We start from the raw sequence: 140931 nt of genomic DNA, 5'->3' as shown, positions 1-140931 counted from the left end.
AAAGAGAAAGGCTTTGGGGTTTCTGTTCACCAGGAATTATCTGAAGGTTTCCAACAGTTCAACGCTGCTTCTCTAGAGTGTTTTGTGGTCTTTTACTGCCTTTTACAGTCAAATGTCTCTGCAGGACTTCTGCCCCAGAGGCAATCTGCTCTCTCATACTGCCTGATTGTACGAGTGGTCAGGAAAACCAAGCTGTCTGTGGCTGGGGAATTTCTGAAACACAGCTTGGGCGAGGAGTAAAGGAAACGGGGATAGAGGCTCAACAGTTCTCCTGCTTGCTGACTCTTGGAGCATACAAGAAAGGATGGTTTTCCTCTACACTCACCTTTCAGTTCTAATTAGCCCTGCCATATGAGGCATCTGCAGCACAGGCATAGTTTGAATGAAACTGTTTTCTGCCCGGGGAACAGAAAGTCAGCCCTTTCATTAGTTCAGTGTTGCCACACGCCGTGGGCTTCCAGAGACGGAGCAATGTGAGTGCACAGCAAGGGAGTGGGTGGGCTTCAGGTGGGTGGGAAGAGGAGGGATCTTTTTTTTCTAGAAAAGTCATTAAAAATTACTTCCACAGTGGATACCTCCCCCACAGCCTGGTTACAGAGAGCATTCAGCACAGAAATGGGACAGAACTGAATTTTCATTTTTGCTTTGCAGTTCACCTTTAAAGTGAAAGGGGACTTTTGTGGGGCTGAATGACTCTTCGTGGACTTTGGTTCCTTCAGGCTTGCAGCATTCAGGTTGCAGTTTCAAGGGTGCAGAGCCTTTTAAGGGTAGATGTGACATCAGCAGGAGTTTCCAGCCCCAGCACATGTACTGCGGAGAAGGTTTTTGTTCTCCTTTTGGTTGCAAAGGAGACTCTTAGGGGCAAGGCGTGGAGAACCTCATGCAACTCATGATGCGATGTCACCCTGACATTTACTGTACGCCTACTCTTCCCCTGTTGCTGCAAAAGAAAATAGAAAATTGTCTTTATCGGGCTCCACAATCCCAAAGTTTGACGGGCTGCTCTTGTGGGTCTCTCCAGCAGTAGTAAGAGCTGAACTGTGAGAACAAGCAAAGATGTGGTCGAAGGAAGAAACGCACACACACACAAATGCATGCAGACATGCAGGAGGAGGAACTTCAAGAATCACAGCGTAAAGTGGGCTGCTTTTAAGGTGAACAGAAGGAAATGCTTTTTCACAAAGCATGTAATCAAACTGTGCAACTCATTGTCACAGGATGTTGTGGAAGCCAAAAATATATGTGCATTCCTGAAGGGTTAAAAACTCCCTGAAGGGCAGGTCTAGCAGTAGCGATTAAACTGCTGATGCCAAGAAATCCCTAAATTCCTGGCTACCAAAGGTTGGCAGGGTATGGCAGTTTTTATCCTGTGTGGTGTGGAAGAACTAGTTTTTCTACCATTTTGCTACCCGTCGCTGGCTGACACAGGTCAGCAGGCTGAGTGGGCTCCTGGTCTGCCCCCAGTCTGGTTGCTCAGAGTCTGCAATGCATTATAAGGGGAAGTACAGGTAGTGGGGGGGGGTGGGGAGTGTGAACTGAGTTTGAATCTTTCCCTTTGGAAGACCAATGAAGTGGCTGAGTGGAGGGAAACCAGTTAAATGAGAAGTTGTTCATTTAATTATGTATTCTATTTTATTTAATTAATATTAAAACATTCCACAGTGCTGCCAGGACCTCCCCAGTATTTTTCAGTGTGTTTCCTACAGGTTTAACATAAAGCGTGCAAGTGGGACAGGGGTAGGTGTGCTGCAGGGGAGCGGGGTGAAAGCTTAGTTCATGTTCTGTCCCAGGCTCTCTGCCTAGGCTTAACTTCAGCAAGCAGCCCCCACTGCTGCCCCAGGATCCAGCTGTGCTGATGCACTGGCTGAGCATCTGCTTGTCTCCCTCCAGTGCTGGCAGCTGGAGGATTGCGAAGCATCTCATCAGGGTGTGCTGCTGGGCACAGGTCAGCATGCTGCAGGGGTCTTGCTGCCGGCTGTGTGATGGCATCCCAAGGGTCTGTGAGTCAATGCTATGAAAACGAGCCCTGGCTGGCAACGAGCTTGTGGCAGTTTTGGACACTTCAGCTGGTCTGAATGTCATAGCATCCCAGTCACAATCTGAGCGCTGCACTCTATGCCTGTGTATAGTGTGGCTGTTGTTAGGCATTAGCTGTGACAATAATGTGTGAGCCAGCATCAGCCAGACTTCTTTAGGGTTGGGTTGCAGGTCTTACGCTCAGCTTTGTCAAGCGTTCGGTTCACCCTTCAGGCAGAGGCTTTGCATGTGGGGTCTCACCTCCACCAACGGGCGATGCTGCACTGTCCCCATCAGTGGCGCACCACCTGGTCAGGACTTCCCTGCTTTCTCTCTCAGACGTGTTTACTGAAATCTGTTTGGCAGGGAAAGAAGTCATTTGAATCTTCTCAGTCCTGAGGCCAGCTATTTCCTTGTTTTTCCACTCTCAGTCAATGGAGTGCAACAGATTGGTATCCCCTTTCCGCTACTGGAGATGGGTGCTAAGGTAGTGAGGCTGAGACAAGCGGGGCAAATGTAAAGCAACCTGACCTTCTGGACTAATAAAGCAGGCTGCGCAGAGGTAAGCCTCATCCTGAAGGTTGCACAAACCCAGGCAAAAGCCCAACCATGTGCCCTGGCCTTGGTGCAGCACAGGACCGCACGTCAGTCAGTACTGGGTCACTCTTCCAGTAACAGCAGGAGCTTCTTGGTAGGCTGCTCCCTCACGTATCAGGTCCTGGCTCCTGCAAGGACTTACCCACTGGAAAGAGGAAGGAAAGTGGGAAAGCAGGGCTGATTACAGGAGCGGAGTGCATAAAAGTTGTAGCGCGAAGCAGAGGGATTACTGCTAACCTGATCAAAGTTGCACCTAATTTTCTCCTGCAAAGGTCTTGACTTGTTACTGTAGGCACATGCCTGTACACTAGGTGTGGCACTGACACGGTTGCTGGGCAGGAATTGGGGAATGCCTGTGCTGGTTTGCAGGTAATCCCAAGGGAGGCACATGGGCCTTCACAAATACAAATTTGTTTTAGCTAGGCTAGGCAAAATTGTTCATTTGCTAATACTAGGAGGCTGATGACAGCGTGGCTGTAACCTTTGTTTATCATGGTAGGTTTGCTTCCAGCTTCTCGGATTTTGAAAGCTTTGGGTTGTTTTTTTTTTTTTTTTTAAGAAAAAACACCTTCACCAAAAAACCCCAAACCCCCAAACTAATAGTCCACTGTGGCCTTGTTTGGCATGCAGGGAACCCACTGGAGGGTGACACAGACATTCCAAACACTGAGCTCTGAAATGAGAGAGCAGAGGAGATAGCGGTTTGGGCATGTATGTTTTTATCCCGTACATGAATAATGGCAATTTTTTACTCTGAGGTGTGTTTTTTTTAAGGGGACAGCAAAATTTCTGTTCAGGCAGGTAACTCTCCTGCCTTTGCCTTCAGTAAGCCATGCAGAAATCATTGTGTGCCCTCTAGCTCAGGATCCTAAGTAGGACTGGAGCATCACGTAAGAGGCAATGCCAAGGGAGGCCTCCCCTCAGTGCAGGGCTGAAGTTGTAAACAGCTTGGTGGGTGGTGAAGTACATTAGCAGGTACAGACAGAGCTGAAAGAGGTAAGCTCTATGCAGCAGGTCCTGGCACGAGGCTATACCACTGTCTCACTGACTTTTGTTTACCCCCCACCTACAGGCTATGCACTGGAGAAGAAAGTGGTCAAAAGCAAAGTGGGAGAAAAAGTCGGCTTGCCTTGTTGTCATGAAATTCCCAGCTCGGAAAGCCTACATAGTTACCGGGTCTACTGGCAGAAGAACACTACAGAGGTAGTGCTTGCCTATGCAGATGGGAAGATGATCTCCAAGCACGAGCAGTACGTGAACCGGACAGAGATGGATGCCAGAAACCTCACCCTGTGGATCTCCCCAGTGGAAATCCTGGACAATGGCTCTTACCAGTGTATAGTTCAGCACCGCAGACTTTTGCAGAACTCAGTTGTTGTGTGTGATGAGTCTGTCACCCTCTTTGTTACAGGTAGGTGGATTGCCTCCCAATACCTGAGGCTTTCTGGTGCCAGCCTCTGGTGGGTAAAGGATGCTCCTCCAAGCTTTAGTCATAATGTAGCAGATAGACTTTCACAGGAAGTCTAAAAGAGTGCCAGAAGGTCTGTTAACTATTTCCATTCTAGCAGCCTCCCTCCTTACCTTTCCAAAGCTACCCCAGCTACAGAAAATTTGCCTTTCCCACCACCCCAACAACCTCCCCTTGATGCCTCCCTCTTGGGAAAGGACCCCTCCCAAGACACCTCCCCAGGTACCACTGCTGCTGGGTGCCCTAGGCCACCTCTGCCCCCTGCTGTCTTTTGGGCAAAGCAGACACCCAGCCCTTGGTGCACAGGAAGCATCCAAGCCAAAAGAGGAATGGGGTGGCATTGTTATTCTGTGGCCGCAGCAGCATCCCAGCCCTGCATCCAACCCCTGGGGAGCCCAGGCTTTCTGGGGGGGCTGGCCAGCCATGCTGCAGATCCACAACCTAAGGCTGAACTCAGCTGGAGATTTGAGGCTTTTTACCTTGAAGAAACAACCCGAGTTCCTTTGCTCAAAACGAATCTGAATCTTCTTGGAGGCTACAAAAAGTTCCATTGACATTATTTTCCATTTCTACCACTGTTTTTGTGGCGGTTGGTTTCAACCAGAGGCACAGATACTGGTAAGATATATAAATATATACATACATTTGAATACCTTTAGCAGCACAGAGTTCCAGGAATCTTCCAGACAAGTCAGTGAATGAATATTCCCCATCTGGAATGAGATTCATCAGCAAAAATAACCAGGCTCCTGAGGTTTGGCCATTGTCTGCTTGTCTGAGGGCATGGTGGGCATGTGTGCAAGGAAGTAAATTTAGCGATCTTTCTGGGAACTGACATGAAAAAAGGGAAGTGCACTGCAAGCACCCTCTCTAGCTGTGAGGGCTGAGGAGTTAACTGCATGAAAAATGTGAAACAACAGATCTCTTTTCCTCCCTGCAAATACTCCAGTTTCTTTCCTTCCAGAAATCCCCTTGCTGTCTTTACAGGCCAGTTGTAATACTTATGGTAGACTTTGACTCCCTTTGGTAAAGTGGGATCAGTTATTGTGGGGATCAGGAAAGGGAAAACTCCCCTCACCCCTGCTGGAATCAGGCTAACCTGAGAGAGGCGGAAAGGTGTTACTCCTTGGTGACTGATCAGGGAGCCTTGGTGAGGCCAGCTGGGGTGTTTGAAGGGACTTTCCAGACTGGATGTCAATGCTGTATTGCTCAACAGATAGTGGGCCTGGAAGGAAATCCGGGTCTCTCCTTGTGTGTCGCTGTTTGGCTGTGCAATGTTGAGCAACTTTCTTTCACTAATTACTAGTTACTCGCAAGCCTAGACCATGGGTTTGTGGTCAGCACAAGATGCACAACGACCAGAAGGCTGTCTGCCTTGTGCAGATCCCAGCAGTCATGTGGTCAAATGGTGAGTCAGGCAGGGAGCAATCGCAGACAAAACCTTAGCTGCTCCAAAAAGGGTCATTTTGCAGTGAGTTGAGCAACATGCTCTAGCTCTCTGCCTGGCCTTGCCGTGGCTGGGGCTAGCACCTGCGAGGGTGTGCAGGCTATGGACCTACAGCTGGCAGGGATGGGAGGGAGAATTTGGTCCCTTTGGCAGCAGTGGTGTTGGTGTGACTTATGCCCACCAGGAAGCCACACGCTGAGTTTCTTTTTCTGACTGGTGCCTCTCTTGCTAAAGATGTGGTCCCATGGAGATTTTTCCAGTGGGAGAGTTGCCTTAAATAGTTCGTTTGCCACCCCTCGCCTCCTCCTCCTCACCCTGGGCTCTTCATTGCAACCTATGGGCATCCTTAGTTTTACTAATGCAACTGTTTACAGTAACATGGTGAACCAGATTGGCAAAGGGAAGAGGGCTAAAAAGATCACCACCTTTCTTCTCCTTCTTCACTCATTAGTCCTCTCATCCATTTCACCATGCAGCCTCACAAACACTTACAGCAATACATCTGACCAGGCAGAAGGGCATGGAACAAGCTGTGTGGCTGGGAAACCTCTGAAAACTGTCTTTGGCAATGAGAAAAAAGTCCAGTGAGAACATCGTCTGAGAGGACCTGTGTATTGCTATGCATTTTTGCAATGACTATCATGACTTGGTCTTGCTCTCAGCTGAGCCTTCTGGAGGGGCTCTCATGCAGAAAATGTAATTCAGTCTCTTGCTGGCCATCCCAGTTGAGAGACCAACATGTGACTCACCTCCTTTCCCAGCAGAGATGGACCCACCGTGAGCTTCTGGCTGGGAAGGGACTAATGGCGGGGGGGGACGACACTGTCTACCATTACCTGTAATACAGATTTTTATTCAGTCCCATATTTTTCTTACCTGTTTTATGATTCCTTCTGTTGTTCCACAAACTGCTGTATGTGGAGGGAAATGGTGGCATTGGAGAGGTGCAGTCATGAAGTCTGTGTACTACCCAGGGAGGAGAAGCAGCAAAGGCCAAGGCTGTAGCCAGTCAAGGCTGTGGGGAGAATGCTAAGACACAAGAAAGGCCAAACAGGTTATGACAGAGGAAGAAGGCCCTGTGGGGGAGTCTTTGCTTTGACCATGGGTGATCAGGACTGCAGCCCTCACTGTAATCTGACAGAATGGTAACTAAATCTTTCTTGCTTCAGCTGACTTCAGTAAGCCGAACATAACAGCGGACGTATTGGCTGATTCCTGTGAATCAACTGAGATGGTGGTAAGATGTTCCTCTTATGGAGGTTTCCCCAAACCCAAACTCTCTGGAGCTCTCGACAACGAGTCCACGGCGTGGAATGACAGCTGGGTATCCGAGTCCAGCCTCAGAGCATACAACGTCACTGGCAAACTGTGGCTCAATGTGACCAAAGACATCAGCTTCACTTGCTCCGTCGAATACAATGGCTTTGCCGAGTCCACCAGTTTGCTTCTGAGTAGGTTTTATTAATAGTTTGTGTTACAAAACCATTTTGCTGAATCTGCTGAGTTGCGTCTCTGAGAAAGCAGTAGATTTTGTGTATCTGTTCATGCAAGGATGACCCAATGATCCCACCTGTGAGCTGCACACCAAAATATTTCAAAGGCTGTAAGACAGCAGTGGGCGGAGAGGAGAGTTATGACAGTGACTGACAAACAGAGACAGCTCTGTCTTTCTGTTGCTCTACCGTGTCACAGCTGGGCTGAGAGACCAACTGGATCCTGTTGTGATCTGGTGATGTCAGCCTCAGTGGCTCCCACAGGTTGGGGTTGCCACCTTTCAGTGCCCCTCTATACCAGCATGATCTGGCTGCCAGTTGCGTGGTACAGACCTGGTATTTGAATGGAGGGACTTGAGAAATGTGTGTGCCTTAAAAGCCACAGGTTGCACTTAAAAAGAATTTCCTCATTTAACAAGCATGTTTGTTCCTGCTTCAGTGACAGAAACTGTCAGCTGGGGGCTAGACAAAATTCTGCTTTCATATACATATTTAATATAGGGTTAACTCATACAGAAAAAAAATCCATCACTGTGCATGGCTTAAAAGTGATAACATAATAGATGAGTCTGTGCTTTGAAAAGCTTGAGGCACAAGTGGGAACAGCATGGGGGAAGGCAGCACACTACAGTCCAGATGTTTTGCAGTAGAAGGGGATTTGCAAGAAAATTCTTAAAGCCAAAAGGATTTTTTTTTTAATGTTGTTACAAAAAAATATTCTGAAATGTCTCTGGGTCTGATGTTTTCATCAGATAAGGGCACCTTCAAGGGAAGCTAGAGAAGTGCTATTTTTCCTAGGGAATTGTACCTTATTCATCAAGGTACCTTATTCATCAATCTCACTAAAATCAAAGGGGCTCATGAGGAGAGGTGCCATTCAGCTTCAGGATGAATGCCAGAAACCAGTGCTTTATGAATATTGGTTATCGCTGGATGTAGTGCATAATGTCCCTAGAGATGGTAATGGAAGAATGTTATGAATATCATACTACATAGAAAAGGAGGGTAACAAAAAAAGTAATAATAGAAATACACTTTTGTCACACATATTCTTAGAGGAGGGTGCAATCAGCAGTGACAACCACAGTCACAAAACCCGCACTTTTGGATTTTTAAGATGTGGAATGACTCCCATTTTGGTATGATGGAAATGGTCCTCCAAACAAGTCTTTCATGAACACAAAGTTCCAGACAGAATACAGCCTCTGGTAAACGTAGGAGGCAAACCCTACAGTGGAGGGGAAGATTGTACAGCAGATCAGGCTAGTGTCTTAGAAGTTGAATGATCCTTAATTGTGCCAGAGACAGACAATGAAAATCTGAAGATCTATGAACATGCACCAAGTCTGTCCCTCCTGTTGAATTAGGGTTGTCTTGTACTGTACAAGAATGGCCCGTTATCTGCTCTAGTCTCCAAGTGGCAGAATGGGCATCTCCAGTGGTAAAAAGCCAAAGGCTCCAGATCCACTGAAACTGAACTCTGCCACAACACTCTTTTCCTGCCATGCAGAAAAAAATCTATTCTAGTCTGTTTAATGCATCATTCTCCATCACCTGTGAATTCAGTGGGGAAAAAATTAGGCATAAATCTGGTGAAAACAGTAAGAAAAACTGCAGAATACCTTTGAGAATGGAAGTTTTCTAGATATGGACTCAGACTTTTCCACCAAGCCTAACCAGTTTCTTTAAAAACAGCTTATGTGTTTTTAAATATTGCCTGTCTTAGTCCTGTTCTGGACAAAGACCCATCATTTCGGATTCTGTGGATATGTTAAAAATTTCAGCACAAAGCAAATTTGGAGAATGGAAGAAATTTAGGTGCCAGCTTTGTTTGTTTACTGAACAGGTAAATTTTCAGGCTGAATATCTGAGTTAGAATTTGGCCAGAACCACCAAAATTCATATAGCTGCTCTTACATGAAAATGCCAATATGTTGTTGGGCCCTTTATTTATGTTTTATTTCTTCTGTCTCAGAAAAAACAAAGGAGTGCGTTGTCCCTACTGTGCCTCCATCTTATAATGTCATTACTGCTTCAAGTATCATCATAATCACCTTCCTTTTGGCTATCACCCTTGCAGCAAGATACCTCCCAAGGCATGGTAAGTATAGCTCCTTTTTCAAGAAACAGTCTCTTACTGCTTATGGAGTTTCTATGCAAAATACACATTTATAGAAACTATACTGACACACTAGATATTTTTGTACCTTCTTCTCATTTCCTTTTTTTTTTTTTTTTTTTTTTAATGCAACATCTACTGTCACAAAATCTAAGTCCAGCTCAGGACTTTCCTAAGTTTTGTGTGCAGGCAGCGCTAGGGTTCAGGTTTGAGAGTGAAGGGGTGATGGGGAGTTTTGACAGCAGATCAGAGTATTTCCAAAATCAGGGGTATACTGAATTGAAGAGATGCACAAAGGTCCCTTTTTATATAAAGATGCTTGAAGATGCCAGGAATCTTGGTGATCATGATAGAGCTGAGCACTGACAGTTTCAGAATGGGATCTCTCTACCACCCTACTTAGACAATCCCTCAGAAAAATCACAGAGCCAAAGTTACAAAACTATATAGTGCTAGGTCCACAGAAAGGACTTAAGCATAGCATTTCCCACTTTTAGGAGAACCCCAATCAGGAGAGATGGATTTGTCGTCTTTGTATGGCCAAGACCAGCACAGGTGAGGTGCCCTGTCCCACCCTGTGAAGTCTTCAGTAACTCCAGATGTGTCTCCAGGAGTTTTTCAATGGCAAAGGGCACCTCAAGCATCTCAGGGTTAGCTGGCAGCTGAGTAGACTGGTTTTGGGGGGGGGTTTTGTGGCTCAAAAAAATCTCATCCATTAGCTGTTGCTCCTAATCATGTCTAAGGTGACCTAGCCAGAAGGCCCCTGAAGATCAGGGTAGACATCTATTGGCTTTATAAAGGCAGCTAGGAATCCAGCCAGTATTGAAAGTCAACAGCAGTAGATGTCCTATCCACACCCCGTTAGCAGCTTTGAAAAGCAGCCCTGGAGAAAGACAGCAGGCCTTGCAACACGTTATAAATATCACCCAGTCAAGTTCTGTCAGTCACTGGGGAGGTCAAGTCTGGAGACAAGGATACCTCGCTGAGAGCGCTCTGTGTTCAGTCCACTTAAACCAGAAGCCACCAGTCTGAGCATCTTAACTCATCATGGTCGCAGTGGTATCCCCAGTTGGAAAGTTATTTGCTAGGCAGCAGGGACTCAGTTCACTTAGGGGCACTTTTAAGTTTGTCATGCTTGTGTCTTCTGCTATGTCTATTTCACCTTCAGACAAGTTCACTCTCAAGTCAGAGTTGTGGAGGTAGCATTTTGTTTGAACAATTTTGAGCATTTTTTTTGAGCATTTTTCCTTTCCCCTCCTCACCAACCACATCCCTTCAAAAACCAGTGTGACCACTAAGTCAGGCTGGGCTAATTTTATTTTTGGTATTTTATCACAAAGAAAGGAAGCTTCTGGAAGGCAGTGACTCTTGTCTGCACCTGTGCACCTCCTCATTTTCCACTCATGTGCCACTGTGACACCAGTGCTGGTTCTCCCCTGCTGTTCCCTGGGGCTATGTCAATGGGAAAGCAGCAAGCAGGTTGAGACCAAGAAAATCACAGCTGATCACAGCCTGTGCTGTCAGCTGCATGGATAATGAACTTCTAATTATAGGAGAAAATGAACTGGAATTGAAAGATTTGGCTCTAAACAAATATAGGCTGGAAATTAAAAGGTTCCTTACCATTAAATCAGTAAGATTCTGGAGCATTCTGAGATAGCCTTTTATATAGAAACCAAATTGCTTTTAAAGTACATGTAAAAAGCATACCAATGTGGTAGAATGTGATCACCTGCAACAGCACAGGACATGGCTGCATAAACTAGAATTTCCCTTTCAGTCCCATTTTCCTAATATGCACAAGGATTAGATTTGCCAAGTCAGGTGGTGCTATTTTGTACAGCCACTTTCCAGACCAGGCGTATACTGTAAGAAACTGAAGCTAGAGCTTCAATCCAACTTCCCAGTTTGCACAGTTGTCACGTTTTGGTGCTGCTTTGTATTGCCACCTGTCTGGGAAGGGAAATACCTGACCTCAGAGTGCTTCCTGCTGGTATTGCTACAGGTTACCTTTCAAGAGCTATTGTGGGAGCTCAGAATAGGTCTGAGAGTACTTCTGTTGTTCTGGCATATGGAAAGCTGAGTTGAGAGCTGCCTTGATGCCAAGAGTGGTTTCTGAGCTCAAAAAGCCATGCTTCAAAGAGCTGAAGTGTGGGAGGGAAGAATAGAAAGATAGAGCAAAACGGAAATAAGAGTTCTCAGATGCATGATTGTGGTGGTGACCAAAACATGTAGATGTTTGTTGAGGTTCAGAACCCTCTAGTTTGAGGAGCTCACAGCCTATCTTTGCAGTAATTTAAGAATGGAAACTCTCTAGATTTTTTGGCTCTTCATTAATTTAACACAAAGCACCAAGAGTAGACTGAGATTAGAGGTCACTTAAAGAATAGCTTAGAATCCTTGTTGTAAAATTTGTGCAAGTACAATTTGCTGTAATAGTACAGAAAGATTCAACTTCAATTATTAAAACAAAATTGTTCATAGATGCTGACATACTAAAGGGACCTGTTTAATCTGAACTCCTTTTAAAGCATTGAAAGAGTTGGTTGGCTGGTTCTAACACTAGTGTTCTTTCACTTGCTTGGTAAACTGCATTTAGTGACATGTAACTTTTACCATTATTTCCCTTCTGTCCTTATCTTAGCATGTAGCAACCTGTCTTTGTGCCAGGCTGAGGTCCTAGCCCTATGCTAATGAGAACTGTTTCATCCATATGACACTGTATAGATAACATTTACATATAACAGAGCTTTCTATCAGATCAGGCTATGGCTATGGGCCAGCCGTATTCAGATGTACTACAGGGATGAGTCCTGCCAAGGAAGAATAGAAGTAACTGGAGCTACAAGATTTGTTTTTCTTTAATTTCTTCTCTCCTTTCTTCCCACTCTCAGTCATACTTTACTTTGTTGAAGACGGCATTTGGATTCAGCTTTTTTATCCAGATACTAATGAGGTATCTTCTTTTTCAGTCTGTTCTCACTGTTGTAAGCCTCAGGATTCAGTGGAAGAGGGTGTGAAAGAATGTATGAAGCCACCTGTGAGCTCTAAAGTGACATCTGAAACATCATCTGTATGACCAGATTGCATTTGCAGGTAGTTTTCTTCCACCATTCTTCTCTTGGCAAAATAGCTTCTCAAATACTATTAGATTCTAGGGTGATGTTAGCTCACAAAACCATGTATGGCTTTTAATATGAGTGTGTGCTGTCCTTAAGGGTAAATAAAAGTGGTAGGGCCCTATTGCCAACTTGGACACATGGTGTTTCCTGGTCAGGTAACTAGAGGAATGATGCTCATGTTGCTTGTAGGGCATTGCTTTGTTTGGGTTATTTCAAATTTCTAGAAATGAATCTAGTGAAAAATGTTAGAGGACCAAATTTCCTGGGCTGCTAAGCTGCTTTCTCCACAGAATTGGCCCTGCACGGATGGCGTGCAAGTTTTTGTGGCATTCATTTCCTTAATTAACATTAATTTTTAGGGACTACATGGGGATGGGGGGAGAGAGAGATGAGAGAAGACAACTTTGACTGTCAGTGTCTCCTCTGAACCTGTGTAAGGAAGCTGGTTAATATCTGAGAGGTGGGTTTGTAGCATGGTCATCCATCTGTCAAGATCTGCAGTGACATCCCCTGCCACTGCCTTTGTGCTCATTTTATGGGCCTCCTAAATAAGAACGGCGCAGTCTTTTAGTTCCTCTCCTGTTGGAGTCATTTGTGAGTAGCTCATCGCTGCTACAGGTCCCACATGAGGCTTCATCCCCTAGAGGTTATTTCTGGCTGATGCCCTGTGAGCCATGTGCCTGATCCAATACATTAACATGGGAACATCCCTGATGATAGAAATAAAGGATTGACCAAATGGTGGTGAGGGAGAGGTGAACAAGAGCACAACTCCAGCTTTTCCAGTAAGATCAGCAATGCTAGTCCACTTCTGAGATATCTCCCATTCCCTTCAGCAGCTGGAGGAATGGAGAAGGAAAAGTTTCCCCTCTGAGGCTTGCCCAGGAAACACTCATATTTTAAAAGGAGTTACTTTCGATAATGTGGTGTTGTGAAGGATGGGCTGGGGAAAAGTCTGGCTTACCAAGGCTTTATGACTACAAAGCATTATATTCATTTTGGCTTGAAAGCTCAGCAGTGTTCAGGGCTGTGTCCTCCAAAAAGACATTTTTGAACTCAAGAGACTTAAGGAAAGATTAGCAGCTAACTGTTCTTATTCACATCATTATCCAGGTGACTGCATTTCCTGCTCTCACCACAGCATGCTGAATTGCCAGGGTAATGCCGTAGAGTAACAGCTGTGGAGTCCTAGAAGTCATGAATTTGTCATGCTGTGCGTTGTAGTAATCTAAAAGCTTAACATTTTTGAGATGGAAAGGAGGGGAAACTATCATTGAGGCCACTCGTCTCATTTCCAAACCTGACCACCCACTCATGTTTTCCTCTGGGGAAGGCCCTATCTGGAACAGATACTAGAGCCTTGGTTAGCATGAATTCCGGGGGGTTTTGTGATGGGAGTGGCAGGAGTTCACCTACTGAATAAATCCATTCTGCCACATTCCTCTTTAATAATTTTTATAAAAGTTTGCCAGGCTTTTTCTGTAAGTGGCTGGTGTTTCCCAACTCCAGTGCCTAGAACGGCTGCTGCCTGTGGACAGGGATGGAAGCTGTGCTTCCTTAGTGTCTGACTGTCACCTTGTAATGGTATGATATGCTGGGCCATGTCCTATAGCTGCTTAAATAGGGTAGTGCAGTCATTAGTCACCCTCACTTCGCAGAGAGATAGCACCTCTGTATGGTCCAAAGGTTTTCACAGTAAGCGTTCAGCCAGTCTGTAGCTCACTGTAGTGCCTGTCTAGAGCTGCTGAGCTCTGAACGGCTCTGTCTTTACTGTAATAGGAGCCCTCTTGTGGAGGGCTATCGCAGGTGATCCCCATTTGTCTCGGGTCTACAACATTCTGGCTTACATTTAGGATTAAGAAGAAGGGGGGGAAAAACAGTAAAATCTTTTCTTTGTGTCCCTTAGGTTTCTTATCCTTTGTATTCTGCACTGCAGTCCTCACTGTTCGTTGTACAGCAATGCTTATTGCATTGACCCTTTGGCTCTCTGAAAGGGGATGACAGCAATAGAAAACGCTGCTCAAGAAGACTGACAACATAATCTTGTGTGAATGAATACAAAACCCCACCTACGCTACAGAAGCTGTCGGGTACTCTCGTTACAACAGGGTCACTGAATTCCAACTGGGAGGACCCTCTGTGTTCCTGCAACGGGGCAGAAGAGGAGCGTTGTCAGCATTGACATACCAGTTCAAGAGTTTGGGATCATCTGGCTTTGATGCTGCCTCTATGAAAATCAGGGGGCCAGCAGAACCCTAGCAGATAGCCCACCCCCATCTACCCCTTTAGTAACGCAGAGCTGGCCTTTGGGAGACCCCAGACCCTGACACACAATCTCAGGTCAGGCTGTGCCTCCATGTTGCAACTAGGAGCAGCTAAAACTTCTTTTATATTCAGCCTCGCACGGGTATCTACCAGTACTGTTCTTTGTGCTGGAGGACTTTGGATTTGGACTTGACCATTACAGTTACATGTCCTTCTCTGCTAAAGAGGCAATAATGCACACACTTTTCATGAAAAAGCACCTTGAGGTGAGACTATATGCCTTATGCTTATTTTCAGTGCTATGAGACTTTTTAGGGAATGATACATACTGACGGCACACCTAACAGCTAACTAATATTGCTTATCTACAGCAGTGGCACAAGTTCTCGTAACATTTCTCTCCTGAAAGGATGGCCTCAACAAGCCAGGTACCACGATACAGCTCCTCCATTAAATTACTGAGAGATACAGGAGCACATCTGACACAGCGCAGCCCGCTGGTGGGGTGTGTGTGTGAGTACATGCATGTGCACACCTTTGTGCATACACGTGTAGAAGATGTTATATGCATTCCTTCCTACCCACACTTGTAAAGCCCCATTTAAATTTCTGTAACGCTTGGTGGTTATCTCACATGTATCTACTGTAATGAAATGTAACTTGGGGCCTTGCTTCATAAACATAGGTCTGCTTTGATTTGTACATTTGCATAGGAATACTTGTTAGTGTAGGCTCTCCAGATTCTTGGGACTCTCTTGCAGCGACACAGGGATTTACTGTGCATTGAATGCTGCTGCTTTCTGCCAGCGTTCTCTCTACCCAGCCAGGACTTGAAGGAAGTTCCCTACAGGATGCTAACATTGGATAGGACTCATCTGATCTGGGTGATATTCTTGCCTACTGTGTAGGAAAAAGTGGTTTCTCATTTTGAAGGGAAAAGAGGAAAAAGCCCCAACAAGCTTCCTAAGCAACTCTGCATACTAACCTAACTCAACCCTGCCCTGAGTTTGACAGGTTTGTCCTGCCCTTTTGCTCTGTCCCACTGCAAGCTGTACCCATTCCCTTACTGCTCTATCCATGTGTGTAGTTAGCAGGGCAGAAAAAAGTCTTAAAGCACCATGCCTCTTTGTGGGATGTTTTGTTGCTTGAGTTGTTTATCTTGCTAGGACACAGCAAAGAAATATTCCGTTTAACTTCTTTCTAGCAGGTACATATTGAGAGAGAAATTGCTGGAGGAAATAGGAGGACTAGAAGTGCTTTATAGAGGATTGAGCTATGAGAGCCTAAGGGATCAAGTCGCTAGTAAAAAATAAGACACTGCTCCCTTTCTACTCCTGCAGAGTCATGCTGCTCCATCAGCTTTTTTACTGCTTTCCCATTGTATGAAGTGAAATGGGAACTTCAGAACATTCCTAAAGAGGGGGTTTTGACAGAGAAAAGGAGATAAGGTGGGTCATAAGGAAGCAATACTCTTTGCACTTGTGCATTCTGGTTGCAAGCAGAACATACGTGACACAGAAAGCAGTGTTTCCAAAAGGCAGCCTGACCTTATTGCAGGACTTGCTGTATGGGCAATGGTGTCTCATACTTTTCAAGTTTCCTCTTCTTTCAATCTGTGCTTGTTCTTTCCAGCACAAACTACTAGCTTCTTGCAGCCTGAACACCCTCTTTTTTTATTTACTTTGCTCATTTTCAACATTGTGCTTCCTTCCCTCCTATAACGACGATGCATTTCCACCTTACCAACCACACCAGAGCTCTGACAGTTGTACTGGCACAACCTTTTTCCCTCTATCTCATCCTCTACTTCTGCTCCAGACTGACAATTGCACAGCCTCCTGGAGAAGGGTTTGTCTTTTGCACTGTGCCAAACCTTTCTACATCACTCCTGTGACACTTTAAGTAACTCCTAAAGGAAACAAAAAGTTTTCACTGACAAGTATGTCTAGCATCAGTTTATTTTTATATTCTTGATGGGCAGGTTATTTCATTTATTTTTTCCTTAAGCACTTATACTATGAATCATGTTTTCTATTGCCTTGTTCTGTATTCAGTGAATTGCACACAAATGGTTTCTGTGAGACCTTTTCAGCTTAATATCTGGGCCTTTGTACCAGGTGAGCTGCTCTGTTATCACAGGTATTTTGTATATAACATTTTTTCCTGGGGTTCCTCCTTTAATTGTATTAAAAAATAAATGGTAAACTCAAGTTTCCTTTCCTCAGTAATAAAAGATGTCTGTTCTATGTACTGGGAAGTGGTAGAGTCTTTCAATTAGTCACATGAGCCCCAGCCACCTTGTTGCAGCTGCTAAAAGCATATGCTCTGTAGCATTAAGGTAGGTGATGCAGCTGGTTGACAAAGCTGTAACAGGTACAGCTGGCATCATGACACAGCAATGACAAAATGGCACTCAGGTACCCAACTTGTAACTTCCACATACCTCATGTCTGTCAATTTGTCAGGGACTAACTGAGCAGGGTAGGTATGGTGCTTGACACTCAGTTTGCAACAGGTCTTCCTTCTCCCTCCCAAAAAAGGGAGGTTCTCTGCAAAAGCAAAATCCAGTGTAAGGTGTTCTCACTGTATCCCTGCTACTTGTGTTACCTACTCAGAAAGTGGAGGACTGATAACTTTAGTGCTGTGCTTTTGCTGGGGGGTGGTGGGTGGAGTGGGGGTGTGAAGAATCCCTTACATTTGTATTTAAAAAATAAGCTCTGAACCAACTCTTCACTCCCCATTTGGACAGTGACTTTGAATACAAGAAATGAGGAAGCGAGGGAACTAAATTCAGTGGGAAACAGAGCAAAAAACGGCTGCTGATCTTGAGTATAGATGGAATTCTCTGCTTTCCCTTGCTAACATGCAGCTAAGGACACCTAGCAGCCCTCCTCTCCTTACATGGAAGGAAAATCCACAAAAGTGCTACACCTTGGCTCTGCCTACCCTCCCATGGAAGAACATCCCTGCATCAATGGTCAGACACAAGAAAATTAGTATTCTTTAGACATCACATTAAATACCACTGGATAGGAATAGAGAAAGACTGAGCAATGACACAGCTAAATGTCATCAGAACTGCTGTACAGATAAAAGAGTGTGGGATATTGTATGAGGATGTAACAGCAAGAAAAGAACGGGGGGGGCAGGGAGAAAAAGGTAAAACACAATTGTGTAACCACAATGGCAAAATATGACTCAGAAAGGCCTGCTATTTTGTTTTTTGAGGGGGCCAGAGGACAGTAACACTACTGTCACCAATGTATGCAGAGCTTAAAACAGGAAGGGGAGGGACATTCATACCTTTGCTTATTCAGATCTTTCACTTGCACCTAGAAAAGGAAAATCAAAGCTGGTTGATGACAATCTCAAAACACACATATTTCTTCAATGGAAAAGTGAACTACACTGAGGTGTTTAAAAATAAAATGCTCATTTCAGAAGTCAGAAAACATACCACCTTCTTGGAAGCAAGCTGTGCCAAAAATCTGCTTTGGGTGGGTGGAATACTCTCTGTGGAATCAACTGTTCACATTTCAAGCAACAGTAATTAGCTGTCCCACAGAAGAGCATTCAACCAGCACAGACTGACTACTCTTTTCTTGTGGGAAGGAGCCCCAAACCCCTGGCTGGATGTAATTCCCTTTAATAGGAGAAAAAACTCCAACAAAGAAAGGGGACCAGAATTCTGACCTTCTGCTTTGAGGGCAACAGTGATGGCCCACCTGGCCCTGCTGGGTACAGAGCATTATTACATTAACTTCAGCCCTACCCATGGGTAACAGCTGTGACTTAACAGTTGATCTATGGTACAAAATAATAAATAAGAGCTGGCACTCTCCTGGCTCTTGTCTTTGTTACTGCCTGGATAGAGGACTGTCTGACACTGCCACCAGACTTTATTGCTCGCTGGTGGGATCTTAGAGCTCTTCTCATGGGGTATCACTCAAGAAGGTTTCTCTAATGCAACTACTGTACTAACATAAAGAGCTTATGTACACAATCACCACTGCTAGATGGCTTTATTGAGTGTCTTGAACCACATTTCCCCCAAAGGTAATCCCCTAATTTCCAACCTTCAAATGAAATTAGAGGCCTTTTTATTGTTGCTAAAACTGTCCACAGTGCCAATTCTTCTACCATCACCACCAGAAACAAGTCATCCTTTCTGTGGCCCCCTCAGTTACATTTCTATTGAGAAACCCAAAACATGTCTTTTTCAGGGTATTTCCGTATCATTCCCAGCTCCTCCACCGTTCCTCAACATTGATTGCAAAATACCCCAAGTACTGTAGGAACCAAGTGTGTTTTTCGGCAAAAAGCCTGAAGAAACCACTGTCAGCAAAACAGCATTGGTTCCAGCCAGGCCAAGTCAAGCTGCGGGAGCGGGTTGGCGAGAGGAGGAAAACCGCTTGCTCTAGTGCTGCTTGCATTGCACTTCGGCAGCAAGTTCTTCAGGCACTGTCTGAAGAGCAGCTTTCACCAGAGCATAATTAGCTTTTAGAATTGGGGTATCATCTTTAGCATCCAAACTATTCACAGACTCCTTTACCTTGACTATTTCTACATCACTGGTGGTTTGGAGGTTTTCAGCAGTGAAATGGGTTCTAGATGAGGCTCTGGGGCTGCCCTCACCCCCTGCCAAACTTAAATGACACTACCTAGTCTGCGGAGTCTGCATTTCCACCTTTTCAAGTGGAACAGGTTTGGCCCTCCTAAGCTCTTGTGCAGTGATACACATCCATGAACAATGTTTTCTGCAAAATGCTTTTTCACAAGTGCACAGGCTGTAACTGTGTTCACAGAAGACTTCCGTGACCCCTTGACTGAAGACTTTTATGAGCAGAATCAAAATACTTTGTAGCTGCTCACAACAGAGATCTGGGGAAGACTCAGCAGCTCCTAGATTCTTGTGCTCTCTCCGTCTCCGGTCCTCCCTGGGCGTTGCTTTCCATTTCGCCTAAGACTTCAGTCACGCTGAGTCTGGATTGCCTAACGAGAGAAGAAAAAGTGCAAAATAATTTTATGCCTGTATCCTCCTGACAAAGGCATCACTGCTGAATCCCAACTCTTGAAAAGTTTATTCTAGAGCTGGCACTACTTGTGAGTTTTAGTAAGTCAGTCAGTCAGTCATGCAACTAGTGCCATAGCCTTTTCTCCTCAAAGCCTCCAGCTATCCTTCTTCTTTCCTCTCTCTAACAGGGATTGAAAGAAGGCAGCAATGAAGAAAAAGCCAGAGTTCCAGCCTCTCTCAATTTTGGTAAAGAAATACTAATGTGCTCATCCTGCTTGTCTTCTTGGCCACTGCTAAAGTGAAAAACTAATGCAGAGTTACTGGGCCAGGGTGGGGCACGAATTTTGAACAAAATACCTCTTTACAAAATAAGTAGGAACATCTAAGCTGGGAAGACTAAATCAGCAGTTCTCAGACTGATACGTGAAACACACCAAAAATCAAGAGCAGAACCGAGGTTTAGAAAACCTAGTGTGTCGTGGTTTCTTTAAATGTTTGAACCACACAGACCTAGACACACTTCTAGTCAGAGACTCAAAGAGGCAGAGCTGTTCCTTACCACTCCGCTAACTTCTGTTCATACAGCTCCCTGCGCTCACGATTTCTCTTCTCCTCAAAGGTCTCACCAGCAACCTTCTGCATTATCATTAAAAGGGCCCCTGCAGGGATCCTAGAGGAAGCAGAAAAGTCACAAGTCACCCAGGGGACACACAACAGTAATAACTTACCGACATCGGCAAAAGGAGCATGTGGGGGCCAGCCACCAGATCAGTGGCGCGTAATATTCCCCAATACTCACATCACACCACAGACTAAGGTATTCCTGTTGTCAGCCACCAAACACAGCCCGTCTTCAGCTGTGACTCACTGTAGCCCTTTTGATTTTTTGAATTTATTCATTGACAGGCACACAGAGGGCAAAGGGGTAGAAGGATTTAAGGTGCCCAAACAACCCCTGTAGATCACCTAACCTATAACTTAGACAGTCACACCCCTACTTAGCTTCAGTACAGCTCTGGAGGTACTTGTGTTTTCATTGGTAAAGCTCCTTAGGCTGCTTCCAGGCTCGCCCACAGCTGACACCATCCTGACAGTGCTAAACAGCACATATAAAGCTCATTCTCTTGTCCCAGCAAGATCCCCAAATTCTCTTGTGAGGATATTCATAAGTCAGTACTTTGAGAAGAAATCCCAGTTCTGCTTGAAAAGTCAGACTTCTCCTGAGTTAAGAGGTCATTGTCCTGATGGACAGAGCCCCTGAGAGAGAACCATGGGTTCCTCCATGCCCCAGGGAGCTTTAGGAGATACATGGCTGCAAGACATATACGAAGAGATGTCCCATCTTACAGCCTTGGGTTGTGCAGCCCAACCACACAGCTTCTTCCTCAGCATTTCCTAGTGACTGCTGCTCCACATTTTGGCTTTGATGGAGCCTATTTTGTAAAAAAATAATGTTTACACAGATTCCTAACCTAGGGGCTGGTGGTTCCCCAGGTCCCCCCTTCTTCAAAAGGCATCATCATGACATCCCCTTGCGTGCTGTCTGGATTCTGAGCTGATACAGAAGCAGTTGCTGATGAAGCTGAGAAGGAGCCCAGAAGCTGTGTCTTACACTACTGACCTTATCCACAGACAACACAGTTCCTTAAAACAGATGTTCAATGGTTCTGCGCACAACCATTGGGCTCATCAGTGACCACGCCAAAGAAGGGGGACAGGAGACTTGTCTATAACCCATCCTGACAATTTCCTATTTAACAGTAGTTAGCATCTCCTCTAATAAGCAAATAGCAACAGGTGACATGCTCTATTGAGAGCACCAAGTTCTTATCACAGAGGAAGCAGCAAAACACAAATCAAGAAAAAAAGAAGAAAAAAAAAGTTTAAAGGTTGGAAGAAAAGTCATCATCATGAGGTCCCAAGAGAGATACAGAAAATTCCTCAAGGCAAGAGTGGAAGGGAAGCTTCTGTAGCCCCACCTATGATTCATGGCTTGGTGTGAGACCACCGTCTAACAAACACCCTTAAAGAGTAGCTGTGTCTCAGTCACTCATTGGCAGCAGTCACAACTCACCCAAATGCTGTTCCAAACATGAGGCCTCCTGCCAGTCCCTGCAGGCCCAAGTGGATTCTGAAAAGGGCTCCTGTGAAGGCTAAAAAAACCAAAACCCACTGAAACCACAAACAGCCCCCCCCCATCACATACAGACGGAGGGAGCTGCTTTGCTGCATTTCTCCTCTCCGTGACCCGACATCTACTTTTAACAGAGCGGAAACCAAGCACTGTGGCCAGTGGGAGGGACCCTCACCATACAGTCACCATGGTCTCTGCACTAAAACATTGCACAAAGCTCCTTCTGCTTCAGAAAAACTCCCCCAGAAATGCTAAGAGGTAAAAGTATCTATGAAAGTAAAACCGAGCTCTCTCCAGGCTGGAGCATGACTTCCTCCCCCCCGCCCACTTTTTTTATTCTGTTCAACAGCAGCTAATAATAGTAGCTGCCATGTAAGGCAGAAAAGATCAGTAAAACAGGTATTCAACTGTAAGGGCAATAAACAGTGCACTGAACTAAAGAGCAGAAACAAGAAATGCTTTCCTTGCTAAATAGGTAGTTATGAGAGCGGGTTATGCACCAAGTGTTGCCTTTACCTGACACAAGCATTTTTCACCCAAAAAACTCCAGCAAGTATTTTGAAGTTTCAGAAGTGCATCGATATCTCTCTGTTACAAATAAAGGTACCCAGCAGTTAAACAACAGAGCAAGGTCACAACGGCAGTCGGTAGAACAGGAAACAAAACCCAGGAGCACAGAAGCTAGAGACCTGCTCAAATCCAAGAGATACGGATTTCTGCTTATGCTTTTCTGCTTACAACCCTTGCTCATAAAGAGAAAAATATACAAGCAGTCTTACCTCCTGCCGAAGCATAATTACTGATGGTGCTTTTATTGCGGTACACAGACAGACCAGTGCTCGCCATGCTGCAAAGTTAAGGCACAGAAGAAGTCATCAGTTGGACACGGAAGAAGACAGGTAGCAAAACACAGCCTGAAATAAAGCCGGATTTCATTAAGCCAACCCTCAGGTTGCCTCTAACCGCCTTGTTGCCCATCTGTCCAGAGCGCACACACGCCAGCCACAAGTGCCTCGATTTCTGTGACTTTACTGCAGGCAGGTGCACAGCCAGAGGCCAGTGAATACCAGGATTCCCAGCCTGGATCTGGGATATTCTTTTTCTTTTTTTAATCAAAGATATTTTTTTCCATTGTATATTCAAGGATAGAAGGAATTGAGCAATGAAAAGGTCCTGTCAGTCAGCCAGTCCCGATGTAGGACCTTACCCCCAGAAGCGGAACCCAGGTGTCGGTAAGCTCTTGCCTGAAGACAGTCCCCACCACTAGAGCTAAGTCACACTCATGACGTCAGCAGGGTCACCTACTCTTGCAGGATGAGATTTCCCACCAGGGTAGGTACACCATCTCCTCCAAAAACATCAGCAAAGCCTCAAAACACTCTCTGTTCTCAGTTCAGCAGCCACATCCTCCCCATCACTTCAGCAAGCCTCCTGCATGACATCTACAAGTCAACAGCAATCTTCCTCTCCTTCCCAACACCGTAACGTCATCCTAGTCTTTGTACAAGGTAAAACTACACAATTTGGTTTTAAACTGCGAAACTCAAAATTCGCACAACTGCAGGATGAAATCTTCAACTTGGACTCTACAGAAACAATTAACGCGGAGTGACGAGTATCTTCGCTCAAAGCCTTTTACAAAGGGGTAGCGAGAAGGGCGACGATCGGCCCTCAGGGGAGACACCTGGTGGAAGATGACGCAGTTACACGTCAAGCCCAGGAAAAACTAAAGAAATCAAATATTCCAGGAGAGAAAGCAAACTGTTCACTAACTAAACCTAAGAACAGACACTAAAGCAAAAGGAGCCAAAAAAAACCAAGAGAGATCGAGGAAGAAATTCAGAAAGGAACAAAAAAATCAGGGAGATGGAAATACAAAACAGTGCTAGTCAATATTGCTGGTATCTTAAAAGCAGAAGGGGAACTTAAACAGAACAGACCTGCAGATATCGTCAACACAGGTTTAGGACTACATATAAATTTGCCATTTTGCATGTTAGGGAAGGAGATACTCCTAGTTTAAAAGGGCTTTATTTGGAAGAGCATGCTTAGTTTGATGCTATATTGTCAGAAATGCACTGACACATCTGAGGGAGAAAATCAGGGAAGCAGAACAGTATCTCTGCATTGGTGGTGCGTGTAGGAAAAATGTGAAGGCCTGAATAGGTACGTACAACTGGTAGGTCTGATGTTCAGTGACTGCTTAATATCAAGATGATCATCTGCAAGCATTTGAGGACAAGAACAAAGAATTATGAGTAATGCTAGTGTATACAACCTAGGAATAATGAGACCTAAGAAAAAGGAGAAAAATTAGCGTGGGATAGAAAGCTCTTCCAGAAACAGCCAACACACTGTAACACTCTCCCAGAGAAAAACACAAAAAAAGAGATGAAGCAAAAGCAGAAAGAAGCCATCAAGTACAGAGAAGAACAGTATTCAAGTCAGCAACAGCATGGATTAGACATAAGGAACAGGGCTTTTCCAGTTTTAGTTTTTGTGTTGGTTCATTAGAAGATTTGAATTCTGGGATAATTATAAAAGGTTACATCCTCTTCAGGTTCACGTCTTATCAATCATCAGACTCGCTATTAACACGCTTTGAGCCTCAATCAATCACCAGCAGTCTCTCAGGGAGCTGCGAGCACTGCTGGCACAAAGGGCTCCTTGCTGCTAGTGCTTAAGGATCAGCCAGCTCTTCTCCCACTACCACCGGGAAACACTTACTTACTTGAATATTGTCACAAAAGTGGCTACTCTCCAGCTCCAGCGCCAGCCGTAGCGGATGAAACTCCTAAGACCAGCCCGATGCGCAGATTGCTGGGGGGAGAGAGGAGACGGGTTACAGTGACAGCCCTGCTCCTCCGCGCAGCCAGCACCACCAGCCCGCTGCAACCCCGGCTGTGCATGACAGGTCACGGCACTGATGTCACTTGGGAACGACACCCTGACCCTCAGGGATCAAGTCGGCCACCTTCAGAGGAAGAGCTGCTCACGTTTACCCCAGCCACCAACAGGAAAACCAAGGATTAATTCCAGTTTGTAACATCAACTGGTCTTTCTAATCCCAGTGCAGGAACACATCGGGGGGGACAGGGAGAGCTTTCCGAGGACAGTACGGGAGAGTGGCAGAGAAGAAAGGGGGACGAACTAGAAACTAGTTCTCAATTATTATGAGCTTATAAGTATTAATAAATAATAACCATTAGCCATAATAAGTAAATAACAACCACTTACTTTAAATGTTACGAGACCATGAAGCTCTGCAGTTTAGCACTGGCACTTAAAAGTTTGGCAAGAATCGGCTTTTAAAAGGATGTGATAAACAGAAGCTTCATAAAAATTAAAAATATTCCAGTTAATACCATGAAAGAAAATTACTTCTCTCTTGCAGTGCCTATGGCGTAAGTGCTTAGCCCAGGTGCAGATACACAAGAGAGTCATCAGAAGGACAGTGTGAAGCCACGCAGCAATACTTTGCAGTCAGCTACATCAGGGCCAAATCTAAACAGCAAACAGTGTAAAATTCAGATTTCTAAAGGGGTTTTTTTCTAATAATCCAGGTAACCAAAATTTTAATTGAAGAAGAAGCCCCCTAAAAGTTCAAATACACCTATAAAATGTCTGTTAAAAATGTTCTTTGCTATGCGGTATGGTGATAAGCCAGAAGAATTTTAAATGGTCTTAAAATAACTCACATTAATGACACTACCAATTTGACGCTACAGGGTGAAGTCTCTTGCCAACATATTAAAATTCAAAAGCCAAAAGGCTGTTCAAGACGTATTGTTTACTGAGCCGTAACAGAATGGCAAAAGTTGTTACCAACTTTTTCTATGGCTAAGGACAATTTCTTCGAGTCGACCGCGCAGAATTCGCGTACGGCGGGACAGCTAACTTACACCACAGCTGACCAGGCAGCCTGCGCGTATTCGCGCACGTGGAGCGAGCACCGCGGGTTTGGTTTTGGGGTTTTTTTGCCACAAACCGTACAGAACGGCGGCGCGGGCGCAGCGCTGCCTGACGCGCCCCTTAGAGGAACGAGGCCGTTCCACTCGCTCTCCCACGGAGGCCCGGCCGCCACGAACCGCCGGCCCCCTCCTCCGCAGCCGGCGCCGCTCGCCTGGGGGGCTTCGGGGGGGCTGCCCCGGGAGGGGAGGGCCGGCGACGCTTCCTCCGGTCCCCGGAGCGGTGGGCGATGCCCCGCGCTCCCCCCCGTGTGATCCTCCACACACACACACACACACACACACGCGGCCACGGCGGGGCTCCCGGCTTCGCGGGTGGGCCGGGCCCGCGCGGCGGCGTGGGGCTCGTACCACCGCATCGGCGCGGTTCTGGAAGAGCTCCCCGTGGCTCCGCTCGATGAAGGCCTTCCGGGCGTGGTAGAAGGCCGGCAGCCCGCCGTACATCCAGCCGACGACCCCCCCGGTGAAGCCCGACTTGATGATGTTCACCGTCTCCTCCGGGTACTGCTGCCGCTCGCTGCAAGGGAAGGGCAGGGCTGGGCCTCCGGGCCGGGGAGGCACGGGGGGCCCGCGGGCAGCGCCGGGCCCGGCGCCCGCGGACGCCCGCCGCCGCCCGCCCCGGCCCTGTGCTCACTCTCGCCGCCAGAGCTCGCTGAGCCGCTCCCAGCCCGTCTGCGGCGGCGGCGCGGGGCGGCCGAACTGCGGCTGGGCGCCCACCCCCTCCGCCATGGCCCTCCCCGCCGGCGGCGGCAGCGCTGCGGCTGGGGCTGGGGCTGGGCGGGCGCGGCAGCGCCCCCTGCCGCCCCGGCGGGGCACGGCGCCGCGGGACAGCACAGGGCCGGGCCGGGCCGGGCCGCCCCGCCGGGAGCGCCCGCGGCCGGGGGCGCCCGTCCTCCCCGCAGGTAGAGGCGAGGGTCTCGTCCTCTCGAGAAGCAACGAGCCAGAGCCCGTTCAGCAACGCGAAAAAAACCGGCATCGGACCGAACGGGCCCCCCCGCGCGCAGGCGGCCGACCAGGGGAAGTTTCCAGCCCCCGAGACTGGAGGTAGAGACGCCCTACACATTGCTGTGACAGAGCAAAACCAGAACGCCGCGAGTCCCCAGTTTGGCAGAACAGCTGGGGGCAATCCAGATCTTTTAGTACAGTTCTGACTAAGCAATGATGCATCCAACAAAACTTCATTTCCATGTTTTATTCCAAAAACTTCATTAAAAACACTTTAAAAATATTATACATAGCTGTTTCACTTTCTCAGAGCGGAGTCTCTCCCTTAACTAAAAATACACAACCAAAAAAACCCTTCCACTCTCGCACAGTTATTTTCCTCGGAAACTAGGCTATTTTAGTACCCTGATTCGTTTCCTTTGCAGGCTGGGATAACCCAGGCACCCGTCACATAGCTGGCATGCTGCTCCAGCAACTGGCACTTGATGAATAGGTCTGGCAACTACGTCCCTGCACCCGGGTTTGGCAGTGCTGCAAGGCCTCTGTGCGAGCACAGACATGTGTAGGTGCACTTAGCATTATTGTTCCTTGTAGTGTTTTCTCCTTCTCTGATCCAAACTGACTGCGGAGGAGACCTGAGCTGTGGCTACCATTCTCTTCCATCCATGTGCTGCTTCCTACGCCTTGAGGTCACTCGACATCAAGGGTGCTCACCAAGGAGGCAGTGGCCCTCTCCTGGGACCCCGTGCCCCTGCCCAAGCTCTTCTGAGCACCTGCCTGGATGCCAGAGAAGACACTGCTTCCCACCAGGCCTCTCAACTCAGGGGCCACAGAGCATTTCAGAAATTGCACTCCCCCTGGGCTGAGCAGCCCATAGCGGGTACAAATACAGTGAGCGCAAGCAACCTGTGACTGAACTCAAAATGAGTAATGTGAGAACTAGCTGCCACTGTGTGGCTGAAGACATTCCCTCAACCAGACTGAAAGAGATGAGAAAAGGAGTGTGACGGCAGTGGAAAAGAAAAGCAAATACTGAAGTGAGCAGATGTGTTACCAGCCTCAATGCCCCCCCCAACACCCTCCCCCCCCAAACAACCCTAGACAGTTTACAGAAGAGGATCAGAGCAGAGAATCTGTGAACATCTGGGAAAAAGAAGAGCTGACTCTACCTCTGCATATACTTTCTCTGGGTTCTTAAGGATGTCTGGCCAGGCAGCTGGCGAGAGCTTGTTAACAGGGGCTCAGTTCTGTGTGGCTGTGCAGGCACCCAGCTCATCTGTCAGAGGATGAACCGTCTTTATCTCAGTTGCCAACTGCTTGACTGTCTGCTACTCAGGCTTAGCGCTGTGGCAACATCATCATCACCAACTGCTCCCCTGTGAGGTAGTTTAACTGTGCAAGAATCATTTGTCCTTTCAACGGCACATCAAAGCCCTACCATCAACTTCTAAAGCCTGACATAAACATAAGCTCTAGGCTATCTAAAAAGGTTACCCCAAATCCCAGTACCTGCTTCTGTCAGAGAACACCTAATATCACAGGTGAGAAAACATTGACCATTTGCCAAAAAAAGGGGCATGTATCTCCCAGTTGCATGTAGCTGACAGTCTGTGTACCTTGCCCATGAGTACAGCGGACTTGGTAAAAAGCCCAGTAAAATTAACAGACAGGCTTCTCATTGACTGAATGGGATTTAGGATCATTCTGACACAGGTAGTAACAAAGTCCCAAATGCTAACAACCCTCTTCCAGGCATGACCATAACCACCCCATTAAATAGCCATAGTCCAACATTCTACTTAACATTCTTATGGTGACAGCATAACTGGGTCCCACCGTATGGGAGCAATTTCAAAGTTAGCCTATTGCTGTTCACTGTAGTTGCAGTGTGAAGGATAAGAAGTCTGAGAGAACAAGAAAGAAGATACACTGATCTTCAGATTTCCACAGAGATCAGTTTGAGCTGAAGAGAAAAACAGATTAGTCTCTACAGTTCTGTTTTCAGCCACTCAGAAGTGATCTCGCTGTAGCTCTTCCTCCTTTTCACTTTGTAAGTCAAGGCTTGGGAATATTCAGACAGCAGATGCTCCCAGTAGCAAGAGACATCCTCCATCTGCAAGTGCTCGGTGATGAATTGGCGTCCCCTAGAGACACACAAGGCACAGTCAGAACCAATTTCCAGTTCCTACAAGAGTCTTTGGTTTTGTTTTATATGTATATCAACTTTCACTCTTCTGTGTTTCAAATGAGAAACAACATGCACTGCTCTGTACCATCTATTTTAATATCACAATCTTCATTCACGGTCACAGCTCTGACAGTTGCAGTGCTTTCGTTATCCTCAAGATGGTATTTGTTAACTGGGAAAATAAATATCAGATTTCAGATATCAAATACAGCCTGAGCAGCACTGATGCATGCTGCTTCAGAAGCCAGTCGCGGCCAGTCTGGATACATAACGTTTGCAAGGCAGACACAGTTCCCAGGGGTCAACTCACCTCATACTGAGACGAAAGCTCCCAACTTCTGATGGCTTTCAGTGGGGTTCCTGACACGGGTCACAGCTGAACCAAAGACCTAAGCATATAATCTTGTTCGCTTGTTACGAGTTCGCCAACTGTCCTGCTGTTATTGCAGCAGATCAATTATACTGCACCCTATTAATACTAGGTTGTCTTTGATAGGTAACCCCTTCAAAAGCTGCTTAAGAAAATGCTTTGGAAGAAGACTGCATGACAGCCAGAAAGGACGCACAACTTACCTCTCTGAAATTTCTTGTGCTATGGCATCATTCTCCTTTACAAACTGCAGCAGCTCCCTAAAATGAAGGCCAAAAAAATGCTATGAAACAACTATCTCAAGGGAGAACATTGTCTCTTAGCTAAATTATTGCAGAGGATGAGATTAAGAATCTACAGCTGAGCGAGGGACTGGTGCTCCTTGATTCAGAGCACAGAAGAAACTTGCCCTTCTCATTTGTTCCATATCAGTTCTGGACAGCACGCTGAAATCTGGGAGCTAACACATTATTGGCCCCGTGATAAGTTCCTCTTCCCCCTTATCTGTGCTGCAGGGCTCACTTGCAAATTTAAGTGCCTAGTGCCTGCTAATTTCAGTGAGGGTGATAGACCTACACACTCCAGTGAAACTGTACTCTCTTAAGTAGTATGACCAAATGATTCTTTGGGGGCAGTAATAAAGAGAAAAGAACATGACCTCCAAGAGCCTTTGTCTAGGAGATGCCTAGGAGTGGAGGCACTACTTGGTGTAATACAAACCAAACCACTTTCCCAAACACAGCAGTGTTTTTCATGCTCCGCTGAGCACACTTGGGGTCTCACACCTGACGTTAGAGAGGTCTGATCGGACTGGGATGTAGTGGACCCAAGGCTTCAGCTGAGGGTAGAAGAACTCCAACCACTCTTCTCCAACGTGAAACACAAGTGAACCACATAAGAAAAGGTGTTTCAGCCGGAAACTGGCAGCCACTCCCCGGAAATTAAACAGATACCTTTAAAGGGATAAGCAAAGAGAGGGACCTGATTATACTCGTCATTTTGTGAGGAAATGCACTAAGAAACTGGGTTTCAAGTAGGAGTCAACCTTCCCTCACAGGTAGCAGCTGAGGCCGGGGGGGGGGGGGGGCGTCTCCCTCACACCAAGCTACGCACTGGTCGCTAAAACAAAGGGAAGACATTTATTTGAAGCTCCTCACAGGAAAGGTGAGCTGAGGTTAAAGATATGCTAGGTAAGTTTCTGCTGTCTCTCAAAACTGAGGAAGACAATCAAGGCACGAGGCTTTACCTCCGATAAAGACACCTGCCTGCAACAAACCAAAGGAGGCCTCACGGACAACTGCCAACAAGGCATGGAAGTTCACAACGTGGATGCTGATCCTGTGACTCTACACTTCAGAGATGCTGTTACCATGAGGAGCCTTTTCCCAGTTCTCTCTCGTCTTGCAGTGAACTTTTCTGTTCATTGTTCAGCTTTGCCACATCTCTCTCAGTTGGGTTTTTGTTTTTTTTCCTCTGGGATTCTGCTTTAATCTGAATCTAATTGTTTCATATTAACTTAGGAATGCAACCCTAGGAGGTTAAATAGGCTAGCACACAACAGATGGACTTCGCAGATAACAAAGAATCCACAATTTTGTTTTCAGTATTTTCTGCCAAGTTAGTAAAGTGGGCTTGACTGGGGGCGGATTTCTCTTAGCAAACGGTATCTCAGAGGGATGTTTATTTGCTTACTTGCTTTCTTTTTTAAACCCACATTTCTCCAATTATATGGAAAGCTGTTTTTCCTGTGGGTAAAACCCCTCAGTACATATAACTATCTTTGAAGTCAAACATTTTGGGCTGGGGGAAGGGAGTTCTTCCTTTAATGAAGATATTTTGGGCAAGATGGGGATTATATGTTATATTTATGTTGGGTGAGATGGGAATTATAGCTAAACTTAGTTCAGCAGTAAGTGACAAGGAGTAAATCTCAAATTGTTCTGCATTCTTTGTATTGCCTAGGAGTTCAAGGCAGGGATGAGTAGCTTGTTGTATCAGGAACTCAACAAATACGTGCAGAGATGTAACAAGAACAGTGGTCTGGAGGTGCGGAAATGCCTCTGTCCAATTCCAGACACAGCTCCCACCATCCGTGACCTCAGCCAAGTCACTGAGCGCTGCTCTCAGACAGCCTGCTATAGCACCTACACTGAAGGAAGCAGCGAGAAGTTCACGTTGATCCTACAAGACCCTGGGCTATGACAAAGCGTGTAAGAATGTCTCAGCCTATACTGTACGAGGACCTTAGGAGGCATCAGGGTAGCGAATTCTATGTGTAACAGAAGGGAGAAATCTGGGCAACAGTCTAGTGAAATATAAAATGAGACAAGTCAATCACATTTTGCACAAAAACAGAGATCCAGCCAAATGACTGAGTTCTTGTATCGGCAGATTCTAGCTGGCAGAATCATAACTAGGTAATTTTAAAGCAAAAGAAAAAGCAAAACATCAGACATACAAGTGCATACGTACTACAAGTTTACATTTTTACACAGAAACCTGCAAGAATATTACACCAAAAACCCCTCCCTAAAGTAGTTAAAAAATAAAAACCTTTGTATATCAAAACCACATTCTCCTAAACAACATACAAAGTATGAATCAATACTGTATCTACTCAATCATATTTCAGGTTCTCCCTTTTTCTATATACATCCAGTGGCAACACTTGCCCCCGTATGCATATGAAGACATGACTCCTTAGCTCCTTATGTCTTTGAAGACGGTAATGCTATCACTGTAGCATCAAAAAAATAATTCTGAACACACAGCTTGGTACAGGAATATAAAGAAAGACTGATAGAAAGCCTTTTTGATTTAAAAAAAAAATTTATCTTTATGTTTATTAGTGATCTAAGACCTTTACTTTCCCCAAAGCATTTTATTTCTCCTGAACTGACAGAGGAAAGCTGGCACTGAAACAGGCCATGCTAAACTCCCAAATTTTCAACTGCCTTATGTCTGTTCACAAGCTTTCTTATCTGCCTGGAGCTGGTTGCTGGAATTAGACCCTAAAATAAAATGAGGCCTTACACCGTGCAAGGAAAGAAAAAAACCCACAGCCCTTGAACAGTTTTATTAATCAAAACTCTTACTTGTATTTGCAGTGATCAACCAGTGGAATTTCCTTTGCAGGAGGCTTCCCTAAGGTGTCCTTAAAATAAAGGGAATTAAAAAAAAAAAATCAGTAAGCTTTATATAGTGATTTCATATTTGTTTTCCTTCTCAGTTAGAAACAAAGCTGAAGTCTCAAAACCCTCCATTCAGAAACAAAGCTGAAGTCTCAAAACCCTCCATTCCCACTTCTGAGAAAACCTTCTCTGGTGGGCTTTTAGAAGTATTATGAAGAATTCCCAGACCTTCAAACAAGAAAAAAAGTTCAGTAAATTACACACTGCCTGTAAAAGCAAACACCAGCACAAACACATTAAATGATAATGTTTAGTTGGCAGCTACAGAGTGGAAAACAGCTTGGGACAACATGAAGCCAAGTGTAACCAGAGTAGCCAAGACTGTCTGGAGAGAGCTGGACTGTAGACTAAGTATGGAACTAAAAAGAAGTTATCAGCAACAGTTATCAGAAAGTTATCAACAAGAAGAGCAAGAAACAGAGACAACAGAAAAAGGTTTAAAAAGACTGACAACAACACATAGACAGCTCAGGGCTAGAAGGGGAAGAGTTGGCTAATTTTATTGTAATGGAAGAGTTGGGGATTGGCATAGATCCATTTTCTTATGTATGCTGGTTTCCTTGAACAAAAAGTGTAGATGGAAGAAAAATGTTTGGCCTGCCAGGCTCTGGAAGACTCCTTCCTTTCATCTGTCAGAGAGGTGTGGCCATCAAGGGAACTACAAGGCTCCCCCACTCTAGAGGATCACCCACAACTCTCCAACAAGACGCTTCTCAATCATCAAAGCCATCTTGCAATGCTATTCTTTCTGGCCTTCACACTCAGGAGACAGACACCCACACACCTTTTCAGATTTCCAAGCCTGGTTTTTAGTGTACTCAGCATCAACAAGTTCTGGGGTTTCTCGGGACAGCAGAATGAGGGGATCTCTCTCAGGACTCGTTCTGCAAAAGAAATGCTATCAGTAATTGCCAATCCACATGATTCAACACAGCTAACAAACTACAGGACTCAAGACCCTGCCTCTTTATGAGGCTGACCTCGCTTTGTGCCCCAAAAACATTAAGTGCCTACCATACAGTGTATTTCTGTCCAAGGGTACATTAGCAGAAGAGAATGAGTTATGTGTACCAAAATGATTTCAGGCCATGCTTCTTTATTTCATTTACTAAATATTTAATAGTATTATTCAAGCAATTCCCAGGACAAATCAGCAGAGATGTTGTTTCCTTCAGGCTTCATCCTGATGGGTGCCAAATAAACTCCCTTCTAAGTCAAAGAGAGCTAAGAAATGCCAAGCATCTTCAGCGCTGATCTCTCTGACACCAATTTAAAACACTACTGATAAACAAGGTTATGACATCCCTGAGACTCACTCCTCATCTCCCGAGCCTATCTAGTAAGATATCAAATCCTTCCCTATTGGGGATGGGGGAAGAACAAAGTATTAGGTTTAACATTGTTTTCAAACTGTCACTGGAGAGAGGGCAGACATAATCTACTCTCTTATCTCCCACTACTCAGGTAACTTAAAGCAAGAATATTTTTGATTCAGGGTTGAGCATTTGCATAGCAAATAAAGTATTCACATTGGCAAGAAGCAAACACATCAATATCAAATCTTTAAATTTGTATCATGCACCTGCAGTTCCCTTCACAGAACAAAACAAGCTGGTTCCTAGTGCAACAGTTTTACTCATTAAGAAATAACTTAGCAAATCCATCACAACTTCTGTTTCCAATATTAGACTTATTATAATAAACTAGTTGCAAATGGCAATTCTTATGGAAAATCACTAATGGTGAAATGCTGCTGTACAAAATGTCTCCTTTCCTTACTTTTAAAAAATACATTCTGGGTTACACTTGTTTAGGTCTTGGAAATACAGAAATTTCTGCATACAGACAGCTGTCACAGCATATGTTGGTAGAATCTCCTGTTACAGGAAAATATGCTCACCTGGATCCTCGGAAATATCCTTTAGAGATTTTTTTCATCCATGGCCATTTTTCTGCAGATCTGAAAATATTGTTTATACATGGCAATAAATGATTTCATATAACCATGAAACAGCACTCTCATCAGTTTTCACAGCATGATGTCTTTTTATTATTCTTCATTTTTGATGGAAATCACTTTCTTCAGTACAGCAGAAAAAACTCTCAGCCAGGTCCAGTGAAACATGTTTTCCTGTGAATATCATGTTTAAGGCAACACAGTATAGGCTACTTTTCAGAATACCTTTCAGTCAAAACAATGAAGTACACACAAGCCCCTCATCAAACCTTTAAGGGTATTAAAATTTACCTAAAATTTGAATCACTTTTTGTATCATTGCTATATTTTTCTGTACTTCACTGAGTATGGATAGTGCAAAATGACTAGAGAATTTCTAACCACTGTCACTTCCCATCAAAAACAAACAAATTAAAAACCTGCCTAGCATTTTGCATTTAAGATACAGGGGTTCGTTGTTTTGCCAAGTAACTTTCATTTTATATCTAAGCAAGTCCTTCAAAATAGCTGTTCACATGTTTTATTTCTGTCAGTGCAGTCACCTGCCTCCCTCTGGGGAACTCTTTGTTGTACTTTTCTGTTGCACCTGGCTTGACAGGTAGGTCCTGATCCCCAAACCGACCTGCACAGGTCAAGCTTTGCATCTGTTTATAACCCAGTGACACAAGTGGCATTCACTGAGAAAGCAAGGATGAGTAAATGCTTTGGACCTTCATTCTATTATATCACATTAGGCTTCAGCTATGATTAGTCCCACAGATCTTCAGATTTTGAAGAGGGAATCATTCAACCTTGCATTCTGATGTCAAGTGATTGACATCAAGGTGTTTTTCCTTGTTATGTTTCTATGTTCATTGTTGCACACTTTGTTTGTCACTTCCCATGGGAAACAGCCCCTTATTCTGCTAATAGTCAAAGATCCTGCCAAAAGAAAGACTCCCAGTCAGAAACCTCTTCTGTCTTACTCTCAGCCCACTAATGACTCTTGATTCTTGGGAATGACTCCAGGTTTCTCTATTGCACAATAATACTCCAGTAAAAGCAGATCTAAAGAAGGCTTTCCTTTAACCTTCCAGAAGCTTATACAAACATCCTGGATCATGCCTGCAGTGAAAAAAACACAGCTCCTAGAGAAGTAGTTGGAAACAAAGGAAAATATTTCCATGTGTCAGGGGAGATTTCTGCAGGCAAAAGATAACTGCTACTTTATTGACAAACCCTATCCCACCAAAAATGATAGTAATCTGGCCCTGACAGCATGAAGAATGTGTATACTTCATCCTCTGCATTCCTTACTGAAGTGCTGGAAACAGAGAAGCTAATTATAACTTCTGGTTACATCATCCGAGGTTTCCATGGAGAATTATAGAGCAGCTAGGCTGTATGTAGTTAATGAGGGGCAGCAGGACAGATCACAGGCCAACAGACCTATGGTCTCAGACTTCAATATTGGCCCAATGCTATACAGCTTTTACTGTGAGTTTGTCTTCCATGAAACCTCCACACACACATAACCATTTCCAAAACATACCTTCTGAGGTCCTCTCTCATGAGGTCCCAGCGCCCTAAACCTGTTGGGTAAATTGGCCAAACAGCTGGTCCTCCTTCCCAAAATGTCCAGGCAGGATACATTATGTCATTGTATTCAGGTGTCTTAAGAAAAAGGAGAGTAATGTAAGAACAAGAGTAATATCTACTTCAGTTTACTGACTGAGCCCACCAGTAATGAACGTCCCTTCTGGGAGTTCTGTCAGCTTTCTCCGTCACTGTTCCATAAGCAGCCACGAAAGTTTTGTGGTCACCATGGTGTTGCTGGGGTTCATATGAAGACAACCCAACATTAAAGTGTTTCAATGACTTTAAAAAGGCTCTGACTTGCTGCATGACAACACAGGACTTTCATGTTAGAAAATAACAAAAGAGGTCCATGGTATAGCTGATTAGTAAAAAGTGAAAGACCCAAGTTCCACTCACCTTTCTAAAGACTTGTGCCTATGTGTAGCTACAAATGTTTTCTACTGATGGTAAGTTAAGAGGCATTATTATCACCTCAGAGATACAGCCGCTTATAGACACTTTGACATTTAGGTTTCCAACACTTCAGTTCATTCCAGCCTTCCTAGAGATCGCTTAACAGTTCACTGTAACAAATACCCAGGTCATGTATGAATTTCAGTTCCTCACTCCTATTTGGATGCTTAAATTCCCATATAATCAGAAGGAGGGCCAGCACTTAAGTAAGACTAAACCCTTTCATGAAACCAGACTATAGGCTACTTCCTTGCACTAGTAATAAAATTCTTATACAATTATCCATCTATCTGTCACCTGGAGATACTGGAGACAGTCCAAGGCCACCAAGGTAGTTAGGAGGTTGGTGCAAATGACACATAAACAGGGGCTGAAGAATGGGTTTGTTCATGCACACAAAGAGGAGGCTTGGGGGAATCTAAATGGTGTCTCCTACCACCCAATGGGATTGTCCAGAGAAGATGGAGGCAGACTCTTTTCACAAGTGCAGAGACAGAATGAAAGGCAACAGGCTTTGATTACAAGAAGTGAAATTCCAAGCAGATATTGGGAAATATGTTTTCATTCTGATGGAAGTCAAACATTGTTTGTGGACACTGTCCTTGCAGATGCTCAGATCTGGGCAGGACACAGCCCGGAGCACCCTGACCTAGTTGGTCCTGCTCTGAGCAAGGTGCTGGACTGGGTGACCTCCTGAGGTCCCTTCCAAATTAAATGAGTATGTGCTTCTATGATCTGCTCCTTCTCCGTCTTGCTATAAACAGGCATTGATCACAAACTATGACAGCTTCACCACCACCCCAGGGTCAGCCTTCTGAGATGCAGAACAGGACAATCCTTCAATCCCTTACGCTTTCAGGCTTAGAAAGCACTCGGGACCAGCATCCTGGAACCCTCCTAACATTGGCTGGTTAAGTGTGAGCTGTGCCTGGATCACTGGGTTTCAGTTAAGGATAGGGCTGAGACTACAGTTCAGATATTGGACAATGGTGACAAAGAACTCAGTTTCTTGCAGGGTCCTGCAAGGCACCCAGGGGCAGGATGATTAATATGGTTGCAAAGATTAAACTCTTGCAACCTGTTCTGCATCAATTTGGGTTCTGCTGGCTAGAGTTAAGGCTGTGCAATGGTCAAGGGGAAAGACAGCTAGCTTTGCTACTACATCTGGCAGTGAACATGGTTACTGAATGACATATTGAATGCTTGCAATGTTGTACTGAAATTCTAGAGAGTTTTAGGATGGCTGAGGACTACGTGATAGTTATGGATCATATTATGGTTCAGACTATCTGAGCTGAAGACCTGGGTTCAGAGTAAGATGCTACAAGTTAGCAGAAACAGAACAGGGCCTGAACTAGCAAGAGCAAATGGTTTATTGCTTCTTTTTGCACCTTACTGTCTGCTGGGCTTCAGCCAAAGACAGGATCACAATCAGGGTTAGGTAGCAACAGTGCAGGACTTGGGCACACTGGTCATACACTAAGGCAAAGCAAGATTAGCCAAAGCTTGAGGTGTAATGATATTTTGTTGGAAAGGATGAGATACTATACTACAGCCAGGTTTAACAATGGGAGAAGTAGGAAAACATACAGGAGGGTTCTCGAGTCTGGGAACAGAGAAGCAGAGAGCAAATGTCTCTATGCGTGTGTGCACCTCTGCATGTGCGTGCATATTTGCAGATGGAAAAGGGAATCAGGGGGAAAAGTGTTCACAGGAGATAGCAATATTACAGAAAAGAAAATAAGAAACACTTATTTGTGGTACCAAAAAAGAGGACTAAAATATTCACATTAAATGAGATTAACTGTATGACAGCTGACCAATGGTCAAAAATCCTTAACAATGCTGATAAACTATGGCTACAATTTTAACAGAGGCATTGTAGCAAATGACAGCAATGCTGGCACATATCCCATCCAGCTGTGCATTGTTCCACTGTGGCAGAGGTACATTTTTTGACATGGAAGGGGAGCTAATGAGGGGCAAAACTGTTCTATTGAATAAATCTGCAAATCTGTCTGCCAGAAAACTGGAAGTGAAGGGAAACATAAAGAGCAAAAAAGAGCAAGCAATTTTGAAACAGAAAATCTGTGGGGAACCATCCTCAGAAATATGTTCCCAAGAGAAAGGATGACATGCATGTCTCAGAAATGCTCAGCTTTTAAAGATGTGTGCACCTTACTGAAGGAGAAGACTGGGATAATGGGTTTCATCCACTTGGGGACCTGGGGGTAGTCTCGCACATTGATCACCATTTCCATGTCAGGGAGGCGGTTGATGATCCCCAGAAGGAAGTGCTCAACTCCACTGCATCTGTGCAGAAATGACATATAGCAAAAGAGCTGTAAAGAGAAGGCAGAATCCTACAGCCTCTTGCAGGCCTTTCTCTCTGCACAGGAGCAGAAGAGATGGTAAGCCCGAGCCATACCATGATGCAGGCTGGGAACTGCCTATAGCAGCCTGTAAGCCCCAACGCAGTACAGACACCAGTGAAGCAACTCATCCTGTTAAATCTGGCCCGATCTGCAGCTTTCTCTGCGATCCCACAACCAACCAACCCTTTGTACACTGAAGTGCAACAACGACACTTATCTCTTCCTACATTTAAGCCTCATACAGAATTCTCTAGGCTCCTGCTCTAATAAGGAATTCAGACCTCTGAAATACCATTGTGCTCAATGACTTTCAGCCTGGCAGTGTGGGAAGTACTCCTGTGTCCCAGCTAGGGAGAAGAGATCTTCTGTACAGCTCTTACCTTGCAGGGAACAAGCAGTCCTGCTCACGGTACAATTTGTTCTTAATGATTTGGTAATGTGTCCCGAGCTTCCGGCTCACCACATCTGATATTATCTCCTTGGAAACGCCACCTCGAAAAGGAGCCAGGTCCTGCTTCCAGACACTGAAAACAAAACAATCAACCATTATTATGTACAATAGGGAGGATACTGTGCATTAAATTACTGCAGTATACATAACAGACTTCTAGCTAAAACAAGCTCTGTGTATCTTCCAGGAGCTCTGCTATATGTAGCATAATGGAGAATTTAATTTAAGTCACTTGGAAGAGCTGTCACTCAGAGACTCAAAGGTCCAAGATTCACTCTTTGACTATCTATGTGTTGTTCGCCCAAACAGAAAGCCCAGCACAGGACTCTGAGGCTAAATCAACATGAACTCTATTTACTCTCCCAGAAAGGATCTTACATACCCTGGCAGGTTATGGGTAAATGCCTTTGGCTCACTTAACCTTTGAGTTGTGAAGCTTGTGCTCTGGCCTTCCATGAATGATGGGCCACACCAAGACCAAATCCCTCACACAATATCATGCTATTCGGACATTAAAAAAAACAAGGTAAGAGTCTAGTTGCAAGGAACAGCATTGCCCAGTAATGCTGGGTACGGTGAAAGCCAGCCCAGGAGGACAAGTCTACGTAGCACATGTTCTGTGACATCTGCACATCACCAGTGAGCTCCAGGAATGCAGTTTGAAAACATAAACCTAATGAATATAAGAAAATACAGGAGAAAGATGCAGTTTATATAAATTTAGTCTAAAGGCCCTCAGATCTAACTGCCTGGAGGATTTAACAAACACTGTCAGATTGTAACAACTCCACTTTTTGGTAGACACTACATCAATGCCTTAGTTTAATACAACACTGTTAGGATGATCTCACTGTGAGGGTGGTCAAACACTGGTACAGGTTGCCCAGAGAGACTGTGGAGTTTCTATTCTTTGAGATATTCAAAACCTGACTGGACACAGTCCTGGCAACACTGCTTGAGCAGAGGGGTTAGACATGATGATCTCAGGAGGTCCCCTCCAACCTCCAGAGTTCTGCTATTTTATAATCAGGTAGAAAACAGTAAAACTACATAAAGAATTCCCATTGTGCAGATGGGCTGACCACAGGATAAGCAGTCTGGCAGGGATGCAAATGTTATGAGCTTGAGAACAGGAAGAAAGTTGCAGTTCTATGGCACATCCATGTCACTGTAACCTAAGTGACAACTGAAAGGTAGCAACAAACAAGTTAGGACTTTCAGTCCTTGGCCACTAAGTCACAGAAGACTAGACATAAGTAGAATCTGTTATGTGGGGAAAAGTACTGGCTTTCAGCATTCTGCTGCATATTTACATACCTCCAAATCAGCTATCAAAATGAACTGAGTTTCTTAAGTGTCACACAGTGTACATGCTGTATTATCTTCCTGGATTCTTTTGTAATGCCTGTCAGTATAGCAGCGCTCCTTAACAACCCTTAAACGAACTACTGCTTTAACGACAACTAGGTTTCGAGACCCACAGCAACCGCAACTTCATGTTACTATCATGTTCTGAAGCAGATTTGGAGGTTTTAACCACTTGGGAAAGTGTTCTACCCAAAGGTGGGCAGGAGCAATGAAGATCAAAAACTCCAAACAGAGTGTATAAACAGTTGCCCAATATGACTCATCTGATATTAAAAGCCAATATAGCACTCAATCTCACCCCAAAAAATGAGTGAGCACATCTGATACTTTTAAACAGGAGGTTTAAAGTTGGGCATCTGTGTTTCTGTATTTGGAATCCTAACCCTAAAGGCAGAAGAATATGTTGACTCTTCCCTGAATTCCCTACTCTCCTTTATATGAAAATGCTGCTTAAAGGTATCATAAAACCTGGTCCTACAATCCCTGCCTGTATGGCAATGGTGACCATTGTAATGTTTGCCATGCTGCAGCCGTGCTCTATCAGTGTGAACAGAAAGGAAGTTTGGTTTGGCTATGTCTACAAGACAGATCAGCCTGCACTTCTATGGCCTACAGTGGTCTTGCATCACATACATGCCTCTAGCTCTCTGCATTAAATTCACTGTAGGAAGATCAGGCCAGCATTTCAGGTCAGAGTGCTGGCATTAGGCATAATGCTCTGTAGTTACAAAAAAAAAAAACCAGGACTTGCGTCTACCTGAATGAGCTCCTCTTGGATCATGCTTCCGTTATGTGTCAGGTAGCTAAATATCCACCAACAGTCCAATTCTCACAAGCAGTGAGCTAAACTCCCTAGAAAGAGTGCTAAAAAGTACAGCACACTATCACACCAAATGAATGTGTTCTGTAACAAACTTTCTTAATCTAGCTATTTAGAACATTCTGCACATACTTGATTTCTTCCACTTTTGAAAGCCCATGAGAAAGACTTTTTAGCAACACTGCACTGAGAGAGAAGGCAGAAGTGGATTGTTAAGACAGAAACGTCACCAGCTGTGTGTATGGTTTATTGTGTGATCATACATGAAATGCTGACATAGCGTATGTTCAATCACAGAGAACAACAATAAGTGTGATCAGTTTACAGGTGGACACACCTTCTATTGGAACTATGGAGATCAACCCGTTTCACACAATGCTAGTAATAACCTCCTCCTTGCAAGCACCGTGATGTATGATGGCTGCAGATGCGATACCTTAGAGCCCAAATATTCTCTAGCTAATTCCCAACCATCAGTGCTGGCAAAAGTATTCCCTCTCACAGCCAGAGGCCTGTGGAGTCAAAAAGGAAACCAGTCTCTCTCACCTTTGGTAGCAGCTGCAGTTCGCCTTTACACATGGCTTATAGACTTCCACAGCTTTCTTAATTTGGTCAGTTATTGTTTTCCACTTGGCATCTAAACACACAGGAAGGAAAAGTCAAAGGAATTAATCCATTAAAGTACCAGAACAACTACCAGTAGCTGAAGAGCATTTCTGGTCCGGCCGGCAATAGCAGTGCACCAGGGTCCCACAACACACTCCCGTACTGCTCCAATCCACGCGGCTCAACGAGAGCACGCCTAAAGCAAGCGGGGCAAGAAAAGCCTCCACGGGCAAGGAGAGGGGCCGCCCACCTGAGGGGGGCCGGGGAAGGGGCAGCGGGTCGGGCACTTTCAGCCCGGGGGCCGTCCCGGGGTGCCGAGGGATCTGCCCGGCCGGGCGGAGAAGCGGGAGGAGGCAGCGAGACTCCCCCGGTGCCCTCACAGGACGCGCGGGCTCCCGCCCGGGCCACCAACCCTCCCCGCCGGCCGCGAAACCGCGTCCCGTTCCCCGTCCCCCGCAACACCCTCAGGCCCCGGGCGACGCGAAGAGCCCCGAGCCTCCGCTCACCTGCCGGGCCGCCCGCCGCGGCGGGCTCCGGCCGCCACACGGCAGCCGCCGCCGCCATCGCCCACAGGGCCAGCGCCGCCCGCCCCATACCGCCGCCGCCGCCGCCAACACGGCCCTGCGCATGCGCCACCCGCCGCCGGCGGGCGCGGATGGGCGGGAGGTGAGGCCCCCACCCCCCGAGGATGGCGGCGGCCAGAGCCGCCGGCCCCGCACAAAGATGGCGGTGCTAGCAGCGGGCCTTGTGTCGCGGCGCTCGATGGGAGCTGTAGTTCCCGCGGCGGCTCAGCGGCGGCGCTGTCCCTCCCCTCACAAGGGCTGTGTGTGGGGAGACCCCGTGGGGGTCACGCCGCGACCACAGACGGCTTTTGTACCTGGCGGAAAGAAAGGCACTGGCGTGGGGGGGCCTACGGCAGGGGCTGACTGTGCTGCAGACAGCCACTGCCCAGAGAAGGTCCGAGTGTGCGTTTGGGATAGTCCCTCCAAATAACCTCCTGGCTCCGCTCGAATCCCACGCACAAGCCTTGCGCAGACCTTGTGCAGCTGGTGGTCCGCGTTCCCGCTGGGGTTTTTTGGCGGGGGGAGCTTCTCTGGACGCCTGAATTCATCAAGCAGTTTGTCCAACCTGCAAGAGGCTCCTTCTCGTGGCCCGACCTCTTGCTGTTGCCAAGGCCCAATTAAATTTGATCATTTCGAATTAAGTTATGAATCTCATCGTTACGGTATAAAGGTTTAGATTGATTTGTGTGAACTTCTCTGCAGCTTCAGGGATGGGGACTGCAAGAAAGAGGAGAAACAGCAGGACTGAGAATTGGTGGTTGAGTGCCACCAACATAATGCGTAGGTCCTTCTCTTTGCAAAATGGTTTCTAAGAATACAGTCTTCAAAACTACCCTCTACTTAGTCTTTGGGTCAGCTCGGTCATGTTTGGCCAGCCTTCAGGAGACAGGCTCATTAACCCGATGCTGGATGTAATAACCATGCTGATAAGCAGCCAAATTAATGTAGGTCAGAGGGGCTGGGGCTAAGCAGACACTATCCTAACATAAATCCGGACCAGTCGATCGATGTTTCTTCCCTAGAGTGAGTGTGGGAAGGCCTGTCCCCTCTTTGTGGGGTCTGGGTATTCAAATGTCAACACTAAACCTTCATCATTCCTAGCCCAGATCCAGCCTGGTAGTTTGGGATTCCAGGAAGAGGTGCTGTGGCTGTTTGTTAATAGGAAGGAGCCACATTTACATTAAGGTTCTACCTATAAACTGAACGCTGAGTGATTAGCCGCACAAGCCACCAACTCAACTCATCATAAAGGCCTCTTTTGCGTGACACTGAATTGGTCCTGTAGGTATCTGTAGGTTTAGGTGGAGAAATAATTACCAGAAAACAGACCAAAGAGGAAAAGCATGTGCTGAGAAGGAATGTGAAGGTTTCCCAAGGACTGATAAATTCTGGAGACTGGTAGTCCTGCTGAATCTGCACAGCTGATAAACTCCGGGCACCAAGTGTCTGCTCAGTCTGTGCAAGGCCACAAGTAAATCCTGGTATCAACTGTAGGTTGTGTGACTGTAGGGCAGGGGCTCCTACATGCAGACAAAGAGTGCAGGATTATGTGTACATCTCTTGAAATAAATGACTTTGAGGGACTTTCTGAACATCTGCTTGGAAGCTGCTAGTGTGTCAGCACAACCCTCTACTGAGTATGCAGCTGGGGTTGTCCTCCAACTGTTGCTCCAGCTGGGTAACTGAGTGATTGTATGAATTAACTATGAGGGAATAAGTGAATGTTGTGTGTATTATCTGCTGTTAGTAGTAACAGCTTCCTAGAGTGAAAACCTTGAGTACTTCTGGCTGTCTCATCCTAAACTCCTGTCACACAGCCAAAGAATTTTTAAGCAAATCAGGGGAATTAATCCCTTCTTTCCATCTTCTCCTAGAGTGCCTCTGTCTTCCTTTTGATTTCTGCATAGGGTCTGCTTTCTTCCTTTTCCTCTACAGTCTTTCTCACAGCTGCAGTAGTCATAGATCCAGTACTGGAGCCTGATCTGAAGACTCCCCCAAAAGTGTGAACCTTAAGTAAGGTGAAAGCAACAATTGCCAATACTCATATATCTATATTTGCCTCCACTGGCCCCACTCAGTCTTAGCCATCTCTACATGGCTTATCCACCCATTATTTCTAGCACAGTTTTCTTTCTTTTCTCTCAGGTTCCAGACCAGGTCTTCCTGCTTCTTTCCCATCTGACTGAATAGAGACATCAGCGTGCTGTTCCAACACCATTTCTAGTTGTTTCTCACAGCTTCCCCACTAGTCTACACAGCCGGTAGAGCTGCAGTAGTTCGCTCTGTAGCAAAGGTTATTTCGGGTGCTTTCTCTGAAGCAAAGAGTAGGAGTTGTAGTCAGCATAAATGTTTAATAGGCCCTGAGAGCTAAGACTTTAAGATGAAGCTCCTTTTGAAGCTACATTTACAGCCTCTGCTCTCCCAGGCTTTGTATAATGAAAGCACCCAAGGCTACTGTGGTGTGGTTTTGGCATTCTCTGTAGTTCCCCCAAGCACCTTGGATGGTTGTAAGCTTCAGAATGCCTTGACTCTCACTTCAAACACAGCCTTTGCCTCACCTTCTCTACCTTCTTAATTTCCTGCAAATCCAGAGCTCTGTGCAGGAGCATCTGGCTCTGATCTTTGATACCCTCCCTCAAACACAGTCCCTCCCTCATATTTTTCTCTGCCAAATCAAGCACAAACACCCACAAATTTACTTTCATCATGTTCCATGTACCTGGAGTGGAAAATCACTTGGCTGTAAGTCTGGTGTCCTTGCTTTACATATTCAACATAGGTTAGAAGAAGGGTGCTTGGGAAAGAGTTTGGTTCTCTAAGCTGGTTATAAGACTGAGCTAAAGAAAACATGCTTCCTACATCTTGAGTTTCTCTCAGAGCTGTGGTCTGGATTTTCTAATTGCTACTATCTGCTTGTGCACAGGTGCCGGTGGGCGGTTTTCTCCTTTAATTCACCCTTTTGTGCTAAATGGGAGTCCTAGGTTTTCTGAACTCCTCAAATAATGGTGAATTTTTCATAGGAAGAATGGCCAACTTCATCTGCACTGAAGTTCTCCAGAAGCATGGACAACTAGAGAAGGTTTATGTGCAGCTGGAAAAGGTGGTGCTAGTAAAAGGGGAAATACCCAGATATTTTAAATGGAGCTTCCAATAGTTGAGAGGTAGCTGATGTATGGCTCTTACAGCTGTCACACTTGATCCTCACCGGTGCTAGGCTGCTGCAAAAGGCTTCGGTCGTCTCAAAGCTCAGCAGAGCGAGGAAGGAAGCTATAGAGGCTGCGGAGATTCAAAACCTGTGATTGACATTACCAGGGCTGCTGGGGCTGAGCCCAGCCTTTCCCATAAGAAGCCACATGGCTTCTAGAGAGTCAAGATTGTTTCCTGTTGGTGAGCTCCTCGTGGAGGTTCTTTTCCCTTTGGCTCTGAGCTGTGTCCTGTAACACGCAGCCCTGTGGAGGTGTTGGGCTGTGGCTGCCAGGATTCAGGAGAGCTGGCCACATCTGCAGTATGTGGCTTGGGGATGTTTGGTATTGAATATTCAATTATTTTATGCAAAGGAGGCTAATTATGAAACTGTTACAGCAACTGCAGCACTGCATGAGAAGTGTAGTACCAGAATATGACACCCAGTAAAGGCTGGGGTCATGAACTAAGTCTCAGAGTAAGACTCTGCAGGGCCTGCAGAACTGCTGAGTTGGACTGGGCAAAAGAAGTGCAAGAGATTCCAGAGTTCGGTCTTGATGAAACCCCATCCGAGTCTGCCAGTGAAGGAAGTCAGTAAACCAGCCCTCAGCCCAGCCTGCGGGTTTATGAAGGCAATGGAAACAATGGAGGATCCAAGAAAAAGTGGGGAAGGCATCTGTAGCTCAAGCCTGAGGTCAAAGTTTAAGTACTTGTGCATGCTGTGGGAGCAACACAAACAAACTACATCTGGTGCTTGAAAGAAGATGCAAGAACTGCAGTGGTTTCACCCCTTGAGGAATTTCTGTGTGCCAGGGGATGCCTGTGCTCATGACGGTGATGACAGTATTATGAAGAATTTTTTGTAATGCCAACATTGTGTAGCAGCCCAAAAAGGGAAGAGAGACACCTGTTTAGTGTGAACAGTATGTGTAAGTTCACATATAAACATGGGTGCAGGAATACCTTTAAGCCTTTTTATTCATACCCCTAAAAAAGGGAACTAGCAAATCCACCTTTCTTGGAGGAGTTAAGAAAATGTAGGGGTCTTGCACAGAAGGATGAAATGATGGATTAAAAGTCATCAACACCCCTGCACAAACAACAAACTGGAAAAGGCACAGATTTGTAATAGTGGAGCATGGGGGCATCTGGTAGACTCAGAAGGTAAAAAGCCCTTTGTCTCATCAGGAGGATGTATTCAATACTTGTACCCATTTGCCTTTGCATTTGAGTTGCAGGGCACCAACACAAGCTAAAATTGAGTATATTCCTGTAGAAAAGGCCTTGGCATTGGGCCATGGCTGTAAAGACTTTTTAAAATCTGTTTGAGAGGCCATGTTAACTAAAACTGATCATAAATCACTTTTTGCCATTGCCAGTGGGGATCTGGCAAACACCTTCCTGCAAACAGAACGTCTCTTTCTTTAGCTACAGTTGTATAACTTGCAAATTGAATGCGAACCTGAGAAAGATTTAGTAGTTTCAGGCATACTCTCTAGAGCCTTTGACAAAAATGCTGTGGAACAAAGTCCCAGGCTAGATTATGTATATGTCAATTGGGGAAAACAAAACAGAGAAACCAGCCCTGTCGGTTCTCAAATGAAATGCAGAATTTTATTGCTAGTGGTTTGCTGAGGACGAGACACTGCAGGATGTAATTAAGGTTCTACTAGAAAATGATTTGCACAGCTTATTCTGTCCCTGTTTCAGTTTAAAACGATTTAGATACCACTTCTCTGAGGCATGAAGAAAACTGATCCTTGAAGTGTTGCAGAAAAATAAAGATACAGAATGCCATTTAGAGCCTGAAGGCAGTGCGAGACATCTCTGCCTCCCTCAATAGTCAGAAATACAAGTGATGTTAAATGGAGGAGCGCATGCTGGTGGAGAAGACTCACCCTCTAGAAGGAAGTTAACAAAGTAGGCTTGCATTAGCTTGATGTGGGAGTCCTGAGCAGCCATTTTGACATTGCTGGGCAGTCTTTACTGGAAGGCACTACAGCATTATGAGGGAGCAGGTCGCTTGTTAACAGTGGATTTCATATACATAACAATAATGTCTGTCAATGGACTACAGTTCAGTACAAGCTTATGTGTATCGCAGCTAATCCCCAGTGCCTAAACCTACCACGCTGGTGGAAAGCGATGCCGAAATACTGCCAGAAAGGGGGCAGTGTCAATATGTTGCACTTCTGGCACTACTCAGTTGCAGTGGATTGTCACATCTGTGCTAGCAGAAACTGATATCATAATATGGGTGGGTTGGTTGAGATAAGTAAACAGAAAAAGTGGAACAAAAACGTGGTATGATTTTGTAGTCTGGGATTGGCAGTGTTTCACAAGTGATATAGATGCATAGTAACAGCAAGAAACAACAATTACGGATGGGGTGTGCTGTGTGGAGACTTCGTGATCATATGAAGTCGTTGTTGCAGGCAGTGCATGCTGTGGAGAAACAGATTCACGTTTCCCACATTCCAGAGGGCAGTGGGAGGGTGTAAATTGCCGCCTTTCATGGTGGTGGTGTCAGTTTAGAGTGGCTGTTGTCCAGAAAGGCAAGCAGCTAGAAGTAGTGGGCTTTTTGCTAACTAACCACAGTACAGGTTTTCCAGAGGACACAGGTGATAACAGGGGACATCTGGGACAACAGGATGTTTATTAGGGGGAGTGTTGTATGCAGCTTGAATGTACTTGCCATGGTCCATTAGTTGAGTGTAGTTGAACTTGGGTCCCCAGGGAAGCTCTGGGGACCTACCTGTACCTTTCAGAACCTCTCAGAGGAGGTGCCATTGTGCAGAGGCTCACGCTGAACAGCATCGATCAGCTGGAGCTCAGACAGTGATTAATACAAAGCTCTTTGGGGCTCCTGGTTAAGAGTAATTCCTGAACAACGTGGAATACGGGAGCTCTTACACACTAATTCAACTGCCAACAAATGGCGTGTTCACTTAGAAAGTGCTGAGTGTTGAGAGGGCTCTAGTTCCTCCTAAAGTCCCAGCATTTGTCACTACCAGTGTCATTGCTTCAGCTACTTTATTTCCTGAAGACCATCATCGCTGGAGAATTCCTAGATGTTTGTGACTCTGTATAAGTTAATTCATTCAAGTTGTTAAATCATTGAAGCATTGAACTGTAATTGTGAGCAGCTTTGTTTCAACTACTTTTTTGCAGAGCTGCACAAAAATTGTGCTTTTCTGTATCTTAACATTGCTTGAATGTAATAGAATTTCCTTCTGCTAATAAACGGAGGCATTAAGTTTCTAATTTAGGGACCGGATAAAATGAGTTGTGCTGTGATTTCTAATCATGGGAGAACAATTCTAATGTGCACACGTTCAGTGTTTGTCTTGTAAAAATGGTTCCCTAACAATGCCCATTGCAGCTAATTTGTAACTACATAGTGTAAACATTGATTTCTGAAGTTTTTTTAATAGATCCCCAAGCTACTTAATTATCACTTACTGACCCTTGTTTTCTAATGGTGATTAGTTTCCTCGAACTTTATAAGAGCTGGGTCTCAAGTGGCAGTAAGATGGACAACTTCTTATTCCATACCTAATAGGATAGGAAGGTCTCCAAAGCATTACTAGTTCATGTCTTCCCAGGAGTAGGTTCTTCCCTTCTCAGTGATACACCTCATAGCTGGACATCTAGAATGATCTTTCTGGTTCAGCTAAAGCTTGTATTAAAAACAGTGAGAAGCAAATTCAAATCAGAACTTCTCCGGGGTTTAAAAAATCCTTTCTCTCACTAAGCCTCTTGCTTGTGGTAGGCTTCTTTCAGGTCTGGTACACCTTTTGGTCTATGAACCAGCTGGATTCTTCAGTAGCTATGTCTATGTGAGTTGAGGGGAGAGATCAATCTGCTTTCTGAGAACAATTTGCCATGAGGAAAGTCTTTAGGCTAACTTAATCCCTATTACAGTTCCATTGACTTGAACAGTTATCAGAGCTGAACTTCTCTTTTAGAGATCGAGTCTTCCACTGCAACTTTGCATCCCACTGCACTATTTAAATCACTAGCACATTGGCTGTAACATCGGAGCATCACATCTTACTCTGATTTTCTTATAGAGCAGATGGTTAGAGAGCAGTTCACAGACTTGGCCACCTTGAATGAGCTATGACCAACAGGAAAGGGGAAGGTTGTAGAGAAAGTTCATCAGTCTCTATCCGCATTTGGAAAAATAAAAGATGAGACACATGGAGGGAGATTGGGAAAGGATAAGGAAATTATAGAAGGGTCATCAGAGACATCAAAAGCTTTCAAGGCCATTGCAGACCATAAGGTACATTTCTTATTGTCTTTGTTTTGCTGAATACTAATCACCAATCTGTAGTGGGCACTAAGCTAGCAACTCGAACACATGACCTCAGAGTACCCCCTGCACTGCTGGTGCTATAAAAGTAATAGTTGTACTTTACCTGTCAGGTAAACCCTACAGTTTATAAAGGGTGAATAATTACCAGCTACTGAAGGTCTGAGGAGCAAGAGATGCATGCATCCAGAAGAGATTTGAAACAGTTGGCACAGAACTCAACAGATGGCTTGTACTCCTCTACAGCAACCTGGGACATCTTCTTGTAGCAGGACTGGAAAGAATATCCTTGGGCTAGGTATCCCACGCCCTTGGACCATGTGCTGCAACCAGCTGTGTTGTGTAGAGTACCCACAAGGCTGAAAGCACTCGGCTTATTCAGTCCTCAAAGCACTTGGCTTATTCAGTCCCCAAAGCAAGACAAATCCTGTCCTGATAGCATTGTTGGTTACTGAAATATATTGAGAAGACTAGAAGAGAAGTAGGAAGCGTGCAGAAAAGTGCTAATTAAAGTAAGGGGCATAAAAGAGAAAAGGTAGAGACTGATTTTTACTCTATTTAGATAGAAAATTTGAGAAAGGCTTTCACTAATCAGAGAGGGGAGCTTCTGGAAGAGACTTCCAAAAGCAGTTGTTGGTGGTTTTATTGTTACCTCCTATTGTAAGAGGGCTAGATCTATCTTAAAAGGGTTACTGAGGCGGTCTGTCAGTGATGATAGGGCATGGCTCAGAGACGCCCACCAGTCTGAAACAAGCAGTGAAACTTTTTTTCTTGTCAAATACAGTATCACTGAAAACTCAGAAACTAGGACTGAAAGATGCATTGGGGTGCCTTCTAGTCCATCCCTCTATCTGATAGCATGGCTAGCTGTATCTGCCATTCTTGACCAACATTTGCCCTTTTCTTAAAGACATGCAGTGATGGAGCCTGCTCAGACTTGTAGGAATTTTTGGCTCACTTTGGGCTTCCTTCCATGGTAAGCCCAAATCCTGTCTTCCAATATTGGCATTGTAGCTCCTGTGTAGCTAGTCCTACCCCTGTCTACTGCATTTGAATAGCTGATTTTTCCTACGTAACTGTAGCATTTTGCATGTCTTTTTTGAATAACATCTTTTTTTTTCCCCAGACTTTCTCAGAGAATCAAAATTCTTTTGAATACTAAGTCTGTTTTCCAGCATATTTGCAGCCCCTCCCAGCAAGGTGCCATCTAAAAGTTTAATAAGCTCAGCCTCTGTTCCTTCATTCTTGTCATTAATGAAAATATTGAATAATACAAGTTCTGGGAGAGTTCTCTACAAAGATCTAGCTTGATGTATCTCTCCAGTTTGATGGAGAAGTAGCAGTAACGTCACTGGGTATGAAATTTTCCTCTCCCCCAATTGATGATCAAGAACAATTTGGTTTCACAAACTCTGAAATGCTCCAAGTTTTAAATCTTTTAGGAAGAAAAGTCTCCAAAGGCTGGGGAAGTGTAGAATATGCCTAACAGCAGAATTCACTCATTGATTGTAGAAGATCCATGCTCTAGCTGTAAAATCCATAAACATTTAAAGGGAGACGATCTGCTCAAGGAAATTCTTTAAGTATTCATGGTACCCTGCCAGACAGCTACCAGGCCAAGACACCTCCTGGCCTTAAAGCTGGAGTGTTACAGAAATAGTCCCAGCAAATTGTTGAAAAAAACCCTGTGGATTTAAGTCTTTTGGAAAAGGTATGACCTCTATAGAAAGCTTGGCAATTCCTTAAAGCTTTTATTTCTTTGAAAAAAGCTCTCATGATTTGCTACTTTTGACTTTCGAGTCATACAGTGATCTCCTACTGATGTTACATTGATCTGCATGTAGCTAAGTACTTCTTAGACATACTTCTAAGGGTGCTTAGACATTCAAATGACCAAGAGGAGTGCTTGAATTATTCACGGTAATGATGCCTTGTACCTTCAAGATTTAAGCCAACCTCTAACTTTTTGGTATCAGGAAGAGTGCTCTGCAGAAGGCAGATTATTCCAAATGGTTGTGCTGCCATTCAAAGGGATCTCAACAGGAGATGAGAGAAATGAGCCAAAGGGAGTCTCATGAAGTTCAGTAAAGGGAAATGCCAAGCTCTGTCCCTGGGCGGAAATAACCCCATGCCACCAGTACAGCTGAGAGGCTGGAAAGCAGCTTTGCAGAGAAGGACCTGTGCGTCCTGGTGGACACCCAGATGAACATGAGCCAACAATGTGCCCTTGTGGCAAAGGCAGCCAACAGCTCCTGGGCTGCATTAGGAAAACCATCACCAGCAGGTGAAGGAAGGTGATCCTTCCCCTCTGCTCAGCACTGGTGAGTCACATCTGGAGTGGTGTCCAGTCCTGGGCTCCCCAGTACAAGACAGACATAGGCTGCTGGAACAAGTCCAGCAAAGGGCTAGAAAAATGATTAAGGGCTTGGAGTGCTGCTTATATGGGGAAAAGCTGAGAGACCTGGGACTGTCCAGCCTAGAGAAGGGAAGGCTCAAGAGGATCTTATCAATGTGTATAAATGCCTGATGGGGGGGGGGGGCAGTAAAGAAGACAGAGTCAGACTTTTCTCCATGCTATATAGTGAAAGGACAGGAGGCAACAGGCACAAGCTGAAACACAAGAAGTTCTGTCTGAACATAAGAAAACACTCCCCCCTCCTTTTTTTTACTGTGATGAGCGGTTAAACATTGGAACAGGTTGTCCAGAGAGGTTGCGGTGTCTCTGTCCATAAAGATATTAAAAAATCTGACTGGATACAGCCCTAAGCAACCTGCTCTAGTTGACCCTCCTTTGACCAGGGTTAGAGTAGGCAATTTTCAGAGGTCCCTTCCCACCTCAATGATTTTGTGATTCCTGGGGACACTCTTACTCGTTCCTCTGAAGCATCCATGTGCAGCACGATCAGAAAGAGGGCACTGACTTGAGTCCCAGTTTGCACAGAAGTCCAAAGGAGGAATTTGCATTTTGATGTAAGGGAATGAGAGAAAGGTGTCTGTTTCCCATGTCTCTCACTCTTAGCAGAGACACCTCTATGTGTGCCAACTGATGCCAAATTAGCGTTTTACACATAACTAACTCTGGAAAGGCAAAAGGAGGCAGTGAAGAAAGCCCTGTGTGATATAAGTGCAAACCTTTCTATACACGTCTGTATACATAATTAAGAGTGCTCTCACTCCGTTATACACTTTATCCTTTATTATTACAGTTAAGGTTTTCCTATCATTATGTTTTTAATTACAGGCCTAGATGGATATGTAAATCATCCCTGGTCTGACCTAACGATAAAGCAATTGCATTTTCTTTCCCATAGTGGGAGAGGACACAGATTAAGCCAGTGCCCCAAGCCACAGCCCTGAGCATAAGGTGCCATTAGTTTCAAACAACCTGTTTGAAAAACAGGGGACAGGGAGCTGTGGACCTGCTGCCAGAAAGGTCCATGGGAAGAGCTGGGAGCATGGTCTGGCGATGGACAAGAGACAGTGCTTGCTCGAAAGGCAGACTCCAATTTCTGTACAGGGAAACTGCCTGTCTTTGTGCATTTCCACAGCGTGTAGGGAAATGGGACTGGAACGAAAGGCAGAGACCGTGTATCAAGAAACGCTTTGCTGATGCAACTGATTTCTTCTCCACATAGAAACAACCCAGCAGAGCCTCACAAGCTAGGCAATGAGCAAACAGCATACTGGATTTTTCTGTAAGGTATATTAACAGTATGTACTTTTCTCAGCTTCCCAGGTAGACCTTTTCCTGTTCTGTCTATTTCTTATTTCAACATCCTTTTTTTCCAGGTTGTACAGTCTTTGTGTGCACTGCAGAGATGCTTCTGTGAATACAGTCTGTCTGCTAGGCCCCCACTATGTAGTTAAATGCTGCTTCTGAAGGCATCTATAAGATTCTGAGAAAGAAATAATTCTTTAGTTCATGAGTAGTCAGAGAGCATTACCTATTGCTCAAATGTAGGATTCCACTCATACTTAGGGGTGCAGAACCTGGAGCTCTGCTTGTGCTCTGACTTCAGGTTGTTCTGTGACAGAGCTGCTTGGGTTACCCTGTAACAAAAGTAAGGCAGCAAACATTGTAAGGGACATTTTAACATGTACGTAGAGTCTGATTATTTCCATACTGTCTCTCTATATCACAGAGCAGTAGCGGTCCCATCTTTCTATACTAATATCCAATAATTCTGGACGGGTTTTGAGGGCTGTCCTGTTACTGGGATGTAACTGGTGCTGTGTGAGGGAGAGTAGCAAAAGAGGCCATTGCATCACTGCATCTGGATGCCAGATAGATTTTCTCAATGACCTGTGGTCAACAGGTGGCCTGCATAACCAGGTGGTTTGAACTGGAATTGTGAAGTGCTGCCATGATGCTGGTATCAGCAAGTTCTGGCTGCAGAGGTGTCAGCCTTTGAGTGCCACCTTCTGTGGAGCTGAACTGGCTTTCTGTGACAGCTTTTCAAACAGAGTCCAAGATGCTGTGACAACAGCTGTCTGCCACCATGACGCCCAGACAACATAGCATACTCTCTCTCTCTCTGTTACAACTAGCTGCTGAGCTCTCAGAATCCCAGTCCTGCCATCCTCATAGGACCTCTGCAGTAGAATAAAATGGTCTGCAGGTCTGGGGTAAGGCTGCTGGAGCTTCTCCTATTATCCCAGATCTGAGACTCCAGGAAGGAGGAAGAACTTCCCCTTCCCAGAACAGTGTTTCTCATTAGCCCTAGTTTCAAGCAAACAATTTTTGGATGAACAGGTATCCTTCAGCGGGACAATAGTATCTTAAATGTGCTTCTTTCGGGGTGGTGTGCTTTGTGCATTAGTCCATCCCACCTTGAAAGAAGAGATGTCTGTATTTACAGGTTTATCTAGACAGTGTTGTCATATCCATGTGGAGTAGCATACACTGAAACTTCAAAATGTGCCAGATACCCTGCCTTTTTTTTCCCTTAAGCTGTAAGGTGCTTCTGATTTGTTCTTTACAGTGCCCTCCTTGAGAGGGCGGAGCATTTTGTTGTTGAAGTGGCAGCCTTGGGCAAGATGTGGTATGTGATTTCTCCCACCAGCTCTGGGGTTAAGTGCCAGCATCAGGGTTCTACGCCTTGCTCTCCCCTCCCCTCCTTCTTTCCCTCCCAAGAAGCAGGGAGAAAATGCTGCCCCTGTCGCTAACCCATATCCATTCGGGACAACGGGGGCTTCTGCCTCAGTCTCCAGAAGTGGAAGCAGCCCCTGCTGCTGGAGCATCTTCAGCTGCAGCCCCGCTGAGGTGCCCCTCCTGCTGCTGAAGTGTAAATCCCCAGTAGTTCTTTTAACCACCTTTCTCATACTACTTGAAAAATAACTTTCTCTTGTCATTAACGCTGATCTATAGCTGCATTAATGTGTGAAATCACTGGGTGTGAAAATAGTGTACTAACCACTACTTAATGTAATATTACCACAGTAATGTCTCTAAAAATATCTTGTCCACTTGATTGCTTTCATTGTGAACTAGAGATAATGTACCACTTACAGCTGATGATTAAAATTCATAAAGCTTTGGTTCTTAATTACAGCAACTTGCAATCAAAGTGAAATGTCAGATCCTGAATGTTGTTTATCTGTATACAAATTCACAAAAACAAGAAAATATAAGGATCGTCTACACAACAAAGCTGAGCTGCTTTGCTTTAAGGTTAAGTAAAATAAATACCCATGTGAGTATTTATTGAGACAGGTTGGAATTGGTGAGCGCGAGATCTTTGACGTGGCAGAGCTCATCTCATATGAAGCATATATCTTTGAGAATATTCAAATGTTTAAATTATGGAAGAGATTTGGAAAATATATTGATGAAGATGGAAATGTAAACTTCATAGAAAGCTGTTGTGGGTGGATGGAAGTAACTATTTGATGTGCTACGAATAGAAATTTTGCAATTCAGACTCAAGGTTAAACCAAAGATGGATTCCCACTGCCATGGGGAATTACCATGGTGGCTGGCAGGAGAGGGTAGGGTCCTTGGTTTCAAACATCAAAATGATGTAACTATAATCATGCTTTTGGTGAACAGTGGCACTGTACAACAAAATCATATTATTTTGGGTGCCCTTAGCTCTGCATTTCCAGAGCTATGGTATTTCTTTTTTTTTTTCCAAGTTAATGCTAAGCTCTGAGGGTTTACAGTGCTCTGGGATGTATCTTACCCTAAATTTACTAACACATATTCTCAGCCCTAACTCCATGTCAACATAGCTCTCCCCCCCCCCCCCCTCTATTTTTTGTTCTGGTATGTAAGATACAGGCATAACTTACTGTAGAAACTACAGTTCTATTCCATTTATAGTCCTACTGGCATTCTTAATTTGTTGTATCTGTCCTGTGCCAGTCTGGAAAAATCTGAACCAGAGGGAGCCAATTTCTCATAATATCGGTAAAACAAAATAACATTAGAACAATAGGATCACTTCCTTACTAAATCTGAGTAGCTCTATTTCTTTCTTCTGATTAAACGTCACTTTGAAGGAGATCTGGCCCATTGTTTAGAAACTTCTTTAGAAAAGCTAAGTTTTTTCCCACAGGATACTCCCACTGTCTACACACTGGTTTTTTGGGGGTTTGTTGTTGGGTTTTTTTTTGCATCCTTTTTGCCACTAGATTAAAAAAATCTTTGCATAAATGGGAAATCAAACCTTGACAATGCTATTCATTTTCCTAGGCTTCCACCACTTGTCCCTTCAGGTGTCACTCTTCCTGGTGGTTTTGGTCATCTTTGCAGTGACACTGATGAGGAAAGTGCTCAATTTTAGAACTGATCCAGTACACCCAACTGTTATTCCCTTGGCAGTTTGTCTCATAGACATTTGCTATTTGCCTACCTCTGTTCCAGCTATACTGGTGAACGTTTTTGAAACAGGAAAACCATTTCCTACACTGGCTGCATCATGCAGCTCTGATTCACTGTGACTTATCCTGGCATGGAATCTGTCCTGCTGGCTGCTGTGGCTTATGATGATTTTGTAGCTGTCTGCTGGTGTTTACACTACTTGTGTATCATGGCTAGTTTGCAGCGGGAAGGATTTCTATGGCTGTGTGGCTTGGTGAGCTCCTTGGTACGTGCTCTCCTAATGTCAGCCTTAGCCGTCAGCAATTCCTAACAGCTCAGCGCTTCTGGGGTGTCCTGCTGCTACCAAAGCTCTCCTGCTCAGACTGCTGCTGCAGCAAAAGCTACTCTCCACATGGATTGTGCTTCGACTGGAGTGAGCCTGTTCCTTGTGCTCTTCTGTACCGGTTTCATGGCTGCCATCCAGAAGACATGCTCAGCCACAAGTAGAGCAGAAGCCTCTGAGCAATGCAGAGGCAAAGTAAGGCACCTTCCCTCCCCACTTCTGCCCCTTTGTAACATCAGGCTAACCCCTTTGCCTGGGGCACAGTATGAGCTTGCTGGGGTGTTAGCTCTTTACAGCAGCTTCAAAAGGTCTCACTGAGTCCTGCTTGGAGCTTTCCCCTAATTAGTACCTGATCCCTGTTTCAGTGCATAAGGTGTATGTGGCACAGTCCAGGCCAAAGAGGAACATTCTCATAATGAAAAAAACTGTCTTGTTCCTCCTCTTGACATCCGACCCAGAAAACTAGTAGGTCCTGTTCATCTTTATATTGCAGATAACTTGGCTTCTCACATCTCAAGCAATGGGCTTGCAATATATTACTTCCTACAAAATCTGTAAGACAGTTACCCATCCTTTTTAGTGCCAAATGCATCCTGTTTTATGTCAGGTGGCTTGCAGCTGAAAGTGACCACTGTATGTACCTCCTAGTCTGCTTCCAGAGCCTGAACAAGTTCATCTGCAGATAACTCAGGTATCCCTCCCCTCCACAGCAGTGTGCACTGTGGACATATCCCTCTCAGCTTACTTTTCAGCTAGACTCTTGGGGCTGTTCATGGTCCCTGGGAGGTTTAGGTGCTTCTCTTGGGACTTCGCAGCTGCGGTGAGGATGTGAAAGGAGATACTTAGCTAAGCTGTGTCTATGTTGAGCACAGAGATACAGATAAATGCCCCAATTTTCACAGTGCAGTAGCAGCAGGCAGAACCTGACACAGTGGTGCAGAGATGGGTAACCGGGAGCTGCCTGGCCTGGGGGAGGAATCCAGGATTTTCTGAGCAGCCCGAGCCCACTAAGGAACGTGTCCTCAAGAGGCAATGTCTGACAGCTATCCCACTCGCATGAAACACCACATGTCGAGGAATTTAATGTGAGCACAGCGGGCCAGGTTTGCATTTTGCCTGTTGCCTCTTCACACTTCCCGAATGCTGCAAAAAGGCCCAAGCGTCAAAGGGAAGGCAGCCCCTGGCAGTCGTGCTTCTTGCCACTGGAAATCCTGCAGGCTCCTGCTGCCATATGCTGCAGGTTGCTCAGGGAGGGAAGGCTCTCTTGTGCCTCTCACGTTAGCCTTTTATTCTGTGTAACAGTTTCAGGTCTGGTGATGACAGCTTTGCACCTAGGGGTAAGACAGTTAATTTAGATTGGGCACCTGTGGCTCCCTTGTCCTCTCTGGCTGAGGATAGATGTCCTTTAAATACTGTGTTCATTACCTACTCCGTGAGCAAGAAATCAGACTGTGCAAAGGAGGCGAGGAGGTACAACATGTAAAAAACATGTCCTCCCACTCTCCCTTTTCTGCAGGATAGGCGATAGTTGACTTCACACTTGAGGAAGGAGCTGAGAAATCCTTCAGATGGTTAAACATTTCAAATGGTTTGGATGGGTAAATGTCCTAGATTTTAAAAGATTCGCAGAAGTACTTGAGTTACAAAGTGGACCATGAAATGTTTGTGGAGATGTTCTTACCCTCCTGCTACTGACATCAGAACAAATAACGGGATAAGGGAGGGGAGGCGGGAATTCTAGGGTAACAGGAAAGTAAATGGGTAATGCTAGGTTTCAAAATGAATTTCTCACCCTTAGAAAGGACATGCTACACTTGCCTGGTTTTGGTTTCCCTTGTTTCAGAGAATATTTCATTTCTGTGAAAATTTGCCACTTCAGTTTAATAGCATTTATGTTTTGAGTGATGCTTTCCATCTCAGAGGGCTGCGGTTCTGGTGACCATGGGCTGAGGCTTGGGCTAACCAACGGTCACCGGGGAATCCAAAAGGGCAAATTGTCAGTGCTGGTAAATTACCATTTAGCAAGAGGAAAACATGTATTCTGGAATACATAATACTGCTCCTCAGCAATGCTCGGCTTCAGCTTCTCATTCAGCAGCACAGACATGAGTGATTTTTCTTTCACTCTGCAGTGAATATGATGTTGGTGAAAGGTCCTGGCCTGACTGCCCCAGGAATTGAGCCCTGTGGAAGCCCTCAGCAGAGAGGCAAACGATCCTGGCTACACGCTGTTCTTCCCATCCGGTTTCAATGATGGAAGAGGAAACAGAGTTTATACAAAACCTAGCCCAACCCCCAGAAACATCTTGCTTTGTTTATGTTCTGAGCTAAGCCTGCGACTTGTGCTGTTTGGAAAACCTATCCAGACATTTCTCCATCTGACTGACTTCACATCTATTCCTTGATCTCATCGAGAGATTTGGCTTTTAGCTCCTGCTCGTGACGCCCCACTTTTCTCTCTTGCTCTGCTCTCCAGCGTCTGAAAGATCCCTGTATAACGTGATTATGCAACCATGCAAATGGACACGGTTCTTTTCATTTAATGCAAACCCCGCTTCGGGTCTCTCGTTATGAAAATAAAATCATCGGTGAGAGACATGCTGTAGAAGGTAGCAGGAAGGGAATTTTATGTGGCTGGGTTTGAATGCTTGAAGGTGGTATTAAAGATGGAAACAGACTATTTGAAGTAAACCGGTGTGCCACCATCTCTCCACGGGAACCAGCATCAGTTAATAGACTCAGACAGTTCTCCTCTGAATCCTTTCCCCCTAGGAAATGGCAGATACTCGCCTTCCTGGTTGTTTTCCTCAGCTGGAGGTCTCCCCCACCCCCTGCTCAACCCTCAGCTGCAGCAAAATTAGCAGCACGATCTCCCGGAAGCTAATTTGCACCCTCCCACTGTAAACAGGCAGTTGCCGCCTTCACTTTGCACCCAGGCGGGAGGGCCTTGGGGGGCAGTTGACCACCCTGCTGCTGCTGTGCCCGGTGCTCAGCGCTCAGCACAAGGGCTCCCAGCACCGGACCGAGGGCGACTGAGGAGGAGCAGTGAGGGATTCCCTTATACAGGTTGGAAAAACCATAAAAATAAAAAGCGCAAAGCTTGCACTACTTGGTTCATGATTTGAGACACCTCGGCCGCCTCTTGTTATCCCTGTAAGCAAAGGTGTCCCTCTCCACTGTGGTAGGAGCCAGAGCTCTTCAGTTCTCATCGCTGTTCCCACGTCCCTTGTCAGGGCCTCGTGGCCCTTATCCCACGGGATGATCCCGTGGATCGTCCTTGCGTTACATGGGCTGAGAGCAAAGGTACAGGGCAGGCCAAGGTCTGCCACTGATGGGGGTTGCAAGCTTGTGTCTGTCTTCCTCGGACAACCCCTTCCTCGCTCTCTGGCGGCAGTGCTATGTTGCCTGCAGAGCGAACGTTAGCTCTCTCCGAGCCTCTCCAGAAAAGCTGTTTTTCCATTTGAAGGCCCTTGAGGAGGGTCTTACCTACCCGGAGAGCTCCCCTTACATAGCAGCCAGGGCTCCTGTGTCCATCAGTTCTCCCCACTGAGTGACCGGGGCTCCTTCCCGGGTTTGGGCTGCAGTTTGCAGCTCCCGCGTTCTGCAGAAGCAGCGGGAGGTCCTCTGCAGAAGAGACGCCAGCCCTCGGCCTGGAGGGGTCAGAAGATGCAGGCGGGGCAGCTCGGCGGGACGAGCTGCGGGGCGCGAAGGCAGAAAGCAAGCGGGGCCGCTCGCCATGGCTCTCCCGCTGGCGGGAAGAGGGGGGGGCTCGTCCCAGGTCCGTGGGCGCCCGCGGCGGGGCGGGGCGGGGCGGGCCTGGAGGGGCTCCCCGGGACGGCGGGGGGGTCTCGGCGGTGCCGCCCGGCCGCGCCCCGCCGCCCTGCAGGGGGCGCCCCGTCCCGCCGCGCGCGGGGCCGGCAGGGGGCAGGCGCGGCCCCGCCCCCAGCGGCGCGGCGGGGGCGGGGCGGGGCGGGGCGGGCGGCGTGAGGCGGGCTGGTGCTGCCTGCGGGCGGCCCTGCGGGCGGGGGGCGCACCTGGGCTCCCCCGGCCCCCTGTTTGCCTCCCTCCCTCGTCTCCTTCCTCCCTCCCCCCCCTTTTTCGTCCTTTTTTGCCCCTCCCCCCCCTTTTTTCGTCTCTGGGGGGGCCGCCGTTGTCGCTGCCTCTCCCCGTGAGCTGCGTTCGTCTCCCGCTGTCCTCACCGCCTGCCTCTCCATTTCCCCCGCTCCCTCTGTCAGCTCTGTGTAGCCTGGCGTGTTTCGCTGTTTCTCTCCCCGCCACGCAGCCCTCCCTCTGTGCAGCTCTCTCCATGAAATGGAGCTGAACAATTGCACCGGAGCAGCTTTTTCTGTTCCTGCCATATGTCCGTGTGCCGAGGCTCCATTTCTCTTGCCGTATTTTGCATGCATTCGTGGTGGAAATACTAGGACAATAACAGAACTGTGAATTTCAGCCTCTGCCTTTTTGGGTCATAACAAGATTTGAAATCCAGCGTGAATTGAGATTTGATGGATGGTTGTGCTGATATTTTGAGCCGGTTTAGTTCAGAGTCATCTGAGATGCCCGAGCTGGATCCTGACGGGAGGACCTTTCAGGGGGAAAGGAGAGTACCCCCCCGAATGTTACCTCCCATCCGAGCACCAAGAGGACATACAAAATCACTGAAGTGGCATCATCCTTTCTCTTTTTTTTTTTCCCCCTTTTCTTTTGGAGGTAGATATGGTTCTGCAATCAAAGAACCTCAAGTAATTGCCCAGTTCCTTAAATATGAAAAGATGATGCCTGCATATATCTGCAGGGTACCTGAAATGGCAGTAGCTGTGATCAGCGTACACTGCCCCATTCACCTTAATATGGCGTTAGCTGAGGCTGCCTCTCTAGCACAGGGCTTGCTCCTCTTGTCCCCTGATCTGCCCCATTGAAATCCCTGCTGGAGCACCCAGTAGGTCTGGCCCCTCTCATGCACGGGTGATGCCCAGCCCTGTGTCCCTCCTCCTGGTGAAAAGAAGCTTTGAGACTGGGAGCTGTACTCCCCTGTAATTAATGTACACTCAGCCTCAAATAAGCAGTGACAACAACTTAAGTGTCAACATTCCTAGTTAATCCCTTGCTAACAAAATATGCCTGGAAAGGGATGGCTCTGCATAATCTCCAGTGAACAAGATCTCATTTTAGCAGTACAAGCACATGGGAGATGTCCTCACTTTGACCAATGAAACCGAAAGATTGGCTTTGATAATTGCAGCTGTAAATGATGCGTTTGATCCCTTCAGTGGAGAAACCCACTGCATGTGGCAGAGCATACAAACCCTCCTCTGCCCAAGCCCTCCTCCAGAGCAGCAGCAGGCTGGTCTTCCTGGGTGGTGTCTGTATGACAAGGGATGTGATTTCTCTTCTCTGATGTTCGCTGCTCTCCTCTCTGCTCAGCGAGATGTCCACAGACTCTTCCTGAGTCACATTTTCCAGCCCAAACAGCTAGCAATATTAAAAAGGAAGTTATAGGGGAAAATTTATTTTAGTGCCCTCTCAAGAGCATTGGAGCAGGGACCGCAGACATGTGGTGTTTGGATTCCTCTCTTTATGTGTTGAGGCCGGCCTTGCCCTTATCCTGGGGAGCCCAGGCAGACCCTGAGTGGTGTTCACGTCATCTCCCTGCGGCTGTTTTAAGCCTTCGGTGTAGGCGAAAGGCAGAGCACCCAAGGTGAGGAGATGAAGCTCCTCACTGTTCAAAGCAGTCCGATGTTTTCAGTGCCCCGGCTCCCTGCAGGCAGGATACCTGTGCTTCTGTGGCTGGCATCCTCAGACGCAGGGCAGCAGCATCCCCGCTCCAGCGGGCTGCAGAGCCAGGGGAGCACCGACACAGGGTTTCTTGCCTGGGGTGGATTGGTGCCTGAGCTTTAGACCCAGCACAGAATCACAGTAGAAAAGGCAGTGGGCCATTCTTCTGGGGATCACCCCAATTTAACACGCAGTCCTTGCATCCCCTTGTTGTGTCTGCGGTGTGCAAGCACGTGTTGGGGAATTTCGCCGTTCTGCCCGTGGTTTTCAGTCACTGGGTTCCTGCATGCCAGTGTCACCTTACACTCAATGATAAAATGATATTCACTTCTTTCCCTTGTATTTTATGGGATTTTTTCCCTTTTTTTTCTCTTTGTCACTTCCTTTCTGAAGGATGTCTGAGGGGTGCTCTCCTTGCCATTATTTCAGTCTCTCATTTCAGCCTGACTCCGTTCGTGCTCTCTTTCTCACACCGCCTCTTTTATTCTTCTTTGTTCTTCCACCACCACCTGTCACCAAAGCCTCTTCCTTCCCTACTGCGTTATCTTCTAGAGATCTATTGATCTGCTTTTTCTCCATTCCTAATCTCTCCCTTCCATTATTTTCTAAAATATCTTCTCCATCTCCCTCTTTCCCACTGCCCAACACTTGCCCCTCTCTTAGCCATCCCTCCCCAGCTCCCCGCCATGGAAACACCCTCCCGCCGGACTCACCGTCACTCCATGCCTGTTGTATGCCATGACTGCGCAGCAACGCTCCCTTTCGCTGCCCTGCGTGAACAGGCTGTGCACCCACCGCCGTCCCTGTTGCAGGCAAGCAGCCGCAGCTCAGGCTGGGAGGACGGGCGGTGGGAAGGCTGCTTGCCCAACCCTGTACTTGCTTGTACTCCAGCATCTCCTGCTCACAGCGGTTGGAGGCAGGCTACTGGGCTGCCCGGAGCTTCGACCTGGTCCAGCACAGCTGTGCTTACGGGTGGACCTGCCCTCTCCTCTGAGTGTTCCTCCTGCAGCCTCTCACCCCCTGAAGGAGTCCTTCCCCAAGGATGTATTTGCCCCGGTATTCCCCATTGCTCCTCCGTAGGGGCTCTTGGGGGCTGCAGTTGTTGCCCCTCTCCACCGCCCCTGCCCGCAGCTGCCTTCCTCTGCCTTGCCCGCTCCTCACCTCTGGGGCCCCGAGCCCTGGCAGAGCCCCTGCGCTGCTGGTCCTCTGGACCCTGGTGGCACAGAAATGCAAGGGCCTTGTTCAGCTTAAGTCAACGTGGAAAGATGTGACTTCTGGGTGAGGATGGGCTCCCTAATTATTTCGTAATGAGTCTAAGGTGCTTGAATCCAAATAACTGTTAGAGATGGCTTCGTGTAGCCCTGAGCCACCCTATTTACCATCTTTCTGTGCTGAAACAAGCGTGCAGCACACTCAGGCTCTGGAGATAATTGGGTATTTTTGAAGCCTCCATTCTTCTGCAGAACTTGTAGTGCTTCCATCTTTCTCCGCCCTTGCCTTATTCCTGACTCTCTTCCCATCCACTGTGACTGTTTTCTATTTTTACGCTTGACAAAGCGTTGTGGGCTTAGAGGCTGCTCTTATAGCTGTAGATGTAAAATGCCTGCTGCGTGGTGTTTGTAATGAAAGAACCGCTCCTGGAAATTAACTAATTCACAGACCTATCTAATTAACTCTGCAGCCGCACGGAGCTGTGGAGGAGTGTCAATGTGGTTTCATTGCCGAGGGCGCTGGGCTGGGGGAGAGGGAGAGAAGGGAGGCAGAGAGACCCGTGTCTGTGATCCCAGCTCTTCCCCCTGCCACTGTAAGTGAGTCGTTTCCCATCCCTGTCCCCCTTCCCCGTGCCCTCGCTCTCTTCTTCAGTCGAGCTGCTCAGGGCAGGAGCTGTTTCTCATTACGCCTATTCAGTGCCTTGTACAGGGAGGCCTTGACATTGGCGGGGGCACTAATCACTGCTGTTGTACAAACAATAAATTCCAGAGAGACAAAGAATTATGCAGCCAGATAGCTCCAGATGTCAGTTTGTCCCTTTCCGGATTTTCTCCCTTTGCTATCTCTGCTTCCAGGAGAACGGCCTCACGGCTTTGACAAGGGCAGGTGGATTCCTCCATGGTGGCACCGCACCCCGTCACTTCTCCTTCCCTCAGGCCCAAACCCAGTTGTCCCTGGAGCCAGTGAAGAGATTCCTGCAGAAGTACCTTGGAAGTGGACCAGGTTCTTCTGCCCTAAGCAGCATAGTTTTGACATCAACCCACCAGTGTTTAGAGTACATTGGGAGCCAGACGAGGTCGCCCATACTATTTCAAGGCTAGGAGAGTTTTTCCTCCATGCATCCTCCCACGGAGGTTGGTATGTCCACGCTACTCGCCCTGGCTCACTCTCCCCTCCGTGCATGTGACTGGAGCTCCCTGGGGAGCTCCACTGGGCACCTGTGCGGCCATCGCTGGATGGGGCGAGCCCGCTGCCCAGGGGCTTGCTGAGAGACTGCCAGGAGCTTCCCTGACACACAGGAGGGTCACCCCCTCCTGCCCGCTGCCTGCCCCTGAGCAGGCAGCACAGTAACTGCAGCTTCTCCTTGCTGGGACAGCTGTTAAGACTGGGACTTGCTGAGTAGTGCACAGCTCGGATGGGTTTCTGAGGCTTGGGGTTGCCAGAACGTGCAAACTAGAAAACCCCCCTTCCACTGAGTCCCAGCGGGTCAAGGCGGTGACAGCTGGTGGTGTTTGGGATCAGGGATCATGCCTGATGTTGCGGCTGCATGCACTTCCAGCTGACTTGCAGGGCTGAGCACTGCTGGGACCGCATCCAGCGTGCAAGGAAGCAGAGGCATTTGGGCTGGGAACCTAGAACGAGGAGAGGAAGCAAAATAATTGCTGGATAAGGGAGGAGATATATTCAGCTTCTCAACTTAGGCATGCCTTCCCACAGGATTCCCAGGCTGTGCTTGCTGAATGTGAGCTCTGGCCACCAGGGACAAGAGAGCGGGAGCTTTTCTGGTAGTTGACTGAAACTCGAGGAGAAGGCTCAGAGCCAGGCAGTGCTCACTGAGGGTATGCATGACGATGACTGCCAGGCTGGGAGTACGTGAGTGTGTGTGCTGAGGCATACTTGGCACTGGGGCAGGTGACAAAGTGTACCTGAGATCACTTTGGATGAGCCCTCTGGATTCTCCCATCAGAAACAAATCTCCTGATGTCACCCATTCCTCCTTTTGCTCCCCCCGGATATTGCAAATATCTTGACACCATGACACAAAAGGTGTTACAAGGATGTCTGTGCCAGTGAAGACCCAAGACACTATGCCCCTGTGGCACTATGAAGCCCTGTAGACTTCAAAGCCCTGGCCTTGATCCCATGGAGCCATGGTACCTTTTTGAAGCTGTGCACAAAATAATAAGGGTAAGGCTTGTTACAGAAGGCATACTGCTGAACTGAGGAAGCAGGACTAGTACTGGACCCAAGCCTACTCATGTCCCACCAGCCCTAGTATGCATGTATGTCCTGGTACAGAGTTAGCAGCAGCAGAGCTAACTCTGTACTGCATAGGTGTCAGTGTCACCAAGATGGCAAACACTGCAGGACCATGGAGATCGGCTCTTCAGGGCATCGGCTGCCAGATGTGTGAGGTGTAGCTTTCATAAGGATTGCCTTGTCACCAGGTGTCATCCCCATAGCTGTAGAGATGTATCCAACTGTGATTCCCGAGTATCTTTGGACCTGCCTCTGGTTTTGCAACCCTGCCTTGCTTCATAAGGATCACCCCGGTTATTGCTGTGGTTAGTGAATGTGAACCTGTAGAGAACCCAAAGACAAATGGAAGTAACTGGAGTGTTGAAAGCCTCCTCTTTGCAATTTCATTCCGCAGGACTTTACATGTTTGTCAGAGCAGATGGTCGGAGGTCAACTACAAGGGCAGAGCCAGAACTGAGGAGACGTAAGGATTAACCTAGCAAAACCACTATCTGTGGTTCAAGACCACTTGTGCTTTCAAGTTCTGCCAGGCTACCAAGGCTGGAGGTGATGTCAGTCTCCTGTACCCGGCTTGCATATGACTTAAAGGCTGCCAGAGGTCTGGAGAACCAGCTACTGCGCTGGTCCTTACTATGCCCACACAGGTAGGCTCTTTCTTTGACCTGGCAGTGCTCAGCACCGTGCCTTATGCCAGTCTGGGCTTGCCCCCAGCAGCTCTGCAGTCACCTAGATGGTCTAGACACCAGCTCATGCTGAATCTGGAGCAGGTAGCTCAGGCTAACAACAGCAGAGGACCATTACTGCAGCAGAGTTTTTTTCCAGCAACTGTGGTTGTTAAATTGCTTGATAATAGCAACAGATATTCGAGCAGGAAAAAATCAGCAATAAAACACCAGTTAGTAGTTTGAAGTTTTAATTCCCCTACTGTCCCCACTCATGGCACCCAGCCTCTGTGCCCTCTTACTCTGGTCCTAGCTGTATGCCCCAGCTTTGCTAGGTTTCTTTGGACCATCACACGCACATGTACATGCCATTCCTTTGCCTCATCCCAGTCCCTGCTCTGTTGTCCTGGCCTGATGCATGCCCCTGAGCTCGCCCTGCAGCACTGCACCATCTCAGGGGCTCCTGGGTGAAAGGTTGGCTGGGGATCATTTGGGCTGACGAAAGGGGACATGAGGGATCTTCCTACAGCACAAACCGTTCGCTCGCAGGTGATTTGGGAGCACTGTGCCCCAGCTCTGAGAGCAATTGGCTTAGCGCTCGAGCACGATTGCTGGAAAATCGGTCCCTGGTTACCAGCTGTGATCGAGGTTCATCCACCCGAACCCAAGCACAGACCTCTGCCCGTCGCGTAACTGCTGCTGTGCCGGACGAGCGGCTGGCACGCTGCAAGCACCCGGGCACCACACCTGAAAGGTGCGCAGCCCTGCCCCGACCCCCGGTGTGCCCCTGCCTTGCGCGCAGCGGCGTCGGTGCTGGTGGCCTGCTGCAAGTGCTGGGTGCGGGCAGGGGGAAGGCGGCCGGCTGGCTGTCCCCGCTGAGCTGTGGGCTTGGGAGAGGACCACTGTCAGCTCCAGCCCCAGCCCCACCGGCGGGAAGAGGGGGGGTGTGCAACTGCAGCGTTGGGCAAGAGATGCTAATGGAAAACAGAAACAATTCAAACTGCATGGTGGTGGGGGGAAACACTAGCAACATTATCAGCTTGGAGCTTGTAACAGTCCTGCTAGTGAAATAACTGCCAGTGAAATCACTTTTTTTTTTCCTTTTCTTTTTTTTGTTAGGACACAGAAGTTTTTCAGCTTGTTATGCCAGGGCCGACAATATTCTTCAGTGTTAACAGGGTCTTGGGTGAGCCAACATTTTCCTGCTAAGCACTACCAGAGAAAAAAGAGCAGCAAGTTGTATCCCCTTCCGATGCGCTAGTCACTAGGAGTCTTGCCCGTCTCCTCGGTCCAGGGGCAGGCAGAGGGTGCAGGGGGATCCCTGGCAGGGCAGCAGCAGCTCCCAGTGGCATGCTGTCCCTCTTTCCCAGCAGAAGCCCACAGGGCAAGTGTGTTGCAAATGGCACCCTTTGGAGAGAGAGTCTGGGACGGATGGAGCAAGTCTTTTTTTTCCTCTGGGAGGTGACAGCACATTCTGGATAATCATTTCATGCTGCTTGGGAGTGGTGCGTAGTTTGGTTTCTCTTTGGTTGTGTTAATTGTGTGGTAAGGTGCCTAGAGCCTTCTATTGGCATCTTTTTTATTTAAATACAAATGAAGAAGGCATTAAATCAATTGTTCCTTTTCCTTTGCTCTCTCTTGTCTTATCATTGGTTCTATCATGTACTCTTAGCTGTACTGGGCTTTTGATTTTTCAGCTGAATCAGGTACACAGGTAAGTGAGAGTCCCAGGCTGAATTTCCTGCAGACTCAGTGAGGCTGCACTGAGGAAACACACCTTACGTCACTGGCTTTCCCTACTGCTATTTCACTTACATTTTAGGGCATTTCCTAACCTTATTTGTTGGCCAAGGCTTTGGTCTGTGACCCCTTGTGTGCTTAACCCTCCTGCAATGCAAAAATAAACAAAAAAGCTGCATAGTATGGCATTCATTTGACACTAGAATACAGTTCTCTTACCCCTTCAGCTACTCTGCCTTTCATCTGGATGAGCTAAATCTATGTGACTCAGTTGGCCCCTCTGCTTTTTTAACCTCTAGGTCCTATAGCTAGGAGCGGAAACCAGGATTCCTGGGTTTGATCATCCTCCTGCTATTTAGCAAATAGTTTGTAACCAAATGGCAAACTGAGTCAAGGCTCTCTCTCCTCGCCAAACTCCATAAAAGATAATTACTCCTGGAGTTCAAGTGGTGGCATGTTTTGGGAGAGATCTGGAAGCCTAGCATGCAGCTTTCAGATAGACGTTGTAATTGTGCCTATGATTACCCCCCCTCCTTTTTTGTTCCCCACGATTTAATAAATTCACACATTGAAAACTTGCTGGAAAACTACAATGTCTGTCAACAATCTGCTTATCGTGGTGTGCCAGAGATCAAAATACCTGTATGTTGATTTGGGGGCATTTGTTACACATGTGGACTGGTGAAATCAGAAGTACGTGGTCCTGAAGGCTGAGGAGTCTGTGTCCATCATTACGTGGCAGTAGCAGGACGAAGACAGACTTGGTCTTTCCCAGAGGTACGACTGTATGTCTGCACCATGCAGAGGTCAGAGCAAGAGACGCTCTTTGTTAGGGACTGGGTTCCCTCTGCTTGGAGTCTACATGTTTTCTTTTAAACTTTGACTCTTCTTTGTCTCTGGTGGTATCTCCTGCAGATGGATGCTGGCCCCTTTGCTTGCCCTAAATTCTGCTGTACTTACTTCATTACTCTCCTAATGACAAGCTGACAAATGCTTTCACTTGATTTACTGGCAGTGTTACAGGTGTGTGGAACACTTGTCAGTACCTTGCTACTACATGCCTAATTTTTCAAACGGCTGGGTGTGCTAGCTTCCTTTGCACATCCCTGCACATTTACCTGGTATTATTCCCCTGCCTTGGGCCTTATCACATACCTGCACCCAAAGCTTCCAGAGCCATGCCCTAGGATTTCCTTCCCCCCCTCCAAAAAAAACCCAGGCCCTATGTGCAGGTGTTGATGTAACTGGCCTTCCAATAAGGGGAAGTGATCAGAGAAATGACACGGCGCAGCAGCCCTCCAGCTGGTTGTGGGTACTCTGGACCAAGGCTGGTCCAGCACCTGCCCCGGGACAGGCAGCAGGGCAGCGTGTGTCCCAGCTCCTCCTCGCCTTGTGAGGAGCTCCTGGCTGCTGCAGCCCACGGCGCAGGTTTGCACCCTGCCTCTCACCTCTCATCTGTTTGGCTTTTTAAACCAGAAAAGGACGTTTTCACCGATCAAACCCCAGAAAACAGACCTCGTCACCACCTGCACGAGCGTGTCACTGAGATCAGAGGGTTTGGAGCCAGGGAGCGGGGCAGGTGAGAGGTCTCCAGGCATCACACAGTGATGGAGTGGGAACTGCTCGGGAAGGGAGGAACATCAACATTTTGTGCACACATTTCTTCACCAGTTGGGCAGAGCTCTTCTGCTCTTCTTGTTGTGTTGCTAGGAGAGGAGTGCTCTGCCCTCTTCATGGCTATGAATAGCTCGCTCTTGTTTATTCAGCTCAGCTCCGCCTGCTGGTTACAACCACAACCGGCACCATCTCATTGCATGACACCACCATAAAACAATGCAACTGGGAGAGGAGCAGTCCTCCCTCCGGCTGGGAAGACTTCAGGATACCTCTCTAGTGCACCGCTCCAGAGCCGTCCTTCTCCTCCTCTCGCCACACTCCACGGCGCATCCTCTGCCTCCAGCAGAAAGGCCTAAAACCAGCCGAACAGCACGCTGGCACCCCCAGAAAGCAACACTGAGAGGCAGGACCTGCAAATCAGGGCATGAGCTCAGAAATCTGGCTTGAAAATACATGCCTGATCACTTCAGGGTCCTTTTCTGGTATTCCAGTGGCGGAGCCTTTCATGAGCTAGAAAAGTTACTTTTCCTTTTTTAGTGAGGGCTGAGATTCTTGCATAAGCCTATGAATTCAAGATCAGGGACTTCAAGAAAAGTAACAGATGGCTTGCAAATTGGCAATAATGGGATTCCCGAGATTTTCTTAAGAATATTTTATCTGAGTTCTGACTGGGAATGAAGCACCTACGGCAATGGAATCAGATGGACTGTATTGACAATGGGAAAAACTAATGGGGCTGAGCAAAACACTCTCCAAAGTGCTGCAAAATGTGACCAAGCACAGCATTTCAGAACATCTGCTCCAAGGGACAGAGGGACAGGCAGCAACCACAACCAGCCTCTACACATTATGAGACAGGATGCGTGTGTACAGGCAACCAGAGAGCCATGCAAGTTCAGAGTAGCAGAGTAGACACAAAACTCCCAGCTTTCAGAACAGCCTGGCCACTTGACTGAGGAGAGTAAGTACTAGACAAGGCAGAGCAGCATAGATCAGAAGAGATATGGATGATTGCTGCACTGGTACAGATGAACCACCCCTTCTTTTTCGGCATTGTGAGCTTCCACGTGTGCGTATTTCCCTGGACTTCTTGTCTTCTCCACCTGGGAATTTTGTTGGGATGAAATCTCAAGACTGCGTACATTTATCCAGAATTTCCACATGCCCATCAGGCCTTTCAGATAGCCGGGCTGCTGAACATCCAGAAATTCCGGATAGGTCGACTGCACGCTGGGGAGGTGAACTGTATAGCATGCATGCACTGTGTCTAATGAATCCAAAAATTGTCAGACCTGCTGTGCATATGCTGTGCAGATGATCTGCATATGTACAGTATGCCCAGCGCGCTCTAAAGGTGTCTGGTCTACCCTGCATGCGCAGAACACCTATATAGTGCAGGTGTATGTATTCCTGCTTGGGAAACAGGACAAACATAGGGGTTTTTTTACACACATTCTTGATGTATTTGTAGAGGAGGGAACAGCTGAATGTTTCAGTGCACTAGACAAGGAAACTTAGGTATATTCATATGGAGGCTAGACTATCAGATTACATGCTACTTGTTTTACAGCAGCCACCTAAACAATATAACTGGGGTCGGGGTCCTGTTATATAATACATTGTACATGCACATAGGGAAAAGGTGTTATTTCCCCGCTCCCCCCTCCCCCCCCAAATCCCCCACCATATAGTCTAAATTAATAGAAGTGCAAGAAAGGGGCATTGTAATTCCTACTTGACAGATGATAAGCCAAATAAAAGGAAGCTCTTAGTCTCTTAAAGCAGGACACAGGTGAACTTGAGACATCTGAGTGCAAATTATGATCCTGCAAACCTTTGTTCAGCTCATGCCTGCTGCTGGGGATGCCCAGACCCCTCAGACCCACCAGATTTGACAGTGAGGCCCCATGGCTTCAGCAGCTCTGGTCCGCACCTATCTGGGAAAGCCTCCCACTTGACAAGGCTAAGCACAACAGCAGCAGCAGGAGGAGCCGGACACGAAACGCCTCTTTGCCTAAAGGAACATACCTCCAGGATGGGCTCTGTGCAAGCCCCCAGAGAGGAAGACGCTTCTTTTTAAGTTGCAGTGTCCAAAGGGGTTAAAGCACCGGTGGAGGATATGGAAGACCCAGCCTGCACTACCTCCTCTGCCCCAGGGCTTTCCTGTCTGCATCTCCCATGGCCGTGCTCCAGCTCCTGAGCTGCTGGCTGTTTTGGGAGAGAGGGCATGCTCACCTCTTCTGCCAAAGGCACTTTGATTTTTCTTAAAAGAGTTGTGGCTTCCCTGGGCACACAAACACACCGCAGAGGACGCATCTGCAGGAATTGCCAGCCTGGCTGTTTGGGGTTTTGGCAGAGAGGAGGGGGAAGCCCATGCTCCAGACCACTCTTGGGCGACCTGTTCTGACTTTTACCTCACGTTTCTTTAACATAAAATTCATAAACAGGCACTGGGCAAAGGGACCCATGTTTTCTTTCGTACATGGAGTGCCATGAGATCAATGAGATTAAACATGTGCTTACATGCTGTCCTGAATTGGGGCCATGAGGAGAGCAATGGGAAAGTAAACAGAAGAGAAACGTTATGGAAATGAAGGAATAGGGAAAATCCACCCTGCCAAGAGCAGCAGCTCTCATCAGCTGCAAGAAGATATGGCCTCACCCAGAGCTGATTAGGCATTAGGAAGTCCAGGGACTGGAAAAGAAGACCAAGTCATCTTCATCAAGGTACAAAAACGACCTGAAAGAGTGACACTTGGACCAGTGGAGAAAGGCTATCTATCTGGCACAGCCATTCCCAAAGAAGGTAAGTTTAGCCCTGGGTTGTTTTTCCCCATTAGCAGAATGTGGGTGCTTAAAATGATCAGGCTTCAACCTGTGACAATACAGAGAGGCTTTTATTCTCCTTTAAAAGACTCAGAAATCTTGAGCTGGATGTTAGGCTGGGGAGATGTGCCAGAGCCTTGCTGCAGACCCTGTGCACCAGTAGGCACAGCTGCTGCCCTACGTCCTGTTGCAGAGACTGCTGGAGATGAAGCTGGACGTGATGACCATTCTGTGTATAATCTGGCTTTGCTTTCAACGGGTTGACTGTGGCAGTCATCCTCTTCTGAGGACCTGCAGTGCCAGCTCCCAGCACTGACACCTTTGCCCAAGGCTTTGGTGAGAGCGTGCTCTACCAACTCACAAGTGCCTGACCACAAACGGTTTGATTTGTTTTTCCTGCCTGTCAAATTCTAGACTGTACTGTCTTCCATGTTTTTATATTCTCCACGTTGCCTTCAGTCCTGTCACCTAGATCTCTTGGCACTACCTTGCTCTTCCAGCTGGGAAATTTATAAGAGTGTCACTAATTTTCCAGCCTTCTCTCCTGGCTTTGCTCTTCCCCTTCTCCTTTCTCCCCAGCCATTCTTTGTTGCAGCCTTCCTCCCCTGCTTGACCTCTATTTATTTCTTTTTCCTGGGAAGCACCTCATTTTCATCTGTCCTAGTATCCAAGCTACAAATTAGACCTGGTTAAAATTTCTCACAGTCAAACCCTGACTCGTATAAAACTTTTGAGTTTTGGAGGGATTGTAGGAGCTCTCTTTTTGGGAAGTGGCTTTTCTTTTGAGCACTTGAGTTCAGAAATGTGCACTCCCTTCTGCTACAGGTTCAGGAGATGACCTTGGGTAGGTCACTTCATCTGCCTGAATCTGTTTTACTACTTGTTAAATTTAGATAAAAACACTTGCCTGGGTTAGTAAAATGTCTTTGAGATCATTGGACAAAAAAAGCTATCCAAGTGGTGATTATTATGATTATAATAATTATTTTTATGAAATTTAACCAGCTGATGCTTGCGCAACACTCTTCTGGGCTCCGCAGACCTTTTCTGCTGAGACTCACAGAAAAAAACTTTTGTTGTCCCTGGACAGGAATGTGTTTTTTGAGATTCAGTTTTGTGGTTTCGTTATGAAACGTATGACAGTCGGTCATGTGGTTTGCTTTCTGGGCCGACTGAACCCTGCTGAACCCATATGTAAGGCAGCACAGAGTTTAATGATTCACGCTGGCTGCGTTTTGGTTTAGCTTTTGCTGGACGGAGGGCGTATGAGTCTGAATATCCATGGAACTCCCTCAGCTGAAGTTACCGAAAAAACTTTGCCCAAATCTCTGCGAGCCTGGACCCAACGTGGCCCCACTGTTGGGTGAGATCCTTTTTGGGTGCCTTGGGCTGTCAGAGCTGGCCATGCCTGGAGACACCCAGACTTTCCCCCTGGAGACTAGGCTCCCTTGCCCCTGCTGTTTACAGTGCTGGGGGCTGCAAAAATTTTCGGGAGCCCACGAGGGCTGGTTTTTTTGCAATTCCTCTCCACGGCCTTCTCCCCTGCCTCCTGCCACCAAGTTGCCGTGAAGCGGGCTCGCGGCCGCAAGATGAAGTTGACCCCGAGTATGGGTCTCCAGCGTTCGGCGTGCGTGGTTATTTGCACGACCTTGGAGGAATCGGGCAAATTCTCCGCCGGCTCCTCTGTCGATAACCGCCCTCGAGGAGCCGGAGCGCTGGAAGACACAGTTAGCGGCGGCGGCGCTTGCGAGAGAGGGATGCGGCGGACCCGTATTATTTACTTCGCAGGTTTACCCCTCGCTTTTCTGCTGGAGGCCGGCATGCCGGCTGAGGGAGGCTAGAAACGCCGCTCCCCCCCCCCCGCGGCGAGGCCCAGGGCCGGCGCCTGCCATTTTCCCGGGGAGGCGGCGGGCGGCCTTCTCCCTGCCCCCGCGCCCCGCCGGCTGCGGGTGCGAGGCGGCGGCGAGGCCCGGCCCGCCCGCCTGTCACCGGAGTTGGAGTTCACATGGAGGAGGCCGGAGGAGGAGGAGGAGGGAGGAGGCAGGCAGGCAGGAGGAGGCAGGCGGGAGCGGGAGGAGGAGGAGGAGGAGGAGGAGGAGGAGGAGGAGGAGGAGGAGGAGGAGGAGGAGGGAGGGGGACGTCTTGTTTGTGGCTTGTCAGCAGCCGCTGGAGACAAGCCTCCATGTGTGAAAGCCGCTTGGCATGAATGCCTGGGCCGTACCAAGCGCCGCGGCGCCCGCGGGGGGAGGCCGCCCCGCCGCCCCGCCGCCCCGCGCAGACAATAGGCCCCGCAAGGGTTCCCCCTAAGTTGCCTTGATGCTGCCCTAGCGCCCGGCGAGCGCAGGCCGCGCCGCCGGCAGGGTCCCGCTCCCCGCCGCCGCCCCCCGACATGCCGCCCCGCGCCTTCGCCGCCTGAGGCAGGTAAGCGCCGGCCCCGCCGCCCGCCCCGCCTCGCCTCGCCTCGCCTCGCCTCGGCCCCGCCGCCCCGGGGCAGCCTGCGCGCCGCGCTGCCGGCGGGGGGCCGATGGCTGGCGCCGCCGCCCCCGGGGCCGCCTCCTCGCCGCCGGCTCCCCCGGCTCGGCTCGGCTCGGCGCGGCGCGGCGCGGCGCGGCGCGGCGCGGCGCGGCGCGGCGCGGCCCGGCTGCCAGCAGCGGGGGGCGGCGTGTGCGCGCCGGCATGTGCGGATGCGGGCAGGCGGCTGCGGGTGCCGCAGTCCGCCCCGGCAGGCTGCCCGCCTCCCCCGGCCCGGCTCGGCCCGGCCCGACCCGGCGGGGGGGTGGCGCGGAAAGTTTTGCGGCGGTCGGTCGGCGGCCGTCCCCCCGGCGCCGTGCCTCAGTTTCCCCCCGGCGGCGGCGGCGCGCGGGGAGGGACCGCGGCGGCGGCGGGGGGAGGATCCCGGGACGGGAGCGGGGGGAGAGAGCTGGGACCGATCGCGGAAGGGACAAAAAGCGCTTTCCACCTGTTGGCTTCGGTCCCGGCGGGTTTGGGGCGGGGGGGGGCGGTGGCGGGGAGGGCCGGGGGCGGCCGGACTCCCCGCGGCCCTGCGCCGGGCTGAAGCTCCGCGGGGGCGGCGGGCGGCCCGGGGGAGGGTGGAGAGCCGGGGTCTTTTGTGGCTCCTCCATCCCTCTGTCCGCCCCCGGAGCCGGGCAGAGCCGGGAAGTCTGCCGCGGGGATGGGAGATGTTTTTTTCCCTCCTGGATGTCGGGAGATTAAATGAGACGTATTTGCAATTGCCGTTTATCAGCAAGTAAATATCTAGCTCGGCGTGAGAGCAACAATGTGAAGCCTGCTTGCTTGCTTGCTTGCTTGCTGGAGGTTTTGTGGCTGTTAACCTACTGTTGGTGAGGTGATAATGTGCAAGAGCGGAAAAAAAAAACATAAAAGGCAGAAGGGAGAGAAACCCCGATCCTCATGCCCGGCCTCATTACAGCATCGGCGCTGGGTTTGGTTAAATTTGGAGGGTTATTTTTCCCTTTTTGGTGAGAGACGCAGAAAGCCTCCCAGTACGCTAGGTGCATCCTCGCGAGGTCTTTTAAGTTTGTCATCTGCCGTCATTTAGGTTTCATTGATTCTAGTTGTTTTGTTAAAAAACAGCCTACAAGAATCTGAGCTGCGCAAATGTTCGTCATCCTAATGTCCTGACACAACCTATGTGAGGCAGGAGCCGAAAGAGCGGGAGAGAGTGAGGATACGTGCTTTCCCAGTCAAGGCTGGGAGGAGAGCATCATGTGTTGAAGAATATGAGCAGGAATGGGAGATGGGGGAGGGAGTCTAAATTGTCCTGAGACCCTATTCAATCCAGCAAGGAAGATGGAGGATCTTGCTGCTGCAAAAAAGATGTACAGCAGAAATCTCAGCCAGCTTCTCTGACTTGTTACCTCCCTTCAAAAAATAAATAAATAAGCAGAAAAAGAATCAAAGCAAAACCCCATGATTTGCTGTAATGTTCTCCATGATATGTTTATCCCACACGCTTTACAGTGAGAGAGTCCAGTGATGGAGGTATGCGAGAAGCAGGGAGAAAGACTCTGAGGTTTATCGTCACAGGAGGGGGAGAACTATCAGATCATGTTTGAAAGGAGACTTGTCAGGCAGTGAGGTAGGGAGAAAAATGCCTGTTCCAAGCAGCTGGACCTGGGAAGGAGGAGGCATCTCCAGCACCGACGGTTCTGATGCTGAGTGGAAAACCTGTGGAGAGAGGATGTAGACAGATGGGGGAGCAGGGAGGAAGGATGTCCAAGGAAGACCTTGGACCGTTTCCTTGGAGGGCTTTAAAAAGAGGGGACATTTTGAACTGAATCGGGGCATGAGCAAGGATGGAGTGTAGCTAAGCTGAATGTGATGTAGCAGGACTTCGTGGCATGGAAGAAAACGGAGGTTGGGTTTGCTGACTCGGCAGAGTTTGGGGCAGTTGGTAGGGGAAGAGATCTTTGTAGCCAGCTCAAGGGGTGAATAGTGACTTGGGCAAGGATTGCAGTTGAGGGGATGGGGAGAGAGTGTGTGGCTTGCCTTTTCCATATGTCTTTGTAAGTTTCTGTTAATTATGTTGGAATCTGGCAACAGCAAGGACAAAATATCCATCCCTTGTGAAAATATGTGTGGGAATGAAATAAAGCTTTATCACCAATGCTCCCATGCACCCAGCCCCTCCACATGCACAGAAACAGCAAGTTTGTGCAAACACACCTGCTTGTGTAGCACATTCTTCCTCCTGAGGGGCCATGCGCACATGTTGTAAGCGTGGTTCCTGCACAGACACGGCCCAATTCTTGTGTTTTCCTCAGTTTACATAATAGCTTATTCTATCAGCCTGGTAGTTGCAATAGCACAAATTACAATGTGAGGCAGCTAAGACCTAAAACCAGTATGTGCCATGTTTTAGCTTTTCCGTTCACGGCAGCATTCCCGTGACGGAGCAGACACATACCAGAGACATCGCATGCACAAGCAACGCCATAAAAATGTGATGCACATACACATGCAGAGGATTGATCTCAGGTCAAACATACTCGAAGTTGCTCTCTTTGGGAAGAAGCTGAAGCAGTGCCTGCTTGTCACAGACAGAGCTCGCACGCTGCTCCCGCACACGCAGATCACACGAGTGCATGCTCCACCTTTCCTCTCCAAGATCACCTGTTTGAATTCCAGCTGGGCTGGCAGCCTGGGGGAGTTTTGCACACACATCCCCCCCCCCCCCCCGGGGGATTTGATTCCCTTTCTGTTCCAGCTTGGTGCTGGATGGGCTTGAGCCACAAAAGCTTAACAACAGGGAACACTAATGAGCCCCCCGCTTGGCATTCTGAGAAGAAAGGCCAAGGGCTGAGCGGGCATAAAGACAGTGGCGTGGAGCCCCCTGGCCAGAGCCTGAGCCTCGTCATGAAGGCTGGGGAGGGAGAGGAATCTCCGGAGTCGGGAACAAGACAGCAGCACTGCAGCAAAGGCGCAAGAGGAGACCATGTTGGGGGGAGGAGAGCAGGCTGCTGTTTCCACATCATCTGAAAACTCAACCTGCTGTCAGGACAGAAGGAAGGCTTGTGCATATTTTATGTCACTTTTCTCCTTCTAGGACAAGCTGCTGATCTGATCAGCTATGCGCTTTAAAATCCTTGATTTGCCTATCAGCAAGTGTGACTCAAGGCCAATAACCAGCCTTGGCCTCCTGCCTCCACTCCTTTGTGGACAGTCGGTTGCATCCCATGCCGCCCTTCCCCGGAGAGCGCGTGCACAATTAAACCCTGCACGCCGCTCCTCAACTACGGCATGGGATGTGACTAGCTGCATGGAGACGGGGACAGAAAATGGCAACGTGTCAGGGCTGGGGCGGGGAGGCGGGGAGGCGAGCTGGCCATTTCTTACACTGTTTGCTGAAGGAGAAGGAGACTAAACAGGTAAATCGGTTTTCCTTTGAACTGGTTGTGCGTTGCTCTGGTCAGCTGCTCTTGCCTCTGAGATCTTCAGTGGCGGCTCAGGAGTTGGTGGGGCTGGCAGTAAACAAAAGGTATTTCACTCCTTCAGCCTGGATTTTGTGGTGTTGGGGGCTGCCAGACAAGAGGATTTCTCCTCAGCAGTTACTCGGTGCTGCTCCTGTGTGGCAGAGCCACTTGAGCCACCGACATTGCTCCTGCCCCTGGAGCTGAGAGCACCACTCACTGATACTCCCTGCCCTACACCTAAGGGTGCAGGCATCTCGGGCATTGTAGTTTTGATGAGTCTTGCACACAAACCCACATTATTCCTGTGTCCTGTAAGCAAACTCATTGCCCTGAACACCATTTTGGGATACACAGGGAAGCAAATATTTCTGCTACGTGATGTGGACTTATGTACGTAACAGAGTTGATGTCATCGCTGCTTTATCCTTCACTTGCCCATTTGAGAAACGGCGGTCTCAGACATGGAGATCTCGCAGAACGTGAGATCCTGATGCTGAGTTGATGGGCAGCCTTAGCCTTAAATTGCTTTAAAGCTTGGACCAGTCTTCCTGCTGAAATCTGTAAAATGGGGGTAATGCTTGCCCGCCTCCCAGGGAAGGAGCAGCACAGCAAATTGCTTGCATAGGGTTGTGAAGTGCCGTGTGCTCCTGTGCAGACACTACGGTGGGCTCACACACCATCGTATGAACAAAGCATGTGGTTTTCCACTGAGCGTGACTCGTGCTATGATAAATTTTGCTAGAAGTATGCGCACACTCGGCGCTCTGTTGGACAGTGAATTCTGTTTTGTCCTTCCAACAAAAAAGAGTGCAACTTGCCAGTGACACGGACTGTACATGTATTCCCATAACAACAATATTATAAACATATGGTAAACCTGGTATAACAACTGCTGTCCGCGTCTCCATGCAAAACAAGGAGCCGATTAACAAAAACTTGAGGCTGGCTGAGGCTGTATCTCCCCAGACTGTGATCTCATCAGCTTTCCCAAGCTAACCACAACCTGGTCACTGCTTGGATTGTAAATTCTGTGTGTGTGTGTGTGTGTGTGTGTGTGTGGAGAGCAGTTTGCAGGAATGGCTATTTGTGATTCAGTCCGCTTCCCTCTGACTCAGTACTGAACCATCCTTCGGTAGGGTATTTGGGGATAGTACGCTTAGGACATCGTGCATCAGTTTAGTTCTTGGAAGAAATTCTGCAGTACCCGGGCTTGCTTACAACTGAGTTTTGTCTCGGCATCTTTTGTAAAAACAACCCTAAAAACTACTTCTGACTATTAAAGACGCCATGGTAATTTTTGCCAAAAGAAGCGGGGGGGTGGGGGTGGGGGTGGGGGTGGGGGTGGGGTGGTCTTAGCCCTGGGCACTTTGCCAGACTCGAGCTCAGGAAATTGCAGTCTATCTAGGTAAAACTCCCCTATAGTTTAAATGAAAAAAAGTATTCATCTCTTACTGTCTTAAAGGGTTAGTGCTGTGTTTCTCTGAAGCCTTAAACAGACAGTACATTCTAGCTGGAGAGGTGGTTACAGTTGCTTGCTGGGAGAAGAATTTTTTATGCAAAAACTGGGGTCTTTTTTTCATTTTGGGGACACTTCTAATTGCAAAATGCTGTATACATTTTAGGTTATTGCAAGGCTCAAATATGTGGATCAACATACAAATGTAAGTGCAAGGAAATATGCTGGTGTGGTGTTTGCGCAGGGGGCAGGCAGCTACCAAAGGCATGGTTTTCCTGTAGCAGAAAAATAAGGACCAGTATTTCAGTCTTGCGCGTGTGCATCTGGGGGCTGGATTTTGTATGTTTAGCAGCAATTGCTTTTGTAAGCTGCTGCTAAGGCACGTAACTGGCCATGTGCAATTGCAGTAATGGAATGTGAAAATGCAACTACACACAGACCCGTAATCTTGCATGCAAAATACTGCTGGTCTAGTTCTCCAGGTACAGAAAAAGGTCTGAGATTGTACTTGCCTTTCCATTTAACTGTGTTCACCTGCATTTTTCAGGTGGCAGCTGTGTGTATGGAGTGCTGAATGATTATCATTGCTATTTTTGCTTCAAGAGGACGGAGGAAATTAAATCATTACTAGTGATCAAGGCAGTACATGTGTTGTGGTAAGCGCAGGATGAAGTTGGGGGGGGTGTGCAATGATAATTTTATAACTCTCTGAAATTCTGGGGAAATGCATGAGTGAAGAAGGAATGCGAAGAGGTGAGCTTCTGTTCCCGCTACAGACAAGGAGTATTGAACCATTGAGTTGGTCAGCGGTGTTAGGATCTGGCCTTGTCTTCTGCTGAATCTGGTACTTTCAGGGTTCCCCAAAACAGAATATGCATTTGGGCACAGATGGATGCGGGGCTGAATATCAACACCATTGAGGGTGTCTTTGGATATTCCTGCCCAGGGCAGTGCCGACCCCTGAAGTGTGGAGCAGGTTTCCTCCTCCTCCGCCCTCGGTGGGTGCGTCTCAGCCCTGCCCTGGTGAGGCGGGCTGGCCGGGGACAACGACGAGGGAATAGCTCACTTTCTCCACCACTTCACTCTCTGGTTTCTCTGGTGACAGCGATAACAAAGGGCCGCTCAGCATTAGGTGATATGGATCTCTCTCAGCCCACTAAACCTGAGTCCTGCAGGCTTCTCACTAGCCCTTGGGGCTTGGGTGTCACTGCCCACTCATGCCTGGGGTGGCCTGGGACAGTCCCCCTGGAGACGGAAGGCTGCACCTTCTCCACAAGGTCTGGAAGCACAGATTTCTTCCAACTGAAAAACTGTGATTATATATTGGGGTTATTTCTTGCCATCCTGGATCCTTGACTGCAGTCACTTCCATTTTGCGTGCTCCTCTTTGTAATTGAATCTATCGATGTATATTTAATCCACTTGGCACCACGGTTCGTAACTAGGCACTGCTTCCCAGCCTTCTGTCACTTGTTTTCACAATTACCATCTTTAAGTTAGGGTGGATGCCTGCCGCTCAGCTTTTCACCCGATTGCTATACTGTCTTAGAGGACCTGCACTTGCAGTCAGGTCCACAGTCGGCACAGCTCCCGTCCTTTGGTCTGGACACCAGCCAGGTGTGTAGGACTTGGGTAATGGAAGCTAAGCCTGTTGGGTTTAATTCTCATCTCTGCCACTGATTTTCTGTGTGTGATCATGGGCAAGTCCTTTAACCTCAGATGGCCTCAGCTGACTTATCTACTCCAGAAAGGTGTTGTAATGTTTAATTACTGCCAGCTCTTCAGAAACCCCCAGGGGAAAAAAATGCATTTTATTCAGAAATGTCTCTGACCTCCCTGGCCTTTCTAAGCCGTCTTGGTGGTGCTAGGAGATACTCTTTTTCCTCCCTTACTAATGTTTCTTCAATTTTTCATCTGTACATTCACCCACTCTCTCAGCTGCATGTAAAAATGCCAAGCTGTCTGAAGTCATGGAAATATTTTTATAAACTTGACAGCCACGACAAACGTTCCTCCTCAGCAATAAACAAACAAGGTACACAACCTGCCATTAACATCAGTTTATAGCAGGGAGACCTTCGTCGCTCATTGATGAGGGAATCCTAGACAATTCCTATGCTAGCAAGCCATAAAGTAGTGTTGTCTGAGATTAGGAAACTACTGGATCCTTTGGATGCCTGTGTGCAGTGAGTAACTGGGAAGCTCTGTTTGCTCATGTGTATATGGGAGTGCAAGCAGGCATCAGGTATTTGGTTTATTCAGTGCTCTTACAAACTATATTTGGCTTGGGCGTACGTGGCATTGGGGGCTTGGTGTTGGTACGCACAAAAAGCCTGTTTTCCATAGTGGCAGTTGAAACATAAAGGTGGTACAAATTAAACTGGATAAATATTAGACACCTAAAAAAAAAAAGCTGCAAATGAAAGATGTTAGCATTGCAGGAGCAGAGCCTCCGTCACGCAGCCTCCCGCACGCTCCTCTTCTCTGTTTTCCTTGCAGCTGGCTGTAAGCTGGTAAGGTTGGCAAGACCTGAACCCATACTGAAACATCTTCTCCCTGCGGGTAATTCTCCACGTAAGCACTCAGGCACTGCTTGTTTTGGTGTGTTCCAGGTTAATTTACTCTGAATACGTCTAAATCCAGATCTCCAGAGACTTTGGCACTGGCGAAAAAGAGCAGGTGCCGCTCTTTTTCCTATGTTACTTTGGGTTATCTCATATTCTTCTGGCAGGGCCTCTTCCTACCATCTTTGGGTAGTGGGCTCTCTCTGGTGTGCTCAGGAGAAGAAAGTCAAGACTGTTCTTCACCTATATCTTTGATGGAAGACTCTAAGTAGGGAGCTGAGCTAAACTCCTTCCTACCATCTCACTCATTCACTGCCTCCCTCAGTCTCTGTGCCTTAGGTCCTCGCTTCTTAAAATGAAGATGACAACTCTTAACTCTGCTTCCACAAAACCTTTGAAAGCTAAGGAGAAAAACATGCAGGGTTTTCATCTTCCTTCTCTGGGATACCGCAAATCCCTCTCTCCTCTCTCCTCTCCTGTCCTGTCCTCTCTCCCTGCCCCCTTTTCCTTTCATTTTAAGAGTTCTTATTATATTCTGTCCCTCTAGGTCTCCTCTACTTCCATCGCTCTTGCAATCTGTCTCTCTGTGCTGTTTCCACATCCCCTTCTATTTGCAGCTCCCTTCCTTCTGTTCATGTCATTTTCTTCTCTCACCCTGTATCTTCTACCCTCCCCCATTATTCATGCACCGCACACTCTTCATATTGCCTCTCTCTGGTTTCCCCCCCCAAATTCCTCCCCTATGTGTCCCTCTGCCGTGGACCCCGTTTTGTTGTCCCTGGCCATGTGTCCCTGCAGCCCAGCCATGGCTGGCCAGCCAGGGCCCGAGGGAGAAGGACAGGGCGTGGGATCGGCCAGACAGCCCACGGCTGCCAGCCAGGCAGGGTGGAGGTTGCCCTCTGATGGAGCAAGGTGAGTGAGACTCCCTCTGCTTGTGTGCTGCTGGCTTTGGATGGGGCTGCCTCGGGTCTTGTTCTGAGCTGCAGCACGGCTGTCACTTCAATGTCCGAGTACTTTAGTTCTGCCTGGGAGCCCGATGAAGTCTGTAGTCTCAAGTTTGGTCGTCTGACGTCACCTTACCTCCTCGGATGTGGCCTCATGACTTGTTCTGGTCCTGGCCCGTTGTCCTCCCATTCCCCCAACTTCCCCCTGACTCTAGGCACTCTGCTCTAAAATCGTGGGTTGTGTTCTGCCTGGCTGCTTGGAGACATCTGTGGTTGTCAAGAGGAGGGTGACTGTCCTGCTGCGTCACTCCCGGCTGAGTTCAGTGTCCTATGCTCTGCCAGGGAAAGCAGTGATGGAGAAAGGAGAGGACCAGCACCAAAGGCCTGGGGAGGCCTCTGCATCTTGTTGGAGAGTTGCACTGAGCCTGCAAGCCAGTGCCCAGCAGGTCAGGATAACTGTGCTCTCTTCCTGGGAGACCTGTGCTTAGCGGGAGAACAGAATTACTCTTTCGACAGGACAAGAACAGCAGGGTCACTGTGTTAGGGAGAACGCCTCTCCCAGCTGCCCGAGAGAGCCACCTGATCCCACGCAGAGGCTATCCTGCTATCTGATGTGGGATAGAGTTTCCTCCAAGTCAGCCAGAGTGGATGCAGCATATTTAACCACCTCCCTGCAGGAATAGGATTTTGGCTGCAAGGATCCTGGCCAGCAGCGAGAGTTGAAAGGTGGTGTTTTTTTGGATATCCCTTCATGGACTCTTTTGCCTCCCACAATGGGGACACGTGGTGTGGAGAAGTCCTTTCCCCAGGGCAGGGAGAGCTGTCTGCAGCTGGGCTGGTGGGAGAACTGACCAAATCCGGGCTCATCAGGTGTTCCTGACAGCAAGGCATGAAGAGGTCACACAGATGGCCATGCGTTGAACTTTATCCAGTGTCCTGCAGAACAGGGCATGGCGACTTTCTGGCCTCCAGTGGAGTTTAGCTCCATTTCTGGGTAGCACCACATTTGCCCCTGCCAGGGCAGGTATCATGCTCATCAGTCCCAGGCTCATAAAAGTCATGAGCCTCAGCTCTCTAAGCAGACAGTTCCTGATTTCTCCCTTCTGTCTCTGTAACAGACCGACCCTTTCTTAGCATGCTGAGATGGTATCCCTTGTGCTCCATGCAAGGTGCCATACACCTTTTCCCATTTTTCCCACAGCCGTTTCTCTCCCTCTCCATACCTGCTTCACCTGTTTTACCTGCTCTTTCCCTCCCTCTCTGCCTATGGGCTAGGTCTCTCTCCAGACTCTTTCCAAAATTGTGTTCCTCTGCCTCGTTTGCCTTCCCGTCTGGCTTGCTTGGCTCTCTGGTCACAGGGCCATGAGCTGTCAGCAGCTGGGGGAGAAGGACCATTGCAAGAGCAGGGCAGAGACCGGGAGAGCAGAGGGGGAAGGCAGAGTACTACTAGATCAGGGTCCATTGTTTGCTGGTGTCTTTGGCCTCTCCTAGGTAAGTGCTGTTAGCAACACGGCAGAAGTCCCCTTCCCCCAGAAGAGTGATTTTCCCATTGCTTCTACTACACTATTGGCAAGCTCCTGAAAGGTTAATGAAGTCATTCACTGCAAAAGGAAAAAGCACGTCTTCCCGTGTTTTGCATAAATTAATCTTGGAGATTATGGAGCAGCCCGTGTACAGGGCACAGGACATGCAGTTGTGTCCTTGAGTCTTGTCACCCAAAATGTGGCTCCGGGAGTATCACGTAGGTGATACTGTCCACTCCCGTCCTTGAGATCAGCTTAGGTTAAAACCTGGGTAAAAAGCTGTGGCCTCCCCACCCATCTTTATTCATGTTTCATTGTGTCTAATGGGGACTGGGGAGGAGGTACCCAGGAATGCCCACAAGCCTCCCCTTCCTCCCATTGCGGTGGATCCTCGTTTCCCACAGATCCTCTTTAGAAAATGCCCTGTATCAGGTTTCATTCCCACTGGATTTTTTTCTGTCTGAGAAGTATGGAAAAAATCATTCCATTGGCTTTGAATCACATGAGTGGGAGCAGGAACCAACCCCAGGAGGTAAGTGTTCTGACCTTTACTGCACTCAGATAACTGAAAATAATAACAAATAAATACATCTTGTTTCTAAACCTCAGACTTAGGGATGCGTCCCTGCCTTACGCAACAAGAGCCTGAGCCAAGGCTCTTGGGAGGGTTGAGGATACGAACCTGGCAGCTGCCTGCAGTAAGCAGCAGCCCCTTTGCTTTCCTTCTGGAAATGCAGCTGGTACCAACTCAAATATTCAGGATGGGAGGAGACAGGGCCAGTGTCCCCACTCTCCTGCCATCTTGCTGCTGGGACCCTGGATGTTTTCCTGTGGCTAGCACTCTGGGAGAATGAGAATTTGATTATTTCTGGCCCATATCTGTTTCCTTGCACTTTCTGCCTCTTCTTTTCACATACAGAGTTGACCATATAGGGCCACACAGGGCTGGCCACCAACTGGACCTCTGCATGTAGGCAGACCCTGGATAAGAGTATGGGATTTGCTCTGAAAAAAACATGTTAAAACCCTCAAATCTGTCTGTGACTGTTTGAAAATGACTGAGGGAACCTGTCTGGAAGGAGGACATACTGAACTGTGACTCACAGTGAGCTCCCCAGGTCTGGGTCTTAGGTCACTGACTCAAACCTCCATCATCCCCTGCAGATGCCCCTGGGGAGGTCCATCTGAGATGGTGACAGTAAATATTTGTACACTGCATAGTAAAGTGCTGATATGGGGCTGGGGTCCTGTTGTGCAGTGCGCTGTTCAGACACTGGAAGGAGACAGTCCATATCCTGAAGGACTTATTGTAGTCCCAAATTAGAGCATTCGTGGTGCTTTCTCTAGTGGTTGTGACTTGATGTTCCTCCACCAGGACGTTGCTTCCCTTCCCTCCTCTGTTACTTAGGGAGCTTGTTTGCTTGGTTTCTGCCATCCAAACCACCAGCAACTGAAGAGACGCCTGTATGCAGAACTTGGGGAGGATGTGAGGAGATTTCTGGCACTCTGTCAGTATAAAGCATCTTATTTATTAGACCTAATGTCCGCTAGGGATGCACTTTTGATCTAAAGCTCCTGAATTCCTCCCTTTTAATGCTAAAGATGCCATTCAGAGAGGCCCCCTGGGCCCATTGTGTGCTTCTGCTGAAAACTGCCCTGATCATACATCTACTGCTGTCTTGCTCAGTCTTTGGGTTCAGTGATCTTGTTTGCTTTAGAAGATCTCCTCCAACCCACCTCTTCCTGCAGGGGTTCCAGCAGATACCTAGATAAATATGGTTCAGTGGGCTGTGGGCTACTGTATTGCAGTGTATGGAAGCATGTGCATTTTCAACATGCAACCTGATATGTGTATGGATGCTTGCATTCGTGTCTGCTAGTGTATTTGGGCTGGAGGAGGTAGCAGCGAAGGCCTTGGCAGCTGGGAAGAAAGGAATGGCAGGCTTGCCAGGGGAGGGAGGAGAGAGTTTGGTAGCTGAGATGAAGATTGGGTAACAACTGGAGGAGGAGATCAGATTTAGGATCCATGTTGCTCACTTAAGAAAATAGGAGAAGAAGTAGTACATTGTTTATTGGGGATTGTGTTATTTCTGTGCATTATTTATTAATCTTCTGCTAATGGTATTGCATAAAGAAGTGGCGCTTCTACAGAAATTTCACAGACAGCTGGAGGATCAGTTCCAGGAGGTATTGTAACCAGGTCAGGTTGGAGTAGGGAATCCTGCTGGGCTCAGTTTTGACAGGCTTTGGAAAAGAGAAGATTGTTCAGGAGGCATTTGGAGGGGAGAAGCAGGGGGTGTCTGTGACTCACCAGGGAACAATAATCTCTGTGAGGATAAAGGGGCAGGCTGGAAGAAGACCTGGAGACAATGGTGAGTTCCTGGGTTCAGTGGCTTCAGGATTCCAGCCTGAAGTATGAGAAAGCGTGAGAAAACGAAGTGTTTAGGAGGAAGCTTTAGGAGTAATAAAGGCAGCTGGTGAAAGAAAGCCAAAAGTAAAGAGAATGCAGGTTTTACTACATACTGCACCTTGAAGTGGATCCTGGAAGGCTTGAATTTGAGGGAGGAGTTGGAAGAAGGGGTGTACAGAAAGAGATGGCCTGTGCAGTGAATGTGACTGAACCATTCTTGCCTCACTTGTACTGTCTGATAGCACAGACCCACCAGTTCGCAGCCTCAGCAGATGTGACAGGCTAAGCAGAGGTGTTGAGGTACACTGGCTACCCAGGGACAGAGGTCATGTAGGTTTGTAAAGTTTGTAGTGCAGACAGATGGGTGGCAGGATGGGTGCTCCCAGCCAGTTCTTGGATACTTGTCCTTCCTTGCATTTGAAAGATGTCCAGTCACTTTGAAAGGTGGGACTGGTATTTTGGTAGGTGGCATTCTTCTTTCACTCAGTCATGAAACTGAAGTCAGCAAATACTGCAGGAGGAAATCACGCTACTGGTGCAAACCATCTTTGGGTGAGAAGCAACTGTTGAAATGCTGACCAACTCGTAGTCCCCCAAAATACCCAGACAAAAATGCAGTGCTCAAAGGTTTTGTTTTTAAGCTTTGTTTTACCCCCCAGTTCAGCCATGTCAACATTACTGTGCTAACTAACCCTACTTAACTGCCTGCGACTGTTTCCATAAGCTAAGAGCAGGTCAAAATGGTAGTTGCCTTGATGTCTCTTCTACCTGAGAATCTCAGCGTTGAGCTGGTGCAGAAATTTTGGGATTGGAGGGGAGGAGGAGGAGGAGCTGCAACATAAATACAGCTTCACAGGCAGTCCTTTATTTTTCTGACTGCAGTGTAAAGCCAACTTTGTTAGATAGAGTCAGACTGTGTACATGGGGAGTCTTGTAGCACAGATGGGCTTTGCCAGGAACTCCATTAACTAGAGTCAGCCTCTTCCCTCAGCCATCACATACAGCACAGCTGAGCCACCCTTACTAAACAGTGCTGGGATGCAAGTTCTAATTATATGCAGCATTGATGCAAGTCATGCAACAAGTACATATGGCTATAGGTGTTTAAGAAGTTTTTTTTTTAAGTTATTGTAAGTCTTATCACTGCACAGCACCCTACAGCAAACCTTATTTTGTGCAGCGATTGTGGTGGTTTAGGTAGTGCTAAGTGCACTGAGAAGTTGTAACCATAACTGTGTGAGAGCAGCCTGTAGGTTTTGAATGAACCACACCATGATGGGACACAGCTCTGTTAATCCACTGTGTCTATCAGAGCAGAAGATGACTTGGGCCAACCAACCAACACCTTCAGAGAGTGTTTCTCTACCTTAGGAGAATCTGAGATGATCTGAGATCTGGGACTTGAGTTTTAACAGGGCTTATCTATTGGGGAGGGACAGTCCATTTCAAAATCAAAGTGCTGATGAGTCCAGGAATGATAAAATCACACTTGGATTTTTTTTTGTGTGTGTGAACTCCTAGAAGTCATCTATGTTGGTATAAATGAGATCATTTGGCCTAATTAGTTCCAAGCTTAATTAGCAGTAATTATCCCAACATGGGAGTAATACCCGAGTAGGAAGTACTGAGTCCTCGATTAGATAGATCTCTAATTGGTGTTACAATATTGTAATTAAAGCATGCTTATACGCCTCTGCCTCTGCAAGTGATTTGTTTTATGTCTGATTAAACAGGGAGTCCGGCAGCCTCAAGGAGGCCAGGACATCACCACTGATTGAAACAGCATATTATTCTTTGTTATAGGAGAGAAATGATGAATCACATATACTAGGAAACACTGTGGGCCAAATTAATCCTTTGAGTAATTGCTACTGGAGTTAGGGAAATTACAACAGGGGTGAATTTGGCCTCAAGTGCATAAGCTCTATCTGTATATCACACAGTTAAACAAATACTCATTTGAATGTGCAGTCTGGCAATTACACCATCAGACAAATGCAAGTAACTTAATCTGCATTTGCGATCACTGGATTGCATGGGTGAGTTTGGCTGCTGAGTGATCATTATTAGATTGCACGTTCTGCTCAAATTTTGCAGGAGGTGGTGCCATGTGTCCGGGATGCGCTATACCCCGAAAGACTCAGTAGAGTTTCAGATGGCCGTTGCTGGCTGCAGCATCCTCTCCTTGTCGGAGGGAGACCTGAAAAGTACTGCTAGGGTCACCAGGAGCACATTGGAAATGGAGGAGATGGACAGTTAAAGTGTCCTCTTTTCTTCCAGCATTGTTACCTTTAATCTAGCCAGTCTGACCCTCCCTAGCAGAAGACACTTCAGAAGAGCAGGTAAACAGATGTTTTTTGAAGAAGTTTAAGAAAAAGAGAGTGAAACAGGAACTTTCTGAAATTAGTCAGCTTCAAAACATGAAAGCTTCCTATGTCTTTTTAAGAAACCACCTCCTTAGGAGTTGGCAAGTGCACTGCTTTATTACTTATCTGTTCGCTACATGAGTGGGCGACTGTACTTCCTGATTTGGTTCTTCAGTATAGAGAGATCATCAGCATAGGTCTGTAGAGGACAGTAACTCCTCGCCTACGGAAAGTAACAAATAGGAATAAGGATGCATGTATCTTCTGGCTGTCACAAAGGATTTCAAAGCACGTTCGAGTTATACCCGAAGTAAAACGTCAGCTTATTTCCATTTTACAGCTGCAGAAACTGAGGCACAAATCAGTTACTTCTCTTGCTGTAGCTCATGGAGCTGGTGTGTATGGCAGCACCAGGAATGTGGTGCAGATCTCATCACCTTCTGCTTCACCCACAAAAACATCTTTCATTTCCAACAGGGAGAGTCCAGAAGGAAGGAGATGACTTGAGCAAGTAAGTAAAATACACAAAATTCTGTTAAAACAATATTAGGGATAAGATTTTAAACACCCCATATACAGGAATTCAAAGCAAGGGTTTCCATAGCAGCATTGCTTGGCCATATTGTATATACACTATTTTGCATTGCTCTCATGATGTCAAAGGCATATTCTAATATCTGTGTGCAATATGTCTGAATCAGAGTTGCTATGAAACTTAAGGCTGAATTACACCACGGAGGCATATTCCTGTGTGATGCTGGGAGGAAATAATAGAACTAGGTTTTGTTAGGATTTTTCTCCAGTGATACATTTTTCTTAGAAAATTGCTGATTTGCCAAAACTGTTGCTATTTTCGGGAAAAGTTGATTCCAGTTTCATGTCCCATCTTGAAAAAAAATGGAGACAAGTTTTGAAGCTGTCAAAATGAAGTGCTTCAAGAAGGTAAAATGAAATCTTGCATTTAATTAATTTGGTCATAGTTTCTAGGTATAAGTTTTGAAAACTATTCTTTTTCCTCTGATCAGATATAGAACAATGATTTGAAATCTCTGAAAATCTTGAAGGAATAAAAAGCATTCCCTTTCATCGTACATAGTCCCGGGTGGTCCTGGGAGTGGGGGCTGACACGGGAGTGACTGCATCATTCTGCACTATGCGTGGCTGCCTGGTGCCTTGCAGTGGGAGTGGTGGGAGAGGTTGCCCCCTGAGTACCTCTCTGCCTACCTGGTATAGGCAGTTGTAAGTAGAAAAAAATGCCTGTGCAGTACTGCTCAAATCTTTCACAAAGTCTAACTGTCTCTAAAAAAACCCAATATCACCTGGGTGTCATAAGGTTATGCCTTTGGACCAGGAGGGTTTTGGGTGGGAGCCACTGTCTCTCACATTGTTAAACCTCCCTTCAGCAGATGATGGGATCTCTGTGAGGGGGGAGCCACTGCCTCTCCCTAATTGACACCGCACACTAGGGATGACGGGACCTGTTCTTCTCACCTTCCTATACACGGCCAAAGGGCCTCCTGTATGGCAGCATGGCTCTTCCCTGCACTCACCCGCTTCTGCCCCTTGCTTTCAGCGCTTCGCCTGTGCTCTGAAGCTCTTTGGGGCAGAAGGAAGGATGTTGTGCCCAGGGCTGTGAAGGAGTGCTCGCACTCATGGAAAAGCCCTGTGAGTTGGTTTGGCATCACTGTTCCTGCTGGCAGCAATGTTTCCTCACTGCCAGTGTTCCCAAATGTTGGGGTAGCCTGCATGCCAACGTCTCCTTTCTCCCTGCTCCATGTTGCAATTGCTAATTTCTGTGCCTGAAGAGCTGTAGTTTAGACTTGCTTTGCCATGCATTGAAACCATTCTTGTTTAGGAAAGAAACTGCAAAAGGGGTGTGGGAGACAGGAGAAAAGAAGAGAGCTTTTTTTTCCTATATGGCAGCAATGGATGCTGGGTATTAGAGAGAGACAAGCTGACAAACATCTGAATGAGTGGAAGAGACTCCTAACCCAAAGGGAGGAGTTGTGGTTTAGGTTAAAGCCACAAAGGAAGTGAAGGAGGTTACCACTTTCCTGTCTGTGGGCAGGAGGTTCTCCTTGTGCTCATTTGAAGGCTTAGCTCTAGCTCATTCTTCCCTAGGAACATACTCATATGTGTACTTCTTGAAAAGCATTTGATCTAGCATCTGATCTTGCGAGTGACAAACATCCCCTTTATCCACAGAAATCAGCAGGAGCTGGGAGCTAAAGAACTGGGAATCGCAGTCTAATTTATGGAGCCAGATATTCTAAAGTGTCTTGTTAAGCCACGTGTTTTGTTTGGTGCTAGAGCATGTAGTGTATTACTCCATGTGTCTTCCTCTTACTGATTCCACTCAGACTTTTTGTTGTAAATATCCATAACTCTGGGGCCTGCTGGCTCCCTGCAGGTCTCACTTCTCTCTTGTTCCTGAGTGATTGGCAAATTGCATACCCATCCTGCCTGGATCTAGCAGTCTCACGTGCTGATACAAGGCGGATTCTGAATGCCATTGGGTTCCTACCAGCATGGCCTGTGATCAGTATTTTCCTTGATTTTCACTGTGTGCTTTTCTTTTAATGGCTCAGAGGCTCTAGCTGTATGCGGTCGAAAAGTTTGTTGTCTCAGCTCTATAGCTTCACTCTTCGTCTGTGAGGAGAGAGTGAGTGGTTAACCCTGGTGTGCTGCAGAAAGTATGCCGGGAGGGAGATGAAAGAATACAGGATTGCTCTTGCAAGAGAGTGAGCCTTATCCTGAGTCTGAGGACCGCTGGCATGTAAGCCAGCTATGTGAACCTGAGCTATCAACTGGTGACTCCATAGTTAGAACCACTGTCAGTGACAGTGACTTTAGTATGTGCCGCCAGTGCCTTCTGATCACTGTGCGTTACTGTACATGAAAAGAGCATCTGAAAGGTGCTCCCTGAAGAGCCGTTATGTGGTCTCTAACCTTCCATTAACAGCTCACCTTAGCCCCTAACCCTGGCCTCGGGATGCAGCAGAGTCATTTCATTTACCAGGTGTGAAAATCATATTTTGCCATGTGAGGATTATTGCTCTATCAGGTGTATTACAGTATCTGGTTGTGGTTTTTTTTGTTGTTGTTTTAAAAAGGCTTTGTTAGAACTACAAGATATCATTAAAGATTTATATGTGGCAAATGTGTCCTTTTTTGCAGAGTGTTTCCTTTTAGAGACCTTCACGGTATTGATTTCAAGTAGATTTTCCTCCTCTGTTTTAAAACATTTCCTTTGCCTATGGATTTTCAACATTACTCACTGGACCTGTGTGCAGTACGTTCCCCAGACTATATTATCAAGCCAAAGTCCCTTACTGCTGGCCTTTAGGGACCACTTCTGAAGCTGGAAAGACCATTCATTTGCTGTGTTCACTCAGTCATGAGCAACTAGCCAGCATTACATCCTCCTTACTCCAGGATGTATGCTGTCATCTAACTGAACTGTGGGTCTGCTTTCAGCACGTGCCAGTGGATCCCAAACCTAGTCTGGCAACAGCCTTGAGCTGTCCCTTGCTTAGAGTGAGCGGTGTTTGGATGGTTTAGATGTAAAGGGAAAACAAGCTGTATGATGGGGAAGTGAAGAAACTGGAGTGGTAAGCAGCTGAAGTTGTAAGGTCATTTGGTTGTGGTATCTGCATTTTATTGCTCGAACTCATCCTTATGGCCATTAGAGCAGGGTGCGGGGTTTCTTTTTGGAGAGGGCAGAGGACTCAGCAGGGAGGCTGGGAGTGCTGATGCAGCACAGAGCCTAGAGGAGTGGGGTCCTGCTGCCCTTTCAAGGGGAAGTGCCTGTGAGGAGCAGGCTGAGGTCCACCAGCCATTGCCCTGCCTCAGGATGAGGCCTTATGATTCACGTTCTGCTGGTGGGTGAAAGAGCTCTGTGACAGCCAGCTGAAGGTGTGGGTTCAGCCGCCTTTTGGTGGATCATGCGTGTATGACATTGAAGACTTGGATTCAGACCTTATAGCATCTGGCTTATGGTATTTGGCTTTGTTTACTGTAGTGTTATAGCCTTAGGGCCACAGAAAGTGCAGCTTTATTGAAATCATTGGAGTTGTGCTTGCTTATGGCAGCAGGGAGCTGGGGACATGTTTTTTTGGAACGTGTTGCCAGGAACATAAACCCTTTTCTTTCAGAGATGCTTTGTAAGGATGGCTCAAATAAGTGCCTGGGAAACATTGTCCTAATGGAAACAAGACATGGAAATGATCAGGTCTCAGAACAACTCTTATTTCTTCCCCACATCTGTGAATTTCAGAGTCCACCATCCTAAGGCTCAGTCCTTCTATCCTTCCTCATTACCATCAAATCTTAGTTTTGAACATCACATACACCACCAAGAGCTGGGACACCACAGGGGACACTGCAGTCTCTGCACATGAGGAAATAGGAACCTGGATGAGGAAGCCAGCTGACTTGGATGGGACCCAGGCAGGCTGAAGTTGTGTTACTGGACAAAGAGGCAGCAATCTTTGTTATCTGATTCTTAAGTGGAAGGTACCTGTTCTTCAGCATTTAAAAATTTACAAGAGATTTCATGCTACAGCTTTTGATGCTGGATACTCATATAAAAGCAATTGCCAAAAATGCAAGTGTTTCTTAAAGACACTGTAGCCAGAGTATTACCTGCATTCCTCGCATGCTGGCTGGACTGCTGGCATTCATTTTGTCTTGGTTTGACAGAAAGGACAGGCAAAAGGTACAGGTTGGGTGTAGGAAGAGCCCATCCTGTAAGCAAGCCAAGGCACAGGGAGTGTATCCCATCAGAGTTGCATTACCAAGGCAGGTCCCCTATACAGCACCATCTCACAAGTTAAATGGATGCTCTAAAATATAAGGATATAGATAGAAAAGAAACATGCTGTCCTAGGTGTCTCTCAGGAACTGCAAGGCAGGTACTGTAAGCAGATGTATTCATGCTAGGGAATAAACAGATACGATTTAAAATAAGCTGGCAGATTTTGTGCTCAGATGGACTAGGAACATTCACGCAGTCTGTTATTGCAGTTCAGCTGTGAGAGGCCAACACCTTCAGCAGAGAGGGACTAGCAAAATGTTTGCACAGAAGTATGTCCAGTCATGACATCTGTTGCTAAAGTGGTCCAGAGTTTGCACCATAAAAGTGCACAAGTAAAAATGCAAAAGAACGAGAGTGAAGCATTTATGTAGCTAAGCCAAAACTCTCAAGTGCCCTCTAATAGTGAAGACTCCTCTTTTTCTTGGTATTGTTCCTCTATCATCTAGGATCTTGCAGATCCGAAAGCCGCTGATGATTACTGCAGAAGAAAGTCAGCACCACACTGATGATAAGCCAATGTTTAAACTAGAGAGCAAGGGGGGAGTCTGCTTGTTTTCTTTGGAGGGATCTCACTGTTTTATGTAATCTTTGTGCAGCACCTGTAAATCAGTGACTGGTACTTTTGAAATGTATTTTCTTCATCAAAAGCTATTTGAAACAACAGGTAGCACCTATCCATTCAGTCTAAGTTCCCTTGACATTTTAAATGACAGATAATGAAAACTGTCTTCATTATAACTCAAGCAATTTCATCAGACTGTCACCAGCAAACAATGGCAAATTAAAGACTGAACAACCCTCAACTCTACACTCCCAGGTACCTGTGCAAGAATACCTGATGTCTTTTCTACAGCTTCTAGGAAATATAAGAGGTGATTTCTTAGGTGGAAAGGGTTCTGGTATGCAAGGCACTGGAGGTCAACAGGAACATGTTAAAATCTGTATGGAAACCAGTGGTCAGATGGCATAAAAATGGAGCACAAACATGAGATTGATTGTGGGTGAGAGACATGGCTTATCTAACAGAGTGCTGAATTCTGCACTGCCTTCAGTTTATGAATGGATTTAAAGCATGGTGCCAAACAGAGCATATTGCAGTTGTCTAATCCTTAGGTGACAGAGGCAGACATGATAGTAGACAGAGCTGCATCCAAGAGGACTCATCAGAACAGCCCAGTCAGCTTGGCATTATTGCTACCTGATCTGTGGGAATCGGTCCAGGCCCCTGAATCTGAACTGCTGAAGGGAAACCTAGTCAAAGGAGCAGCTGTTGAGGTATAGTGCTAGCTTATCTTACCCTGCTAGTCTCTCCCCAGCCAACATTGCTTCAGGCTCACCTGGGCTGAGCATCAGTCACCCAGGTTCTTCCCCCAGCCACCCCCCCACCCCCCAATTCATAACCAGGCTACCCCCCACAGTTAGATTAAAGGGAGACAGAAAGCAGAAGGAGCATTTCACAGTAAAACACCGTTTATATGAGATGGCTATGGTATGGAAGAGGCTAGCACCAGGGAGTGAATTATAGGGGTCCAGAGAAGAAAGGCTGTGGCAGAGAGAGGGTTGTTATTGGAGGACACAGGGAGCAAAATGACTAAGATAAAGGATGTAGATAAATAGTTAGAAATAGTCACAGTGGTGTGATTTGGAAGGAAAATCAGTCACTATTTCAGTCACCAGTGGTGGTCAGTTTAGGGAGCTGAGTGGTAAATTACAGGCGGGTTAGGACTCCAAGAACATCTGTGACCCTGTGAAATGCTGGAGAGACGAAAGTTGCAGTAACAGTGAGTAAGATTCAGATCTCATCTATCTGAGCATGAGTATCTCAAGGTGAAATAACAGAAGGAGAGGAGGCGGGAATATTGATTTCTGCCTCACAAAACAGACAACAACGCCTACTTTTTCATAGCAAGAATTTAACCATTCGCTTTAATGGGCCAGTCTGCAGTACAGTGGGGGCTTGGTTTCTTCTTTGTGTGCAATCTAGAGGGGAAATCATGCTGAAGTTATTTTTATTTTATTGTAGCCTTGCAGGAGAGACAAGAGCAAAATTTTAGCCTCAAACACCTGTGCGCTGTCTGTAGGGGCAGCTGTAGTCTGTGAGTGTAACCCGTCTGCGTTGCTGCCCTGTTGTACAGCAGGCCGGTACCCTGAGCAGCCGGATGCTGGAGGAGCAGCACTGGAAGGCACAAAAAGCCTGTTATGCCAAGAGAGCTGTTGTATGTGTTGGCAACAGATGACTTCTGTCTGTCTGTCTGAGGGCAGACTTAGCCTCCTTCTATTTATCCCATGAGAAGGATGCTCCTAATGAAAGATGCTTTCTTCAGCTTGGTCATGGCTTTCTCAGAAATATTCCTTTGGGTATGAAATTTTGTTTGGTTGGTTTTACACCATGAAAGTGCACATGTGCATGCCCCAGCACTGTGGGGCAGGCATTACAGAGAACGTAGATGTGTGGCTGCGCAAGGGGGTTTGCTGTCTTGGACTAGGCTCAGCAGGTGGCTGAATGGAAGTGGGAGGTGAGTTTGGCAATTTTCTGAGCTGCTGCCGTGTCTTTTTTCATTGAAGTCAAAGACGGTCATACACATACAAAGGGGAGTGTAAAGTCACAGCTGAGAATCTTAAAATGCTCAAGGGTCAGGCAATTCCACAGCCAAATTCTCCTGGTGGCACCAAAGCACTCAGTGTGTGTTAGTGGTTCCCTGTAAAACATGGGGACAGTGTAATGGAGCAGTGTTCCTGGGCAAAAAATTGATTTTGGAGTCTCCTGTATGCCAAAATTTTGCACCTTTGTTTAGTATGAATTCATATTTTTCATGTGTTGCATGATCACGTTTCCCCAGATTCTGTTTACCTGATTTCCCTTCTGATTCAGTATCTCTTCTCTCCTCCTTCTCCCTTTTTTTTAATCATAGGAGATAAAGATGAGCATTTATCTCTATGGCTGCGTGGTATTTGCCTCGTACCTGCTTGTTGACTTGAAAGATGACTTTCTAAATAGGGCAAGAGCTTCCCGCAATTGGAATGTTATAATACGTGGGATTTGTTCATCGCGTCAGAGTTTTGATGTGGGATAATGTCTTGAAGGGGGGGGGGGGCAGATGAAATAGAAGGCTCTCTGGAGATCCAGAAAAGTATTTTAACCATAGCTCCATTTTAACCATAGTTCCGTGCTCCAGTCCAAACTCGATTAAGGCTCAGATTGTTTGGATATTCATGTGCGAATAGGAAAACACAAGATCAACTGTTTCTCTCTTTTGAGTGTAGATAGGAAAAGTGAGAGCAAGGCCTTTCTTGCCCAGCTGAATTTGCTATCATCTGTATACTGTTGCCATAGGGTGATGTTGTGCAGCCAGTGCTGGTCAGATCCATCAGCCAGTCTCCTTCCTTACAGAGCTCTGTGTACTGTGCAGCCGGCGAGGCAGTAGTAATTGGTATAGGTGGTCTTATGCCAGCACTGGAGACAGAGGTAGGGGTGTGTCTGTGTGTGTTTTGGGGGGAGGTATATGTGTGTCTGTGTGTGCGTATATGGATACTGACATTGATATGGATATATATGCATTTCCCTCCTCTGTGAGTCTGTGAAGTCCCACGCAAGTCAGGGTGCAGAGGGACTGTTCACCTGAACCAAGTTACGAATGTTCTCTGGTGTTTGCAGGACTGAGGTTCAGCACAACAGGGGAGACTCAGGGTAATGTCTAATACCAAAAGACACTGAACTAGAAAGAAAGCCACAACAATCTCTCCCCCTCCCCCAGGCCTGATTTGCTAATCTTTTAGGAATGATTTACATAAAAGACTTTCTGAAAGAAGTTGTTTTTTTTTTTTCCAAGTTAACAGTGGATGTTAAACTACCATTCCCTGTGGTCCTTTCCTATCTCTTTCACACTGTCCAGTTTTAGACTTCATCCTGCTGCAGCAAGACTCATGAAGGCAGCTCCCCTGTGCCCATGCAGAGAGATCACAGTGGTATGCGAACCGTAATCACCTGGATTCCTTACAGAAATGGGTTGTTTCCTTTCGAGAAGGCTCATTAGAGCACGTGGTCATGTAAAACTCAAAGCTCCTAAGAAAAAGATTTCATAGAGCCTGATCTCTCTCTCATCCTGCAGCTCCTCTGATCATTTACACCAGAGCAAAAAGAGGGCACCCCCCCCCCCAACCTAAAGCAAACAAACAAAGCAAAACATCCTCCCAGTGATGTGTGTTCTTCACATCCACCAGTGATAGCGTTTTATACCCACTTTGTGCAGGTGTACATGAATGCAGAAGTTGGGAGACAGTATAGAGAGCAAAGCTCTTAAGGAGTTAGTGGAACTTCCTTGCTGGAAGGTTATAATCACACTGAATGAGGGGCATCTTGCCTCAGCAGACAGGAAATATGTGATGCAATTTCAGCACAGAGTTGCTAGAGGTAAAATAGCCCATAAACTGAAAAAAATTGTAGGGAACACTTTGCATGGCCCAAACGTGCCATGTCAAAGCTAGTAGCAAGGGATCCTTTTGACTGCAGAAGCAGTGTACGGGCTACAGATGCACATGGTGACTACATCCTTTACCTGCAAGGAGGAGCTCACATCCCTGATCCTGGGTATAGAGACTGTTGGCAGATTCTTCTTAATGGTGACAGATTTTCTCGAGGGAAGGTTTTTAAGCATTAATGACTGAAAAGTTCAATCTGCTGTTGCATTTGAGGTGAAACTTGTTTCATGTTGGAATGACTGTGTGGTTGAGGAAGAAGTTCTGCTTCAGAGAGTGGATGGTCAGGAGCAGGGTGTAACTTCAGAAGAGAGCAATGCCTCCAGCCTTCACACGCTAAGGTTCCATGTCGCCATTTCGCCTGCCCAGAATCCCATCTTCAAAAGTTCCTGTTCCTCAGATGTTTCCTCCTTCTCCAGTTGTGCCAGTTCAGCTGCTTGTGGGGATGAAATCCACATTGGAGCTGGTCTGGCATTAAGGATTTGTTCTTGTTAGGGCTTTTAAAAAAAACGTTGGATCATTTAAACAGCTCACCTATGAGTGTGGCTACATAAATAGTTTAACTGGCACAAGTGAGCGGCAATAACTCTCAGAGAGCACCGCAGGATCCTCTTAAACTGGGTCTGCTGCAGATGGAATAGTGAAACAGAGCCACAGCCCTACACGCTCTTAACATTATTTGCATGAGTAGCTCCATTGTGTTTCAGTGGGACTCTACTTACACATGTAAAATTAAGTGTTTGCAGGGCTGGGCCCTTCAAGAGAATAAAAACCATGATTGGGGTGTGCCATGCTCTGAACCATATATAGGAAGTGTAATGCAAATGTATTTTGCTGGCTGGCCTATCTTGTCTGATCTGTCTGTTCTGCAGAACTGGAGCTCCTGTAAGCAACTTTCCTTAGGCTTGGTTTGCTCTGATGGAAGAGGACCCTGCTTTTGAACAGAAAGGCTGATCTTCTGTCCCTGCTGCAGCCAGGGAGTTGTGAGGAGTGTGTACACAGTGTGGTGAGAGCTGTAATGTTTCCAAGATGTTCTTGGATTTGCCAGAGTGCTCTAAAGAGCCGGGACAGCTGGCTTCTCTGGGGCAGCTTTTATGAGCTTGGCCCAGGGAGGGCAAGGCCCCAATATGGGGGGATGCTTTCTTGAGGTTGGCAGTGGTGGTCCCATGCTCAGGGGCTCTGCTACCTGAAATCCTTCCTCATGACCTGTCATCGCAGTTAAGATCATTTGGGAGCCTGTTGTTGTCAGTTCCCATGGTAAAACCCTTCAAGGACAGTAGGAGGGATTTCTCAGCTGAGAATCCCTGCCTTGGGAATTCACTGCTAGTGGCAGTTTGCTGTGGCAGATTCCCAAAGGTGGTGGGTGAAGTAGCAAATTAACTCTTGAGAGTGAAGCAAAACACCTTGATAGTTGCTATCCGGAGCCCCAAAGAGAGGAAGGAAGAGACATAAAGCCGTTGGAGGGGAGAGGCTTGGTGTGGTTATTTGAGACTGCTGCCTGCAGAGTTGCACAGTCATTTATAACTGTTTGAAATGTGGGGGGATGGGGTCGGGGGGATGGGAGGGGAGTTGGAGGAACCACAGCATCTGCGAACTAGTAGCATTTTATGCTCCTTTTCCCTGGTCTAACTCCTCAAGGGACAAGACAGCGAAGTACCGGGTCAGAGGAGGGAGGAGAAAAAAAAAGGCAGTCCGCTAACACTACGTATTTTATCGCTGCTGTTGTATGTGTCAGGATTGAAGCACAGGGTAGGATTTTCAAAGGTACCTTCAGGAAACGGAAGTTGGGTGCCTGGCTTCCTTAGGCTCCTTAGAAAAATCCCAGCCTCTACTGCCCAGGGGAAACAAACTTCCTTCTAAGCGAACCGCGATGGGTCCCTGATGTCAGTGAGAGTGGGACTGGGTCTTCTGCCGCAAGCACCGTGAGGCATATCTGTTCCTTACGCCATGTTTTGCTGCCTGGCTGATCTACTCTGTACAGCTACTGCTGTTGCAGCCTTTCCTGTGCTCAGTCCACTGAGCCCTCCCTGGTGTAGGATGCAAAAAGGAGAGGGGGAATTGTAGGTGTTGCATAAAGAAGGACCCATATCAATGTAAAAATAGAGAAGGTTTATTCGTCAGGTAAAGGAGCGGGCTGAACTGATGGCAACAAAGGTGGTGGTTCAAGTGGAGCTGATCAGTCAGGTTTCACCAACACTTCAGCTTTAGAAGGTGCTGCTGTGATCTGTGGAAAGGTACAGGTAGGGCTAGCCTGGATGGATGAGTTGAAAAAGACTGACCAGAGACCAACAGTTTCCACCTTTGGGTCGTGGATCCTGGGAACTTGTAGTCTGAGGCACTTGTCTGGAAGAGGTAACAGTGAAGCAAGCAAGAGGCATCAATGGGCTGAAAGTCTGTCCAGCTCGAAATGTTCAGGGGGTCTGGTCTGCAAAGCAAGGGGATTGAAAACCAGCTGTTAAGAAGTATCCCCCTCAAGGAAGAGTATCTATCTGGGGTAAGAGGTGTGAATTAGCTACTGTTGCAGTGCTCAGGAAGCTGTAAAGAGTTCTTTAACGATGTTACCAAGTAGGCACGATTGAGGGCTGAGCAGAGAGAGGAGGTGGTTTATCTGCCAGAGCAATGCCCAGGCCCAGTGTGAACGCGCAGTGCTGAAAGGGTCTTCTTCCAAAGAATTGGGTTACTTAAAAGTGGGAGTTGGGCAGGGTAGAGTGGGTCGTTTGAGGGTAAAGAGAGAACACTGCATTTCTCTTCACTTATGTTGTATTGGCAAAACAGGTTATTCAGGCATCACGGATATGCAAAAATGATCAGCCTGCTTTCTCTCATTAGACTGCAGCAGTTCTGTGCATCTGTGTGCCACCAGTGGTTTGGAAAGCTCTTGCTTGCAACCCACAAGATCGCCCATTTTAAGAACATTTTGTGGAGGTGAAGGAGAAGGATTAGTGGATGTTGAAAGCGCTCTTTCCACAGAGTAAGTCGCAGATTGAAAAGGGTGGGGGATTGCTACAAATTTTCAAAACCCTTATCTGCCAGCTGGTTTTGAACTACATTGACGTTTCATCCCCCAAACATGGAGCATTTGTTCAGGATAGGGCCCTTGAGCATATTTAGGAGTTGATAGGTTGTGTCTGTTTGTCATTACTGTCTGGTTCCTCCCTGTTTAGTTGCAAGCTGCTGCTTAACCCAGTGCTTTCTCCCACCAGAAAAGGCCCTCAGGTCTCTCAGAGCGGCTCCATCAACCCGCTTGCAGCTGGTGGGCAGTCAAGTTGCTCAGCCACCAGGTAGGAGAAACGTGCTTCTCCTCCAGAAGTTCCCTCCTGCTTTCTTCCTGCCTTGCCAACGGATGGCCAGCCGTCCCCTTCCTTCATCATAAATATGTGGAAGGGAAATTCCACGCTTGTTGCCAGCGGGCTGAGCGAACGTGCTGCTCCATAACGCTCCTGCCTGCCCGCCCGCCAGCTGTGCCCCTTTCGGGATGAGGACTGGGCCCGTGGCTGGTTGCGACGCCCAGCGCCCCCCTCGGCTTCCCAGTGCATAAAGCCCCTCCACGGGCGGCTGGCACCTGCCGTGAGGCCGAGGCGGCGCCCGGCGAAGGTGCCATGGCGCAAGCCGCCCCGGCAGCCGAGGCGGCGCTGGGCAGGACCGTGCCGAGGAGGGCTGCCAGGGGACCGGCTCCGGGCCGGGCGGACGCCTTCCCGCACCCCCCCGGCCCCGCCGTGCGCCTCCCCCGGGGGCCGTGCGAGGCCTCCGGGCTGGGAGGGCGGGCGCCCCCCCCCCTCCCCGCGGGGCCCGCGCCGTTTCCGTTAGGGGTGCCGTTAGGGGGCGGGTCCCGCGCGCGCCGCCTCAGGGGAGCGCGAGGTGCTCGCGCGCTGCCGGGCGGGGCAGGGCGGGGGGCGCCGGATCCCTCGCCCCGCGCTGACGGGGGCCCGCGCCCGCCCCTCCCCAGCTCACCGGGCGCCTCCCCTGCGGCTGCGGGCACCGGGGCACGCGGCCCCGCCCGGGGAGCGGGGCGCGGGGGGGAGCGTGGGGTGTGTACTGTCGGCGCTCGACTCCGCGGAGGAGAGTCGGGGGGGGGTGTGGGGGTGCGCGGGAGGGCCGGCCCCTTTAAAAAGCGCCCTGGGCGCCCTGTCTCTTTAAAAGGGGAGGAGGGAGTGGGGCCGCCCCGAGGCGGGGGCCAGGCTATGTTAATGACGGGGGCGGTGCCGCGGCGAGCGGAGAGGGGTGGGTGGCGCTTCCCGCGGGGCGCTCGCCGCGGCTGGCCTGTCCCTTTAAGAGCCCGGCTGCTACCACCGTGTAGGCGAAGGCGGGAGGAGAGCGTGTGCGAGGGGGAAGGGATACAGTCTCCGCCCTCTCGCTGGGGAGAGGAGGGGCGGGGCGGGGCGGGGGGCCGGGCGAGACCACTGCCCGGAACGGGGAGTAAGAGGCGGTCCCGCCGGCGGAGTGAGTAGGGGACAGTACCATTCCCGGGGCGGGGCGCGCGCGACGGGCGGTACCATTCCTCTCTCCGGGTTGCGGGACGCGGCGGGAGGGGGGAGGGGGGGGGAACGGACGGACGGACGGTGTGGGGAAAAAGGGGGGGGGCGGGCGGGGGGAGCGGGCGAGAGGGGCTGCGATGGGCGGTACCATGTGTGCGGGAAGGAGGGGGGGGGAGGCGCTGGCGGACAATGGAGCCTGTGTGTGTTTGCGGGAGGGGGAAGGACCCGCCGTCGCCGGGGGGAGACGCTGCGCCGCCCCCTCCCGCCCGGGGCTGAGAGGAGCCTCGGCCCCCGCCCCTCCCCCACGGCCCGGCGGTGAGTGAGGGGGAGGCGGCGCGGCGGGCACCGGGCGACCACCGGCACCGGCCGCCGCCGCCGCCCGCCCAAAGTTTGAGAGTTGGGGGAGGCCCGGGGATGGCGGGCGGCCGGGGGGGCGCCGCGGGGAGGGGGCGCCGCGGACGGCTGAGGGGAGCGCTGCCCCCGGGACGGCGGCGCCCCGGCGGCTCTGCCGGCCGCCCCCGGGCGCCCGGGGCTCCGCTCGGCTCCGCGGCGCGTCCCGGGGGCTCCGCTGCGCTGCGTGGAGGGGTGTGGGGCGCCCTCGGGGTGTCCTGCGTGGCGGGAGGTGCGGGATGCTCCGAGGTGCGTGGGGCGCCCCGGGGCTGCGCTCGGTGGAGGGCCGTGTGGGGTGCCCTGCCGTGCGGGGGGTGCGCTGGGGGTGCCTCGGATGCAGGGCCGGGGGGTGCTCCGTGGTGCAGGGGATGCCCCGGGGTCTGCGCTCTGTGGGGGGGGGGCGGGGCGCAGAGGATGCCCCGGGGTCTGCGCTCTGTGGAGGGGGGGTGTGGGGCGCAGGGGATGCCCCGGGGTCTGCGCTCTGTGGAGGGGGGGGGCGGGATGCTTTGGGGTCCACGGGATGCCACGGAGGTTGTGCTGTGTGGAGGGGCATATGGAGTGCTTTGCATTGCATTGTGGTGCAGCAGATGGCCTGGGGGCTGTGCTGTATGGAGGGGTGTATGTGTTGCTCTGGCTTGCAGGGGATGCCGTAGAGGTTGTGCTGCGTTGACAGGTGTGCGTGCTGTCCTGGGTTGCGTTGTGGTGCACGGGATGCCCTAAGAGCTGTGCTACACGTGTGTGGGATGCTCTGTGGTGCAGGCGATGCCCTAGGGCTTCTGCCGTGTGGAGGGATGTGTGGCCTGCCCTAGGTCGCACTGGGGTGTACGGGATGGCCATGTGGCTGTGCTGTGTGGGGTGCCCTAGGTTGTGCTGGGGGCACTGGGTGCCCACGTGGCTGTGCCGTCTGGAGGGGTGTGGGGTGTGGTGGGTTGCAGCACTAGGATGCTCTGGAGGCTGTGCTGTGTGAGTAGGTGTGTGGAGTGCTCTGCGCTGCGCTGAGGTGCACTGCTGTGCTTGGGGTGCCCTAGGGGCTGTGCTGTATGGAGAGGATGGTGTTGGGTGGGTTACAGAGGCAGTTCTGAGTTTTTAATCCCAGTGAGGGTCAGGACGTAGGATAAGAGGGGTTGCAACACCAGGGCTAGGCTGTTGGGATTGGGGGTCCGGGCTGTCCTAGGAGAAAGAAGCTGGTGCAAGTGGGGTGAGGGCTAGCTGGGTGTGTGGACTCTGCGGTGGAGCTGTCTACAGTAGGGATGTAGGGAGTGGAGTATGAGGTGAAGCATGCAATGAGGAGGTGGGAGATGGTAAGTGGGATCTGGGATGTGCTGTGAGGAAGGGATGGGGGGCTGTGTTGCAGGAAGAACTGAAATACACTGTCTGCAGGAAGGGATGTGGAGAGGTGGACAAAGAACTGTGGAGTATGAGGTATGCTGGGGAGAAATAAGTTGATACATGAGGGGATGGATGTAGTGATTGGAGGATGTGAGGAGCTGGGACTTGAGAACTGGGAGAAAGGGATATGGGAGTGGGGTTGTGGTAGCCAGAAGCATTGGGAGCCAGAATATGGGGTAGGAAGTGCTTTCAGCACGAGGGAGGTGGTGCACGTGGCTGTAAAGGGAATTGTAGGGGTCCAGAGCTGGGAAACAGTGTAGATACTTCAGGGGAGCCGGAATCCAGGGAAGCTAAGCATGTAGTGTCAAACTGGTATGTGGGATAGTTGTGCAAGAGGATTTTGTGGGATAGTAAGAGTGTAGGAGGGGATCTTGTATATAGGGATGATGGGGAAGAGCAGTATCTGACAAGGGAGGGGAAAATGCATTTATTTGGAAGTGTTTCTGCTAGGTAGAGAAGAGGCACTGTGTGTGTGCGCATGACAGTGAGTCTGTGCCCTGGCCTCCTGCAAAGGGGCGTATGGGAGGCTGCCAGTGAGATGGGAGAGGCTAAACCTGTAAACAATACTGCAAGTTCATGAGGTTAAGGGTTGGATGATGGGGGGAAAAAACCCCAACACCGGAGACCCTAAATGCTTAGGGAAATGATGGGACAGGTGGATGCATGCAAGCAGCAAGGCTCTAGTTCTAGGATGAGAGAGACCACCCTGTATTTCTGTGTTGTCCAACTTTCTGTCCCTGGGGCCACTGTGTAGGTGACAGGATGATGGGACTAAAAAGGCCTCTGCCTATTGAATATTTGGGATGTGGAAGGTGGATGTTACTCTGGGAGGGCAGACAAAGCATGAGGACACAGATGGGAAGAATCCGATGTGACAGTCAATTGTGGGTTGTTTCAGTATAAAATATTAAGGTGGGATGATTATGTGGTTAGTGGTTTAATAGTAAACAAAATGACAAATCGGGCAATTGTCATGCAGCAAAGAAAGTAAGTATGAAATAATAAGTGGCAGTAGGGAGCTGGTTGTGGAACAGTTCAAAGACCACCAATGTGAAAGGGAAGATGCTTTTATTCTCCAGATGCCAAACCTAACTTGGACTCTGAAACTGGTCCAGAAATAACCATCAATCTCACTGGGAGAGGATTATCAAGTTTTTTGTAGCTCTTACCTTGTGAAGTCACATCTCTTTAGTTTGGGCATTAGCCTCACTGACTTCGGGGCAGAGAAGAAACAGTTGTGCCAACTCAAGTTTGTCTCATTAAGCCTCCCTGTTGATGACTAGTTGCTCTACTGTCAAAATACAGTTGGAGGAAGCGGGGGAGATGGTTCTTCCGGTTTTGAGGGGTTCTAGTAGCATTTTTATTTTCTTTGAAAGCATTTTGTCCTTGATTTCTCTGTGAAAAGCCCACACAGACATCATAGGATGCTCTGGAGCATCCTTAAATGTATCAAGCTATAAAAGCAGGAGGGGAAAAAAAAAAGTAGATTTTTTTTTTTTCTTCTGTTTTGTTGGAAGATAATATTTGGTCAGTGATTGCTCAAAATATTACAAAAACAAGTGTTGGAAAGCTAGGCAAGGCATTACATGAAATCAAATAATAAAAGAATCACAGGATATGGAATGAAAGAATTAACATACCTAAACAGCTTTATTGCTGTCTTCTTTTTTGTTTACCTCTCTTCTGCTTTATATTGGGGCTGTAATGCCTGATTGCTGTCTACAGTGGGGTGTTACAGGTGTTGAACTGGTGAAGTGAAATAAAGGCTAACACACAGTTGTTTTTTGTTCATCCTATGCTTGCAGAGCTGTGGAGGGGGGGGTGTGGGGCGCAGGGGATGACCCGGGGTCTGCGCTCTGTGGAGGGGGGGGGCGGGATGCTTCTGCGCTAGCAGAAGGGCACATGCCCATATCCCATAGCAGACCTATCTGCTTTCTCGTGGGAATCACAGGAGTTGCTTTGGAGAGATTTTATAGCCATTTTGGACAAGTTGGCATGATGGCTCTGTTGTGTGTTGGGTTTTTTTGTTTTGTTTTTTAATAGTGATCTCCAAAGAGATTATTTTTAATGAATGTGTCCTTTTTTTCTTACTCGGAGCATAAAAATGGCTAAAGGGCTCATATTCTTTCCCTGTCTCCCTTGCTGGCCTCTCCTCAAACAACAAAAGAAAGGCAGCTTTCTTTTTTTAACTTCGGGTTAGCAACGATGTCAGTTTTGGGATTTTGGAACTTTCCCAGTGGGGTGGGTGTGGTTTTTTTTGTTGATCTGGTTTTTGGGTTGGGTTTTTCTTGCGGAGAGGGGTCTGGGGATCTTGGGTCTCACTGCACTGTTGTGAACTCTTAACACCTTAATTGAAGGGGTGGAGATGCTGAATCACTAACAAAGACCTCCTTTATCCAAAATGTTAATCAATCATTGATGTTAAATAAGTGTGAACAAAACCAAACAAAAAAAACCCCACCCTAAACAAGTTTTTGTCTAAGCCCCCCTCCCATTCAGCTGCTCATCTTTGGTCAGGTTAACATTAGAAATTCTTTTGGGGATGTATTTTGTGTGTGTGTGTGTGTGTGTGTGTATGTACTTGGTTTTGGCAATGTTTGGTAAAAGTTCTGTTGCTGACTTCCCAGTATATTTTCCCAATACAAATTATTTAGCTCATAGATGCAATAGAGATGTTTTGGGAGAAACCGTGATCGGCTCTAGTGTGAGGGAAGTAGCTGGACTATGACAGTACTGTTGTAACCATCTTTTTGTGGGCAAGGGGTGTGTATAGGTGTATTTTCAGGGTTTTTTTTTGTTTGGTTTTGGGGAGGTGTTTTGCTTTCCTCTCTTGTGATCAGTAAATTTGTTTATTAGTCAACACAGTCTTCTAAGCTAGGCAGGACCTGAATTTTAATGTGAAAGTAAATAGGTTTCTGGTCATACAACTAGCAACTTTGTAGATCTCTTCTGTATGTTATGAATACAAAGGGTGTGGACTCTTTCTTCCCTATGCTTCCACCCCCACCCCCCCCCCCCCCCCCCCATCTTGCATTTCATCTTTACAGTTCACGTACTTGGATTGTTTTCAGTTAGGGTTAGTCCACAGCCAGAGAAACTGCATTTATCACTAAATATCCAAATATAGAAACTAAGGCAACTATAAGCCACAAGGCTAAAATACTCATATACAACAGCTTTTCTGAAGAGTTTGTATGTTTGAGGTGGGTAAGAATGGAGTACCTTTGATCCATATTTCCTAGGTATTCAAAGGCTTGCTACTCTCTAATATGTTGACTTTCCATACTTATTTCTATGTGTTTCTTTCTAGATTTTTTCCTCTTGAGTTCCTGACATGCTGTGTCAATTCTGTTGCCTTGCAAACTGTGCCTATAGCTTAGGTATTTTGCTGTTCTTTTATAAATTCAATGGAAAAAAAAACCCCAAACCCCACAACAACTTTATCCTGTGGAGCGATTTACACTCAAGTGTGTATTTAAACTAATTCTCATCTTAAATGTCAGCTGTGTTACCTAGCAGGGTTTGATCTCTTCCCCTTTCTAGAAGTTTACCAGAATTTCTTCAGAGTGATGCAGGCAGCCTTCATAAAATCCTTCTATCTAGTTTGCATGGCCTTGGACTTCACAGAAATCTCTGTGCCTCCATAAGGTCTGTGGTCTGTTTACGTAGATACGAAGTCCTTTAACCCAGCAAGATTTGCTGTGGGCTTGGATTTCCTGCTTACAAGCTCTGCTGGAGTCCCTCTAGTCTTCATGCTGGCAAAATGAAGGTGTTAACTCAGGTTTTCAGAGAAATTTGTGAATGGAAGGAGATTTCATTGCAGAATTTTTGTCTGAGTACTGGTCTGCCTATTGTATTTAAAATAGCTTTCCGTCTATGCTGTTACTTGTCTGTTAGGTTTTTTTTCTGTTTTAAAAGTTTGATCATTTTGGTGCTGGACCCCCTTTGTGATAGGGACTATACAAGTGCGGAAGAAGAGGAACCTTATTCGTAATTAGGAATTCCAGATAATCTTGAAGAACTCAAGCAAAAACTCCATCTGTTAGGAAATTTCTGAAGACTTGCCTTTAAGACTATGTGGACTTACAAATGCTAGTTAACAATAATAGCAAAACATAAGGTGACATTTTAATGCGTGCTGTATCCAAATGAACTGTTCCAATGTTGACTTTAATTTATATTTTTGAAGAAGTGGGGTTGTACTTTGTGACCATACCTGTACCTATATGCCTAGACACTGTTAGTATACCTCTGAGCATTTCTTTTGGTGCTAGAGTTGGCTTTTGAGAGGTCCTTGGTGCTTGCCCGTTTTGCCTCTGCACCACCCCTCTGTGTGTGCTGGTACTGCTGTTGGAGCAGCTGTATGCTGAAACGGATTGAGGAACTGATCTGGATTATAAGTAGCCTGGCAAAAAAATGTTTATACTTAGCCTGCATCAGTTTGCCAGACTGGTTCACCGTTTGGTCACACAAACGGTTGTATGGGCACATCAGACAATGTGGTGCAGGGGTGGAAGTAAATATTGGTAGCAGCAGTTTTTTAAGCTGGTGTTGCTGCCAAAAGGAATGCTCATCTGACTATACCCCTAAGAGTCTGCTAAACTTGCTAAATGTTGTTTACACCTATTTGTTACAGCTTCCCTTGCCTGAGAACAGTTCCTTCAGCTTACCTTGTTCTTTTTGCCAAAAACGTTTCTCATCTCTGAACATATATGGAATGTATAAAAAGAGAAACCTTCTTTAAGAAGCTTTAAACAGGGCGAAAAGCAGAGTATGGTGGTTTAGCTATGGAAAAGTTTCTGCTGCTCCAAGACTCTGTGATGATACAGAACATGTAGTGTAAATTGATGATAGACTATTTAGTATGGTTGCAATTAAGCAGTGAAACTCATGCTGTGAGAATCATCAGGAGCAAGAATTCAACAAGAGTGAAAAAGGATCAGATGTCTGTAGAAATATGAAGAATATTCAATTACCATAATCAGTGACAGTAGAAATTTTGCAAGAGGTATTAAGCCTATGGTCTAAACCTTGATTTTTTTTTTTTTTTTTCCTGCTCTAACAGATGTACTTCTATATTGGGAAATAGAGGGAGGGAATAGCTTCTTGTGCCTGGGTTTGCTGCGGGGTTCTTGCACGCTTCTCTGGAAACTTGATTGAGACCAGTGTGTGAGATGTGCCATTAAACTGCATAGGCTTCTGGTTAGATCCTGATGACCCATCCTGAAATCTGGTCTGAGCCACCAAACTGTGGCTATTGCAAAGTGAACTGCTGCTACCTGACTTTTTACATTTGTTCTACTCCTATTTCCGTGGGTTGTTGTTACCTGCTCTTCAGCAGAGTCAGATCTCAGTGCTCTGTTTTTGATCTACTTTGACAACACTCATTGAATTTATTTTAAGGACTGTTATGAAATTGCAGTTCATGATATCTGAAGAATGGATGATATTTCTTTAGAGTAGACAGATATGCTCCAAGATCCCCCCCCCCCCCTTTTTTTTTTCCAGACAGACTTAAAAGCAGAGGTGAGCTTTTCCTTGTTTGCCCTCTGAGAAGGAGCTTGTGGAATAGGGAAGGGAGATGAAAAGTGGAACTGTAAGGTGGTTGGCTTGTTGGTTTGTTTTTAAAGCCCAGGCAGAATCAATGAAATCCTTTTGAAGGAAGGAAAATGGAAAGTATGCTTTACCAGTGACATAATTTTTTTCAACAAAGCAGGACTGAGAGGTGGTGGAGCAACGTCCTCTGAGAGTTCACAGAAAATTGGGTGCTGTAGTCTTGAAAACAATACTGATTTTAAGTGCTCCTTAGTATTACAATCTATGGCAAAAAGAGTGTATGATACACGTAATAATTTAACTGCATATAGAATTGAGGGAGAGCTTGCTGCTTTCTGTATTGAGTTTGGAGCAGTTGTGATTCAGGCAGGGATAGCCATACAGCTGCCTGCTCAACTCCTAGCATTTGCAGTTATTCTGAGCTGGTTGTCCTGTTTTCATGGCTGTTTGGCCTCTTAAGAAAGCAGTGCCACTGTATTCTTGCTTCCAAGCTTTCTGGTGGGGCTGACTGCATAGTAGCAGAGCAAGGGAGCTTTAAATCGCTGACCCATCTTGTCACCGGATGGTCTCCATGTGTCTGTTGTTGTTCTCTGTGCCTTCTGAACAAAGGATGCAGATATCTGTTTTACCTTATCAGTAGGGTGGCTGGGGCCCATGGGCTCTTTTAAAACCAGGTTAGCTTGGATTTGGTGGCAAACTTGAGAACAGAACCTGGTTCTTAATACGCCTGTGATTTATCTACTCAACCATGTTACACTCTACGAATTGCTTTAAATCTGTAAGTCTGCTCACGTATGTTGCATGAAGCCATCTTTGCCACCTTTGCAGTATGTATAGAATTATGCAAAACCTGAAGGAAAATTCTGATTTAGTGGTTCACTGATAAAAACACTGGCTAAGATCAAGCAATAGAACTTTTTTCAGGTTGCTCAGAGCTATGCTCTCTGCATTTTTCTAAACTGACTTGTTCAGGTGTCTTTATTGCTGTTCCACTGCCTGTGAAATGGCAGTATTTTATCTATGTACCAATCTGGTTTTGTTTGAGGATTGATTAGAAATGTATTTGCAGTGTAATATAGAACAAAGCCATAGCCTGTCGAGGTGAGCAGCCACAGCTTCTACAGTGAGAGCTGTTACAATGCAGAGTTTGGGCAGTCTTGTGTATGGAGAAAGTCTTCCCAGAACTTTTGTTAGTGGAATTGAAGTTTCCCACCACATTTTGTATGTATGTATGAGAAGGGAGTAAAGAACTTCAGGCCAAAATGGCTTGACAGCTTGTTAGCAAGAAAATGCTTTCTTCTGTCTCTTAAGAAAAAAAAAAATAAAAATTAACCTTCTTGTGGTTGGGATAGAAAGTTGAAACTGTCAGGCAAATAGCTACCATCCAGCAGAAATGCTTCTGAATGTTCTTGTGAAAGCTAGCTTTGATTTGACAGTTATGAGTCTTTGAAAATAGCGCTCTGTTTATACAGTACAGTAAATACTTTGAAGTACATTAGGCTTTGCTGTACATGCGTGGCTAACTAGAAGAATATTAAATGCGTACATCTTGTGTTGAGTGAGGGAGGATCCAGCAGCAATTGGAATTGCATGCTCTTCATACTTTTATAAGATCATGTCAAAGCAGTAGATTTGATAATAGACCTGATTATACAATTGCTTAATTTCTTGTCAAAATAACATTTTTACATGCAGTGTTTTGAGATCTTTTAGGTGACCTCATGTTATTTATCAAATGTCAGTTTTTCATCCCAGCAGCTTTGATATGATCATGTAGCATCATGGAGTACTGTGTACATGCAGTCTTTGCTTGCTGGAGTTCTTTGAAGTGCCTTACTCCTTAGAAGAGTCATTGCTCTGTTGAAGATCGCACATTTAATGACTAGGAAACCAGTATACAGAAGCACTGCACTGTGTCGCTAAAGGCCGTGTTACATCTAACATGCCTAATGTGGGTCTAAAAGTAAAGAAATGAGAGGTTCAATGCACCAGGAACACATACCCCTTGACATGCATCTTAGCCAGCAGTCAGCTGCATGGGATATAGTAATTCTTCAGCTCTGCCCCTGTGGGAATGCCTGCTTTGTAATGCTGAGCTCCCCAGGTGCGAGCGCCTGGTACTATAAAACAGCAGGAGGGCTTGTGTAAGGGAGGAGAGCAGAGGGATGGCTGGTGGTGAGAGTCCTGAATGAAACCTGGTCTCGCGGGCAGTGCTGGAAGGTAGCGATGCTTGGGGGCGCCTTGAAAATCTGCTCATTTGGGATGAGAGAGAGACCAGACACCTGTTAAGATGAAGGTTAACTTGACGGAAGGTGTATGGGTTGCCTCCAGGAATTCTGACAGGCGTTGTGTGTGAAGTCCCCTTGCAGCATAGTGGGGAATTACTGCTTGCTGTAGCACTGGGTTTTCCTTCAAGGAGGTCTGTCCTATACTGACCCAACCCAGCCCCAGTTAGCTTATGAAAACTGACAAGATTGCAGCCTGAGGAGTTATGCCTGAGGACTGTTTCTTATCTTTCATTCTGGAAGCCTAGTGAAGGGATGCTGAAATGAAAAGAAAAAGCGCTTGTTTTTTTCTGTGCTGAACTGATAGGTGGCTTATTTATCCCAAGCCTTCCTTCTGTTTAAATAGTGTGGTGTTACTACATGTTGAAGAACAAACTGGTGTCTCCTTGGTCCTGTCTTCCCATCCATTATTTCTATATCCTTTTTTTTTTTTTCCCCCTTCCCCCTCTCCACAGTTTAGTTTCTGAAGAATGGGCTGCTGCCTAGCTTGATACAGGCATCTTTTAGCTATGGTTGTTCATGCTGATGTCCCTATTTAAATTTTAGAAAAAGTAAACCCAGAGAAATAAGGGAAAAGAGATCACCTCTGGCTCCGAACATATTACCTACTTCCCGAAAAGTAGATGAAGTTTTGACAGAAAGCAAAGCTATGAAAGCAGCCCACGGAAAGCTCTAGTGTTATCCAACGGAGTCCTGCATGTAATGCTGACTGATGCTGGGGCTGTTAACTGCTAACATGATGTAGTAAGCTGCAGCAGCCTGTCATATATTAGGGAAATACTGTTAAAACATTTCTTGAAAAATCCCTTATTGCTAGAGCTTTTGATCTTTATCAGTGTTAACAATAGTTGGAACTCTAGAGCAGACAGGCTGCTGCTAAGGTAAATGATGCTCCCTGTAAAGTGCTTAAAACTCCAGTTGTAATGTACATAGACTGCTCTCAGCATTGCTAACAGGTGGAGCTGAACTGATGTTGGCAGCTGTGCTGGAGTACACCGAGGCTGAGCTGAGGTCAGCGTGACGTCATGGCGTGCTACGGTTACGTGATAGCGTGCCTAATGCCCTGGCAGCAGTGTGGCTGACCTGTACCTGCAAATGCCACTAATGGCTGGATGCCAGGTGCCCACCAAAGCCGTTCTATCACTCACCCCTCCTTTGCTGGACAAGGGAGAGAAAAATATAACAAAAGACTTGTGGGTTGAGATAATAAGGACAGGAGAGATCACTCTACCAGTTACCATCATGGGCAAAACAGACTCAACTTGGGGAAAATTAACTCAATTTATTACCAATCAACCAGAGTAGGGTAGTGAGAAATAAAACCAAATCTCAGAACACCTTCCCTCACCACTCCCTTCTTCCCAGGCACAATTTCACTCCTGAATTCTCTACCTACCCCCCGCAGCAGTGCAGGGGGATGAGGAATGCGGTTTGTGGTCAGTTCATCACACGTTATTTCTGCCACTTCATCCTCCTCAGGGGCAGGACTTATCACACTCTTCCCCTGCTCCAGCATGGGGTCTCTCCCATGGGAGACAGTCCTCCACGAACTTCTCTAATGTGGGTCCTTCCCACGGGCTGCAGTTCTTCACGAACTGCTCCAGCGTGGGTCCCTTCCATGGCGTGCAGTCCTTCAGGAGGACACTGCTCCAGCGTGGGTCCCCCGCGGGGTCACAAGTCCTGCCAGAAAACCTGCTCCGGGGGCATCTCTCTCCACAGATCCGCACGTCCTGCCAGGAGCCTGCTCCAGTGCGGGCTTCCCACAGGGTCACAGCCTCCTTGGGGCATCCACCTGCTCTGGCATGGGGTCCTCTCTCCCCGGGCTGCAGGTGGAGATCTGCTCCACCGTGGACCTCCCTGGGCTGCAGGGGAACAGCCTGCCTCACCATGGTCTTCATCACGGGCTGCAGGGGAATCTCTGCTCCAGTGCCGGGAGCATCTCCTCCCCCTCCTTCTGCACTGACCTTGGGGTCTGCAGGGTTGTTTCTCTTACATGTTCTCACTCTCTCTCTGGCTGCTGTTTCTGTCTGTCCCAGCAACTTTTTTTTTCCTTCTTATATATGTTATCACAGAGGCGCTACCACTATCGCTGACAGGCTTGGCTTTGGCTGGCGGTGGGTCAGTCTTAGAGCCGGCTGGTATGGGCTCTCTCGAACACAGGGGAAGCTTCCAGCAGCTTCTTACAGAAGCCACCCCTGTAACTGCCCCCCACTACCAAAACCTTGCCACACAAAGCCAATACATGGTGGCAAAGCTGAAATGGTGTTAGCAGTGACGGGAAGCATTCATAGCATTCCTGTACAGAAGTGGATAGTTGTAGCTTAGGCTTTGGGTTTTTTTAAGGTTTTTCTTTTGGCTTTTTTCCCCAGACTGATTTCTGGAACTGTGTCAGAATTTACCAAGAGGTTGTCCTAGTCCCAGGTGGACCAAGTAGTGGTTTTTTTTTTTTTTTTTTTTTACATAATAGCAGCTGGAAATTGAAAAGGACTTCAAGTGTCTGACTGTGTACACCTTGAATCTGCTCACCAATGTCCCTAAGTGTCTGTCTCCTCCCTTACTTTGGGGAAGGAGTTGTGGAGAGAGTTGCACAAAACCAGAAACTGTCTAGGACAGCTGTTCATCCCCATTGTATTAAAGATACACTGAAGTGTTCAAGGCACTAAAAATAAAGTTTAATGGATGTGTTGTTGTCTTTTTGACAAAAAGTTAGTGTTACAGCTCTTAAAAGTGATGGTTATGAGTGTAGTGAACAACATGCCTGTTGCAAAAGATTACTTTAGAATGTTTTCTGTAAATACCTAAAAAGAATAATTACTTAAACAAGCTTTATATCATGGCTACTGTTGGTTACCCATGTGCTTGTCAGAAGGAGAAAGGAAGAGAATGGTTGGTGGAGATACCATTGTCTGAGAGCAGGGGATGGTTACATGAGAAATGTCATAAAACACTTTATTCTCTGAGCCTTTGGGTTTGTATTGTGCTTTGTTAGTGATTGTCTTGGCTACACTCTTTAAGAATGAAGAGCAAAAGGGACTTTTTGTGGTTGTCCCTGTTTTGAGTGGACTTCAGGAGAGACTGGTTCTTTGGGAAGTGTCCATGTGTGTGGTGATAGGAGCTGGAGAGGAAAAGAGAAAAGAGTATCTGCACTGTCTTTCTCAAGATCTGTGGATGGGCAGGCATAGGTAGGCTCAGCAGAGCTGCATTTATGTGACCACACATACTGAATTTGCGCGGGGATGATTAAGTATATTGTTACAGTTTCTGGGAGGTTTATCCTGTGGTCCTAAATTCTTAAATTAATCTGAGCTACTCTTCCTTGTAATGGCATGGAGTCTTGCCTGCTCCTTCCATGTCAGTGTGCTTGTAGGTCATCAAGGTGTTAATTTTAAGCGAGCCTATCTTTGCTCAGCCCCTTTCTTTGTGCTTCAAGGCATGGAGGTAGTTGCAGGCAATAACCTGCCTGTGTTTTAGAGGTTAACAGAGAGGTGCATACATACCATGTGTACAAGAGGAGTTATATTCTCTGTGGAGGCTGTAATAAGCCTGGTGAAGATTGTGTAGTCCCCACATTCCAGTAGCAAAATGAGTTTAGGTGACAAGTTCTTGATTCTTCTTTTGATTGAGAGTCACTTCTGGTACAAGACCATGAGCAAAGACGTAATGCTGTGCAGACTTGGGATTAGCAGTGACTTCTCTGACATGCATAAGGATAAATTCTTGGCTCTAGGAAACTGAGGACTTTGCATATGACGTTGTTTTTTACTGCCAAGACATAAACAAAGAAGAGTCCATACTGTTTCAGGATAAGTTAAGACCATCTAGAAATTGGTGACTGGCTGTGAGTTGGTGTCTAATCAGCTTAGTAGTAACAAGTTAGCTCTTGATGTTGAGAAAACGATTTATAAGTAAATGGGATTTTGTGGCTTACTAGGGAATGACAGAACATGGTATTTTCCCCAAATCAGTAGCTGTTTTGTGTAGAATACGGTCCATGTACCATATGAGGTGCCCCTGGTGCAAATGGCCACTGCCTTTCTGGCAGATGGAGCATATGAGCAAATCATCTGAAAGTCTATTGTGTGATAACTGTTTAGTTTGATTAAAGGATGAAGTCTGCAAACCCTGCAATGGAAAGAGCTGGGACAGTAGGTAGTCAGGCCACCTACTGATGACTTGCTTGGACAACCAGAGTTGTGTCCAGATGACGTGCGTATTGATACTGTGTCTTTAGCCCCAGCAGTTCTTTGGGTACCCGATGTATTTTCTGCCCTTGTTTAAGAAAAAGAACAGAGGGACCTGGCAGGAGAAGGATGCAAGTGTGTAAGTCTTTCCATGCCTGTGCTATCAATCACTGCTGCCTCCTTTGTGCCAGGGCCAGTGAGCATGTGGCCACCTGGTTGGCTGAAACAGGAAGCTTGTCCCCTGAAAATTAATCACATCATATCTACAGTTAGTTTTCAGCTGGGTCGCAAGTGCTAGTGATGGCTGGAAGGAATAGAGTTGGATAGACTTAAGCTGGTTGAAGTTGATTTCCTGGGTCCAGCATGCACTTGGTATACAGAAGGTAAAGCGACATTTTTGACAAACCTGTTTGAATGCTGGTGGGTCCAATACTAGTTGTGTTACAAGCACATGCTTTATGCATTCATGAGAAAGGATGAAGACAACAGCTTTTGCTAAGAGGTAGGGGCAGATTTAAAGGTGTGGTTAAAAGTCCTTAGTAGGGGCCATATCTAGAAATGAGGACTGGTTCCAGGGACTGAAGAGTGTCCTGTGTCCCCGTACCCTCAAGTGTCATGGGGAGAGGTGTGGGGTGTAGAATACGCATGTCAATTTATCTATTTGCTTTTACTTTTATATGATCTTAAGGGAGTCATCTGGTTCAATAAAAGCATTGAATAACACTTCCTGCGTCCTCCTTGTTTCCCAGTTGCACTCTTTATCAATGAGGTGTGTAATCAAGTACTTTATTAAGCAGCAGCTTATTAAAAAGTAACATGTGCACTTCAGCTGCAAGTGTGCAAAATAAGAAAATGTTTAACAAAACTGGTAAGCACAGCACGTGGTGAAAACCAGTGGTAGCTCTTGGGGTGTCTTGGGTGTTGTGGAGTCACCTTTTGCCAGTGCAGCTGTTCTCCCTCTTATGTGGTTGAATGAGGGTCGGAGAAACAAGATGTGCCCTTCCCAGTAAAATTGCGCTGAAGGAGCGCATCGGTTGATTCATTGCCTTACCCCACCTCTCTGGTCATGCAGGGAATCCACTGGTGGATCCACATGCAGAGGTTTGCTTCCTGGTGGCTGTCAGGATGAGTGGTTGTTCAAACAGATCCTGCTGCTGGTGCTGCTGTTCTTGGTCCCTTCTGAAGCTGCTGCTCTTCCCAGACCAGTCTCTTACTCCTCTTACTCCTCTCTCTCTCCCCCTCTCTCCCCCACCCCCCTGCCCCCCTTCCTTGCCCACTGCACTGTCACAGCTACAATTCAGGGTGCTGGCTCAACTTGCGTTCAAAGTTATCATTTGTTTTCTGTAGCAGCAGGTCTCTAGCCTTTTTTTCTTTTTCCATGCTGATTTTGGGCTCTCACCACCCTCAGTCCAGCACAGACTGACAGTCTCAGAAAGGCCACAGGGAAAAAAGAAGTGTGCTCTTTCTTGTACACAGAGAAAGAGGTTTCTTGGCTTTAATGCTTCGTGTCACAGTAAGGCCACAAGTTTGATACTTTTATCTATTTGGTATGCCTTTATTTCATCTCTCCACATTCTCCTTCTCAAAGAGGGAGAAAAGACTGAAGTGAATCAGTGATAACTGCAGCTGTTCCTGCTGAAGCAGCCATAATGCTGTACACCTCCAAGTACCTGACCACTTGTCACTATCAAGCTTCTGCAGTTTAAGGGCATAAAGTAGGAATAAGCTGGTTTAGATGGTTTTGTTTTTTTTTCATTCTGTTTGCAGTACAATAATGTGGTAGCTAGTTCATAGAAGTACAGGGATGGTTCATGAATACCAAAAGGTAAACTAAGATGTGCATTTGAGTCTTGTTAGTTACTCTGTGGTAGCTGCTTATGTACATGCTCTCACCCTTTTGCTCTTAAATTCACTGTGAAGCAAGCTGTCTTGTACTGACTGTGGGCTAAGACAGTGCAGGTGAGCAGCAGAGATGGTAAACTGGGGGATGGAATTACATTGCAGCAACTGTCTGTGTAGCCTTAAAGATTGATCGTGTCTGATCATTTGTGTCCCTTTTGCAGTCCTGAGCTGTGGTCTGTAAGGCTGCCCTGCTCCCGTGCTTTGCTGAGTTGGACTTGAATGTTTCAAGCAGTAGAGCTCCAGCTGTTTGCTGTGATAGATTCGCTCCATCCTGATGTGTGCTGGTGTTCACGTTTTCCCTTTCAAGAGAAAAGGTGATTTCTGTTGCTTCTTTGATAGAGGTGTGTCAGTATTGGCACTGGCATGGTTTAGCCTGTATTGTTTCATTGGGTGGGGTTGGGGAGAGGGGAGAGGAGATATAACTGGGTAATTGGATTCAGGGATGATTGTGCTGCTGTGGTAGGTTTTACTGGATGAAGCAGCTTGTTGCGATAGGTGTCTGTTTCAGCTTCTCTCTGCAGGTGTGACTTGGCTAGATAAGGATGGTCTATCATGTTGATGATTTCATTGTTTGATTTGGCTGGACTGGGTGGAGAATGTAGCTGCATTGTTTGGGACTAGCTTTGTAGTTTGATTTTGTTGAAGTGGATTACATGGCAGCGCATTGCTACGTTATTAAGGGGAAGCTGCAGTAGATAATAGTTGGAGAATGTTGGAGGGAAGAGAATATGCACAGGGTTTCACAACGCGTAACTAATTGAGCCTCGCAACAGCTCCTGTGTTCCTGTTGGGAGATCTGGTCAGCAGAATGCATTGGGATCACACAAAAAACCTCTGGTAGTGATTTATTTTGCAGTTGTAGTTTAACTGCAAGGCTGTCCATGCTGTGTAAATAGCTGAGAGTGCTCTGAGAGACCAGGCAGGCCCCAACAGTGTCAATGTTGACTGGATTCATACTGTTCTTGTAGCCTCTTCAGTTTTCACAGTGGGTGAGGGAGAAGCTGGCAGGTAGCTGCTCTGTCTTTACTGACCTCAAATTTACCATTAAGCCATTCCGAAGAGCCTGCGTTTCCTTGTATTACTGAACTTTTTGTCACTTAAACTTGCTTTAACATGTGAGTGAGGGTTGTCTCCATTACTGAAAGTGTGTCTGATTGGTTTTTGGGCTGTAAACTCTTTTGGCCTTATGGGAGATAATCATAGTGCAAGGTGGGGCTAACCCCTCTATCTTGAGCAAACTTGCAGTATGTCTTACTTGGGAAGGTTTGCAGTTGGATTCCCTTCTCCCTGTGGTGTAGCATGATGATGTGAAGTAGGAGCTGGCAGACAGTAGATAGTGCTTCTTCCTTCTAAAACCTGCCTGGTTTTCCCCTAGATGTGATTGTCTGGCTTTACCTGATGCTTGATGTTTTTATTTGTACGTTGTCTGGCTGTGGAGGAGGTTACATATATGAAGCACAGGGGTTTGGCAGATGTTGCTGGGCATGTAGTGAGGGGAAGGTGAGCCTTTGAAGAGAGATGGGTGCAGAGAAGGGGAGGTTACACATCCAAGCTTTGTGCCAGCTTCTCTAAACACGGGTGAGCTCATGGGAATCCAGCTAGCTCAAATGTGGGAGTTCTAAAGCAGGTCTGACCTATTTCCCCTCCATGTGCAGCACACATCTTCAGACTCTTCCAGTCTGATAGTGGCTTTTTCAGTGCTGACAAATCTTGCCAATCTGAGCAGCGCTTCCCCTTGTCAGTGGTTCAGAGCAAGTTTTGATTCCTCTGCTTCTGTGGCTGGATGCATGGGAGGGATGCACGGCTTAGCTATGCATTCTTGTTGGTGAAACTCTTCCTCTCTCTTCTTTTTCCAGGTGATCTTTTCTTGTGAGACAAGTGGTTCGCAACTCATGGCCTCCACTATGAATACTGCAGTGTCGTGACACCAGGGGTCTTGGTAAGCTACTTGTTGGAAAGGCGAGGACCTATCATATCTCCACAAATGCAGGTCTATCTCTTTTGTCTCTGCAATTGAGGTTTGAAGTAATTTTAAGCTATCTAAATTGTAAGCTGCAACCAAGTGGGGTGAGGCTACTTTTCACCTGTTCTCACCTCCTCCTTTGAGCTTGCAGTGGCACTGATGTGGTTGCATGATCAACCAGAACAGGGGACTAATCCAGCTGAACAGAGATTTCTGCTGTTTCCCTTGGGTTAGTTCCCATTCAGATCTTTCCCTGATCTGATGAGAATGAGTAGCTAGTTGAATGATCCTTTTCCCTGCAGCCGTTGCCTGGCATACCTTAAAGCAACCCTGAAAATACAGCCTTGGATGTAGCTTGCCAAAATCTCTTGAAAAGTGGCTTGACCATTCGCTGTCAGTGACCCTACCTCTAGTTTTAGAGCAATGATAAAGGCTTTGCTATGACAGGTAGACCCCAGCTGCAAAAATGCATTTCTCTAGAGCTTTTCTATTATTGAGCCCTAGATTCCCAGACCTATGTATGTTAGAAGTGCATTAGAAAAATCATGAGGCATTCCATTTCACATTATAAAAGATGGTACATTCCCAGTGTGCAGAAATGAGAATTGGAGGAAGTTGAGTTGCCATTGTTCCACCAGTGAATATATTGATGTATCCTTTATAGCTCTCTCTGGTAAGAAGAAATTTAAACTGAGATTGGAAAATACAGTTCCCTTGCAGAGCACATCGATTCTAATAGATGGAAGATACATGCATGTAGGATAATAAAGTAGGGTTAAAAATTTGGAGGTTTTTTCTTCCCTGTGAAGAACCTGAAAGTTTGGTGACATCAGAAATATTGCGCAGCCAGTGTGTTCCTGATTCTGTTCTTCATGTTTTCTCATTGCACTGTGCAAGACAGGGAGTCTGAGAAAATTCTCATCTTGTAATAAAAGTAACATGATAATGCGTAAATATCAGAAGTAGGAAACTGGAGGGTGAAACAACTAGAATACTTAAGTTCATCACACAGGCATCTACATTCTGCTTTTAGCTTTGAGGTCTGCTCACTTTAATGCTATTATTACTTTTTTCTTTCACCTGAAATTCACTGTATTTTCAGTCACACCTTCACGTTAAGTGAGGACCCCAAAGTATCACTGAGTTCCACTGACTTTTACATAAATCCCTTAACGAACATAGGAGCCAAATTTGCATGCAAAGATGGTACAATTTACATACTTGTGAAGATGTTGTCTCTTGTCTTTAATGTATCTGTATAGCACCAGCTCCAATTACAGCATGATAGAAGTAACAATAGTAATAGAGTAACTCCAACATTGTTCTCAAAATCAGTGGGATAACCAACTGATAGCCCCAGAAAGGCATGTGGATCCTGTGGAGTGTATGGCACAGACTGGATTTCATCTGATTGTGCCTGATAGGAGGCATTAAAAATGAGAACTTTATTGAAGAAACATTCCCTTCATTAATGGGTTTGTGCAGCATATATAAGGAACAAGAGAGAACAGGGAACAAGATGATTTCTCTGGCTCCTGAAGGAGGCATGTGGTAGACATGAGAATTTTTGGAGATGATGCAGAGCTTCATGGAACAATGGCAATGTGGAGCACTATTATGTTAAAGTACAACAGTGCAAAGTCACTGAAAAGTGTAACGGCACAACCTCACAACAAGATAAATTTGGGGAACTTGAAAACCATGGTGCTCAATACTACAAGTTACTGATAACTCTCCTTGGCCAGAGGTGGTCATACAGTGCCTGTGTTTCTTAACCCTCTGGTGTCAGTGCATAAGCAAACCAATTTTTGTTTTCTAAATGCAGTTTGAACAGGAGTTTCTTCCCAAAATTCAAGACACTCTCAGTCTGAGGTTTGTTTTGTTTAATTTGATATACACAGGAGGAAACTGTTTCTTTGGTGCTGAGAAGGAATACCAGGAATATTTACATTTGAGTAATATTTAACTAGCAATGCTTAATACATTAACAATAAATCTTGGTTAGATTCTAAATTAAGTGGATTTGCATCTGAGTAGGTGAGATGAACAGGAGAGATTTTGTTGAAACATAAACAAGACAGAAATTTGTTCCAAAATAATTTAGCCCAAAGGATGTAAACAGTAATGTTCAATAGTTTCCTCCTCCAGAAACAGTTTTATGTGCCTTATTGTCTGCGTCGTGCATATTGTTTCTTAGAAAGAAGCTGAAAAAATGCTCATTTTTTGGGTCGGGTGGTTTTGTTGGTTTTTTTTGGTTTTTTTTTTGTTTTGTTTTTTTTTTGTTTTTTTTTTAAAGCCTCAATAGTCTGAATAGTGTTGCTGAGCAAATTTAGAGGGGTAGTTCTCTAGTGATCTTTTGACATTTCTAATAGATATAATGAGTGATTAACCTCTGGTATTTTTGGAGTAATCACAGCATAGCTGGTTGCTTACAGGTGGTCAGGAAGGCATTTTATTTGATTTTATGTCCCTCCCTTTGGCAACCCTTAGCACACATCATTGAACATATGTCTAGTTATATTGGACCAAGGAGACAAAAGATTTGAGCAGAGTTTATGTTCTTAAGAAATATCAGATTACAGCCACTCACAGGGGAATTCTGGATAGCTAAGTCATGTTGGGGATTTGTAATTTTGGCTTACTACTGACTTGCTGTGAGGTGTCTTCAAGCTGAACACAGATGCGGAATCAAAGTGTCCAGATATGAGGGAGGGGATTCCCTGTTTTGTTGACTCCAGAGTGATTTGCTTTGGGTGAAGGGAAGATGGCCTCACTGCCCGTAAACTGAGTGGCCAGTCAGGGCTGCCTCTGGTTTGAAATACACAGCTGTACTGAGCCATCTGAAAGCTCTTCTCCTGTGTCTTCTCAGTAATAGGGGAAGAATTGCCATTTACTGCTTTACACCAGACATATCTGCTTGGAAAGTTCCTCACTGGTTTTCTGTTCTTTTCTTGTGGGGTGGTTTTAACAGTGTGCCCTGGAGATGCGAGACTTCCCCTGGGCAGCAGGAGGCAAACGTCTAGAGAATGCTGGAGCTGCAGGAGGGAAGCGCCCAGTGCAAAACCAGAGAGGAGCAAAGAGAAAAAAGGCAAGCAGACAGCCAGCATTGAGAGAAGCAGGTGGCAGAAAGTGCTTTGACGCTGCCTCTGGCGGCACACTCCCCAGAGGAACTTGACAAGAGTCCATCTGCGTGCGTGTGAGACTGTGAGCTCAGGATTTCTGTCAATGCATTCCAGTAACCCCAAAGTGAGGAACTCCCCATCAGGCAACACGCAGAGGTAAGGAGAAGAGCCTGCAGTCAGCTGCTCTGGATTGGTGCATGATGCTGTCCCTGCTCTGCTGCAGGATTAGCCAAGGACTGGTACATGTGACTTGCTGGTCCTCCTTTGTGCTCCCATCAGACCCGCCGAGTACCTGAGTGCTGGCTGCACAGTGCTGATGAGCTTCCATGTTTGCTAGGCTTAGGGTGAGCTGAAAGCTGTAAACCTGTGAGGTGTGGATTCTCCATTCCTTGCGCGCTTCTCCCTCCCATCAGGTGTTTGAATAGGCTGTAGGAGAGTAAACATGCTGTTTCTATCTGGTTTTTGTTTCTTTCTTCCCCCTCTCCTAATTATCTGTTTCCCTGAGGGGTAGTTGGGCAGCAGCAGGTCTCTCTGTACTTTCACACAAAATGCTTCCTCTGTATTATTGGCCTGAATGGTCTGGAGAACTGATCAGCTGTGCACTGAGATCCTCTGCATCATTCACCTGCCAGTGCAACAGGTCAGCATCTCTCCTCTGCTAATTTGGAAGGGGAAAAATATGGAAGCAAAGCAGTGTCCAGGGATTTAAAATGGTCTGATTGACAGCATTCTCAAGTTTGATCATTTACTCCTAGAGGTCATCTGGAGCTTAAGAGTAATTCAGAGGGAATGCCTCTGGGTCAGATGTCTGTCCAAAGGAGGAAACGGCTTGTGTGAGTCCCATAGTGAGGATCCTAGCAAGCACTGCATGCTGGAAGTGGTAGTGATGATAGGAAAACACAATGCAGAAGATCCGATAGCAACAGAGTAACTGGAGAGTGAAGAGAAAGAAAGGGGTGGCTAATATGTCTGTAAAACCCAGAGGAGCAAAATATTTTTAGGATGCAGTTTGCTGAATGGAAGAGGGAAAGAAAGACTCTGAATTTCCTTTGGCAAATGAGAGAAGCTTCATCTGCCCCATTTTGCAGGAGTGCGCAGGGAGATGGTATCCTTCTCGTTCCTTATTCGGAGGCAGGTTGTAGCTGGTTTAATTGTTTTCACGGTCAGAGGTTTGTGTTTTCCTGGCAGCTCGCCCCAATGTATGATGAATGCTGCAGTAATGCTGGGTTTTCCTTGTGTTCCCTGTAGAACTGGATAGGGAGGTGCAAGGGAGGGGGCGGGGGGTGGGGGGTGTCTGCTCTGATTAGAGCTGCAGTGTATAGTTGGGGTCCAGGAGAGTGGTGAGGTGAACTTTATTGTGCCTTGTTTGTTTACTCTGAGCTGGTCTTGGTGTGAGGCGCTTCTCTGTGCACATAGAAACCGTTGTCTTTATTGACAGAAGCCCCAGAGGTAGGTCCTCATGTGACAGCAGTTCCTGGGATCTGGCAGGTCTGTAGCTTGCCCTGGTGCCTTCTTTAGCAATGAGATCCCATCTTGGATAATAACCCTTTCAGGGCATGTTCAAAAAAGCAACTGCATGACTCTAAGCTTGCAGGCATTTTTTATTTGTCAGCAATTGTCTTAGCTTGCAAAGGTGGCAGTGGTTATTTCTGCTTCTCTCTAATCTGTTCCTACAGGGTTGAATGAATCAACGGTGTGATTTGTCACTTTTTTCTTTTTCTTTTTTTTTGCTCTGTCCCCAGCAGCCCCAAATCAAAGCAGGAGGTGATGGTCCGTCCCCCTACAGTGATGTCCCCATCTGGCAACCCCCAGCTGGATTCCAAATTTTCCAACCAGGGAAAACAAGGGGGCTCCACCAGCCAATCCCAGCCCTCTCCCTGTGACCCCAAAAGTGGAGGTCACCCCCCCAAAGTGCTCCCTGGCCCAGGTGGGAGCATGGGGCTGAAGAACGGGGCTGGAAATGGTGCCAAGGGGAAGGGGAAGAGAGAGAGGAGCATTTCGGCAGATTCCTTTGAACAGAGGGAAGCTGGGACTCCTAATGATGACCCTGAAATCAAAGGTATGTTTGCTAGGATTTGTGCGCAAGTGTAGCCAATTAGTCTGAGTCCTCTGTGAGATGGAGAATTGCTATGCAAGTGTTAGCGAAACATTTATTTGTCTGGGGTTCTGTAAGTTCCAGCTAGTGAAGTCTAAAGGTCTTGAGAGCAGGTGAAGAGGAGAGGTTGTCATAGCTGGTATCGGTAAATGTCCTGTTCATGCTCAGTTGAAGTGCAGACCTGACTCTGGTGGGAAAGTTTCTTTGTAACTCTGAAACTTCCCCAGATGATTTGAAAGTATAAATGCAACCTGTTGGTTTCCTTTTGGCCTTTGGCCTTTCAGGAACTGCTCTGTTGTAACTGAGGTTTTAAACAATATGCAAGCCTGTTTTGTCAACACAGATACATAACCCATAGCACCCTGACTGGTAACACAAACCCGAGAGTTGGGATTTCTGTGTTCTGTTCCTGGCTCCAACATTGCCTCTGTGAGGCAGTACAAAACAGACTATATGTGCAGTTGTCCATCTTTCCTTTGTTGTCCATTTTACTAGGTCACCTGGCTAAGGTGGCTGAAGGAAGAAAAAAAAAAAGTAAAGTTTTGCACAGGGTGTTCTCCTTGGGTGCAGACATATTTATATTTGTTCATTGTAGTGTGTCATTTTCCTGCTACTCTGTGTGGCCTCTAGAGAATTCAAAGGGATCAGCTCTTGGAACTGCCACTTGCCTTGGAAAGGGACAAGATGAGCTTTCTCCCAGTGGTGCCTGAAGGGCAGCATGGCATTAGAGGGAAGATGCATGGTGTAATAGAAGAAATGCCTTTAGTAGTGCTTGAGAGAGAAGTGGGAAATTTCAGAGAAGGAAAATCTCTGATCAGTTTCCAGAAATGGTTTCCAAAGAGCTCCCAAGGTAGAGATTCCTCTCCTCTCTTCTTTCTCCCTTTCCAGACTGCAATTCTGCTGATCATGTGAAATCCCAGGAGTCTCAGCACACACCACACTCCATGACTTCTTCAAATGCTTCAGCCCCAAGGTCTTCCACACCTTCCCATGGCCTGACTGCTGCTTTGGAGCCAGCAAGTGGGCAGAAGACTCCATCCAAAGTGGTTTACGTCTTTTCTACTGAGATGGCCAACAAGTAGGTAGATGCTTGAATGTCTTCAGGGAGCAGGGCTTATATTTGTGCTCCCTTTTTAAAAGATGCTCAAGTGCACTTTCTGCCATCAAGTGTGTTCTTGTAGCAAAAAGTCATTACTTGTTTTGGGGATGCTGAAGGGGCTGGAGTGGAGAATGTCACTACCTCTTGCCCTCTGAGAAGTGATTATTTATTCCTCCAAGGTATGTGTGTTGGATGTTTTTGGGTTTGGTCTTTTTTTTTTTTTTTTTTTTTTTTTTTTTTTTTTTTTTGCAAATGCTGGTAGATGCTGTTTTGCAATCCATGCAGTGAGTAGCAGCCAGGATGGCTTAAACTGAGACATGAACCCTGAATGCTGATGAGCTTGTAGGTGTAAGCATTTTTCTTTTGCTACTCATCTAGAGTGAAGTATGTGTGGTTAAGACTTTCTCCCTTCTGCCAGCTGAAGGATAGAAGGGAGGGTTGTTAAGAAAAATTGGTTTGTAGCTTCAACTGGATATGTGCGTCTGTCTGTCTTTGCAGGGCTGCAGAAGCTGTGCTGAAAGGACAGGTGGAAACCATCGTGTCCTTTCATATCCAGAACATCTCAAACAGCAAGGCGGAACGAAACACTGTACCCTTGGTAGGGAATACCTGCATGTGGGTGGGTAAATGTGCTTGTCTGTGTGTGGTTCAGAGAGATGGGTGATTATTTACACTCTGAAATAAGTTTTAGGGTGGAAAAGAAAAAGACAGTTGTTGTTCTAGCCTTCTGCAAATGTCTTGGATCATCCAAAGAAGAGCTTAAGTCTTGCAACATTTGGGTAGTGTGTTTCCAACCTATTGCTCATGCAGAGCTAGCACAGAAGCAAGGGGTACCTGCTGTAATGCTTGAGCAAAATAGGTTTCTGCATGGCCAAGATGCTGCTCTGTAATCGCTGCATGAGGGCTACCCTTCCTTGCAAAGTGTGGGCTGATGGGGTTGAGACAGGACGTTTCATTTGCACTGCTGCTTATTTGACATGGCTGTAAGAAAAGTGAGTGATGGTGTGTGGCTTTCTCTTGCAGAACCCCCAGATCACTGCCCTTCGGACTGAACCCAAGCCCCTGCCGCAGCCCCAGCCCCCCACTGCCCAGGATCAGAACCCTCCCCAGAATGCTAAAATGCAGCCGACTCCACCCGTGTCAGCACCGGTATCCAAATCCACTGGCCCCCCGTGTCCCATAGATCAGGACAGTCCCAGCGTGGAAAGCAAAGTCATGTCTGTGGGCAGCCCTGCCAACTCTACCCCATTGCAGACAGAAGGATTTGGGCAGAGTTCGACCCCCAATAATCGAGCAGTTAGCCCAGTTTCCCAAGGTAGCAATAGCTCTGCTGCAGACCCCAAAGGTCCTCCCCAGCAGGTGTCTGGTGGGGACCCATCCAATTTGGGTGAGAATCCAGATGGACTGTCACAGGAGCAGCTGGAGCATCGAGAGCGCTCATTGCAGACCCTGAGAGACATACAGCGCATGCTCTTCCCTGATGAGAAAGAGTTTGCAGGAGGGCAAAGTGGGGGGCCACCCTCAAATGCCGGGGTGCTGGATGGTCCCCAAAAGAAACCTGAAGGGCCAATACAGGCCATGATGGCTCAATCCCAAAGTTTAGGCAAAGGGTCAGGGTCTCGGACAGATGGAGGGGCTCCATTTGGCCCTCAAGGACACAGGGACATGCCTTTTTCCCCAGATGAAATGGGGCCACCACCAATGAACTCTCAGTCAGGACCCATAGGCCCAGACCACCTGGACCACATGACTCCTGAGCAGGTGGCCTGGCTCAAGCTGCAGCAGGAGTTTTACGAGGAGAAGAGAAGAAAGCAAGAGCAGGTGGTTGTGCAGCAGTGTTCACTGCAGGACATGATGGTCCATCAGCACGGGCCTCGTGGGGTGGTCCGAGGCCCTCCCCCTCCCTACCAGATGACCCCTGGGGAGGGCTGGGGACCTGGGGGTCCAGAGCCCTTCCCTGAAGGCATGAACATGTCGCATTCTCTGCCCCCCAGGGGCATGGCCCCTCATCCCAACATGCCTGGGAGCCAGATGCGCCTGCCTGGTTTTGCAGGAATGATGAACCCTGATATGGAGGGCCCCAGCGTCCCGAATCCTGCCTCCCGGCCTGGGCTTTCAGGAGTTAGCTGGCCAGATGATGTGCCAAAAATCCCAGATGGCCGAAACTTCCCTCCTGGCCAGGGTGTCTTCAGTGGCCCTGGCCGAGGGGAGCGGTTCCCCAATCCACAGGGCCTGCCCGAAGAGCTCTATCAGCAGCAGCTGGCTGAGAAACAGATGGGCCTCCCTCCTGGCCTGAACATGGAAGGCATCAGGCCTGGCATGGAGATAAACAGAATGATGCCCTCCCAGAGACACATGGAGCCTGGGAACAACCCCATCTTCCCTCGCATGCCAGTGGAAGGGCCGATGAGCCCCTCCAGGGGGGACTTCCCGAAAGGAATACCCCCACAAATAGCCTCTAGCAGAGAGCTGGAGTTTGGAATGGGCCCTGGCAGCATGAAGGGGGACATGGGCATGAATGTCAGCATGGGCTCCAACCCACCCTTGGTCCCTCAGAAGCTGAGGGATGCAGGAGTTGGGCCGGAAGAGATGATGAAACTGCGCCCCGGTGTCTCAGAGATGCTCTCCTCTCAGCAGAAAATGGTGCCGCTGCCATTTGGGGAGCATCCGCAGCAAGAGTATGGCATGGGTCCCAGGCCTTTCCTTCCCATGTCTCAGGGCCCAGGAGTCGGTCTCCGAAATCTCAGAGAACAGATTGGGCCTGACCAAAGGACTAACAACCGGCTCAGCCACATGCCGCCACTACCTCTCAATCCCACCAGTAACCCTAATAGCCTCAACACTGCTCCCCCTGCGCAGCGCAGCCTCGGCCGCAAGCCCTTGGATATCTCTGCAGCTGGTCAGGTGCATTCGCCAGGGATCAACCCCCTGAAATCCCCCACGATGCGCCAGGTCCAGTCTCCCATGATGGGGTCTCCCTCGGGGAACCTCAAGTCCCCTCAGACGCCCTCCCAGCTGGCAGGAATGCTTGCGGGCCCCACTGCCGCAGCTGCCGCTGCCTCCATTAAGTCTCCCCCTGTCTTGGGGTCTGCTGCTGCTTCTCCTGTCCACCTCAAGTCTCCGTCTCTCCCCGCACCTTCTCCCGGATGGACTTCATCTCCAAAGCCTCCTTTGCAGAGCCCTGGGATTCCCCCGAACCACAAGGCATCTCTCACCATGTCTTCTCCAGCCATGCTGGGGAACGTGGAGTCGGGTGAGTGCCGCCTCTGATAGCCACATTTGGCTCTTTGGTTTGCATCGCATTACCCTGAGGTGTGCAGCAAGGAGAGGGACGAGGTTTCTTGCAGAGTGGCAGAAGCTAGACAGTGCTTTGCCTGTCTAGGCAGGAGGCTGTGCCGAGGGTCTGGTGGGTGGCTATGCAATTGGAGCACAAGTGCTTTTCTTCCTCCTGCTGTATTTGTGGGTTTGCACCACGTCTCCCATGTGTCAAGATGAGGGCTGGTCACTCAGAGGACATGAAAGTAAACGGGTGGGGTCAAGAGGTGTGAAAAGATGTGGGGTGTTGATGGGAGAGATCTCTCCTCAGAGGGGTTTTTGGCTGTTCTGCCATAGGTCCTGGTGATTGTAGCTTTGTGGAGAAGATCCCGCTGATGTTATGGAAACGCTTTGAGATAAAAGGCTCCTACAAAGACATACTGAGCATAGTCAGCCAGTTCTGTATCTGGTTATGGTTCAGGCATGGTTAGTGCTTTCTAGGTTTACTGCCACGGGCAGGGAGGAGCGCTAACATTTGTTCAGGCCTCAACCATTTTGCAGAGAGCTAAACACCACCGTATGTAGCGTTCAGTAGCGTGCTGGAGCTGTGCCATGGCTGGGACCCCGGGGTGCCGATGCTGGCACTGCCCTCTCTGCTCCCGAACGTCTTCGGGCTGTTGGTGGCACGCCTCTGCCCTCTCCTTCCTGCTCCCAAAGCCTCCCGGAGCTCACCCCGGAGCACGTTCGCCCCTCCGTCCCCGGGAAGGTCTCCTGGCCGGCAGAGGAGCCGTTTGCCCACGTTGCCCTCTAGTGCTGCTGCGGGAAACAGCGCGGTGGCCAGGACGTGCCTGCCGGGGCCGGGGGACCGGCGGTGGCGGGGAGGGTAGCACCTCGCACCAGCTGCCGGGATTGCTGGCCGGGTCTCTGCTCGGGAGGAGAGCCTGGATGTTGGTGTCCGTCGTGGCTGCTGAGGCCGTGCCCGGCCTGAGCCCAAGTACCGACAAGTCAGAACCAATTGCTTTAGTCCGTGCTTAAGGTTGTGCTTAATGAATGCATTTACATGCAGCTCTTCCAAAGCATAAATGTTTTGGCATTGCAGGATTTTTGTGTTCTCTATTCTCCTTTCCCTTTTCTGGGCGGGGGGGCTGAGGAATGAGCAGTCAATTTTCAGTGACAGTACAACTTTGGTTTAGCATCCTTCCTTCACATGTGGTCTGGGTGGCATGAAATTCATCGGTGAAGAACAAAGGAGATTGGTAGTACAGTTCAGTTATTTCTAGTTTTGGGAGAGCAAAGGATGATGTTAAGCTGGAAAGCTGCCCAGCAGAGAAAGACCTGGGGGTGCTGGTTGACAGCCGGCTGAATATGAGCCAGCAGTGTGCCCAGGTGGCCAAGAAGGCCAACAGCATCCTGGCCTGTGTCAGAAATAGTGTGGCCAGCAGGAGCAGGGAGGTGGTTGTTCCCCTGTACTCGGCACTGGTGAGGCCGCAGCTCAAGTCCTGTGTTCAGTTTTGGGCCCCTCACTACAGGAAAGACATTGAGTTGCTGGAATGTGTCCGGAGGAGGGCAACCAAGTTGGTGAGGGGCCTGGAGCACAAGTCTTATGAGGAGCAGCTGAGGGAGCTGGGGCTGTTTAGTCTGGAGAAAAGGAGGCTGAGGGGAGACCTTATTGCTCTCTACAACTACCTGAAAGGAGGTTGTAGTGAGGTGGGTGCTGGTCTCTTCTGTCAGGTAGCTGGAGATAGGACAAGAGGAAATGGCCTCAAGTTGAGGCAAGGGAGGTTTAGGTTAGATATTAGGAAAAATTTCTTTACTGAGAGGGTTGTCAGACATTGGAATAGGCTGCCCAGGGAAGTGGTTGAGTCACAATCCCTGGAGGTGTTCAAAAAGCGAGTAGACAAGGCACTCCAGAACATGGTTTAGTGGGCACGGATGATGGTTGGACTCGATGATCTTGAAGGTCTTTTCCAACCTAAATGATTCTATGATTCTAATAGGTGCAGAGAACACTTCCGTAACTGGAATGAGCAGTAAATATGTGTACATAAAACCTGAAATGAAACATAAACAGGGAGTTTTACTTGTAGCTGCATCAGCAGCTAGTCAGAAATCTGCTCGCATGTCTCAGCATAATATCTGCTAGAGCTTTTGTTCTGCTGCCTGTGCCTTTTGTGCTTGTTTGCCTCCTAAAGAAAAAGGGAAAGGAGTTACAGTTGACATTTGGTGGGTGCAAGAACAATTAATTGACTATAGATTTTGATTTTTATGGCTAGACCTGGTACCTAAGTCTATCTTCAGTGTATGGAAGTTGAATGGTAGGATTTTCAGATTTACCTGATAATTCTTCATGTGGATTTATAGAGGGTCAAGATAGTTCCAGTAGAAGTGCAGAATGAAGGATAACAAATGTTAACCATCTTAACTAATAGGCTTATTTTTCTGATTACCTTTCACTGGCATTGACTGCATTAGTCAGATGGTCTCTTGCAATAAAAGGGATTTCTAGTTTTTGAGCTTTCTAGGAGAAAAGGGTGAGATTTAAGGAGAAAAATAAGAAGGAAAAAAATTTAAAGTCTCTTTCTTTCTCTCTCTTTCTTTTTTTCCTAAGGTGGTCCACCTCCTTCCACAGTCAGCCAGTCTGCTCCTGTGACTCTCCCTGGAAATCTTCCCTCTAGCAGTCCTTACACAATGCCACCAGAGCCGACCCTCTCCCAGAATCCCCTCTCCATTATGATGTCCAGGATGTCCAAATTTGCCATGCCCAGCTCTACACCGCTCTATCATGATGCCATCAAAACTGTGGCCAGCTCAGATGATGACTCCCCTCCAGCACGTTCCCCAAACTTGCCACCTATGAACAGCGTACCAGGTAAGAAACTCAAAGAAATATAAGCCCAAACTATGAGGCAATACAGTGAGGGTGATTTTTATGGAAGCTTTATCAAATGAAGATGGTGAGAGGGAAAAACCTTGAAGAATGTATAGCCATGGGTTGTTTTTGAAGAAGACAGTTGCAATTCTCTGAAATGAGGGGGTAGAAATTCTTGCAACCAGTTTTTTCTGTCCAGAAGGTGTCTAATCTGGAAAACCCTTATGTATGGGAGAGATTTCCACTCAGGCAGACTGGAATTACTTGTGTGAGTGAAGGCTGCTCATGAGAATAAGGGTCAGACCTACAACGTGTTATCCAGAGGAAACCATTCTTCCCCTGTCTTAAGGCAGTGTCATAGAAGCTTCACAGGTTGTTTAGTTTTTTGTGGTTGGTTTGTTTGTGGGGTTTTTTGTTGTTGTTTTTTTGTGGTTTTTTTTTTTTTTTTTTTTTAGACTGAATCCTCTGGTCTTTTCCTGGGTTTTGTGGATTGCCTTTGTTAAAGAAGAGATGTTAGAGTGCTTTCTCAAAACATACATCTTTTCATATAGGAAATGTGTAATGGCAGGCAACCTCAGCTAGGACTGAAGGAAAGCGTCCTGGTCTCTACCTGAGAGAGTTAAAGGAAAAGTAAAATAAAAAAATATCCTTTTGGGCTGTCTTGTGGATGAGCATGTTTATCTAAGTCCAATGCCTGCTGATAGCTTAATGTTTGTGGGTACATATTTAATACAACAGTAGGCTGTAGCCCTTCTACCCAATTGAATTAACATAGTTGAAAGAGGGGATGAGTGGATGTTTCATGACAGTGGCAATTGGTAATGAATTCTCCATGAGTTTACCTGTAGCTTTGCTGTCTGTTTCACGCAGTAATGATCAGAGTGGCTGAATATACCTGGGGAAGCTGGCTAATTGAGTAAGTTAATGATGACAGCTCATTAACCTCATTGATCACTGCCTCCTAGTCTTACGAGGGTTACCTGATTTATTGCCTCTTGCGTTTTGAAAGGAGATTCAGTCACTTCCCAGTGGACAAGTGTCCATATGCTGATAATCTGTCACAGACGTGTTTGTTACTGCCTGTGTCATCTAGACTGCCAGAAAAGTAGGAAAGGTGTGGGTTGGACTGAGATCCTACTTAGAGAGCAGGCTTTAGTCACTTTTTGATAGGGCAGTGACAAGCCTAGGGAGGCAGCTGTGCAGGTGGCATCCATTTTCTGATTAAAATAACATTTTCCAGAGCCACTACTGATGTTTTTTTACTAGCACGAAATTTTTTGTGTGTGTGTGCGGACTTGGTAACCTGCAGAACGCTCTCTGATAGCTTTATTATTATTGGCTGTTATCTAAATGTGATTCCTTATTTCTTCCCTAGGAATGGGCATTAATTCTCAGAATCCTCGAATTTCAGGTCCAAACCCAGTGGGTCCAATGCCAACCCTTAGCCCAATGGGAATGACCCAGCCTCTTTCCCATAACAACCAGATGCCCTCTCCAAATGCTATGGGACCCAATATACCTCCTCATGGGGTCCCCGTGGGACCCGGCCTGATGTCACACAACCCAATGATGGGGCATAGTTCCCAGGAGTCTCCAATGGTACCTCAAGGACGCCTGGGCTTCCCACAGGGGTTCCCTCCCGTACAGTCCCCTCCGCAGCAGGTGCCATTTCCACACAACGGGCCCAGCGGTGGACAAGGCAACTTCCCAGCAGGAATGGGCTTCCACGGAGAAGGACCTCTGGGGCGTCCTACCAACCTGCCCCAAAGTTCGACAGATCCAGCACTTTGCAAGACTGGAGGCCCTGGCGGTCCAGACTCCTTCACTGTTCTCGGAAACAATATGCCTTCGGTTTTCACTGATCCAGAGCTGCAGGAGGTGATCCGTCCTGGAGCCACAGGAATACCCGAGTTTGACCTGTCCAGGATTATCCCATCGGAGAAGCCTAGCCAGACACTACAGTATTTCCCTCGTGGGGAGGTGCCAGGCCGCAAGCAGCCGCAGGGTCCTGGGCCTGGGTTCTCCCACATGCAGGGGATGATAGGAGAGCAGACCCCAAGGATGGGACTAACATTGCCTGGCATGGGGGGCCCCGGGCCGGTGGGAACTCCGGATATCCCTCTTGGGACGGCTCCATCCATGCCAGGTCATAACCCGATGAGACCACCTGCCTTCCTGCAGCAAGGCATGATGGGGCCGCACCACCGCATGATGTCACCAGCACAAACGGCGATGCCTGGCCAGCCCGCGCTAATGAGTAACCCCGTGGCCGCCGTGGGCATGATCCCAGGCAAGGACCGAGCCCCTGCAGGGCTGTACAGCCACCCGGGCCCTGTAGGGTCACCTGGTATGATGATGTCAATGCAGGGCATGATGGGACCCCAACAAAACATCATGATTCCCCCCCAGATGAGGCCCCGAGGTATGGCTGCTGACGTTGGCATGGGAGGATTTAGCCAAGGCCCTGGAAACCCAGGGAACATGATGTTTTAAGCTGCTACCATAAGACTGGATGTTCTGATCCTTGTCAAGATGAGATTCCAAGTCCTGAGGGCTTTTTTGGGAGCTTCAGGAGTACAGTTTGGCCATGCAATAGGTGAAAAGAGACCAGAGGATGCTTTGGGAAATCTCGAATGTATGGAATTACCTGAAAAAAAAAAATTATTCATTTTAACAGGTTGTTTTTTTTTTTTAAGATTTATTTTTTAAAAATTATTTTTGTGGACTTGGGTATCCTGTGACGGCACCTGCTTTGAGAATCTGTAGCTGTATTTTGAGAATTGCCATTTGTCACAAGTTGCACCATTCTCTGTATGTTTACGTCCTTTGGACTGGCTTCTCCCAGGACTCTCGGTTATTTTTGGGGTTTTTTGTGTACTGTACTATATTGTAAAAGGGATTTTAGCAGAGACTTTAGTCTTTGGGGTGAGAGGAGAATGGGATTCTAGGCTGTTTACTTTAGGTGGAGAATCCATCTTCAGAACTTCGGACTATTTTCCTTCAACTCCAATGTATAGAAAAACCAAACTACGACCTCAGAGCAGAGTATTAATGAAAAGCACAAAAAAGGAACTTAAGTTCAGTGAGGGGAATCTTTTAAAAGAAATAAATAATAAGTTAAGGACATATTTTTCAAATTATGGCGTGCTGTCCAGCACCTTCTGTCTCTCCCTCCCACTCTTTATTAAATAGGCTTCCTCTCTCTCTCTCTCCGTCCCCCTTCTGTCTTCTCCTATGGCAGCTGCAATACATTGTGTTATTTTGGGGAGTAAATCTAGGAGAGCCTCTCCTCACGTGGGGACTCTTCCCACTTTTAGGAAGGGGCTGGACTTGGACACTGTTACATCCTACAGTAGTCTCTCTCACTGTTTCCTATTCTCCTTTTCTTAGAAACCCCAAGTGATTTTATTAATGTGGGAGTGGAACAGACACTAAAAGTTACCCAGGATTTTTTTTGTGTTTTTTTTTTTTTCTCTCCCCAGCGTAAAACGTTCTGTGTAACCTCCATTAAATTTGGTACAAAACCACTCGCCAGGGCTGTGGTGTCAGAAAAATAAAATATATTGTTTCTTACAAAAATGAACTGTCTTCTTTATCCAGTTCTGTGTTTCTATGTACATCAGACAGCTGGCCAGATGACTTTTGCTCTTCCACATGATCACAGCCAGCCTAGAGGCCAGATGGGGGTAAGCTTTGGCAGCTCCTAAAAGTCTGGTCTATAGGCAGCTGCATGCTTCTTGCAAGGCACTTCTGTTTGCTTAATCCTGAACTGAGCTTGTTTTTCCTCGAGTGAGGTCTTATTTCAGAATGCCCCAGGGATGATAGTTACAGTCTTTCTTCCTCAATTTGTTGAGGGTCAAGGAATAGATGAAACTTGTTGTCTCTGTCATGTCTTTCTGGTGATTGCAGCAGTACAAGGTACGTGGTTTTAAGCTTTCCCTAAGCAGCAGTGTCTGTCTGCTGAGCGCCGGAGTCCAATGCTGTGTGGGGCCCTGGGGTTGTGTGTCCCCCTGGGGGCTTTGGATTGGGTAGGGTCTCTGACTGCCAGCACTCAGAGGCTGAGATAGTGGGGAAAAGATGAACTTAAATAAAGGTAAGAGAGAAATTGTCAGTGAGCAGATTTTTATCATGACAACCCTGCTGGGTAAATTGTTGCTTTGCTGCAGTTTTCATCGATCGCTTCTTTTCAAACTTGCCTTTTGAGAGAATTTCAGCAAGGTTTTATGGTTTTGTCTATGAGAAGTGAAAGACTGGATGCTGAAACACAGATTCGAGTTGAGCCCCGCTCCTGGAGAAGACCGGGATGAACCAGATGTGGATCTGTAGGGCAGGGTGTGGGCTCTGTGGCTGTCTGCTTTCTGGTCCCCCAGCACTGTATATGGAGTGTGTTATCTCTGTTCTTCCTTCCACTTCCTGTTACTTGAGATTATTTCAATGAGCAGTTTCCTCAAAGGGCTGGCTATTAGTTTGAAACTTCATGTGGAGAATGAGTATCTTTAATACGCTTGTGCGTGAGAGTTTTTCAGAGTTAACTGGTCCTTAACAGGTGGATAAAGAATTGCTGTCGGTGGCTGGCTTACCAAAGAAGTTTCATTGCTGGTGTTACAAAATGAGTGAAGCCATGCACCGTTGGAGGCACGCAAGCCTCAGAGCCTTCTGTTGCCTGCTTCCAAATTCACCTTTGTGCTGTCATGCAAATTTACAATGATTTTGGGTGAGAATTACTCTTTTGACAAAGTGTAGGATGTACGTTGTGGTGCTTCCCTCTAACAAGACAAGCAGCATGCCTGAAGCACAGGCTTGTCAAGATTTTGGAAAGAGCTGACAATGACACAGTATGTGTTATTTCTGTAGAGCGGAGTTACCTCTTCTTTAAATGGTTGCAGAGCTCCCTTTTGAGGATCTTGCATGGGAATTGTCACAGTGCAACCTTTTTAAGTGTTGCCACTTCTGCCATGACTCCTGACTGTTTTTACCATGTTGAACAAAGCAAACTTCTTTACTGACAAAGAAATAACCTGGAGGGTTTGGGGCTTTTTTTTTTTTAACATCCTTTCTCAGTGCCTTCTATGCCTGTTGAGGTTATTTTGAATAGTGAAGGATTTCAGGTGACTACAACTTATTCTAGAAAAATTAGCATAGGGGATTCACTATTTCAAAGCCACTTGTTAGTGAAAGGATACATTTTAAAGATGCTGGATAATTAAAGTTCCTTCTGTGTCTGTCTAACTGAAGATGCTGGCATTTGGTATCTTAACAAGATTTTTCCTACAGAAAATGCAGAAGATGTGGATTCTCCTGTGTCCGCCTAAGTGCACTTAACCTCAGTGACGTTGCCTGGTTTGCAGCAGCTGATGGCCAAGAGATGCTAATGCCTTGGCTGGCTCTGGTCAGAGAAATGACTCAATAGATGTAGACTGAACTTCTTTGTTTTGCTCTGATTCTACTTCTCCCCTTTTTGCTTTGCAATGAAAAAGCTTTCTAGCTGCCAGCTTTGCAAATTCACCTTGGGATCTCTAAGTCAGGCTCTGTTCTTTCCTGCTTATTTATAATCAATAGTAACTGTGACTCAGCTCTGGTAGTCATGGTGCAGTTGAAGATGGAAAGTGGGGTTGCCATTTTTAGTTTTCTTCCCCTCCCCCTCTTTTTTTTTTTTTTTTTTTTAAACCTTCAAATCATCCTCCTCCACCTTTGTTTGAAAGAATGAAATAGACTTTATTCATACATGCTTGGCTGCTCTTCCTCTCTAGTAACATGGGAGGAAACAGTCTGCTGTTCAAATTATCTCATCCCAGATGGCTGCGCAGCCGGAGTGCGGAGAGACTTAAAAGGTAAACCCAGCAGATGGTGAACTTCTGAAACGCAAAGTAATGCGCCTGCTAAATCAAAAGTTTAAAATATTTGAAATCTGTTTGTTTTAAAGTAGTAGACTGTTGCAAACAGGTCATCTGTGAAGTACACTGGCAGTTTTAAGCACTGTCCAAATAAACTCAAGCTTTGTACCTGTATCATGGGCTAGCTAATCTACCAAAGAACATGACAAGCCAGCCTTATGAGTTTAGTCCTGACCCTTCCTAGTGGTATCTGATGGGTAACATTTCAGAAGACAGATCAGTATGTGGAGATCTAATCTGCATCAGTCTTGGTTGGGATTTGAATGCTGGTGGTGCTTCTGGTACAATCCATGTATCCTGACTTAGAGTAGATGTGGGTGCCTGACTCTTCCTGAGGGTAAGTGTGAATCCTAAACACGCTTCCTAGATTGTTGGAACACAGCATTTGTTGTGCCAGTGTTGGGGCTATTACAATTATGGTAGACATGGCTTAATTTTGTGGTGCTTGGTATGCTGACCATCTACTGTGCTGGTTTTCATTCTGGTGGCAGAAAAGGCTATGTTTCATTGGTCGTGCTCTTCTGCACTCATGATGGTGAATGCTTTGCTCGTGCAGCCTTGGCAGGCTGTTGGCTGAAACCTGTTCTCTATTTTGATACTTCTTGAGCAGAAATGATCCATGTTTGATATAGGCCTGTATTTAGTAGAGCGCACTTCACTGTATTGATTGGTAGTAATTCTTAACCTAAAAAAGGTAAGTTGTCTTGCATATCTGCTGTGTCA

At 47.2% G+C, this 140931-nt stretch overlaps 4 protein-coding genes across 20 annotated transcripts in view; 2 read left to right on the top strand and 2 right to left on the bottom strand.

The window, feature by feature from the left end:
* The window catches only part of CD80 (CD80 molecule), a 26796-nt gene extending 10105 nt beyond the window's left edge, over positions 1–16691 (top strand). The window contains exons 3-7 of the mRNA XM_075033983.1: positions 3686–4024; positions 6698–6979; positions 8997–9122; positions 12113–12236; positions 14169–16691. Of these exons, the coding sequence (XP_074890084.1) occupies positions 3686–4024; positions 6698–6979; positions 8997–9122; positions 12113–12219 (854 nt within the window). The 3' untranslated portion in view covers positions 12220–12236; positions 14169–16691. The remainder of the gene's footprint in view (positions 1–3685; positions 4025–6697; positions 6980–8996; positions 9123–12112; positions 12237–14168) is intronic.
* A 1843-nt stretch (positions 16692–18534) lies between these two features.
* Positions 18535–26436, bottom strand: TIMMDC1 (translocase of inner mitochondrial membrane domain containing 1). The gene is made up of 7 exons (XM_075033985.1): positions 26278–26436; positions 25995–26160; positions 24407–24495; positions 22455–22522; positions 21616–21694; positions 20101–20211; positions 18535–19519 (listed from the first exon to the last, which is right to left on the bottom strand). The coding sequence occupies exons 1-7, from the start codon at positions 26370–26372 to the stop codon at positions 19420–19422; spliced, it is 708 nt and encodes a 235-aa protein (XP_074890086.1). The 5' UTR covers positions 26373–26436; the 3' UTR covers positions 18535–19419.
* Positions 26437–26820: 384 nt separating this feature from the next.
* POGLUT1 (protein O-glucosyltransferase 1) lies at positions 26821–42596 on the bottom strand. Of its 6 annotated transcripts, none has more exons than XR_012651316.1 (12): positions 42452–42596; positions 41886–41976; positions 39081–39224; positions 38503–38638; positions 35826–35947; positions 34238–34297; positions 33122–33221; positions 32242–32300; positions 29932–30099; positions 29350–29406; positions 29087–29165; positions 26821–28948 (listed from the first exon to the last, which is right to left on the bottom strand). XR_012651316.1 is itself a non-coding variant. In XM_075033980.1 (11 exons), exons 1-11 carry the CDS (start codon positions 42537–42539, stop codon positions 29147–29149), a joined length of 1044 nt encoding a protein of 347 aa, XP_074890081.1. In that variant the 5' UTR covers positions 42540–42596; the 3' UTR covers positions 26821–29146. The 6 variants fall into 6 exon arrangements, 4 of the variants coding, with proteins under 4 accessions (XP_074890081.1, XP_074890082.1, XP_074890080.1 ...); XR_012651317.1 differs by having other exon boundaries at positions 28618–28732; XM_075033980.1 differs by having other exon boundaries at positions 26821–29165.
* A 30612-nt stretch (positions 42597–73208) lies between these two features.
* Positions 73209–140461, top strand: BCL9 (BCL9 transcription coactivator). 12 transcript variants are annotated; one of them, XM_075033968.1, is made up of 10 exons: positions 75382–75666; positions 120073–120225; positions 121768–121850; positions 124846–125152; positions 126739–127055; positions 127980–128169; positions 128689–128788; positions 129214–131443; positions 134054–134314; positions 135690–140460. In XM_075033968.1, the coding sequence occupies exons 4-10, from the start codon at positions 125100–125102 to the stop codon at positions 136805–136807; spliced, it is 4269 nt and encodes a 1422-aa protein (XP_074890069.1). In that variant the 5' UTR covers positions 75382–75666; positions 120073–120225; positions 121768–121850; positions 124846–125099; the 3' UTR covers positions 136808–140460. The 12 variants fall into 12 exon arrangements, with proteins under 12 accessions (XP_074890077.1, XP_074890069.1, XP_074890072.1 ...); XM_075033967.1 differs by lacking the exon at positions 75382–75666 and adding an exon at positions 104145–104173; XM_075033969.1 differs by lacking the exon at positions 75382–75666 and adding an exon at positions 111798–112321.
* Positions 140462–140931: the final 470 nt, after the last annotated feature.

The sequence above is a fragment of the Buteo buteo genome, chromosome 8 (assembly GCF_964188355.1).
Source record: "Buteo buteo chromosome 8, bButBut1.hap1.1, whole genome shotgun sequence".
NCBI lineage: Eukaryota > Metazoa > Chordata > Aves > Accipitriformes > Accipitridae > Buteo > Buteo buteo.
This window is presented reverse-complemented; position numbering and strand designations above follow the sequence as displayed.

Excerpts from the sequence above, each read along its gene's own strand:
- POGLUT1 (XM_075033979.1), bottom strand. The coding sequence starts at position 42,539 with ATGGGGCGGGCGGCGCTGGCCCTGTGGGCGATGGCGGCGGCGGCTGCC. Across the intron at positions 32,301-33,121 it reads AGGCTTGGAAATCTGAAAAG|GACACCTTAGGGAAGCCTCC; the intron begins GTGTGTGGGTGT and ends CTTTATTTTAAG. Across the intron at positions 30,100-32,241 it reads GTTGATCACTGCAAATACAA|GTATCTGTTTAATTTCCGGG; the intron begins GTAAGAGTTTTG and ends ATCCCTTTAAAG.
- TIMMDC1 (XM_075033985.1), bottom strand. The coding sequence starts at position 26,372 with ATGGCGGAGGGGGTGGGCGCCCAGCCGCAGTTCGGCCGCCCCGCGCCG. Across the intron at positions 21,695-22,454 it reads TAATTATGCTTCGGCAGGAG|CCTTCACAGGAGCCCTTTTC; the intron begins GTAAGACTGCTT and ends TGGTTTTTTTAG. Across the intron at positions 19,520-20,100 it reads GAACAGAAGTTAGCGGAGTG|GCAATCCAGACTCAGCGTGA; the intron begins GTAAGGAACAGC and ends TTCTCTCGTTAG.
- BCL9 (XM_075033976.1), top strand. The coding sequence starts at position 125,100 with ATGCATTCCAGTAACCCCAAAGTGAGGAACTCCCCATCAGGCAACACG. Across the intron at positions 125,153-126,738 it reads CCATCAGGCAACACGCAGAG|CAGCCCCAAATCAAAGCAGG; the intron begins GTAAGGAGAAGA and ends CTCTGTCCCCAG. Across the intron at positions 128,789-129,213 it reads AACGAAACACTGTACCCTTG|AACCCCCAGATCACTGCCCT; the intron begins GTAGGGAATACC and ends TTTCTCTTGCAG.